Source organism: Dermacentor andersoni, chromosome 3 (assembly GCF_023375885.2).
Source record: "Dermacentor andersoni chromosome 3, qqDerAnde1_hic_scaffold, whole genome shotgun sequence".
NCBI lineage: Eukaryota > Metazoa > Arthropoda > Arachnida > Ixodida > Ixodidae > Dermacentor > Dermacentor andersoni.
In genome coordinates, this window is record NC_092816.1 from 121,750,477 (window position 1) to 121,894,655 (window position 144,179).

Here is a 144,179-nt window from a genome sequence, read left to right on the forward strand (position 1 = left end):
TCGCTGCCGCTAAATATGTTTTCAATGTCAGTTATTTCGATGTGTATAGCTGCACAATTTCGCCTGCAGAACCTAGTAAGGTTTGTCTTCAACATACATGTAATGGTGCTCATTGGCCATTTCAGTTATAAGAAATGCTTAGAGCCAATAGTATTTAGAGAAAAATTGTGAAATCGACCATTTTTCAAGGCAAATTTACTATAAGTTCGTTCGACGTGATTATTTTACTTGAACTTCCTAAAGCTGCTTTTTACAGCAATATGTTTGTTGCGCCGATACACTGTACGAATTTTCTGAATATAAGAACATGAAAACATGTCAGAATTAGGGTTTTTATTCACGTTCCGCCCTAATTTTCGCTATCAAGTGCTCCATGTAAGAAGAAAAAAAAACATTAGACAGGCCTGTTTCTTGGAGTTTCATTTCCGTCCTTATCCCACTCTGATTCCTGTTTTAAGCGACATATTACGAACATTCAGTTGGCCGCCTGAACCACGCTCGGCATAGTTTCTTACCACCACTTCACTACACAGCTCAATGGCTGTCGTGCTTCATACAATGGGCATCAGCAGCGCGGGACTGGAACACGAATTTCCTGAGAATCTCAGGGCTCCACTGTGTTGCCGTTTCAGAAATCACTACAACTATTAGGTCATTATTATAAACATTGGCAAACCGATGACAACATGCTCACAAATCACGCGATAAATATATTTATACAGATCCTCGTTGGGGGGTATCCTTAGCACTTTATAAACAACCCACATAAACAGCAACAACAAATGTGCTAGGTTTAGAATGTGTTGTCTGGGTCTCTAACTACGATGATTGTATTTTAATACCATAACTAATATCATGCTGTTTTTTGTGAAGTTCAATTTTTGACCTTTATGTTTGTAATTAACCCCCCCCCCCCCCCATGATAAGCTCAACTCGGGCGCTGTAGGTATTTGTAATAAATAAATAAATAAATAAATAAATAAATAAATAAATAAATAAATCTTTGTTAACTTGGTTCTCCGTACTTACCCTTTTAAACAAACGAGGAAACAGTGCTAATAGTAATGTCCACGTGTAGGCTTTGCACGAAGTGTGTTTCACCGTATCTTACAAACACTTGTGGACGCACATTTTAGTTTTAATTTTTAGCATTTGTGTGTTGACCCTAAACATATCGGGACCTTACACGTACCTCATTTGGGAAAACGTCCTCTCACATGGGTACGTTTCGCAGTGATGATGGTGATGTTAACTGGCATCCGCTTTGAAAGGGCGGAACAAAAAGTCACCAAGCCTGCTTCATTTAATCAGGTTTTACTACATCTCTCACCATGTAGCCTATTGCCTATCTGATCTCGATTTTAACTTTTCGCATTTAAAACTTCTGTCACTGTACTGTCCAGTTAACCACGGTTGCCATGACTCCGTATCTATGCAGTCTCTTTCCTGTCTTCTTCCCCACCAATACTTTAAACGTCTTAATAAACATCATGCTCTGAACGACTTATCTCGACTGCTGACCAGTTAATTCTTCCATCTTTATTGAATCCGAACTCTTCTGGAAGCTGTGCCTTCCCTACGGGTCTTGCTGGGTGAATATCCCTTTCCGGGTTCTTTTTTGCAGGACCCACGTGCCGCATCCTGTGACTCATATTTGCTCCGGTATAGTTTTGTCCTCAGGTGCTCGGCCGTAGCTATGCTGCCCACATCGGCACTCACCATGAGTACCATCATGCGAGGCGACCGAGCGAAACGCAGCGAGTGTCAAAACATCGCGATGTCCTGCTCCCACGTGATCGCGTCATGGCGTCACAGCACAGTATCCTCCCGCGAAACGAAACCGAAACTTTGTAGAAAAAGCTGCAATAATATGGTGTTTACGGCGCTCTGAAGCTTCTCAATATTTTTTCAATAGTGTAGAAGTCCAGAACGTTCATATAACGAAAAATAAATTACTTTTTGAAAATATCACGTCAGTAGTCCTCGAAGCGTAGTCAGTGCTCCAATCATACAGCAATATCTACTTCTCGTACACAGAGCCAAAATGTCCTGAGGACAAAAGCTGAATTCCTAAAGTAAACATCAGACCTGAAGCAATTTTTTTCCAAGAACGAGGCAGGCACACCGATATTTAAAAACAATATATCTTCTCTGCATACTTATCAGATACCAATTATATTCACTTTCTTTTTCATCACGGTACAATGTCACACGTATGATTATAAATCCCTCTACCAATTTTTAAAATCTACCCCAGCTTGCATTGACGTTTGCACAGCGATTCTTTTTTTTTTATTTTTTTTTCTGTGATCTTGCTTAGTCTTGCGGCGTATCATGGCCACATGGCGCCAAAATTGGGCCTATATCCGTGGACAAGCGATTTCATCAGCTTATGTGTACGCCTATAATTTCATGCCGTGATTTTTCTTTCCGATTAAAAAGTCCAAGCAGTATGCCGACGAGACACTAGCCACCTCCGCGATCTGCTGGCCAGGGGCGTTCTAGCTCCCGGCGGCTCAGGACGAGAATGCTATCCCGCCGCCAATCAGCGAGGCGCCGACGGCCGGCGGGACGACCCCATCGACCACGGCTTGGGCGTCGTGCTCGTCCGAGGGCATCTGTATGTCCAGCCGACCTAGCAGCTCCTTGACCCACTTTTGGCAATTGTTGGCGGTCAGGTGGTAGGGGCCCGAGTCGCACATCTGTTGCACGACTTCCTCTATGCGCGCCTTCGGAACACAGTGCCTTCCCAGGTGCTTCTGCGGAAGACGAACGAGCGGGAATATTAGGCTGTATTAGTAGCATAGCATAGTATATAGTAGAATATTAGTTATTATAGTATTATAGTATACTATAGTAGAATATTATATTATACACAGCAATCAAGACCAAATAGGGGAACCCCGCTGCCAAAAGTCGGCTGGCCTGATTTTCAAAATTTTCTGCATTAGGTTCGGACACGATTTTTGAAGAGACGTTTCCAAACAGCGCGACGATATAGCTATTTTTAGTTTTGGAATGCGCTGAATCATATGGTAACAAATGCTTTTTTGCTCGAGGGAAGTAGTCCCAACAAACGTGTTGATTTCTGTGTCTGAGACCCTCCTTCAAAAAGCTAAATCTAGGAACACGAAGAAAAGATGACCATCGGAACACCGACAAGCCTTTGGTTGTGCCGTACCTGCACAAGAGTTCGCACAATCTCAAGAAGATCGCCAACAGGATAGAGGTGTCCATTGTTTTTTCGGTACCCAACAAGCTGGCACAGTTATGCCCACGCATTTGCAACTCTAAATAAACAGAGGTTATCAGTTAAAACATGACAAGCCATTCGTAAAGTGTTCCACAGGTATGGTCTACGTCATTCTCTTGAAGTGTGGAAAGGTTTAGGTCGGCCAAACCGGCCGCTGCATTAATGAACGCTTGGGGGAACATGCCCGAAATTTAAGTGATTTAAAGGACCAGTACGCACATTTCTTCGCGCACGTAATTAAATGTAGAGGTTGAGAGGCTCGATTGGGAGAGACAAAGATTATCGGTAAGAGTGCCGACACGACGACGCGCGTCAGATTGAAAGAGTTCCACATAAAGAAATAAGGCAGAAAGGGTGTAAGCACCCCCTCTGTATCGCTTTTTTTATTAATTTGTTTTATTTATTGCAGACACTGTCAATCCCAGTGGGATTTTTACAGGTTGGGCATTTATTATATACGCACAAATAGCGATAAAAACAGGTTTACATAATCTCAACAAGGATATTTGCAAAGGACACGAAGCAGATATACACATATGGCAGGAAATAAAACAAGAATGATACAGTGCATTTGGCAAAAGGGATGAAATTGCATAGGCAAATACAGTGCTTATACAGATTTTATATTATACAACGACGTGAGTGGCGTGTTATTTCCGGCTAGCATAACCTAATTATTGCGCAACAGTTCTTCTACATCGGTTACAAATTTCGGCAACGATGTGTTAGTCGTTATGGAGGGATCCAGACTATTCCATTCTCTTATTGCAAGAGGAAACAACGAATATCTAAAACAGTAAGGCGAAATGCGTATTCTTTAAGTGAGAGAATGCTTATGGCAGGAAGGTCTGGTGTCATCTAGGGGTATATACAAAGAAATATTTATTCGTAATGCATAGTGTGTTAATTGGAACAATAATTTTAGTCTTGCTAGTTTGGCGCGTTTTCGCAGAGTAGGAATACAAGCTTGTTTTAGCAGTTGGGTAGGTGAACCACTATTCTTGTATTTCTTAAAGATGAATCTAATTGCCTTTGGCTGCACTCCTTCCAGTTTGTTAATAAGCTCTTGTGTATAAGGAAACCAAATTGTGTTACCATATTCGAGAACTGGGCGAATAAATCCGTTGTATGATAGCAGTTTAATTTCCGGTGGCGCAGCTCGAAGTCTTCTTCTGAGGAAGAACAGCCGTTTTAAAGCAGATAGTGTTATACTGTTAACATGCGATTCCCATCTTAGGTCATGTGAAATGATCAAGCCAAGACATTTATGCTCATGAACTCGGGTGAGTTGTATGCTATCGATAGTCTATTCGAACTCCGACCTATGTATTTTGTGGGTTATAGATAAAAATGCACTTTTTTTTTAAAGTTCAGTTCCATCTGCCACTTTTTACACCACATCACATCATGAAGGGCACTGTTTATATCAAGGAGATCATTCATAGAATTAATTTCATTATGAAGAATGCAGTCGTCGGCAGAAAGTTTAATATTAATTTCGATGTTAGAGGGCAAATCATTAATAAAAATAAGGAATAAAGTGGGAGCAAGAACGCACCCTTGGGTCACCCCCGATGTAACTGTTGCAATGGAAGAAATTTAATTGTTAACAACATACTGAAACCGGTTGGTTAAGTAATCTTCCATCCAATTGACAATAGAACCGTTGCCTAAAGTTTTTGACGGGTTACTCTATCAAAGGCCTTCGGAAAATCTAATGCTATTAAGTCAACTTGTTTTTTATTATCAATGCTTTGGGATAAGTCATGCGTTAATTCAAGTAATTAGGTTATGGTTGAAAGTCTCCGCCGGAAACCATGTTGGATATCCGATAATATTTGTGCTTGCTCTAGATAGTTCGTGATATGCTTTAGTATGTTATGCTGTAATGATTTTCCTACTAAGGACGTTAGCGATATTGGTCTCTAATTACCGACAGCACTTGTGCTTCCTGCTTTATGAACGGCGATTACTTTCGCTATTTTCCATTCTTTTGCAAGGCTACATGTTGATAAGGATTTGTTAAATATTATATGTAGATATGTCGCGTTGAGTTCGGCATATCTTTGAAGAAAAGTCTTGGGAATGTTGTCCGGGCTGTTTCCTTTTTCTGTGTCTATTGATAGTAATAAGTTGAGCACTCCTGAATCAGTTATCGTTGGCATGTCTGGCAGTCTCTGATTGTAGCGATTCACCTCCGGAATGCGACCATCGTAAGCAGTGAACACAGACTGGAAGTTGGTATTTAAGGAATTGGCAAAATTTAAATTTTGTTCCTGAGAATTGAGAGTGTTGCTTTGTTTTTTGGGGCTAAGATACTTCCATAATTTTCCAGGGGAATGTTTTAAAAAGTTAGGAAGCGTAACTGAAAAGTAATGTGCTTTCGCTGTACTAATCTTTGCTTTCATTTCATTGATGGCACACGTGAGTTTACGTTTATGTTGAGGATTTTTTTTTGTTTTGAGCAATTTCCTTAGTCGCTTCACTTTGCGCTTCGCATGAATGACATCACGTGTTATCCATGGGTTATTTCTATTTATTCGTTTGGTTTTTGTTGGTATATGTATATTGATGGAGTGGGATACAATGGCTTTAAATCTTTCCCATAATGCTTCTATATCATTGTCTGAATAATTAGCGAGTTCTTCAAATGACTGATACTCAAAAATTAAGTAATTAACTATGCTTGAGTCATCAGCTTTTGTAAAGTCTAGATAAGTAGTTTTTGAAATAGAATGATTTGTTGTGGCCTGAATGGGAGTAGTGCATAATGTTAATTTGTGATCTGATATTCCATCTAGCACTGCTAAGTTAGTTTTATCGATCAAAAAGTTAGTGCTCAGAAAGATGAGGTAAAGAATATTGGATGCATTTGCCTTGAACATGCGTGGGCTCGTTGACAACTTGTGACAAGTCTAAACTATGCATAATACCAAAACAATTTTTGAACAAAGGAGCGATAACACATGGTTGGCCAGTCGATATCTGGAAGGTTGAAATCCCCAAGAAATATCAGCAGGGCTTTTCGTACATGAAGTTCTGTATACTAATATAATTATGTCATTGCGCGTTCATCTGTCGAAGGGCTACGGTAAACACAACCGACACTGATAGTGGTCGCGCCAAAACTCAATTTGCAAAAAAGTGCTTCGGCATTCTCGACTTCTGGTAAGACAGTGAAAGGAATTTTTTGATTTATTAGTAAAGCCACTCCTCCCCATCGCGTTAATCTGTCTTTGCGCACAATCATATAGTCGGGTGGGGCTATTTATGTGTCCTGTATGTCATCTGTAAGCCACGTTTCCTCAATCGCCATGAAGTCAGGCTCTAGGCTTATAAGACGAGACTCTAGTGCGTCAAGCTTATTCAGGATACTACGCGCATTTACGTATGCAAAGGTTATTTGTTTCGTTTTTGGGGCGGCCGGGGGCGTAGGTTTGGTCCAATTCCTTGCTGATTGTTTTTTTTGCTTTTACTCGCACTTGTCTGTGCCTTTACAGATACCCGGCGGTTCTTTTCTTCATCCCACTGAAACAATTCTCCGTTGATTCTGACTTTATCGTAAACGAGCGCAACCTTTGCACCAGAATCTTTCATTGATTTTACAATAGCCCACAGTTATTTCCACAGCTACCGGAGCGCGCGGAGCTTGTGCACATGTGTTACTGCGACAAGAAGTCCGGCACCTGTTTGACAGAGTTTTCAATTTCCTGGTGGAGATATTTAATCAGCACGGCATTCGGCCGAATGCGAAAGCGATAGGTGAAGTTAAAGAGCGACAGGTTTATTTTGTGTGTTATTTTAATAGAAGCGTTGCTTGCGTTCTCGTCGCGCCAGCATATAGGCGCCGAGTTCTAACTAGACGGCGTTCCGCCTATTTCAGCTTCCTACAAATTCTGCTGATTCCAGCCGCCTGGGATTGGACAGAAATGCCTTCTGAACAGCAACATACACGTGGCGGTTTCATGGATTTCTTGACGCTCATAAGCGAGCTTGCTTATCGCGGCAGCGAACCACGGCAGTGTTCCAGCGCATGCGGTATTGCACAGTTGTATACACAAACTTTTATATATATATATATATATATATATATATATATATATATATATATATATATATATATATATATATATATATATATATTATGCAAAACGTGGAGAAACTCACGCTTGCCTATAAATAAGCCTAACACCTTATGCTGAACGGAGACAACATTGGCATGATGGAGAAGAGAAAATGAGAGCATCGCAAACTGCTGAGTGGTACCGTAAGAATATTGAAATGTACGGATGATATGTATGTTGATTTAATGGACCGGCCTCAAATTCCGCCCACCTGGAACCACTACGCTTAAGCGTAATTCGGGCGAGTTGCATCCATGGCTTAACATACTAGGTAGTGCGGTAAAAGCTTTAGCTTACGCAGATGATAGCGTTCTTCTGCACGGATAAGCCCAGTGCTGCAAAAGTCGTATCTACAATACAGAAATTTCGCAGCGTGTTCACGAGCGTGGATGAACTCATCGAAAGAGTTAGGCTTATGATTCGGCTCATGGTGTTATAACCGAGAACAGTTTACAGTCATTAAGGGAACTGATGTTCCGCCAATTTATCCTGGCGTGCTGCTATACGCATATAAATTAAGCGTGCACTATTGGAAAGAAAGCGTTTCGGTCCCGCAAAGTTACGCTGAGACATTCGTTCCGCAGAATATGTTTTTGGAAGAGCTGAAGCCTGCAATAAGTTTTTTGGCAACATACATTTACTAGGTATTACAACTTATTCATTGTGCCCGGCTTTAGATCCTACGCGTTCACCTAACTTTTGCAACTTTCGTATGGCCGTCAACTTTCGAGCTTTCAACTGAACACTATACAATGAATGGCCAAGGGGAGCACAATGCACTAAAGCGAGTTCATAAAATTTACCATTTTACCGAAAGTACAATTGACGATTCCGGACATCAAAAAGACAGCCGGAGCGCAATCGCAAACATTAAAGCAAGCAAGTTTGGAACACATTTATATCGCGCACAGGGGCCGTATAACGTAAAAATATTCCAATATGGTTTATTCCTATCTCCTGACGTAAAATTTGCGTAACCGCCGACGCAAGCATCGGGCGGTCACCCGCAGGGTTTCCTGAACAAACCAATCAAACGCTCCCCTCCTTCATAAGAGGTCACTTTTGTTTGCTTCAAAAACGAATAACATTGCCTGCGCTTAGCGGCTTGTCTTATCTAATTGGCTCACAAGAGGCGAGGAGCATAATCAAGTGGAGAGGGATTCGATGGGGCCGAGCCACTGTACTGAAAATCGATAACCGGATCAAGAGGGTGATGCCGGCGTCTGCGATTGTTCCGCTTTTCCTTACTTAGCTTGCGGTGGCTCGTCGACAATCGCGCCGGCATGCAACGGAAGCTTGAGAATGACGCTAAAACGGATCCTCAGCAAAGACGAGTTGGCAGAACGAGGTCGTAAACGTGCCGAAAGTTCTGGAAAACGTTACATGCCCACGCAAAAAGTTTTATTACACGCAAATAAACCCCTACTCTCCGGTAGAGGCGAGTAGCCAGTGCCGGAGCGATCGGCGGCAGCCATCTTTTATTCCTTTCGGAATGGGGTAGCCTGCGGCTATTCAGAAGAAAATTCAGTTTTGTTGGGCATATTAATGAATCTTTAACGCATACGCGTCACTTTGACGTGGTAAGTTCTTGCGGTTTCGTGACGTCGCATGATAGGCAGGTGAAGAGGGTGCAGCCCGAAAGCTTTTGACCAATAGCCGAGGGCTAATGGCAAAAAGGCGTCGAATCAGAAATAACTGTCTTTGTTTTGTTCGGTCAAATTATGCATAATCAGTGTGTACACATCATATCAGATGGGGAGATATCGCGGTTTTCGTGACGTCGCGCGACAGACAGGTGAAGTGGGGGTGGTCCAAAAAAGTTTATGACCAATCGCGGTGGGCTGATTGGAGAATTGGAATAGAAAAGTTTGGAATAGTGTTAGGTTGTAGCGGCCCAGATTGCGGCAATATGTTTACGCAGATGGTTCGGTAAAAATCAACAGCTTTGCCGCTACGGTCATCATTCAGGCAAAATCTGAAGGAATCAAGGGAAGAATTTTATGTGTGACCACATCGACGGCTGCAGAGCCTGCTGCACTCCTTGCTGCACTTGATTTCATGAATTATGAACCACCGCAACAATAGTCTGTGTTTTGCGACTCCAAGCCAGCCCTTCAGTGCATACATATCCCAATGCGCCACGCACCCAAGGCACTACTGTCCTCAGAAATTCAACAGGCATATCGTCGCAGTCATGACAAGGGATACAACATAATCCTTCAGTGGCTTCCAGGACATTGCAACATCAGCGGGAATGACCACTCCGATGAAGGCGCCTGACATGCGCATGAAAGTGATCAATGTGTTTTGACTTCGAACAGGCTAGCCTGCTGCGATTGGTGACCCGTGAATGTAAATTACCATAAAATACTGCTGCTACAAAAAAAAAAAAGAGCCTTACGTGCTATTGAGGGCTATTACGGCGCACCACATAAATTACGTACACAACCCTTGTTTGTTGAACATAGTATACTTCAAGTTGACCAAGTGTATTATCTAAGGCTGTTGCAATACATTCATCGAAACCATCTTTACTCTGTTATCTTTACTCTGTTACTATAATTTACAACCTTCGTGAGGTAAAACTACGAGTTTCGCGAACGCGCACGAATTATGGTTAATAAAAGCTGAATTTTCAAGTACCTAGCGCACTCAACAAATTTATCTTTACTGATGATTTCCTTTTATCTGAAAATGTGTTGAAGAAAAACACGAAACGACGTTTGATTGAAGCGGAAATTCAAACGTAAAAAAAAATGTATCTACCGTTAGTTTATACATATGTTTCTCTCTATCTTTATTGCGGACAAGTGTTGTAGTTGCATTTTTTCGTGTCTTAATTCACCGGTCATGTATGCATTCTATGTGTACGTGTATAAGTTTGAGTGCTTGCGTATTACCTTGCACATGTTTGTCTTTTTCCCTAATTAAGTTTCACTGTGCGCATTGTAGCGTTGTTTCGACATTTGTCGTGCCTTTTATATACATTTTCTTTGCCTTTATATTATTACTGCCAACTGTTTGGGTACCGGGGCCTCGTCAGGCCTTACCGCCTTTTGTTCAGGTCCCCTATTTTCCTTGAAAAGAAGAATAAACTTCACTCCTCCTTGAAACACTAGGGAGCCAGTAGTATAGGATACAGGAGCATGGGAAGTTTCTCGACGGTGCTTCTGGCGTTGCTGGTCTTCTGACATAAATATACGGGATAGCTTGCGACACTCTTCTGAGTGTGGAGCAGCTTCGTATAAGGTAGTGGTTTCCGTAGTGTCAGGGCGGTAAGGAAGGATAGTATGCATATTCGAAAAAGGTTCGCGACCGTGCAGGAGAAAGATGGGCGAAAATCCCGTGGTGGTCTGCGGGGCGGTATTGTAAGCGTAGGTAAGAAATGGTAGAACATGGTCCCGTTTGCTTTGGTCGGATGCAACGCACATGGCCAGCATGTCACCAAGAGTGCGATGAAATGGCTCGGTCATGCCATTAGTTTGCGGATGATATGCAGTTGTGGTGCGATGAATGATGCGGCATTCTTTGAGGAGAGCCTCGATGACGTCGGAGAGTAAGACGCGGCCTCTGTCACTGAGTAATTTCCTGGGAGCTCCGTGGCAAAGGTCTAGTGGACGTCACGTGCAGAAGCGCTGGACAAAGGGCAAGTTTCCGCATAGCGCGTAAGATGGTCGATGGCCACGATTACCCAGCGATTGCCGTCCGATGTGGTTGGCACAGGTCCATAAATTTCGATGCATACTCGATCAAAAGCACGTGCTGGGCAAGGGAAAGGCTGCAATGGCGCGGTTGAACGAAAGGGGGATCTTCGCGGTGTTGGCAAACAAGACAGGAGCGGACATAATGACGGATTAATCGATACATCCCCTGCCAGTAGTAACGAAGGCGGAGACGCGCGTATGTCTTCAGTACACCTGAATGCGCGCACTGGCAGTCGTCGTGGAACGCTGCATAAATATCCGAACGCAGATGCCGAGGGATGACAAGCAACCATTTGCGGCCGTCCGGGAGGTAGTTACGACAGTACAAGAGCCCGTCGCGAATAGAGAAGTGATGTGCTTGGCGAGGTAATGCGCGATTGGTAGTGGGTGTCGATGGGCTGGACAAGAAGCTCGATCAGCATGGACACAATCTATGGGTGTTTCTTCTGCTCCAGAAGAATGTCCGTGACAGCAAGGGAAGTCTTGGACAATGAGGTCTTCGGGGATCTAACCTCGTCTGTTAGTGGCGAACGAGACAAGTCATCCGCATCCGAGTGTTTTCGGCCAGAACGGTACAGCACTCGAATGTCGTACTCCTGCAGTCGAAGGGCCCATCGAGCAAGAGGACCAGATGGTTATGTTAAAGACGACAGCCAGAACAGCGAATGGTGATCAGTTATGAGGTCAAATGGGCGGCCATAAAGATACGAACGGAATTTGGTTACGGCTCAAGTTATAGCCAGACGTTCTTTTTCTGTTACAGAGTAGTTCGATTAAGGTATAGTGAATGTACGACTGGCGAAAGCGATGGCCTACTAATCGAAGCCAGCTACTAATCAAAGTCAGCCTTTCTCTGAGCGAGAACGGCACCAAGGCCGACGCCACTGGCATCCATGGGTATTTCAGTTGGAGCGCTTGGGTCGAAATGGCGCATGATTTGTGGTGACGTCAAGAGACGACGCAGCTTTGTGATGCAATCCAATCAATGCAATGCATCGCAGTCCGGCGACCAGCTCGAAAGGGTGTGGTCACCACGAAGAAGCTGAGTCAGAGGTACTATTATGGCGGCGAAATTGCGGGTGAAACAGTGGAAATATGACGCTAACCCAATGAAGTTGCGCAGCTCTTTCAAGGTCGTTGGTCGCGGAAGCTGGGCAACAGCTTGCAGTTTCGCCGGATCAGGGAGTACACCTTTCGACGCGACATGGCCGAGGATGACCAGCTGTGGGGAGCTAAGCGACACTTTTTCAAGTTAAGCTGGAGGCCAGCATCGGCGATGCACTTGAGGACGCGTTCAAGTCGAAGTAAGCGGGAAGGAAAGCCCGGTGAAAAGATAACGATGTCGTCCAGATAACACAGGCATATCTGCCATTTGAGGCCGCGCAAGATGTTGTCAATCGTTCTTTGAAATGTGGGAGGCGCGTTACATAGGCGAAATGGCATCACGGTCAATTCAAATAAACCGACAGTTGTGATGAAGGCCGTTTTTGTACGGTCTGACTCAGTCACTGGCACTTGCCAGTACCCGGATCGTAAGTCTAAAGATGAGAAGAATTCGGCGCCTTGGAGGCAGTTTAGCGCGTCGTCAATACGGGGTGGTGGATAAACGTCCTCGTGGGTGATCTTATTGAGTCGCCTGTAGTCCACGCAAAAGCGAATTGCGCCATCTTTCTTTTTGACCAGCACTACAGGAGAAGCACAGGGCCTGTGCGAGGGTTGTACGATGTCGCGTTGAAGCATGTCTCCAACTTGCTCAGGGATGACGCTACGCTCTTTGGCGGATACAGGATACGGCCTGTGGTGCATGGTTGCCGGTGTCAATGTGATGGACAACAGTGGAAGTACGACCTAAGCGAGATTGTTGTAGGTTGAATGACGTGCGAAAGCGGTCAAGGAGATCGACGATCTGGGTGTGCTGACCTGAAGTGAGGTTGAGCTGAATACACCAAGAAAATGTTGGGTCACACGGCGGCGTGGGAGGAGAAGCTTGAAAGGCCAGAGCGTAAACCGGAGGAGAAGCCTGGTCGTCAGGCACATCGTAAAGGAAGCTTGGTTCGATTTCGTCAGCATAACCAAGACACTCATTGTGGAGCAGGCTAGCAGGACACGGAAACAGGTTCGATACATAAAGTGTGCTGGAACCTTGTCGAATCGCAAGAAGGGCAAAATGAAGCAAGAAGAAAATGGAATGACGGCGAACAACAAACTTAGATGGCGTGAAAAGAACTGTGGAGTCGGAAAACCCAAATTAGGAAACGGGTACAAGTGCGGCAGAGTATGGAGGAATCGCGGTGTCGGCGGTGACAAACACACGACAGGAAGCGTCATCAGTATCTTCAAGAACGTTGGTACCGAATGGCGACAGCGCGAGTTCAGCACGGGCACAATCTATAACGGCATGGTGAGAGGACAGAAAGGCCCATCCTAAAATCATGGCATCGGAGCAGCGAGGCAGAACAACGAACTCAATATGGTATAAAGTGCCGCTTATAACAACACGCACGGTACACTTCCCTAAGGGTTCAATCGGCGCCGCGCTTGCTGCACGTAATCAAATGGCACGATATGGCGTAGCGAGTTTTCTAAGGTAGACGAAGCTGCTCCGCAATCACTGATGTCGCTGCTCCCGTGTCTACGAAGCCATGAACGGCAATGTCTTCTGCATAACGTTCAAGGACGTTCGCAGGAAATAAATGAGGTCTTGAGGAGTTCGCTTAAATCACAATTCTTGCCTCCGGCTTCAGGGCGACGGATAAGCGGTGACAGAGAACGCTGACGGGGAGACGGAGACCGACGGGTATTGAAGGTTCGGGAAGCAGGAGGCGAAGCTTCGATGGGCTGAGCGGCAGTAGTGAAAGGGGACGGAGAGTCGAAACCGTTGCTTTGTACCCTCGGAGAATCCGAAGGATACCATCCGCGCCGGCGGCAAAGCCGTGCTACGTGCCCAGGTAGGCCGCACGAATAACAGATAGGCCGGTTGTAATGGGTGCGCCATGGATTGAGAAGAGCGCGTGGAGACTGATTGAAATATTGGCGAGGTGTGCACACGGGCTGGTGTGGTGGCCAGTAGCTACTCGTAGGTGCATATGTTGCAGCTGCTTGCGGAGGTGAGGGAAAGGCGCTGGTAAGTCTGGATTGAATAGCTGCAGACGGAGGCCTTGGATTCGCGAAAACAGCAGCGTACGTAAGTGGAACCGGCGTAGGAGGCGGTTGATGAGCAAGTGGTACCACGTTAGCTACTTGTTCTTGTATTACCTGACGGAGATCTGGAGACAAGGGCGATTCTGACGCTGGACTGACTGGTATAACAGAAAGTTGGCTTGCCACTGCTTCTCGTGGAAATTGCTTGATTTGGTCGAAGATTGCTGAACTCCCAGGAGGAGCACTGACACCATCACTCAGGGCTGAAAGCGCGACGTCCGGAGCAAGAGCTGGGCGCGTAGAATGCTGTTGTTTGCGTAATCCCTCATAGCTTTGGCAAAGCGTTATGAGGTCGTTGGCCAACTGAGGATTTTTTGCCAAAAGCATTTGGAAGGCGTCATCTTATATGCCTTTCAAGATGTTCTTGACCTTGTCATCTTCGGACATATCTGGGTTGATACGCCGGCAAATGTCAACTACATCTTCAATGTAGCTCGTAAAGGTTTCGGCCGTTTGTTGGGCACGACACCGAAGCTGTTGTTCAGCCCGAAGTTTGCGCACAGCAGGGCGACCGAAGTCTTCTTGAGGTGTCGTTCGGAATGCTGTCCAAGTGGAAAAGTCAGCCTCATGGTTGCGGAGCCAATGATGGGCGACCCCGGAAAGGTAGAATGGTACGTAGCCAAGCTTGTCAGCTTCAGATCATTTGTTGTGGGCACTCACTCGGTTGTACGATGACAGCCAGTCCTCTACGTCATGAGATAGAGAGAGAGAACAACTTTATTGAAAATGCCTGCAGAATCGGTTAGGCTCCCTCCACGCAGGGAGGACAAGCTTTTCCCGCGACGCGGCCACTATATCAGTCTCGTGCGTTGTGCTCCTGGATGTCCCAGAGGGCCGGCGCCCCCTTCCTGGGGGTGCTGCCCCCCTTCTCGGTTTCGCGCAGTCGCTGCCTCTCTAGAGCTGCCAAGACCTGCTGGACGGCCTTGAGTTGTGTTTCTTTATCATTGCTCCTCGCTGCAGCCTCTAGCTGCGGCGGGATCGTTGTCTTCTCGCTGGCTTCTCGAGGATTTGCGCTACAGTCCCAAAGGATGTGAGCCGCGGTGGCTCTCTCCTTCGCGCACAATCTACACACGTCACTCGCGTACTCACTCGGACACACGTGCTTAGCTAGCACCGGGGTGAGCAGGGATCTCGTTTGTAACTGTCTGTATAACACTGCCTCCTTCCGGGTAAGCCCCGGGTGAGGTGGCGGCACAGTCTGTCTGTTCAGTCTGTAACACTTCACTATTTCGTGGAAGGTGGTCATCTTGTCCTTGGCACTGCACCGTGACCAACACTCCGAGTCGGCCGTGCTTGCAGCTGCGTGGTTGGTTAGTCCTCGCGCGGCCGAGTTGGCCGTCTCGTTGTCGTTCACGTTCCCGCGTTCCCACACGTCACTGCCCATGTGGGCCGGAAACCACTTGATCACAACAGCACTCTTGCGTCCGATGTTTTCGGCCTTGCGCAGTATGCGCGCGGCCTCACTACATACTCTACTCTTGGCGTAGTTCTTCACTGCCGTTCTAGAGTCACACAACACTGTAGTGCATCTCGGGGTTGGAGACGGCCAAGACGATGGCCACCTCCTCCGCCCAGTGCGCCTCTCGAGTCCGGACGTTCGCCGCGGTCTTCGTTGCACCCGTCGATGCCCCGACAGCCACCGCCGCGTATGCGTCGCTGCTCCCTCGATACTCCGCCGCGTCCACGTAGACGGCGCCTTCTTCTCTGGCGTGGAGATCCACGAGAGCCCTGGCCCTCGCCAACCTCCGCTCCTTGTTGTGCTCGGGCTTCACGTTCCTCGGGATAGGGCAGACCCTGAGCTTTCTGTTGATGCTATCCGGTATAGGTACGTCTTTCTGCTGCTTGCCTTACCTCGGCTCGAGGCCAAGGTCCGGCAGTATCTGTCTTCCGGTTCTAGTTCCAGAGACACGATCGAGTTGTGCCGTTCTCTGTGCTTCGGCTATTTCGTTCATCGTGTTGTGGACTCCCAGCGCCATGACTTTTTCGGTGCTCGTGCTCCCGAGAAGACCAAGTGCCGCCTTATACGCCTTGCGTATGGTGGCGTCTATCTTTTTACGTTCGCTCGGCCTCCACTTGTGGAAGGCGGCCACGTACGTTACGTGGCTAACTGCGAAGGATTAAACGAGCCTAGTCAGGCTCTCCTCCTTCATCCCCGCTCTTCTGTTGGACACCCTCTTGATGAGCCTCATTGCCGCGGCCGCTTTGCCCGCGAGCTTGTTGACCGTTTCACCGTTGACTCGGTTTCGCTGGATGAGCAGCCCGAGCACTCGAATCTTCTCGACTTCCGGTATTACTTGTCCTCCCGCCGTCTTGACCATGATCTTGGGACGCTCGTACTTGACTTCCACATTCTTTCTTTTCCTGCCCGCTCCTGTCGGTGGAATCACCAGCAGTTCTGACTTGGCCGGACAGCAAACGAGTCCAGACCCGCCCAGCTGCTCCTCGATGGCGTTGACCGCTTCTTGCAGAGTTATCTCGATGTGTCCGTCGCTTTCTCCCGGTACCCATAGCGTAACGTCGTCGGCGTAGATGGTGTGCCGGACTCCCGCTACTCTTTCTAGCCAGTTGGCCACCCCGATCATCACGAAGTTGAAGTGTAGCGGGGAGATCACCGAACCCTGCGGAGTTCCGACGCTGCCCAGCTTTTTCTCTTCGAGCTGCAGGTCTCCCGCGCAGATTTCGGTGGTCCGTTACGTCAGGAAGTCTTTGATGTACTGGTGTCCTCCTGCCCATGTTTAGCCTGGATACTTGGGCCAGGATAGCCGAGTGCCTCACTTTATCGAAGGCGCTCTGCAAGTCCAGCCCGAGTATGGCTCTGTTGTCCTTGGTGCCCGTCCTATCGTCGATGATCTCGTTCTTCAGTAAGATCATGGCGTCTTGCGTTCCGAGCTTCTTCCGAAGCCCGATGATGGAATTTGGGTAAAGCTCCGATTCTTCAAGGTAGTGCTGCCACCTGTTCATGAGAACGTGCTCGAGGACCTTTCCCACGCACGAAGTGAGCGAGATTAGCCTGAGGTTCTCTATGTTGGGTGGCTTGCCAGGCTTGGGGATGAGGATCGTCTTGGCTGCTTTCCATTGCTTGGGCAGCCTTCCTTTTTGACAGCACTTGTAGAATTTCGTGAGCGTTTCGATGGCCGCTTCGTTGAGGTTCTTGAGCGCTCTGTTGGTCACTCGATCGGGATCCGCGGCGGACGTTCCATTGAGATCCTGCAGGGCAACTCTGACTTCCCACGTCTGGATGTCTCGATCGAGCGTCTCGTTCTCGTTGCCTTGGTAATCCGGGTGTCTTTAAGTGGGGGTGGTCGGTAGGTACTTGGCGTCCAAGCGCCGCTTGACCTCGTCCTCCCCGTGTTCGCAAATTGCCTTGTGTAGGATCCTGACCAGGTTGTTGTGTTGGTGGCCCTTGGTCTTGGTTTCGTCGAGGAGGTGCCGCAGCATGTTCCACGTCTTGCCCTTGTGCATCTGCCCGTCGGCTTCGTTGCAGGCCTCGTTTCACTGTTGGGTGCATAGCATCCTGCAGTGGACCTCGATCTGCCTGTTGAGCTCGGTTATCTTCTTCCTTAGACTTCGGTTGGTTCGTCGCTTCTGCCACCTAGCCTTTATGGACTGCTTGGCTTCTATCAGGTGGGCCAGCCGACTGTCCATCTTGTCTATCCGTTCGTCCGTCTCCAGCTCTTTGGTGGCTCCTTCCGTCGTCTCAACGACGTTGGCCACCCATTGCTCGATGTCCGTAATGTACAGTTGCACCGCGTGTAGCGCTTTCCGAAAGGCGTCCCAGTCCGTAATGCGATGCTTCCTTATGCCGGTGCTGCCTTGTCCTTAGAGTGGTACGACGACCTCCACGATGTAGTGATCGCTGCCCAGCTCCTGCCCGTGTTTCTCCATTTCGCTTCTCTCGATCCTCCGTCGGTTTTGACGAAGGTAAGGTCCGGAGTGGTGTCTCTCGTAACCGATGTGCCGATCCTGGTGGGAAAGGCCGGATCCGTGATTAGGTTCAGTCCCACGTCGGTGGCGTTTTGCATGAGCTGTCTCCCCTTGACCGTCGTTCTGTGGTAGCCCCAGTCTTGGCTCGGAGCGTTGAAGTCTCCGCACACTACGAGCGTATTGCTCCCCGCGACTGAACTCGCCTTGTGGAATAGTGCCTTGAATTTCTGTTGTCCGTGGGACGGATTGCTGTAGTCGTTCACCAGGAAACTGCTCTCCTTCCTCTTCTAGCCCGTGATTACTTCCACCGTGCAGTGTTCGATGGCGCTTCTGCCGATAATTTCGTGTTCCATGAAGGTGATCCTTTTCCTAACGAAGGTGCAGACCCCTCTGCCCTTGCCCTTGGACGTGTCCCTTTTGCTCGTCGGGCTGTCGTGCGATCGGTAGCCCAGTAGTCTGGGCGTCTCTACGCTGTGTGTTTCTTGAATCATTATGACGTCTGGTTTCCTCGTTAGGTGCTGCAAGTGTTGCTGCAGCACCGCTCTCTTGCCGGCAAAGCCGTTGCAGTTCCAGTGCCAGACCAAGAGGTCTCTCACTGGCGGTGTGGATGCTGCTGTGCGTGCTGTCCCGTCCATGATTGCTGCAGTTTGGCGACGATCTGTGCTGCCATACCTTGTATCTGTGCCTGTATCTGCGTCTGCAGCTGTGCTTGCATCTGTGCCATCATGTTCTGGATCGTGCTCTGTATGTTCGTTGTCATCTGCTGAACTGTTTGCGCGAGCGCAGTGCGGCGTTCGTTGGTTACCTTGCTGGTCGCCTCAAGATGGTCGAGTGTGTCGTCCAGTTTTTCAATTCTCTCCATTATCTTTCGTTCCTTGGCGCCCTCTATGGCTCTCCTCTTGGGAGTCAGTTCTACCGCTGCCGCTTTCGTGGCTCTCGGGTCCACCTCGACCTCTGGTTCGTCCTCGGTTATCTCTTCTTGTTTCCTCTCTTGTGCGGGCTTCGGCAGAAGCTGCTGCTGTTGCTGCATCGCAATTAATGTCGTTAGCTTCTCGTTGATTTCCGTGATGGTTGCGTCCTGTTCGGTGATTCTCCGCTTTAGCATCTCGTTCTCGTCTCTCAGGGCTTTTACCACCCGTTCTCTTCTTGGATCTTCGCGGCGTTTTGCGACGGTGGTTGTCCCTTCTCTGCCATGTTTGCCTTGACTGCGTCGGCCCAGGCGACTATCTCCCTCGACTGCGACGGCCTGTGACGGCTGGCGCTCCTGCCTCCCTTACTGTTGTCCCTCTTGCGGCTGCTGTCGCGCTGCCTCGATTCCCCGCGGGGTCTCTCGGCAGACAGCGCTCGCAGCGGCGGAAAGCTTTCCGGATCCGGTTGTTGCTGCATAGCTTCCATCTTGCGTTCCCGTTTTTTGACCACGTACGGCACGTTGTACTTGTTTTTGCATTCCCTCTCGCCCGTTGGATGCTGTCCTCAGAGCTTGCACTTGGGCTTGCATTCGCGTTTGTGATCCTCGCTGGGGTTCACGATTCCGCAGCCGAAGCACACTCTGGTGTTGGGATTCGGGCATACGTCTCTTCTATGGCCGACCTTGCCGCATTGCCTGCACACGTCAAAGTGCTTGCGGTAAAGCCCGCACCTGACTAATATGGAGCCATACTTGACGTAGTTCGGTACTTTCTGTCCTGAGAAGAGTACTATTACCGTGGTTGTATTGCCGATTCTGTGCGCCTCCACCGCTAGGGGGTCGCACGGGTTCACGATGTTTTCGGCTATCTCCTCCGGGGTGTCGTCTACGGCTATGCCTCGGATGACTCCCTTGACCGTGCCGTCCGGCGCCGTTCGGTAGGTGCTGACTTCGTATGTCCTGCCTCCTATGCTAAGGGCTTTGACCTTAGAGTACAGCGTGGAACGTCTCTAGTCCGGGGTGTTGACCACGATGATGTTTTGCTGCGCGTTCGTGCAGATGGTGTCTGCTTTTGCTTCTTCCTTCGTTACTCGAGCCGCCGTCATAACGGCCGCCATAATTATTGAAACCTCAGTTCTCGCTACGTTGAGACCTCCACGTGGTCTCATGACTATCTTGGTGTCCTCTTTCGGCATGTCTATCGGCATCCTCGCCGCTTTCGTTACCGAGGCTGCAACTCTCTTAGCAAAGCTGGCCCTAGTCTTGGGTCTAGACTGGCGAGTAATGGCGGCGGACTCACCGTTTTCCTTGCCGGCCATGATCTGCTTGATGCGCTTGCTGGAGGCCGACGAGCCTTCGGCTTCTTCCGGTGTAATGTCCTCTCCGTGAACTTCAATGCACGTGCGTCCGCCGAGACTGCCGATGCTCGGCGCTGACGCCATGTTGTCTCCCACTGACGTGGCCACTTCCATTTCGGACGCCATCTTGGTCGTACTCGTCGCCGGGTTAGGCCTAGCGGCCGGGCCCGTCGCCACAGGTGGCCGTACTCGTGGTAGGCCTACGTTAGGCTTAGCGAAAAGTCCGCACCGCAACAGAAAAAGTCCTTGTAAATCGAGAGAATCACGTACCGCTTGGTCAAAACTGGTACCGGTCGATGCCCCGCACCTTCGCGCACACTTTGGTACCAATTATATCGCGGTAACTGTACATTAACACTGCGTTAATTGGCATAATAGCAGGAGCCGATGAGAAGCCCGGCTTTACCGCAGTCGTCTTCCTATTTCTCCCTCTACGTCATGATCGTCAGTGCCATTGAATATGGGAGGATCCCGTTGGCGTGGCGCACCAGGACAGACGACCGGAGGTGGTGCCTGGGGTGGATCGGTAGGACTAGTCTCCTCAGGCATGGGCGATGTGACAAAGATCGCCCGGTTTCGCTGTTCCAGGTTTGCAAAAGTGCAGCACCTTCCGCCAATTGTCGCGAAGCACTTTGAGCGGTAAGCGTTCGCGACTACAACGATAGAGCAGCGAGAGGTAGTACAGCCGATCGAGCGCCGAAACAAGGTTTTGTCTATCCCGTCGTCATTCTTTCTCTCATAGCCACGGCCTCACTGCTCCTTATTTTACAGTACAGTAGCGACATCCCTTCATGCCCGACCTCTCCTTCTTCGTGTATACTCGCCACTCGCGCTTTCCCTTGCCGCTAGCATGAGCAGTTTGTCTAGACGTTCATTTGACAGAGCGCCCGACGTTTATGCGCAGGCGCGAGTAAGAGCGGGGGCGAAAGAAAAAATCTGGGGGCATTTTCTCCTTGAATATATGATTCTGCCTAAGCACTACGAAGGAAGTTTCCTAGCACGTGTTGTATGCGTTTGAACCCTAGGCATGACGAAATTGCGGAATGGGGTCAAGTTTCTTTACGCTCCGCTGCTGGCTGCCCGCTGTTGCATCTGGGTCGCAAGCCCCAAGAGTAGAGTTGGCCTGGCGGCCTGGGGCACAGCTGGAAGCATCCGAAGGTCCTGGCAAAGGATGAGTCGACTGCTAACAGAACAACTTGTTTATTATAGCATCGCAAGAGAGCGGCCGGTCAGGTATACCGAAGTGGAGAAACGGGAGACCACGTTACTCGACTGAATAAATCGAAGCTTCTCTCTCGACGTCCGGGGGCAGCTGCTTTTATACTCTCGGAGTCGAGGGCAAGAAGAAACGGCTCGGAAGAGGCGCACGTGACAAGTGACGGCGGCACACGGACACGTTGTGACAAGAAGTGACGTATCCGCCGGGCCGGCGCCGGTCAGACCTCCTCGCTTCACAGTTGAGGAGCTCCTCTCCCCGGCTGCCGCGCTTTGACAAGCGTGGGCACCTACATGCCCCTCCCCCCCCCCCACACACACACGAAGACACATGGCATTGAAACATGCCCGGACGCGCTTAGCAGGAGGTGTTGGGGCAGCACTGAACTGACCAAAAGGTCCGCCGCTGTGAACGAAGCCCCGGCGTCCATTGCATCCGCGCCGGCTATACCGCACGTCGGAGGCGAAACGCAACACCGCGCGGTGAGGTGGTGACCATCACGGACGTCCCATTTCGTGATCGCTGCGTTTTGCTACGTGTCAACACCACCAAGAGTGTTAACTGAACGTTTTCTCCGTGTCAAACCACCGCACCTCACAACCAGATGTCAGCGCGGCGTGGACAACGACTAAAAAAGCTCTCCCCAACATTACCTCTAAACCGGCGAAAAGGATGAACGCTAGGCAACCACGTCAACGAATGGACATGTGCAGTTAAACAGACGAGTCAAATCATCACCCATCCCTCGGCACTTACCCAGTCGTCAAGACAGCGTGTAAACCGGCTGTTGCAGGGTTTCACGAAGGGATCTCAGCCCGTCCTTTACCTTTCAGGGTGAGCGAAGAACGGCGTGGACAACGACGAACGAACCAGGTGTCGCCGGAAAATATCCTTCTTCCACAACTTCCAAACCAGTTTCTTCGAGGCGGAGTTACGGCGGGTTATGGATAGCATGGGGGTGGTATCGAAACGGAGTCGGCGATGGTGATTTGCTGCAGGACAGTCTTCAGATTTCCTAGTCGACTCGCCTAGGGAAGGCGATGGGATTAAAAGCAGATACTTTTCGAGAGTAAGGACAGAAGGTCCTAATGTGAACTGAGACCAGTGGCGTAGCAACAGGGGGGGCCGGGGGGGCCGTGGGCCCCGGGTGCAAGGGGCCAGTGGAGGGGGGGGGGCTGTCATACGCCTGAATACACCCCCTCTTTCCGCCGGCTTGTCTTCGCCTTAGCGGAATGTTTCATGTGGGGTGCGTTCGTGCCGTGCGTTCATGCAGGGAGCAGGAGTCGCTAACCATACAGTGAGGCGTTCTAAGGCGTTGAGGCTCTCAGGTCCCTCTTCCGTTCAGAACGCGCAGCGAGGACGAACAAAGACAGCAGAAAGAGGGCGTTCAACCAGCGCGCCCAGCGCTCGCGTTTACGCCGAAGCGTTCATTGAGAGCGACGTTGCATAAGTGCGGCCGTCAAAAGTCGCGAATGGGATTCTCTGGATCGTCTTCAGACTTGGTGCGGCCGAAGAGTTTGGCGGCGTGTGACTCGACAGGCTGTATGCGCCGCGATGTTCAGCTCGCTTCTACTTCCCCTCTCCCGCTCGCTCCGAGAAGCCACTGCGAAACCTGCCGTTATGTTTCACGCTTTCCTTCTTACCCTCGAAAGTTTCAGAAAACTGTTGTTGTTGTATGATTTCATGTCACAAGTACAGTGTCTGTGTCAGCTGCACAGAATTTTACAAAAATAAACGATAATTTTGTAAGGATATTTCCCGATATTCATGAAGTTATGTGTCTTTGTGATTACTAGTAACTCGGTAGCGTGAAAAATACGGCAGATAAGTAATAACCACAACCTTAATAATCCCTTAATTAGTACTTATAGAGGAAGCACTTCAATTTTAAGAATTGAGGACTCAAAGTCATGTTATTAACTCAACAAAAACTTCTTAAACAAAATCGTTTTGGGTGCTACAACTTACAGTACTTTGGCACTGCTTGCGGCGCCCAGTATGGCAGTAGTGAAAGAAATATGAAATAGTGGACCAGTGACTTTGATCCCTCAACCCTCTCCATTGCGAGTGCAGACCAACAGGTTTCGCTGGCACGGGCTTCATCGCGGTCTTCTTTTTTTTTTTATGGTGACGCCAAGAATCGACGCGAAGCGTGCTCTATTCTGTTCCCAATCTTTTGGTGGTACCGCAGCTCGGAGAGAAGAAGAAGAAGCGCCGAGCAGTGCAGACGTGGAAGCATCGGCTCCGTTTTTTTCCATGCTCCGCTCGCCAATTTCGAGAGTACAACGAAAGAAGCATACCACTGGATCCACGAAGCGACGGCGAATCGACTGACAGCAAGATTCGAGGTGGGACTCCTATTTTCACAATTTTACAGAACCTTTTCTGCTCCTAGACGCCGACTTGAGCTTAGCGACGCTAAGCTTAGTGAGGAGTAGGGCCTTTGTTGGGCCTAGTAAGCACACCTGCTCGCAGGCATGGCGCATACAAGCATGGAGGATGAAGATTTTTCTGGAAATGAAAGAAACAATGCTCAGGACGACTTCGGCTGGCAAGTCGTGGCTGGCCGAAGATCACGAGCTAGCACAAAGGCCGTGGATGAGGAGAGCACATTGCCACGCATTCAGCGAGAGCATGGCGTCAAGAAAACCGCCGTCGGTGGAATGGTTAAGCATCGGATTATCAGAGCTTCGAGAATGCCTCAACTGCCTGAGGAGCACAGCAAGATCATTATACGGCCTCGAGGAGGGCTCAATTTGAACAAGGTGAGCACCACAACGATTGGTTCTGCAGTCATCGAGGCGTCTGGCCTAACAGAAGACGAGGCCCGTGAAGATGTCTGCCCAAACTTCACTCAAAATATCATCGTAGTCAGCACACCTAAGCCCGAACATGCTGCGCAGTACGTCAGAATCAAGTCTTTCAAGATCATGGAAGCGGAATACGAGGTAAATGCATACGAAGCGGCACCACATGCCATATGCAAAGGCGTCATCCGAAGAGTGGACATCAGAGACTCCCAAGCTATGATAACAAGAAATATCGTGCATGACTTGAACCCGCTTGCGCTGGCTGCTAAGCGCATCAAGACGTCGGAGTCGGTCATAGTACTTTTCGATGGACTCAAAGTACCCAATTTTGTCAGGTATGGATCCACACTAGTGAGATGCTACCTTTACAGGAAGCAATTCGACGTCTGCTTCACCTGCGGAAGGGTCGGGCACCGCTCTGGTGTGTGTCCAACACCTGACCTTGTTCAGTGCAGGGGTTGTGAAACTCGCAACCCAGGAGATGAACATGTGTGTGTACCTAGGTGCAAATTTTGTGACGGCGATCACCCTACCGGCGACAAGCTTTGTAAGAAAAGATTTCAAGTCCCTTGCGTCGTACGACTCCGTCGAAGAGAGCGCAGCAGCTGGCGCCCAACCATCGTCCCGAGGACAGGGAGCACTCGCGCTCCAGGAGTCGCACCAGATCCAGGCGTCGTTCGCTATCCAGGGAGAGAACGCGCTCCAAGTCAAGGGAAGCGCAGGTGCACTTCGTGCAAAGAGACTCAATCTCTGCCGAGAAGACGACGCCAGCAACCACCTGGGCTGACAAAGTCAAAGGTATGGCGAGGGTTGCTGGGGGCGCCTCGGCGGCTGTGGGTGATAACAATGATGCCAGAATAGAGCAATTACTTAAAGAAGTAGCCTCTTTAAGAAAAGCTAATGAAGAATTGACCAGGCAGGTAGTAGAGCTTCGTAAAAAAGAGCAGTCAAGCCCTGCTAGAGTAGAGATAGACCTGTGAGCAAAAGCAACGATCCAGGGGAATCCAGCTCCCCTGCCCCTAAAGAGAGCGGTGAGTTCCGAGGGTGATTCAGTCTTCTGAGCCCTCAGTGAAATAAAAGAGGCAATTAAAGCGATAAGAGAGACAGTGGAAACGACCAACTTTAAAGTGGACTAATTGTGGAAATGGAGGCTAACGGCGGAGAAAAGACTTAGGAAAATGGAAGCGCGAAGGGATGATGACGATGAGTATCTGCCATCGGAGGCGGGTAGTATAAAGTCCATTCCTGGATTGTCGGGGGCCATCACAAAGAGGAAAATAGCAGGTAATAGAAAGGCAGCCTCACCTAATAACAATGGACAGTAATCATGGATTTAACGTGTGGCAATGGAATTGTCGTGGGTTCCAACACAAAAAAGCAGCACTGCAACAGGTGATCAGGTCACCTGAGGCCAGACCAAAGGTAATTATGCTGCAGGAAACCTTAGCGGACGAAATTATGCTCACTGGGTACAAAGTTATATGTAGAGACAAAAAAATGGGGAGGGGGTTGGCGACGCTCATTGACAAAAAGTTGCCATACTTTGAGCATGAGATTCACCTTAGACATTCCAGGTTTGAATTTATTCTAGTTGAGATTATACTTAAAGGAAACAGAGGTAAGACGCAAAGCATTTTCTGCTTGAATATTTACAGCAGTCCTAACGACATGAGACAAAGGTTTAGAGCACTCTTCAACAAGGTGCTTTCGGTTGCCAAAAACTCCCCTCTCATTATTGGAGGGGACTTTAATGCTCCCTATCACACATGGGGATACGCTTGGAACACAAAGAAGGGAGAGGAGCTATGGAGTCTTGCCATGAATCTGGGGTTGTGCTTGATTACTTATCCTGCGTATCCCACCCGTTGTGGCACTTCCACAAAGAGGGACTCCACGCCAGATCTTACTTTTGTAAACAATTCAAGAGGAGCCAATTGGGAAAATTCAAACTTGGATCTCGGAAGCGATCATTACATCATACACATAACCATACGCATACCGAGACAGGAAACAAGAATCTTCAAATTCACTGATTGGGATCACTTCAGAAAAATTAGGGCAAACAGAGGGAAAGTGGGGCCTCTAGATGCCGAGCAGGAGCCCTTTCAGACATGGGTCATCCAGCTCAGAGAGGACGTCAAGGAGGCCACTAAAGAAATCAGGACAGAGGAAAATATTGAAGCTATGGACAGCAGGCTGGCGCATTTGATTGAGGCCAAACAGGCTATATTACAAAGATGGAAAACGCAGAGACTTAACAGAAGGCTAAGGAAAAAATAGCGCAATTAAACAGAGAAATTGATGATCATTCGAAGACCCTCGTGAAGCAACAGTGGGATGAGATCTGTAATTCGGCTGATGGTAGACTCAAACATGGAGGTAGCTGGAACCTCCTCAAGCACTTGCTCAACGAGAATGAAACAAGGACAAGCAAGAGAACAGCTATAGCTAAGTTGGTTCATCAGAAAAGCCAAGACAAGACAGAGAGGGATATCATGAATAGTCTCGCAGCCAAATATCTCTCACTTAAACAACAAACGAAGGAGACGAGAGCCCCGAGTATACGGGAGGCATATGTGAAGAACTTGACCGGGACTTCACTGAGAGTGAAGTGAGGGCGGCTCTTCACAGTCTTAATGGTAGATCGGCGGCTGGACCTGACGGGATAACTAACAAGATATTAAGGAATCTAGATGATGAATCAATCTATTATCTAACTGAACACTTCAATGAATGTTGGAGAAAAGGGGTATACTCAGAGGAATGGAGGGTGGCCAATACTATCCTCATACCAAAGCCAGGCAAACAACTCACTCTAGACAACCTCCGTCCTATTTCCTTAACGTCATGTCTAGGCAAAGCTATGGAACATGTCATCCTAAATCGACTCACGAAATACGTTGAGCAGAGCGAGATCCTCCCATACAACTTGATCGGCTCTCGTCCAGGGCTGTCAACTCAGGATGCTATGCTGCTGATTAAACATCAACTTATACAGGCCAGCCCAGCGCATACGAAAGCTCTTTTGGGATTGGATGTGGAAAAAGCTTTTGATCGTATAAAGCATAAGGCAATACTTGGCGTCCTCTCGGAGATGGGGTTAGGTAAGATACTTTTTAACATGATTAAGGACTTTCTTAGAAATAGAACTGCACAACTCATGCTGGGTGAGCTTAAATCAGAAGCTAAGAATGTGGGAAATAGGGGCACTCCACAAGGGGCTGTGCTCTCACCCATGCTATTCAATTTAGCGATGTCCAAGGTTGCAAGAAATCTGGAGAAAATTGAGGGTATACATTATGTGATATATGCCGACGACATAGCCATATGGAGTGCCAAGGGCAATGTAGGACAGACAGAGACCAGATTACAGGAAAGTTTATGCGTTGTAGAGAACACACTGAAAGACATGGGGTTGAAATGCTCGGCAGCCAAATCCGAACTCTTAGTCATTAAACATTGCAGAGAAGGTCGCAAACCAAGAGGTTACATTCCGGAAGATGAGCCAAGAGTGTGCTTATACACTCATGAAGGATCCGCAATCAGGCTAGTTGAAAAAATCAAGGTTCTTGGGTATCACATAGACGGAAACAATACTAACTATTGAACAATACAACATATCTAGAATAAAACAGATGAAATGATTAGGTTACTAAGGATAATTACCAATAGACACAGAGGCCTAGGAGAAGACAGCGCTTTGAGGCTAATACATGGCTTTTGCTCTCTGTCACTTCACTTATGTGGCTGGATTATTCAAATGGAAGCAGGCAGAACTTAACAAACTTAATGTGATGCTCAAGAAGCTCGTTAAAGTAGCCCTAGGGATACCCAGTAACGCTGCAACCGACAAACTCATGAGTCTAGGGGTGCACAATACAATGGAAGAAATTGCGGAGGCCCAACAGCTAGCGCAACACGAAAGATTGACAAAGTCACGAGCTGGCAGGAACATATTACAGGCAATAGGTGCAGAACTGAATACATCAAGGAGCCCAATAGAGGCTGAAGTAGAATCAAGGACTGAAGTTAGGAGCAAGATCAGAACCAACCCTCTCCCCAGAAACATGCAACCAGAATATAATGTCGAAAGGAGAAAGGCAAGAGCTAAAGCACTCTTGAAGGAAATAGAGCAGCAGAACCAACTGGCAGCTATAGTTGATGCTGCCTGGGTGAAAGGTAAAGAAGTCTATACGGCCATTGTATCAAATTATCAAGGGAAGGTGCAAGACGCTCTCACTCTTTTTACCAAGGACCCCACGGTGGCGGAACAAGCGGCAATTGCTCTAGCCATCAGGAGTAATAAGTGGGCCTTCATTTACAGTGATTCGAAATCCGCTGTAAAGTGTTTTGATAAAGGCTACGTAGCTGGAGTTGCAGCTAAACTTTTTGAAAACATTGTGATTATGACAACTGAAATCCGATGGTTTCCTGCGCATATGGGGAAAGTGGACGAGACTCGGGTAAACCTCAATGAGGTTGCTCATGACTTGGCACGAGGACTTGCTAACCGTGACAGTCACAACCGAGCCGTTCACCATCAAGCCAGGGAATCTAGAGATCATTTAATAACATAGAATGATGTTACCAAACATTACTATTTAGGACGCAGACAATTCCCATTGCCACATTCAAAACTGAACAGGGCTCAGGCAGTCTCACTGCGCTTATTGCAAACGGGTACATATCCCACATCGTACACCATTAATAAAATATATCCAGAGAGGGAGATTAAGATGGACTGCAATGATTGTAATGGCATCATTGGAATCAGACATATGCTGGCGGGGTGTCCCGCGACTCTCCCCAACCTCGTTGAAGAATGGACACAGTGGGAGAAAAGGATTCAAAGCCCATTGTTTCAGGACCAACTAATAGCAGTCCAGAGGGCCCATGATGTCGCTGAAAGGCTTGGCCTGACAGTGCCAACGTGGGAGCGGCCCGCCTTGGCTTGAGAAGTCGAGCCTCCGGACCTCATTACAATAAATGTTTTCACACACACACACACCGCAGCTCGGATAATCACGTTTGTCCGTGTAGCAGCAAATAAAACAAGGCTTTATTGCTCAAACTGAAGAGAACTAGTAATTGTCATAGCATTGGCGCCCGCGCAGCAGGAAAACAGGTGGCGTTTTCCGTTTTTCTAATATGGTGGGGAGATCAGCGTCACTGAGACACAATTTAATTCTCGTTTCCGTTCAGGGCTGCCCACAGCCAAAATACTGCGGGCCATAGTACCTACGACGATTTTTGTGAAGTTGTTGGGCACGATATGAATGTCGGCCTTCAATTTTGCAAATTCAATGTTGCCGCTAAAATTGGTAATTAAAACATTATAAAAATGTTCTTTTTTACTTGTGACGTGAGCCGTATTTGCCACGATGCCGCATTTGTATTGGTTGCCAAGCCTTACAGTCTGACATAATATGTGCACATGCCCTTATCACAAGTTATCAGTGCAGCACCCTGGGTTATTTGGCGCAGAACAAACAGCGTGTATTGGCCTCGAGCTCCACCACAGGAAAGCTGGCGCCACCGTCGGCGTGACGTGCTATTAGGGATCACGTGGACATAGCGGCCGCGTCGGCTGCTTCGGGAGCGCCGAGGCGATTTGGAAACGAGAGTTTAAGTTCCCTCGTACGCTGCGGTCCTCATTAAGTGGCGAGATTTTCCCGCTTCGAGTGTCTCCTTTACAACGATTGAAAGCACTAGAATAGGTAGGGGCTGCCTTGAAGGCGCGCAACAAGGTAGGCTACTGCTCAGTGCCGCAGTGCCGGACGTACGCAACGGAGCCTGGTGTCAGCCTTATTCATACGTAGCCGCAGGACAAGAAGCTGCGTGAAGCTTGGCTTGCGAAACACAAAACCGGAAAACAGTCATCGGTTACAACTCGGGTATGCAGCAAGCACAGACGCGAGGAAGATTTCTGCTACGGCGCCGGGTCTGCGATGTTCGAAAAACGCGCACTGAGACGCTCGCCCGAATCCGCTACCCGAATAATGTCATGACGGTTTGGTCTATGAACTTGTCGATGCGATAGATACTGGCAAGTTCGCAGGTGTGGAAAGGGAGTGGTAAGAAGCACATTAAAAAAAGAAGCATGGCATATGGTCATGTTTGTGTTATGAGATAATGCACTGGATTACAAAAAAAAAAAAGAAGCAGCGGGAAATCGCACGCTGAGAACACCGATAAACATCTAGTGCGACGCAACTCGAGAAATAATATTGAAACGTCCAAGAATTTAGAAAAAAAAGAGATTTCGCGACGGCACATCACAGTCCCTGTAGGCGTCGAAGTCTCTACAAAGAAATTATTTTTGAACAGCTTTGATAGCACCCACGCAACAATGGTTGCTTGTATACTGTCAAATGCTCATATTCTGCGACCTAAAGCTCATGGCACGGTGCGAAAACGCGCCCGCGACGAAAGCGAAACAGTGCACGGACAAGCATGCAGACGCGCAGTCGGTCGCTGCGAAGCAGTGCGATCGCTGCATTGAGGCTTCAATCTATTACGCTCCATTTAGTTATACAAACACTATAAGAACATACTTCGCATAGTTTGCTCTCAGTGTTTACCTACCTTTCACGCAAGAAGCCGGTTCGGGAGACCATCGCGGCGACCGCGCACAGTGGCGTTCACTGTACGTATTCGGTAAAGAGATAGCGTCTGTAAACGATTCTGTGCTTTTAGTTTGCCCAATATTGTTATTTAGACAGTAAAAACCTTCTATCGTTTCGAAAGTACTTACAGAAATGTCCGGGAGAGCTCGTGCGTGGTGTTTTCACTGAGCGCTGACAGCAAAACCTATGAGGAGCGCGCCGCGTGATCCCTCATACTACGCCAGCGAGGCGCTTCCGATAGATGGCGACTCCGTAACTCCTCGCCGCCAATACCTGCTGCATTCGCGATCTCTGTGAAAGAAAGCGAAGGAGAGGGGGACCCGGAGGACGTGCGCGGTATCCAAGGCGGCTGTACTGGCGCTGAAACCCGGATATTGTCGATATCCTCGCCTTCCTCGACTGCACCCGGGGGGGAGGGGGTGCCAGACGACCCAGCTACGCCACTGACTGAGACCTTAATTTGCTCCCGCATAGAGTGGGCTTCCGCACTCGAGCAGTGCAACTAAGATAAATAAAGCCCTTTTCCTTCATTTTCTACAACTTGACGTCGTAGTCGACGGGCTTCGTCCATTCCATGCCTCGGACGGCACATTAACCGCGACAGTCTGAAGGTACGCCGGACATACTTCCTCACGCTTGCGGCGCTGGTGCTGAGTCAGTCATGCCAGATTAAACCTTTCTTCCACTTTACGGCGCTGTACCTTCAACAAAACCTCGCTGATTCTTCCGGGGGAGCAGAAGGGACAGTAGCAAAGGCTCGGTCTGCTCTGCTGGTGCAGCAACTTCGCTCTTGGCAGGCTTTTCGTATGCTGCTGTCCGCGACTTTCCAGGAGCATTTTTGAGTGGTCCCATTTCAGTGAAATAAACGCACAGCGCCTTAGCAACCACGGTTGAATGCCACTGCCTGACCTCAAGCCGTGAAGATTATTGGCTTTGAGTCTCGCCCATGTTAGGTTAGGTTAACTTAGGTTTAGGTTACATTAGGTTAGCGTAAAAGGCGTTAGGGTGGCGTGGCGTATTCTCACAGCAGTTACACCGCGCGGATTTTTGTCCTTTGGTATCGGCCACGTTAGGTTATGTCAACGTTAGGCTACGTTAGGTTAGGTTAGCGTAAGAAACGTTAAGGTAGCGCAACGTATTCTCATTATGGTTGCATGAGCGTTGAGTGTCAACGGCGGCCTTTCAGTCAATTGTTCTAAACCGCGCTTGCTAAGGCACTCTGACTTCTGTATTTCCAATATTAAGGGCGAGAACTTACGGAGTCGCCATCTGTCGGAAGCGCCTCCCTTGCGCAGTACCAGGGATCACGCGGCGCGCTCTTCGCAGGTTTCGCTTACCGTGCTCAATAAGGACACCACGCGGCAGCCCTCCTGGACATTTGACACTCGCAAAACGAGGAAAGCTTTTTACTGCCGAAATAATAATCTTGGGCGAACTTAAGGCAGAAAATCGTTTACAGAATACGTACCGAACACCGAATACGTACAGTGAACGCCACTGCGCGCGGTCGCCGCGATGGAGTCTTCCGAACAGTCATCTTGCGTGAAAGGTAGGCAAACGCTGTAAGCAAACCATGTGAACTATGTTTTTATAATGGGCTGTCTGTATGACTAAATGGAGTATAACAGAATAAGGCCTCAATGCAGCGATCGACCGACTAGGCGCGCGTGCATCCATGTACGCGCACAATGTTTCCCTTTCGCTGTGAGCGCGTTTTCGCAAGGTGCCGTGAGCTTTAGGCAGCAGCATATGAGCAATTGGCAGCACACAAGCAACCATCGTTGCGTGGAAACTGTCACAGCTGTTCAAAAATAATTTCGTTATATCGACGGACTTCGGCACCTACCAGGGCATGTCCCGTCGCGATGACTGAACCTTTTTTATTTCTAAGGTCTTGGACGTTTAAATACCATTATGTCTCAAGTTGCCTCGCAACATGTTTATCGGTCTTCTCTGTAAGCAATTAGCCGCTGCTTCGTTTATTCAATCCGGTACATTTCACTGTTTGGTGCTACACAAGCGTGAGCATGTCATGCCTCTTTTTATGTGCGTTTTATGGTCCCCTTTCATTACTATGAACTTGCCAGTATCTAGCATAAACAAGCTTAAAGACCGAAACTTTATGACATTAGCCGGGCAGCGCGCAGGCGAGCACCTCAGTGCGCGCTTTGTGCTATTCACCAAACGTCGCAGCCCCGACGCCGCATTAGACATCTTCCTCGCGTCTGTGCTTGCAGCACACTCGACTTAGAACCGGCAGACAGCCGCCAGCTACAAGTTTAGCGAGCCAAGCTTCACGCAGCTTCTTGTCCTGCGGCTACGTGTGAATAGGGCTGGCACCGGGCTCCGTTGCGTTGCCCGGCAATGCGGCACCGAGGAGTAGCATACCATGCTGCACGCCTCCAAAGGCAGCCACTACCTATTGTAGTGCTTCCAAATGTTGTAAAGCAGACACCCTTGGCGGGAAAACGTTACCACTTAATCAGAATCGCGGCGCAGGTGAGAATATAAAGTTTCGTTTCCATTTCGCTTTGGCGCTTCCGAAGCAGCCGACGCGGCCGCTGTGTCCACGTGATCCCTCATGTCACGTCACGCCGACGGTGACGCCAGTTTTTCCAGTGGTAGATCTCACCCCAATATGCGGCCCGGCCTCTGCTACGGTCCCTACTGCCTCTACAGAAACATCTGTGATGTTATTTTCAAGGTACATCGCCGTAAGGCGGAAGAAAGCTATGATCCGGCACGACTGAGTTAGCACAGCGGACGCCAAATGGGGCGTCAGTGCCCGCTGCTTCACCTATTTTACCGCGCCGGCATTCAGCGTCCGAGTGCGAACTTGGCCCCACTGCGCAATGCCGGCATGCCTAGGGACAAACGCATATAACACGCGCTAAGAAACCTCCTCTGTAAGAGCCATACATTTAAGGAGCTAAAACCACCAGATTTCCTCTCTCGCACCCGCTCTTACTCGCGCCTACGCGGAAACGTCGGATGATCCTTCAAATGAACGTCTTGTGGCAGTTTGGTCGTTACGCGTGGTGAGATGCTGAAGAGCTTTAGGTTAGGGGGACGCAAGCGTTGGGGCACCCTTGCACTTGGGGCGATAATACTGCGCGTGCGCGTAGGCGTTAGCGCATGCGCAGTATCGTCCCACCACGTGCTAGGGGCCCCCAACGCTTGCGTCCCCCTAATCTAAGGCTCTTAATGTTGCACATGGACCCATGTCAAATAAATTCCGGTGCGGTCGTCTTGCGTGGGACGTCTCCCAGCGACAAACCATTGCCAACCACCACCACGAGGCCCTCCACGTGACGCAGAGGCATTATTGAATTAACTGAATTCCTCGAAGTAAGAAGCGGGAGAAAAATCGTAAGGTACAACCTAAATACAAGCTGTAGACTTGATAGCGTCAGATTGTAATTCAAATATACTAGAAAACATGACTGTGTTACGCGGGAACTCAAACATAAACCGCTTTTTCAATATTTCGACCATTCATGAAGCGGCGCAATGTGCTCGGTCTTGCAACAACACCATCCAGGTGGCGCTTGCTTCCACGCATCCGGTGGTCCACGCAAGGGGCTGCGTTTCTAGAAGAAAGGTGGCCTGCTCGCCTTCGTGCATAGCGTTCGCCACAAGCGCTTCCCGGTAAACATTACGGTTACATTAGCTGCAGTTACCGGGAAGCGTGAGAAGCAGTCAGGGATCTTTGAATGCTATCATTTTCCACTCTTATAGGCGAAGCTTAAGAGTCTTATGTTTTTACCGTATTTAGGTACTGTTTGTTGTCTGTTGTGCTAGGAACGATGATGGAATGCTATGGAGCACATGATTTTTGTACTTTTTCAGGAGACTTACTGCGCACTTGTTTTGCCGCTTAGGGTTGGCTGCGTGCTTCCAGTTAGAAGCCTTTTGAGGCTTGTTTCGCGGACGAATTCACTTTAGTGTCGAGTAATAGCAGAAATTTCAGAGGTCTTTGTCTTGCCAATAATGTATACATAATGTACACGATGGGCATATACCTGCCAGAGCTTTACTTGAGTGCTATGTCGTCCACGACAAGTGTATCTGCAGGCGAAACACTGTGGCGGCTAGTAAAGATCAAACCGCTTCGCGAGTTATTTCTGTTGCATTGATGAGATTATTTGGCTTTGTAGAAGGACTTGCTGGCCGTGAAATGGCTGCGATGAAGTCAAGGTTTCGGCGGTACACGCAAAAGGCGATGCGTTCGCGTGTGTATAGCACTATGTAGCACGTACTGATTTAACAAGTCGATGTGCTTGCGCTGTTCAAAAGTGCGTACACGTCTATGTGCGTGCGCCCAATCGACTGCCGTGAGTCGAGCTTGTGCAGCTTCATAATTTAATGATCTTAATAGCCCGATAACCGAACATAAGGCGCGAGAGATATTTGCCGAAATAACGCGTGCGTCATGTAGAAATGTGCGCGACAAACGCGAAGCATCTCGGATATTCTCGTCGTTTCGTCGTGACGGTGGCATCTCTGCGTGCAGTGAAAGTGGTCCCACGCCTTTACGATAAACTGGTTCCTCTGGGCCTCAAGCGCAAACATCACAGTGGAACCTACTTGTACCTCAATTGTAAACAAATACTTCAACTGTAAACAAATCATTTGCAAGGACAAAAGATACACATAGAAATGGTTTCCATCAATGAGCACCTTACAAACGTTGGCATATTGCGCTGCAAGGAAGGAAGACGAAGTGAATCTTTGATAGAACGCTTGTGCTTTTGTCTCCACTTTTTCGCTTTGTTTCCCTGCATTTCCAGGAGCTGCCGCTTCCTCCTTGCGGCAATGGATGAAGAGATCTCCGATGACTTTCCTGATGCGCAGTTGTCAGGCCGGATAGCGTCCAGGAAACGTGGAAGCGCGTCAAGCGATACAGACTGCGAGGCCATAGAGTTACGTTCGGACAGCTACGACTGGTCAGACGATGACTTCCAGGTCGTGATGAGTAGATCAGCGAAAAGAAGACTACTGCAGGCATCTTCGTCGCCAAGGGCTTCTACCGTGAAGAGTGCACCGCTGCGCTGGCCGCACACTATGCTCTTCATTCCCGTGGACCCGGCGAGCAATTTGCGGCTCCTAAACAGCAAGTCCTCTCTTCGTTACTCGAGAGAATCGCACCAAATGAGATTAAAGACGTGCGAATAAACTCGTGGAAGAATGTCTTGGCAGTTGATGTCTTACATCACAGCGCCCTACAAGACCTACGTAATATAACTGAGATCGACAACGTAAAGGTGCAATCAATGATCCATAGAGGCGGCGATGGTACTGCGGGCGTCATTTATGACGTCGACGCTGCCATACCGAATGACGACTTGGCAATACTGATCAAGCCAACGACAGAAGGCACTTTCATAACGAGGATTTTCAGACTGGGAAACACACGCTGTGTGAAGATATTGTTTGAAGGAGACAGCCTTCCTTCCCACGTCAAAGCAGGACATGTACGACCATCATCAAGTACGACCACTCGTACCGAAGCCGCTCCAGTGTTTCAAGTTTTGCAAGATGGCCATGTAAAGGGTGTCTCCTTGATAAACGTCGTGTGCCCGCGTTGCTCTGAGTCTCATTCAGAAGGCACCTGCAGCACAAATGTTCTAAAGTGCCCTAACTGCAGTGGTCTTCACAAGGCCTTATCAAAAGATTACCCGCGGGTGCGGAAGGAATTGCGATCCTAGAACGAATAGTGCGGGACAATTCAACGCATCGAGAGGCTGCTGCCGCTGTTCGGCGACGTCGGCATCGACACCGAAAACGCTCATGACATTCCGCAACTGCAGATAGGAACACGCCATCTTCCCTCAGAAGGATTGCCGAATCAACGTACAGTGCCACCAAGACAGATACAAGGAAAGCAAACAAAGCGGAGAGGCTCGCCCGTCCGGAAGAATGGCCTGAGCTACCGAGGGCACAACTCCCTGCTAAGTTGCCTCAAACGCGCCAACTTCGACTGCTTCGGCAACTGTTGAAGCGACGCTGGCTGATGATCTCCAGGTCATCAACATTCTGCGGTCGCTCATGAATGCCATTCGCGTTATACTTACCAACGTGAAATCTTCGTCTGCACAAAGCGCGCTACAGGTGCTGGAAACTCAGTCCGGTACTTGCAGCTCTTGGTTGAAATCATGGCTCTCCAGAAGCCGTCGTTTCGTGAACGAAGTCCGCAACGCATCGATATTTCAGTGGAACGCCAGAAGACTTAAGTCACGCAAGTCGAACTTTCGACAGTTTGTGTTCACGAATAAGTTCCCAATCATCGTCATCTGCGAGCCCCTATCAGATAGCATGAGACTGTCCGGGTATGAGTGTTTCATGTCCGCCACCCACGGAGACTGCAGTAAGATCATCGTATTCGTACGACGTGATCTTACGTATGTCCATCATCCAGTGCCACCTGGCCAAGAAAACCAGTACGTATGTCTCACAGTGAAGAAAGGCAAGTTCACTTTCACGGTAGTTCGAGCCTACATGTCACCCTCAAGTCGGCTGGACTGCGAGCGGTTACGGCGAATCACGAAAGCCACTCCGCAGCCTTTGGTGATGACTGGAGATTTTAATGCCCACCACCATCTCTGGGGAAGCTCTAAGATAAACCCGAGAGGCAGAAGATTAGTGTCATTTGCCTCCGAACAAGAACTGTGCTTGTTAAATAATGGAAGCCCCACCTTTCTGCGTGGAACTGCCTACTGTATCTGCCTGGACCTCACCTCTGTTTCACGCTCCTTCACTGGAAAGGTAAGGTGGTCTTCGGATATTGAAACGCGGGGAAGTGACCACCTACCGACTTATCTTAGGATTCAAGGGCTGACGGGCTCCGAGTTAGCCAGCGTAACACAATGCATCCACTGGCCAATGTTCAAATCAATTGTCGAAGACAGCTGTAGTGACGACTTGTCCTCTAGCCTAGAGGACATCATAAAGGATGCCCTAGAGGCTGCCACACATTCGCTTCCGAGAATCTATACACGCACCGAATACGACATTGAGCTGGAGAAGCTTCGTGCAATTCGTCGCCGTGCAAAGCGAAGATACAGGCGTACGAAGTCTGTACATGACTTGAGGTTGGCCAGAAGACCTCAAAAGAAAATTCAGCATCGCATGGACAAACTTGCATCGCAATGATGGAAGTCATTCTGCGAGTCTTTGGATCCACGAAAACCTTTGTCTCACATATGGAGAACTGTTCGTGGTCTCCGTGGAACCCCTCAGCAGTGCTACCCTTTTGTCTTTGGCCCTTCACGTTCTTTACGTCACGCTCTTGTGAGCCATGTTTTGCAGGGGCGTGGATTCTAGCAAAGAGAAAAGATAAAAAAGTTTGGGAAGTAATTGAAGCTTTCTTTATCGGAAAGGAAGCATGTGCGTCAGCGAGTTATCAATATCTTTATATATGGCTGAAAAGAAATGTTTAACCAGTTCGCTTCAATATCAATCTTGATCTGATTGTGTTCCTTGCGTCTAAGACGGGTATATAAGTGTGTGGTGTGCCTTCGAATAAAGCAGTTGTAAGTGGCGCTCTGTCCCGTCTCCCTCCTTCTGTCTTGTGTGTGTTCGCGCCTAGTACCTAATAGGAATTGTGACCAACTAGCCCATCAAGACGTCCTTTTAAGGAAATCAATGTCTGCATACGTGATATCCGTTGACGGACAATTGATCTTGTACAGCACGAGTCACAGATTTTTGGGGTTGGTGATCAACAGAATTCTCTGCTGGACCACTCATGTGAATTATGTGAGAAAATGCCTGACAGGAATTTGCCATATGTTTAAGTTCCTAGCAGGAAAGACCTGGGGAGCGCCAATACAATCTATGCTGCAACTGTACAGGGTCCTCTTTATTGGATTCCTGCGGTACAGCCTACCGGTCATGTCCAACACCTGCAGAACTAACCTGAATATTATCCAAATCATCCAAGGCCAAGCCCTCAAGATATGCCTTGGCCTACCGCGGAGTGCGTCAACGACTGCAGCTATTGCAGTCGCCCAAGATTCCACTCTTAGAAGGCACATTAGCATTGAAACAATGTGTGTGCACATAAGACACTTCGCTCGGACCCCTACCCACCACCTCGCAAGTCTCCCAGTAGATAAGGCCCACACGACTTTCCGTGCCACTGTATTCGCGCACCGTGCTTCCCGCAGGTCTGGTTACACACCTGCGGCAAGAACTGCCATTCCTCCATGGTGTGTGCGCCGTACTCAAGTAAAGCTTACAATCCCAGGACTTCAGAAAAGTCGGACTTGCCGTCATCAGCACTCAAGCAACTAAATTTACTTCTTTTGTACGAGAAATACAGCGACTGCACACACATCTATATTGATGGATCAACTACATAAACCAGTTCCGGTGACGCTGTAGTTATACCAACAATGAGAATAACCCAGCGGTTCAAGACTTCCCATGTCACGACGTCTGCAGCTGCAGAGCTCGCGGCTCTCCGCGACGCGCTTCATGTGATAAAGGCTGAAAGTGCTAGGAAATGGGCAGTCTTCTGCGATTCAAGGCCGGCCTTGCAATGTGTGCAGTCGTTTCTCCGACATGAAACTCACGATCAGCTCACGTGCGAAATCGTGGAACTTGTTCATCATTTAGGAGAAAAAGGCTATGATATATCTCTTCAGTGGATACCAGGACATTGAGGTATCATAGGAAAAGATGAGGCAGATAAGGCAGCTCGGATGTCAAACCAAGAAGACCGCTGCGTCCCCATTCCCCTCTCATGTACCGACGCCGCGAGAGAACTTCGCAATCTAGCTCGCAAGATCTCCTTAGCAGAGTGGAATACCACACATACAAGGCGCACAAGACTGCACAGACTAGACCCGTCACTTCAACTCAGACCTCCGGCCGGTCTGCACCGACGCGAAGAGCCTCTTCTGTGTCGGTTGAGGCTTGGAGTTGCCTTTACGAATGCCTACTCAGCACTAATTGGAATGGCTGATAGTCCTACATGTGATGTTTGCGGATGCGAGGAGAACGCTGACCACTTATTGTGCCATTGTCCTCAATTGCAAACACAAAGTCAATCTTTGTCCAACGCATTCAGATAATTCGATGATCGTCCTCTGAGTGAACAGACAGTACTAGAGCACTGTGCTCAGCGATCATCGGCTCAGAAGGCAATGAAGGCACTTTTGTTTTCTCCGAACGTCTGGTTTGCGAGAGCGGCTTTAACTCAAGTACTGTCCGTACACGTATCTACACCTTTGTCCATTTTCGCTTCCCCTTCTCCCTTCCCCCAGCGTAGGGCAGCCAACCAGACCCTTGACTAGTTGACATCTCCCCCTTCCTATATTCCTCTCTCTCTCTCTCTTTTGCGCTGCAACGCGAGTGTGAACCACGTTAATTGGTTCTCCCTCTTGCGAAACATATTTGCGGCACCTAACAAAAGCACGGACTGGCAAAGCTACGAACTCTCAGTAGTACAGTAATAACGTGTGTTACGTATTTCACCACGATACATGACTGCACTCAGCCTACGCACTACATAACATCGTACACTTGTTGACGACAGCGCAATCAGGAAAACAAATCCCAACGAGCACCGAGAATAGCACCCATGCATACGCTTACCCATTCCTGAGCCCCGTACCACGTCAACAAAGAAAAAAGTTCTGTAAGTACACATTTGCGCCTTCCATACCCTTAAAACCAATCCCTAAAATACAACGAAACAAAAATAGTTCTTTAATGACGGGGGTAGTCAGAAAACTTAGCCAGAACATGCCAGATCTCTTGCGAATGCCAAATGTCTGGGTGGCGAGTGCACGAAGGCGCGGAAATTAAAGAAAAACGATAGACAAACGGCTGCGAAAAATACCACGTGACTGCGCTCAACCAATTGGGGGACGCAGACCTTCTCTCCTGTCTCCTCACCCGCTCCTCGCAGCAGCTGCGGCGACGGTAAGATAAAAGTGTGTCGCCACCTTTGGATTTATTCCGGGGGCATGTGCCGCACAACATACGTGCGCCACCTGAATCCACACCGCTCAAGCTCGCGCGTCATCAATTTAGGTGCAGTGCACATTTGCGTTCCTATATTCTTCCTCGAAATGGCGCTGGAAATGACGTTACATGAGCTTTAGCGGCGTAGCGCTGGCATGCTTCTGGGCACGCCAATCGCACGGCTCCGTTACTTCAGCTGATGACTGCGCATTCAGAAACGCAAGCGAGCACAAGCTATTATAATATAATGCACGAAAAAAACTTGTATAAATAGCCGAAGTGCTTCACCCGTTATCAGATTTTGACGAGCGACGAACATGCTAACCACTATCGTTGTGCTTTGAGTACTTGTTCTGGGCGCAAGTTCGCCCAATAAAGAGTTAGCTTCTTCAACTGTCTTTTTCGTCACGGTCAGAGTGAACAACTTCACAGTAGCACTCTATGGGGTTAACACGGAATAGTGGAACACCAGAAGCGCAGATGCCAACTGCCGCAGTGATGGCAGCGACACCTTGCGAGTAGTTCACTCGAGAGCAATATCCGGGGCGATCATTTTTAAGTTCGACGGAATTTCTAAAAATTGCCTGTCAGACACTTTTAGTACTTGGAAGAGAAATAGAAACACGTATTGAAATAAAAAAAATCACTACTTCATAAATACGTACTTTACGCAACATGCTGCAATTTACGAATTGTAGTCGGCCAGATTACAAGGTGTAATCACCAGGTTAAGTTGAAATATGAAGCCATTTTAGCGATACGCGCCCTCAAGGACTCCGTAGAAATGCACTGTTGTTCCACTTCCTCTTTAACAAAACGTTCTTATAGGCACTGATGCACAAAAGTAACTGGAACACCCATGTAATTTATCTCACGATCATCCCGGGTTCGTGAACAAGGGAGGGCTCGAGGCACCCTCCGATAGACGGACGCTCCGCAGCGTGGTGGTGCTGAACGATGACTGACCGGCGAGCAGCCGTGCTCGTCGGCGTTTATTGCGGCGCGGTGACCAATGTTGCCTGCCGAGCTTCATTACTTCAGCAAACGTTACTTGAAGCAAACATTTGTAGAGATGGTTGTAAGATTTAAGATATCATCATTTATGAGTGTGCTTGTCTTGGAAGTATAAACAAGTTGGAATTAAGCGTCTGACCCTGTCGTCTTTCTTGCTGTCCTTTGCGTATGTGCCACATTTCTGGTTTAGATGTATGGACAGTGGTATCTGTATTCTAGCTCCCTGGGCAGTGCTGGTTTTTCAACCCTCATTTTGATGGGTGCTTCTTTCCGTTACGTCATACGCTTGCTGAACTTGCGAGCGTCAAAGTAAGCCTATTCCTGCTTGACTTGTAGGCAGTGGAAAAAAATTTTCGTTAATTGTTGAGTGCTTTCGATGTGCCAAAATGGCCTTGCTAGGGTGGTGGTCAGGCTTCGTGTGAGACACCTAATAGCTAGCTCGTTTTCAATTTTCCTGGCGGCGAACGAACATTATGCCTGGGGGGTGTCACATGCTTGCTACACCCCTTACCCTCAGTTTGTTTGTTAAAGAAAAAACAAACGTCCATGTTGTAAATACGAGGCTCTGCCTCCACCCTAGCTGGGTCGACGCTGCCTGCTATCCAGGCGAGTAACGGTCCGCTGACCTCCGCCGTCGAGTACTCCGCCTGGGCACCAGTGTTGACGGGTCGGGTGTGGCAACGCCGGGTGCTGCCTGTGCCAGCCTTGCTCCATCCGGAGGGTTCGTAGTAGTCGGCTCTGCGAGTGGTTCCGGGCTCGACACCGGTCCAACGGGTGCCGCACCATTGGCAACGGTTGCCGCATCCGACGTGGGTGGTGCTCCGCTGGAAGCGACTGGTGCTGCCGCTAGTCCTCCTGCGGGCTGGAACTCAGAAGTGGCAGTCGAAGGTGCTGGCCAGGTCCCGAGGCGAGGCCTGACATGGTCGGCGTGTCTGTGCCACATGTCCCCGTCTGGCATGCGGACGAGCAGCGATGAGGCGCTGGCAGGAGACACCACCTGCCCGGCAGACCAGGGTGGGCCAGTACGGAATTTCCTGGCGCAAACTGGAGCTCCCGATTCTGGCAAAGGCCCGGGACTGTATCCTTGGTCAGCAGCCAGCTTCTGCTTCAGCTGCTTCAAGAGCACTGTGGATCGGAGGTCCGGATGCAAGACGTCCAAGGGTGTCTTGACCATCCGACCCAGCAGGAGCTCAAAGGGGGCACGGCCAGTGACATCGTGGGGCGTGGTCCGGTAGTGAAATATTATCCGGGCAATCTGAGTCCCGAAATCCCCAGTCTGGCTCTTCTTGAGCTTGTCTTTGATGATTTGCATCACCCGCTAGGCTGCACCATTAGAAGCAGGGTGGTACGGCGGGACCATCATCCGGCGGATTCCGTTTTTCGTCAGCAAGGCCAAGTACTCTGCGCTGGCGAAAACAGGACGATTGTCGGACACGATGACATCCGGCAACCCCTGGGCGGCGAAGACCTGTCGTAGCGCTGCAATGGTCGCGCTTGCTGATGGAGTGGTGACAGGTAGAACCTCCACCCACTTCGAGATGGCGTCCACCATCACCAGGAAGTAATGGCCTTGAAGGGTCCCCCAAAACCACATGTAGGCGGGAGCAGGGTCTCTGTGGAAACGGCCAGGGGGTGATTTCCACATGACGCGAGGCTCGCTGATGCTCCTGGCAGATTTGGCAGCTCTGCACCAAGTGAGCGATGTACTGGTCCAGGCCAGGCCACCAAACATGGGACCGGGCCACCATCTTGGTTTTTTTCTACGCCAGGATGACCCGCGTGCAGCAACTGCAGTACTCTGGACCGGAGACTTTGTGGGATCACCACCCTAGAACCTCAGAGTAGGCAGCCCTGCTGCAAGCTCAGCTCAGCGGCCTTGTGGCTATAGGCCTGCTGCACCAATTCCTCTCCACGCGACACCGTCTTTACAACGTGAGACAGGACTGGGTCTCGGCTGGCCGCTTGAGATACTGCAGATCTGGAGAGCACCTCCGGGTACGCGTGTTCCAGCATGAACAGTTCAGCAGGTTCTGGAACAGCATCAGGCACCTCTGGCAGGGGCAGGCGGCTCAGGGCATCAGCAGGTCCCAGGTCCTTTCCCGGACGGTAAACCAGCTGGTAACTGTAAGCTGCCAGCCTCAAGGTCCAGCGTACCACTCGAGGTGATGCCTGCGCAGGAACTGCCTTGTCGGGCCCCAGCAGCCCCAACAGCGGCTTGTGGTCCGTGACCGACTCGAACTTCCGGCCCCACAGATACTGATGGAAGCGTTCGACACCCAACATGAGGGACAAACCTTCCTTGTCCAGCTGGCTGTAACGTTGCTCTTCAGCAGGAAGCCGTCGAGAAGCAAACGACACAGGACGTTCCTGGCCATCTTTGTCCCGGTGTGCCAGGACGGCTCCCACACCGTATGGCGACGCATCTACGGTAAGGACAACAGGCTTAGCAGGATCGAAGTGCACCAGCACTGGAGCCTTGGTGATTAGCTCCTTGCTGCGCTGGAAGGACTGGTCCTGCTTCTTCCAGACCCATTGTTGACCATCTCGAAGCAGAAGATGGAGCGGCTGTAGATGCTGCGACAGGTTTGGCAGGAAACTCCTGTAGAAGTTGATGAGGGCCAGGTAGCTCTGAAGCTCCTTGTTCCGGGGCTTGGGCGCCTTGAGCATAGCATCAACTTTGCGGGGAGCCGGGGCTAGGCCTGCCTGGGAAATGACATGTCCCAAGTACTCAACGCTGGGGGCTAGGAAAACACGCTTTTCCAGCTTGAGCTTGAAGCCGGCGTCCTGCAGTCGTGCCAGGGCGTTGTGCAGGTTCTGCAGGGCGTATTCGTCGTCGCTGCCAGTAACCAGGATGTCGTACAAGTACACCGCCACGTGCCTCATGCCCCTGAAGAGGTTGTCCATCTCCCTCTAGAATATGGCTGGGGCCGAGGCCACGCCAAACGGTAAGCACGTGTACTGAAAGAGTCCCAAAGTTGTCGATATTGTGACATACTTCCGGGAGGCATCCTGGAGCACCAGCTGCTGGTAAGCATCTCTGAGGTCGAGCTTGGTAAACTTCTGTCCACAGGACAATGCTGAGCAGAGATCTTCAATACGGGGCAGCGGGTATTTCTCGACGGTAGCGACGGGGTTGATGGTAACCTTAAAATCCCCGCAGATCCTGACACTGCCGTCTCGCTTAAGGACTGGTACGATGGGAGCGGCCCATTCAGATGTCTTGACAGGTACCAGGATGCTCTCACGCTGTAAGCGTAGCAGCTCCTGGGTGACCCCGTCCTTCAGGGCGAACGGCAGTGGGCGAGGCTTGAAAAAACGTGGCCGGGCTCCCTCAGGTACATAGATGCCAGCCGTCGTGCCGGCAAATGTGCCCACCCCTGGCTGGAAGAGGGACTTGAACTCTGTCAGGAGGCTGGGGACGTCTTGCACCACATGCAGGCTGGCTTCATGGTACTCTGGCAGACGAACGCCCAGTACATGAATCCAGTTTCGTCCCAGCAGCGTCGGCGACGACGAAAGAGGAAAGCACGCGAACTGTGGAGCAAGGAAATAAAGGAAGCCACAGAAAAGTGTAAGCAGGCGCAAGCAGCAATCACTGATAAGTCACGTTGGGATTACACAAAGTAGAGGTGCTCCTCAGAGGGAACAAAAGACGACAATATAAACTCCAAGCTCGAACTACAAATTCGCAAGCGACACGAAGGAAAGCCTAGTTCAGACAATAGATGCAGCAACAACAGAGAAGCTTGAGAGATGAAAATTTAGCATAGAAAGCTTTTTGTGGAAAGTAGAACATAATGCCCTAATAACACCGTCGCAATACCCGATGAAATTCCCGCCCTGCTCAACCAATCAAGAACCTCGTTCCAAAGAGCAAGCCACTGCTTACTAATGCCATCGAACAAGTGATTAAAAGGAGGAAAATTCTACTTGGATGGCGTCAAAGCAAGATGAACCTCATCTACAAAGGGCAAGGTGATAAGGATAGCACGAAGTCGTACACGCCAGTCACATTAACGTCGGTGCTATAAAAGATGACAATGCCAGCCATAAAATTCTACCTGGCGAAATGGGCGGGAACAAATGACTCAGTGCATAGAGATATTAGTAGCTCAAAGTAGACATTTATGGATAGCATTCCTAGATATTAAGGGAGCCTACGACCGCTAAGACAGGCAGTTGTTATGGGATATTCTTAAGCCCGAAGACAGATTCTATTTTGATATAGACAGATTCATAGACACCCACTTTGGTTTCAGACTCAGAAGTTTTTTTGGATAAGTCCTAGATTTAAAAAAAAAACTCAGTGCCCTTCCACTCTGAAGAAGGATGACCAGCGAAATGAGGGCCCCTTAAAGGCGAACTGAATCTGCGCCACGGGTCGGCAAGGCATTCCGCTAACTTCGGTATCGGGCCACGTATGGGCAGTGCTTAACGCCTGCATCACCTCTGCCCGGGTCAGCCCGGCATTGCACTATCTTCGGGATTCGTCCACTTACGGGGAGTGCTTAACGCCTGCTTCACCTCTGCCACGGTTCGGCCCGACATCGCACTAGCTTCGGGATCGGCCACTGCTTCACCCTCGCCTGCTACCCTCACCTGCAAGCCACATCGTCACCAGTTACACGTGCCGGCCCTGCAGCTGTGCATACCGAACTTCTGGAACAGTGAAGCCGCCCTTCCGGTGGCCGCTGCTATAAAGCCAAGCCGGCATCAACGCACCGCCACAAGGGCAGCAGCGACAGCGAAAAGTGCAAGTTTCAATCGTCTCTTATTTTTGTGCAGGTTAGTTCTAACACCATTGCGTTTTCTTTCTCATCTTGTAATACTTTTCCGCTGTCGCTGTTGCTGCTCTGATTGCAACTTTTTTATCGATAATGCCGCCCTGTTCCAAAATAGTTTTTTCTTAGGATCATTCTACTTGCCAAGTATACAATTCTCAGCGTTGATCCTGTTTGTTACACCTGCCACATGCAATATGTCGATTAAAGAGGCCGACCTTCTCAAATTCAAAGATGAAATAAGGCAAGAGCTTAAAGTGTTTCGCGAATCACTAGAGAGGGATTTGCGCAATGACATCAGGGATTTGAAAGCTGAACAAAGTAATCTTGTGCAGAGCCTTGACTTTGCTCACGGCAGTATTAATGAACTAAAGCAAAAACTGGAAACAGCAATCTTGAAAAATAAGAATGTTTTGCAACAGAAAATGAAGCCCACCGCAAAAAATTTCTAGCAGCAGAAAGTAAAATTCAAGATCTTGATGATCGTATCGTGTCTTCAGAGTAGTACTCGCGAAGGGAAAACATCGAAATTCAAGGCGTCATTCAGAAAGAAAGTGAAAGCGTGACAGATTTGCTTGTTAGGATTGGCAGTGCTGTGAAAGAACCGATAACAATAAGTCACATTGAAGCGTGCCATCGAGTGCCCACACGAAAGGGTGATAATACCAAAAGCATTGTCGTGCAGTTCAAGACGCGCACAAAACGGGATGCTGTCTTGAAGAAAACCAAGAAAGCACGGCTGAGAAATGACCTCGGCTTTGACGATACAGCACCTGTTTTTGTAAACGAGCGCCTCTCTCCAACGCTCAAAAAACTACTTGCGATGACTGTGAAAAAGAAACACGAACACTAATGGAAGTCAGTTTGGGCATACAGCAGCAAAATCTACGCAAAGCAATCGGATGGCAGCTCTGCCGTGCTGATAGCACATGAAAATTATTTTGAAAGGATATTTTGTCAGTCGGAATAGGGCTTGTTTCCGATAATAACGCAGATTAACTAGCACATCATGGATTCTTCTATGCAGTACCAAGAATTCATTCTTCCTAAAGATGTTGAACCTCCTGCAAAATCTTGCGAATCTGTTCTTTATATTAATGCACGGTCTGTGAGTGGAAAAGTTCTTACCTGATTTCTTGATGATTTTGGGTTTAAATTTAGTATCGTGATGTCAGAGACGTGGTATCACGACGGATGTAATATGTTAAGGTTACCAGGTTATAAGAATTTCTTTTTAAATCGTACTGGCAGATGAGGCGGTGGTGTTTTAGTTCATCTAAAGGTGCACAAGAACTGTGAAATCGCGCCTGACATGAGCAAAGTAACCTCCTTTTTCGAAGTACTCACCGTACAATGCAAGAATGAAACCATCTATGTTGTATATTGTCCTCCAGTAGGTAACGTAAAATCTTTCATAGAGCTTTTTGAGTCATTGCTGGACTATGCATGCAGCAACAACTTCCGCCTTGTCTGCGGTGGCGATTTTAACATAAATATACTTGACGATACCAACAATACTCGACAATTTAACACTGTGTTGCATTCCTCTGGTTTTCTGAACCTAATCAAAACATCTACACAAGTTACAGTCACTACTCAATCCGCACTCGACTTTGTTTTGACAAATATTAATACCAAAGTTCATACCTGTGGTACTCTAACTTCTGACATAAGTGACCATTGCCCTGTATTTATGACATATCAGACGAACTGCTCTCAAACAAGGGAGCTCAAAGAACCCATTATAATTCAATCCATCACGCAGGACACCTTGGAAATCTTCAAACAAGATTCATCGGCCTGTGATTGGTCAACGGTTCTGAACAAAACAAATCCGAATGATGCATATGGGGAATTTATTAAAATCTTTATGGACAAGTACGCAAAGCACTTCCCATTGATCGCACCTAAGTCATCAAAGAAAACGAGAAAACCATGGATAAACCGGGAACACCTCAAATTGATTAGAACGAAAAACCGCCTTTATCATGATTTTCTTCGTTCACGTTCCGCAGCCGCACTGAAGGAATTTAAGAAAACAAGGAATCAAGTAAACGCGGAGATTAAACGTGCGAAGACTGCATATTACCAGAAACTGTTTGCAGATATAAATAGGCAACGACCTGGTGCTGCATGGAAAGTTATAAACAACGTCCTTGGACGGGATGACTCGCGTTAAATTCCGAGAAAGATAACTATTAATGGCCGTGAACTTGGAATCGCGACATAGCTGAATACTTCAATCATTATTTTGTAAACGCTGCAAGACCGAATAATACTCCCTTGAATACAGTTACCCTAGCTTATAGCTGTGCTGAAAGCATATCTTTTGCTCCTACAGATGAAAATGAAGTATACAGCACATTCACGAGCCTAAAAAACAGTAGATCATTGGATACAAACGATATTCAAATTAAACTTGTTAAGTATGTATTACAATTGTTAACGTCTGCCCTTGCTCATATTTTTAATCTTGTCCTTGAGACAGGTATATTTCCAACTTCCATGAAATGTGCAAGGGTATCTGCATTGTACAAATGCGGTGATCACAACCTTGCGTCCAATTACCGTCCCATTTCCGTCCTGCCAGCTTTTTCGAAGGGATTGGAAAAATTTTTCTTTCTCGCATTACAAACTTTTCTGATAAGCACAGTATTTTGACAAACTCACAGTATGGTTTTAGGAAGGGGCGGCGACTGAAGCCGCTTTCTTAGCCCTGAAGGAAATAATTTTGGAAAATATTAATAATAATTTACTGACAGCCGGAATTTTCCTCGATTTTAGTAAAGCGTTTGACTCCATTGATCACAGTATTCTCATTAGTAAGCTTTCATCATATGGAAATCGTGGTATAGCTTTGGCTGTAGTTAAATCCTACTTAGAAAATAGGTACCAGTGCGTGTATATTAACAACCAAAGATCATCATTCCTACCAATTGCATGTGGCGTGCCACAAGGAAGTATATTGGGGCCCCTTTTATTTAATACTTTTATCAATGATATCGTAAATATCGACACCACAGTAAAATTCGTAATCTATGCTGATGATAGCACCTTACATATTTCTGGGAGTAATATTAGCACACTAGAGGCAAAATGCAATGATATCCTTACTAAACTATCGGCATGGACTAGAGTAAATAATATCGAAGTAAACCCAACTAACTCCAAAGCAGTTATTTTTTGTGCTCAGAATAAAGCAGTTCCTCCGCTGAATTCATTCACTTTTCAAGACCAGCATATAGAAATAGTCACCGAGCACCAGGTTCTCGGGGTGTATTTTTCTGCCCATCTAGAATGGGACGCTCATGCTGTTTATGCTGTTTACATCTCCAAAAAACTGTCCACAGTTACAGGTGTAATCTCACGCTGCCGCACATTTCTTCCCACAAGCCCTAAACTACAAATATATTACTCCCTATTTCTTTCTCACATTAATTATTGTGCACTGGTATGGGCAACAACAACTAAAAGAAATATGAACAAGCTTCTTGTATTGCAGAGGAAAATTATTCGCCTTATCGTTAACATTGAACCAACGTCGAGTGTTAATCCCACAATAGCATCATTCAATTCAAGAGTGGGGTCGAACAAATTCGACCCCACTCCGTAATACCGGTACGCATAGGGACAAACGCATGCAACATGCGGAAGGAAGCTTCTCCACAGTAGTGCCTAGACAAAGTCAGATATTCAAGAACCAAAGGCTCCCAGATATTCTCTCTCGCACCCGCTCTTATACGCGCCTTAGCAGAAACGTCGAGTGCCTCGAGAAACGCCGATGTTCCGCTGCACTTACTAGCAAAGCCGCCGTCTTGCGCGCACGTTCCCGCGCCGCAGTGATTCGACCTACAGATTCAACCGCTGTGTACTCCGTCACGATAGGACCCGTGGCAAGCCCCTCTGCAGTCCCTGAGAACAAACACGTATGCGGGACAAGAATCGTGTCGCTTTATTGAGCATGTTTCGGGCGCCTACTCACTGCGGACACGTGAGGAGCCACACAGCGCCGACGAACGGTGCGGCAGAGAACGTCGTTACGCGTTTAAGTACGCCGACTGCCGTCTGAGGTGATATTGTTCTCGCGTTGAGTGAAGCTTCTTAGAACGTTCTGCGTTACGTAACAGTAAGCGCGCATGCGTGCGGCTAGTGGTTTCACCGACCCTACGTGTGGCCATCAGCCGTTTGATGTGCGCTCAGGCGTACGTTCTTCTGTCGAGCCTTGCTCACTCTCACGCGTCCCTCGAGCACACATATAACTTCAGTAAGGGGGGTGCGTCCCTTTACTCTTCAGGGGCTGAATCTTATAACGGTTCGGTAAACGAACCATTCACTTCGCCGCATACGTCACTCAATGTGCCACTCCCAAGCCGGAGGTGGAAGAAGGGGTGGACGCGACCAATGGAGAGAGGGTGCTACCTCTGAAGTGTACGTCACCATATGACGAGCTAATCGAGGAACCGCAAAATATTTCTGCTTGCTGATTAAATATAAAGTATAAATTGAATACTATACGGCAAGCTCTCAAGTATAACCTTGTGGTGCAGGGCGTTGGCGCAATACAGAAGTGCTTAATAATATCACTGTGTTTCATTCTCAGCTGACAGGCGATATCGCAAGCGTAAATGAGTTGGCCGAGCGCATCGCTATGTCGTCTGCTACCAGGAGCTTGCAGATGCACGCAACAGGAGTGCACTGCCAACACTTCCTAAGTAGCGAGCGCGACAAAACCGTGAATTCCTTCTTAGGGTAACATTTACTCGCCGAATATATCAATTTTCCTTCTTTCGCCCTTCGTCATCGGCTCGGACATGGCTCGCTCGCCGTCGCGCAGTCGCTATTGCTGCGATCTGCCACACGGCGCACCGCGTGATAGAAGCGATGGAACTTGAAATCGAACATTAAGATATACGGGCCCTGCATTGCCTGCGCGAAGTAAAATCGAAGAGTGTGCTGCTGACGGTGCGCGCTGTGCCGTGAAATCGAGAAAGAAAAGTGCGGCACTCCCGAACTAAAGAAAAAAGGGCAGCCAAATAAGAGATCTCCACGGTATTCCTGACTGTGTAGTTTTATCAGCCTAACGAAGGACGCGCTGGACCAGCTTAGGTTGAACCCTTCTGATTGGCGAGCGGCGATCTGCGAGCTATTCACGCTGCCGATAGCACTGCGAATTCTATCTCACCATGCAAATATCTCCTTGGCATTGGCTTTAAAGTGAAGGTCAAGGGAAAGCTGGCCCAGCCCTTCTTCCGGCGAACACAGTAATTGCGAGAGCAACTTCCTGGAAAGTGTCGTCAGCAGAGATATAGGCCATTCCGATGAATGCTTCGCGTCCGACAGACCCAGCAAAGTCACAGCAAAGGAACCCAAAGCGGACTACCCTTTCGCCGGTTCCGCTCTTAGCCAAAGATGGTTCCCCGCTTTGGAAATGATTGACAGATGCGTGACGAAATCATAATTTGCGGTCCCGCTGTCTCTGGCAGTCCCTGGCGCAATCAAAATTTTGGCCAATCAGATGAGGCCAAGTGAACCGGTTCCCTTCCGAAGCGTTGTAAGATTCGGCCCCAGAGCAGCTGCTTCTTTCCCATCCTTCCACAAGGTGGTTTTATGTGCGACAATTGCATCGTTCGCTGTCAAAAGCAGGTACACTGCACAGGAGTCCCTGACGTGCAAGGATTTATCGTACATATTCTGACGCGCAGCGGCTTCACTCTGTGATGACGCGTTCGCATGGATTCACCGGAGTTCGGAATCTTATTCTCAGGTCGTCCGTCGACCGCGGCGCGGTGTACGTCGTTGCATGCGCGCTCGTTTCACACTTTTTTACTTCTTCCAGTCCCACCTTGCGGCAACTTCAGCTGGAAGAGCACGGTCTATACAACACAGCGGAACAAAACACGAAGACTAACGCAATGCTACACACACGACGCCTCTGCCACGGTACGAAACCTACGGAGCAGCATCTGCGGGCGCGCACAGCCATAACAAAGCCGCCATTGCGGCAAGACCAAATGACCGCTTAGGCGAAAAACATTATCGCGTGACTTTCTTCACACATTTTCCCTAGCTTGCGGAGAGGGTACGACCTCAATTTTCTTCCTCCTCCGTGGCCGTAGACTTCGCACCGCAAATCGTTTAAGAAAGAATGGAAGCATCGCGGTGTTAGCCGAAAACTGCGCTTCTGCTGAACGCATTGAAGAACTCTTTGCGGCAAAGTATTTCTGAAATAGTGCAATTTAACCTCATATGCACTTCTAATGAATGAGTGAATGTATGGTGTTTATTGGCGCAAGGGCCAGGTATGGCCAAAGAGCGCCAGGTCCGTGGTGATGAGTTCGCAGTGTAGTTATGAGTTCTATGAAGTTGATGTGACGTGGCTGTAAAAGGGCCTTAAAAATAGTCGCTCTAGAGTGCGTAAAATCTATCTGTATTAACATTATGTCGGTGACAAATGACATGTTCTATGTGCAATAAAATCAATCGTTAAAGAATGATGCAACATAGAAAATATGTGAGATGAAAAAATTACCTGGAGCACTACTGCCTCGCCAGAGCCCTTGAAACACAAGGGCCTGGAGGCACGTGCTATCCAAATAATTATCACTGCGGCATCCTCTGAAGAGAGGAGACGCTACGAATGTGTGGGGCTAATAACATGTAACACAACATCTTTCAGGAAACCCAGGACTGCGATGGTGTCAAAGAGCGGTTTTGGGCCGAGTAACATTACAGGATGAAGGGGGATGTGCTGCCTGTAAGCTAGGGGAAAATGTTTCTTTCTCTCAGGCTCGGCTTCCCGACACTCCAGGAGGACGGTCAGCCTCTCCCCGCACCTACCACAGGTTGGAGGATCATTTCCAGTGAGTAAAAATTTATGCGTGCCAAATGTGTGTCCTCTTCTGAGACGACAAATAGGACATCCGTTCACCGTGATTTTGTTGCGGAGGGCCAAGGACCTAACTGTGGCTTTATCACATGCAGTTTGTTCTTTATTTCTGCGTCCCACATGCATTGCCAGTGGTTTCGTAGTTTCTTTCTTAAGAAGGGCTTCAGGTCTGCGACAGGGACCGAAGCAGTAGGATTAACTGCATGCACTCACATTGAACGGCCATATCGTCCGCTAGAACGTTACCCTCGATGCCTCTATGGCCAGGCACGCAGCATATAATCACATGCTGGCTATATATATATGCTTTACTCAGAACGGTATAGTGTTAATTAATTACTGGATTTTTGTGCTTACAGAATGACATCAAGGCCTCCACAACACTTAGTGAGTCCGTATATATAACCGATTTTTGGAGTTTTGATTTCCTTATATGCTTCACTGCCTACAATTGTGCGCAGGCCTCAGCCGTAAAGATACTTGTTTCTGGATGTATTACATCGGACTCCGAGAAGGATGGACCGACGGCTGCGTAGGACACTCCCGCATGTGACTTGGAAGCGTCTGTGTAGATTTCTATGCACGAGTGCTTGTACTGAAGTTCTAGGAAATGCATTCGGATTTCGACCTCTGTAGCGTGCTTTGTAACTTTTAGAAATGGTACGTCAGATTCTATCACCTGCCACTCCCAAGGAGGTAAAAGCTTGGTTAGGTGCATCAAGCGATGCTCGAGGAGTCGGACATGCATTATTTCATCGCTAAACTCCTCCACACGCAGCGAGAAAGGCTGTCTTAAAAGGGACGATCGCGGAAAAGTGTAGCACACGTCATATCGGTAACGTTATTAAAACATGGATGTTCAAAATTAGATTGCACTTTAAGGAAATATGTAAAGCTGATGTAAGATCTAGGCGTGTGGAGCGACCACTCATTCGATTCAGCATATAAGCTTTCAATCGGGCTTGTTCTGAAAGCTCCAGTGGCCAAACGGATACCTAGATGGGGGACAGGATCCAGCATCCTTAGCGCGCTTGGGGCGGCAGAGTTATACACTACGGTACCATAGTCCAATCGTGACCGAATTAGGCTCTTGTGAAGATTCATTAGGCACTTCCTGTCGCTATCCCATGTAGTCTGAGATAGAAGTTTCATTGAGTTCATTCTATGTAGACATTTTTCTGTAAGATATTTAATGTGTGGAATGAAAGTGAGCCTATATAGTGAAGTATAATACCTAAAAATTTGTGCTCTTTGCTGACAGGTATTCGTTGTCCACACAGTTCTAAGCAAGGATCCGGGACCGGGCGTCTCTTTCTTGTGAAGAGAACACAAGAGCTTTTTTGAGGGTTCATTTTGATGATGTGTGGTGTTTTATGGCGCAAGGGCCAGGTTTGGCCAAAGAGCGCCATGACAAGTGGTAATGTTGACGATGTATTATGGATGGCGTGCACAATGAATTCGTCATGGTAGATGTTACATGGCTGTAAAAGGGCCTAAAATCTGTAGCTGTAAGTGGCGTAGAATATCTGGTTGCTAAAATAATGACAGTGACTAGGCAATGATGTGGGCTATGGCAATGGGCTGTCGTTAAAACATTATGCAATAAAACAACACTGACACCAGAGTTTCAAGAGAGCCCTTGAATACAGGGCTGTTAGTCACGTGCTAAAAATTCCCTGGCCAAATGATTTTCAGAATGTCGGTTTCGGCTAAAAAATCTAAGACTATTTGCAGTTTAAAAATCGGTTCGTCACTAAGAAGAAATGCAGGAAGGAGAGGGTTATCTTCCCGATATGCAGAAGGGAAATACTTTTCCCTCTCCGTTTCTATTGCAGGGCACTGGATAAGAACATGGAGGACTTTCAAGCTATCGCCGCACCTACAACAAGTAGGAGGATCCCCGCCAGTCAAGAGGTAGGAGTGAGTACTGTAAGTGTGTCCTATTCTTAATCGGCAATGAAGTACTTCCTTGTACCGTGCTGTTTTTTCACTTATCCAATTCCGCAATCTTGGTTTTATAATATGTAACTTATTCAATGTTTGTGTATCCCACTCTGCTTGCCAATGTTTCCTCAATTTACGGCGCAGAAAGGGCTTTAGGTCTCTGGCAGGAATGGGGATATTTCCATCTGTGTCGCTAAAACTCACTGACGCAGCGTCTTCGTCAGCAGCTACGTTGCCTTTTATACCTTTATGGCCAGGCACCCAGCATAGAATAATCGCTTGGTTGCAGATATATGCGGAGCACAACAAACTATACAGCTCATTCAAAACGGGATTCTTATGCTTTCGTAAGCTAATCAGGGCTCTCAGTCTGTAAAGACAACATCCTTAGCGACATTTCTGCGTCATCTGTGTTCAATAGCCGAAAGTATACCGTATGCTTCTGCCGTGAAGATACTAGTGTGTGGGTTTAGTGGCCCAGATGTTGAAAATGAGGGTCCGAGAGCTGCGTAAGCAACACCAGCAGGAGACTTCGAAGTATCTGTGTAATATTCGGCACAGGAATACTTCTCTTTAAGTTCAAGAAAATGCGACTGTATGTGAGCCTCAGGTGCTTGTTTCGATATTTCTAAGAAGGAGATGTCACATCTTATAGTCTGCCACTCCCAAGGCGGTGGAAGCCGTGTAGGAGCCATTAGGACATTGTGTAAAAGAGGGACCCCTGTTTTTTCTCAGAGTGCTTCCAACCGGAGGGACAGAGGAGGCCTAGTGGCCGGGCGGTTAAGAAACAGCCTAGCAGTGGACAAGTCGCCTATAGTGGAATGACAAGGATGTTTAACATCTGAGCTAACTTTCAGGGCGTAGGAGAAAGTTAAATATGTCCTTTGGTAGTGCAATGACCATTCGTTTGATTCGACGTAGAGGCTTTACACAGGGCTAGTCCTAAAGGCGCCTGTAGCAAGGCGGATACCTAAGTGGTGAGTAGGATCTAGCATTTTCAAAGCGCTAGGTGCAGCAGAATTATATACTATTGCTCCGTAGTCAAGCCGTGTTAATATTAGACTTTTGTAAAGTTTTTGAAGGCACCGTCTGTCGCTTCCCCAAGATGTACGTGATAAGAGCTTCAGCAGATTCATAGTCCTGAGGCACTTTGATTTCAGATACTTCAGGTGTGGTACAAAATTCAGCTTACTGTCTAAAATGATTCCTAGAAATTTGTGTTCATGGGTCACACGTAGCCGCTCTCCATTTAGATCTATTGCGGGATCTGCAAGTATACCTCTCTTGTTAGAAAACAGGACGCATGTACTTTTTTGTGGGTTTAGCTTGAAACCGTTTTTGTCCGCCCACATACATAATTTATTTATGAAAAGCTGTACTTGCCGCTCGCAGATACTTAGGTTACATGATTTGAAACCTATCTGGATGTCATCCACATATATAGAATAAAACAGTATGTGGTATGGCAGTCTGGATTGAGTTCATTTTGACAACAAAAAGAGTGCAGCTTAGCACACCAACTTGCGGAACACCAGCCTCTTGCGTAAATGGACGAGACAGAACGTTACCAACTCTAACACGGAACGTGCGATCCGAGAGGTAACTCTGAATGACGCATAGCAAGTTGCCTCGAACTCCCATTTCGGACGGATCACGGAGGATTCCGAAGCGCCAGGTTGTGTCGTATGCCTTCTCCGTATCCAAAAATACGGACAGGAAAAACTATTTGTGGACAAAGGCATCACGGATATTTGTCTCGATGCGGACAAGGTGATCTGTTGTGGATCTACCCTCTCAAACCGCACTGTAAGGGATCGAGTATCTTGTTGCTTTCAAGAAAATGGATGAGGCGGCGGTTAATCATTTTCTCAAATAATTTGCATAGACAACTTGTCAGAGCTATAGGCCTATAACTGTTGGGTGAGGAAGGGTCCTTGCCCTCTTTGAGAATGGGGATTACGATTGCTTCTTTCCAGGCAGAAGGAATGTAGCCGGCAGAGAACATGGAATTGAAGAGCGACAGTAGTGTTTTTTGGGTTTCAGGGTGTAAGTGTCTGATGATCTCATACATTATTGTGTCACTTCATGGAGCGGACTTGTTGCAACAGATCAGTGAGGCCTGGAACTCAGCCATACTAAATGGACGATTGCATGCTTCATTTGATGTGCTTTTCCGACCCAAATGCAGCTGTTCTGCTAGTCGCTGGTATTTTAAGAATGTTTCTGTGTAACTAGCTGTACTGAATATATGCTCGAAATGTGCTCCTAGACAATCAGCTAGGTCCTCAAGAGTGTCTGCTTGTGTGTTTACTAATGGTAGAGGATGAGTTTCGCGGCCTTTTAATTTGTTTACCCTGTTCCAGGCTTTTCTTTCGTCTGTATGAGAGTTAATTCCGGAAATGTATTTTTGCCAGCTATCCCTTTTGGCACGGCGGCGCGTTCTTCTGCCTTCTGATTTGATTTTCTCAAAGCTGATAAGGTTTTCGATAGTCGGAGAGTCACGGAGCTGATTACAAGCTTTATTCTGTTTCGTTCGTGCTTCCTTACATTCATCATTCCACCAGGGAACACGTCGTTTATTAGGCGATGCATTTGTTTGCAGAATACATATAGACGCTACGTCGACAATAAATGCGGTTAGATATGATAGTGCATCATCGATACTAAGCGTACGAATATCATCCCAGGTCATACATGTCAGCTCTCCGTATCGCTGCCAGTTCGCTGAGTCAGCTTTCCACTGGGGTACATGTGGATAACATTCGTCCCGTTTCCTTAACTTTAATAAAATCGGAAAATGATCACTCCCGTATGGATTCTTATGTACTTTCCACCCCAAGTACGGCACGACTGTACTTGAAACAATGGATAGATCTATAGATGAAAATGTGTTGTTAGCAACGCTGTAAAATGTTGGCTCCTTCTTATTTAGCAAACATGCCCCTGTATTGAAGAGGAAGTTTTCAATCAGACGTCCTCTGGCATCACACCGAGAGTCACCCCATAAGGTATGATGAGCAGTTAAGTCTCCAATGACAATGTAGGGTTCCGGGAGTTTCGCAATAAAGCTATCAAATTCAGTTTTGGAGAGTTGACAGTTGGGAGGAATGTATAAAGATGCAATTGTCAGCAGCTTACTAAAAAGCTTTGCTCTGACTGCAACTGCCTCTAGGGGCGTTTTAAGGGGTAACTGCCGGCAAGCAACACACTTATCTACTATTATTGCCACACCGCCCGACGAGGCAAGGGCCTCGCTGCGGTCTTTGCGGAAAATGGCATACTGTCGGAGAAAGTTTGTTTGTGAAGCTTTAAGATGTGTTTCTTGGACACACAGCACCTTTGGGGTGTACCTATGTAAAAGTTCCTTAATGTCGTCTAGGTTGTAGTAAACCCCTCACATTCCATTGTATTATCTGTGTATCCATAATGTATGTGTTTTGTGTGGTGTCTAAGAAATATAGATTAGATTATCTCACGGGACCTTTCCCGGCCCCGTGAAACGTGATCTCTCTATCTTCCGGGCGCGCTCAAAGGAGCTGCGCCGTTCCTTGGGCGTCTGAGACGCCAGATTTGTGTTGGTATCCATCACCTCGTCTGAGGCGGTGGATAGTGCCTGCGCAGCGGGCACGTTCGCGGGGGTGGTGGGCCTATCTGCACTCGCAGTGGCCCTGGGTTCAACAGGCCCGAGGGTCTGCTGTTCCTCGTTTGAGGGGGCCCGAACAGCGCTGGCTGTTCCGGCCGGGGGGGCTGGTGGCGTGACCGCCGTCACACTCCGTGTGACTTGGGCGGCCGCCGAATGATGTAGCGCTGCCCACCGGTGCGCCACATCGGTGTAAGACGGACTAGATTGGTTCATCGAGAAGCGCTTGCGCGCCTCTTGGAAGGAAAGGTTCAGTTTGATTTTGATTTCGATGATTTGTTTTTCTTTTTTCCAGGATGGGCAAGAACGGGAGTACTCTGGGTGATCCCCGTCACAGTTAGCACAATGGGTGGTGGAAGTGCAAGTGTTAGATGAGTGCTCGTTTGATGCACATTTTGCACAAGTAGTGCGCCCTCGGCAGCTTTGTGAACTGTGCCCGAACCGCTGACAGTTGAAGCATCAGCGTGGGTTAGGAATGTATGGCCTTACATGGAGTTTGCGGTATCCTGTTTCTATTGAGTCTGGTAAATTGCTGGTTACAAAAGTTAAGATTATGTGTTTTGTTTCCTTGCCTTGCCGCATTTGCCTTGCCGCCTTGCCGCATTTCCTTGCCGTCTCGCCTAATCGTTATTCTCTGGACCTTTACTACATTTTGATCTTGCCATCCCTCAAGTAGCTCACTTTCACTGAGATCGAGCAGGTCATCTTCAGAGACGACATTGCGGACAGTGTTCAAAGATCTGTGTGGACCTACTGAAACTGGAATGTCCCCAAAAGCAATTAGTTTTGACAATTTACTGTACTGTGTCTTGTCACGAAGTTCAAGAAGAAGATCGCCGCTTCCCATTTTAGTTACTTTGTAATCTGGGCCGATGGAGTTTGCCAATGATTTTGCCACAATAAAAGGAGATATTGTTCGGACTGTCTTGCTTTCATGTTGACTGTGAATAACATGGTATTTTGGGAATGTTTCTTTCTGACTCATGAAGTTGAAGGAATCTTCGGTGCGCCCCCTCTTTAAGGAGCGATCAGGGAGTGGAGGGCAAGTTGATTCCATAAGTAATAATAATATATTCGGCAGGGATGGCCGCCACCCACCATGGATCCCAACCAGGGGACGACACAGGACGGGAAGTATCCAGTTCTGCGCACGCCCGCGGTACATCCCCACTATAAACAAATACCTATACCCGAGGCTGGGCATAATGCACAAGGTTAACCCTTGCCGCCAGGAAATACGGAAGTAATAAGAAGTGAAGAGAAGACAGGAAAGATGGAAAAGTGGGAGAGATAGACGAAGAATGGAGAGGAGGACAGGAAAAGGCGACTGCCGATTTCCTCCAGGTGGGTCAGTCTGGAGGTGCCGTCTATGTGAAGCAGAGGCCAAAGAGGTGTGTTGCCTCCGCCGGGGGGCCTTAAAAATCCTAACACCCGGCATCGGCTCAACCCCTAGGATCCCCCTTTCCCCAGACACGGCTAGGCCGCGCACGGCTACACGCGGGAGGGTCCAACCCTCGTGTGCTCGGGTACGTGGTGTCGCAACACACCAAACGCCTGCTGACGCAGACGCCCCTGCGGGGTGAGGGTTCATTTTGAATTAATTTTTCTCTGCCCACTTTGACACTATGTTCAGGCCATGCTGTACCTGTCGCTCGCACACTGCGAGGTTACATGATTTAAAACCTATTTGAATGTCGTCCACGTAACGGAATAAAAAATGGCCGGTCGTAATGAAGCACGAAGTGTTGTCATCTTAACAATAAAGAGTGTGCAGCTGAGCACGCCTCACTGGGGTACACCAGTTTCCTGTATAAAAGGACGTGACAGTGCATTGCCGACTGTTGCCAGGAAGGTACGATTCGACAAATAGGTTTCTATTAGGTTTAGCATATTGCCATGAATGCCCATTTCTGACAAGTCTCTCAAGATGCCGTAGCGCCACGTTGTAGCGTACGCCTTCTCCATGTCGAGGAATATGGATAAGAAAAGCTGTTTGTGTACAAATGCGTCACGAATATATCCTTCAATACGCACATGATGATTGGTTGTGGAGCGCCCTTCTCTTAGGCCACACTGATAGGGATCAAGCATTTTGCTCCGTTCAAGGAAATCGATGAATCATTTTTTCAAATATTTTACAAAGGCAACTTGCGAGGGCTATCGGGTGGTAACTTGCCACTGAGGAAGGGTCTTTGCCTAGCTTCAACACAGGGACCACAATGGCTTCTTTCCACGTAGTTGGAAGGTGTCCTGCAGCCCAAATAATGTGGAAAAGTGCGAGTAATGTAACTTGCGTTTCATTGTGTAGGTTTTTGATCATTTCATACAGGATTCTGTCAGATCCCGGTGCAAAGCTCTTGCATGCGCTCAAGGCAGCTCTCAACTCGGCAACACTAAAAGGACGGTTGTACGGTTCACTCTGTCGGCATTTTCCTATGAATGGCTTGCACGCTTCTGTTTGCTTATATTTGAGAAAGGATCTTGAATAATCAGTTGAACGTGACACGCTCTCAAAGTGCTCCCCAAGTGAGTCTGCCTGACCTTTCAAAGTATGGCGCTGTGTGTTTATCAAAGGAAGTGAATACGTTTGTTGCCCTCTTATTTTATTAACCCCGTTCCAGCCTTTGGACTCATCTGTATGCGAGTTGATACTTGATAAAAACTTTTTCCAGCGCTCTCTTCTGATCTGTCGGCGCGTTCTCCTGCCTTGGGATTTTACTTTCTTAAGGTAATTAAGATTCTCCGCAGTGGGAGAGGCGCATAGGAAGCCCTACGCTTTGATCTGTTTGTTACGAGCGGTCCTATATTCGTCGTTCCACCACGGGACGCGCCGTTTGCATGCCAAGCCACTCACTTCAGATATGGATTTAGATGCGGCATCTATTATGAAGACTAAAATACTTCACAGCACCATCAATTCCTAACAAAAACATGTCAGCACATGAGATACTAATAAAAGTACGGAATTTCGCCCAGTCGGCTGTATCAACCTTCCACCTAGGAGCATGTGGTGGATATTCGTTTTCATTACATGTTCTTAGCAGTATGGCGAAGTGGTCGCTCCCGACAGGGTTGTTGGTAACTACCCATTCAAGTTCAGGCAGTATAGACGAGGAAACTATACTAAGGTATATTGAAGAAAAGGTTCTGTTTGCAAGAGAGTAATATGTGGGTTCCTTCTTATTCAGCAGGCACGCACCAGAAGAAAAAAAGAACTGTTCAACAAGACGACCTCGCGCATTTACGCGAGGGTCGCCCCACAGCATTGTGCATTGAAATCGCCAAGAACAACAGAAAGCTCTGGCAATTCATCTACGAAGGACTGAAATTAATGTGTGTTTAATTTGTAATGTGGGGGTATGTAAAGCGAGCAAATAGTGATAGGTTTGTTTAGGAGAACAGCTCGAAGCGCCGCTGCTTCGAGAGGCGTTTGTAGCTGTAAAAGTTGACACGCAATGCTTTTACGAATAACAATGGCAACATCGCCCGATGATGCGACAGCATCATCGTGATCTTTGCGAAAAGTAACATACTGTGGAAGAAAGTTGATGTGTTTTGATTTTAGGTGTGTTTCCTGTAAACGCAGCACTCTTGGATTATGTTCGTGGATGAGTTCTTGTACATCATCAAGGTTTCTTAGAAGACCTTTGACGTTGCACTGACTAATTTGTGTATCCATAATAAAAGTAAATTGGTGCTGTGTGTACAGAAACAGAAGTCGTGCCTTGGACAACAGAGCCCTTTCGAGGCCCTGTAACGGGTGTTTTGTCCTTTCTGGAGCGTTCGAGGGTACCTCGCTGCTCCTTAGATGCTTGGTGCGCCGTGAGGATAGGTGTAGTGTCCATTGCCTCTTCTGAGGCACCGGACACGCGCTCTTGCGAGCGAGAAGTTTTTCGAGAGTCCCGCCTCGGAAGGCAAGACCCCTGCGCCTACCAGCCCGGAGGTCGATGGGGCTCCCTGTGGGATTTGGCTGCGCCGGCTATGGCCAGCGCTGGAAGGGGCCGGGGAGGTGAAAGCAGCCTTGGCTGCACCTACCTTCGGGGTCGCTATCAGTCCTGCGGTATCGCTGCGTGTAGCGCAGGTTGCTGCAGATAATTCTTGTGGGGCCGGCAACCCAAGGGTAGCCTGGCCTATTTGCTGGTTGGGTGGAGTAGGCTTACCCACTTCCACCCTGGGGGCAGAGGCCAAAGGTACCTGCTCACTGCACGTGGGCTGGGCACTTGGCATTGGCCGCTGCGGCGCCGCCCGCCGACGCGCCGCATGAGCATAAGGTGTGCTGTGGAAAGGTGAGCACCTTTTACGGCATTTCTTAAACGAAATGTTTTCCTTGACTTTGAGGGTGATTGTCTCTTTTTCTTTCTTCCAGTTCGGAGAGAAGCGTGAGTAGGCTGGATGGTCACCACTGCAGTTTACACAGTCAGGTGTGCCACAACAGTTGTCGGAGGGGTGGCCCTGGACTCCACACTTTGCACAGGTTATTTGGCCACGACAGCTCTGCGAGCCATGGCCGAACCTTTGGCATTGGAAACACCATCTAGGGTTTGGAATATATGGTCGGTAAGTTAGTCTACTGTATCCCGTTTCAATGGTTTCCGACAGAACGCTAGATGCAAATGTGAAGACAAGGTGTTTGGTGGGAATTTCTTTGTTGTCCCGTCTAAGGTTAATACGCTTTACATCGGTCACATTTTGATCTTTCCACCCTTCAAGGAGTTCACCTTCTGTCAAATCCTGAAGGTCTCCCTCTGACACGACTCCGCGTGAGCTATTCATTGATCGGTGTGGTGTAACAGAAGCTGCTATGTTACTAAATGTCACCAGACTTCCTAGCTTCTCGTACTGATTTTTCTGCGGGATATCAAGAAGAAGGTCTCCGCTTGCCATTTTCATCACTTTATAACCTGACCCAAAGGCTTCGGTAAAAGATTCTGAAACTATGAATGGTGAAATGAGTCTCGCCTGTTTTGCAGCGTTCTCGCTGTGTACAACGTGGTATTTCGGGTACGTCTCTCTGTGCGGGTGCAACATGTGCTTAAGTCTTCGGTGCGTCATCTCTTCTGAGGGTGACGATCAAGTAGGCGGGGAAATGCGGGTGTTCCCGTAGTATTTCGGTTCGTTTTTGGCAGCAATGGCGGCCACCCAACACGGAACCCAACATGGGGACGCTGCAGAACTTAACGCGTAAGGCTGCTGGCGCTAACCGTAGATTGTCACTATAACCTAATATATTATACCTAAGGGAGCGCACATACACAAGGTTAACCCTAGCCGCCCTAGGAAATTAGAAAGTGACGGAAGAGAAGAGATGGTAGTACAGTAAAAGAAGATAGGAAAGAAAAGAAATGAAGATGGGGACAGGAAAAAGCGACTGCCGATTTCCCCCAGGTGGGTCAGCCTGGAGGTGCCGTCTACGTGAAGCAGAGGCCGAAGAGGCGTGTTGCCTCCGCCGGGGTGCCTTAATGGTCCTAACACCCGGCATCAGCTCAACCTCCAGGATCTCCTTTTACCCGGACACGGCTAAGCCGCGCACGGCTCCACGCGGGAAGGTCCAACCCTCGTGTGCTCGGGTACGTGATGTCGCAACACACCTAACGCCTGCTGACGCAGACGCCGCTGCGGGGTATGCACTTCTAGGCTTCGATAAAGGGTGCTTCAGGGCCCCTGTAAATCGGTCCGCAGATGGCGCTTGTGGCACCGCAAATTGCAGAGCAATGTGCTGTTTCTCTCGTGGGCTCCATATTGGTAAATATATATATGTATAGGCGACGTCGTGTATATTGTTACGCATGAAGAAAACGAAGACCAGGGAACGTGCTTGCGGTCCCGAGTGGAAGAAGGAAGAAGAGGACGACGCTCAGTTGATAAACCAGCTGCTCTGACTGCATCTTTAGATACAAGAATTCAAAGAACCTTTCGTTCGATGGTACCTCCGTACTTACGGAAAGTATGTTTGCTGTGGGTACCGGGACATCATGGGTTACACTTGAATGAAATGGCCGATTCACTCTCACGAGCATCCCTCAACGGCCCTATCATATCTGTTTTGCCGACATCAGCTTATGTCACCGCGGCTAGGTATAGAAATTTCGCTATATCCCAAAACTCTACAACATCCATACTAACACCGTCTTCTGATTTCCACCATCTTGGCTTCCCATGGAATAATAATTGGTGTCCTTCAAGACAATTGGAAGTTTCTTTTACAAAATTGAGATGCCGTATACCTCCTCTAAATTTTTACTTACACAGGTCTGGTCTCGCTATGTCCCCTCTATGTTCTTTTTGCAGTGCACCTGAAACGATCGAACATTATTTTCTCTCCTGCCGCCGCTTTATAAGACAAAGAAAATTATTAGTACACTCATTCACCAAACTTGGGCTATCGCTAACCTCACCAACCATTCTTTCTTTTGGTGCGACCTCACTGGGATCAAGCCACAGGGATGCTTTTCTTGCAATTTACAATTTTATTAGAGATACAAAAAGAGTAACTTGCTGACTTTCTAAAATTATCAATATTTTCTATTATTTCATTTATTTACGTTAACTTACTTTATCAAAATTCACAATATTTTCATCATACGTCTAAATTACAGTTCTAGTCTCATGCTCCACAATTTAAATCTAGTTTGGCTTTACTACTAAGCATACGAAAAACCGCCTGCTTCTTGGCCAATCCCCCATAGTGGGTATGCGCCATTGTCTGGGACACAAGACAAGACAAGACCGCTCTTGCGCTCGCCTTCGCGACTTAAAGTAAACGGTCCCCTTCATCCGTAAGGGTTACAAACGGTCTCCTTCGCGCGCAACAAAGTGGTGGAGGTGCTGGGTACCGCTCACAACAACGGAACCATCACTGCCGCAGCTTCGTCGAAGCCGTCGACTTGCCGGCCTTCAGCCATCAGCCGTGACCATCTTCGACATGCCAGAAGAAGGAGCCACTCCGAGGGCAGCGCCTAGCAGTCCACTGCCATACTACCGAGTTCCACCCACCTTCGGAGGCAAAGCGGGGGAAGATGCCGACGAGTGGCTCGTCCACTACAAACGAGTGAGCAAATCCAACGGGTGGGATGCAACCGCTCAGCTCACCAATGTGGTGTTCTCCCTGACCGATACCGCCCTCGTGTGGTATGAGAACCACGAGGACGCGCTTACGACGTGGGAACATTTTGTTGACGAGTTAAAGGCGTGTTTTGGGGACTCAGTCGCCAAAAAGAAGCGTGCGGAGCAGACACTGTCGCAACGGGCGCAGCTACCAGGTGAGACATGCACAACATACATCGAAGAAGTGTTAAAGCTGTGCAAGGTGGTCAATGCTCGCATGTCGGAAGAAGATAAAGTTGGACATTTGCTGAAAGGAGTGGCTGAGAATGTCTACAATTTTCTAATTGGAAAGGAGAGCCTCAGTTCTGTGTCCGACGTCATTCGGCACGCAGAACTTTTGAAACGCTCAAGATGCGTCGGATTACGCCAAAGTTTGGTCGGTTGGCAAACGATACGACGGTTGCCAGTGTGGACACGAGTCCTTGCCTCGACCTTCCTTCGACCATCCGACAGATTGTCCGCGAGGAACTTTCCCGCCACGAAGGGTTGTTGCATTCAACTGTTGACCATCATGGCGTGTACACGTCACGAGAGGCTATGACGGCGCCAGATTCGGCCCCTTGGCAACCGATGGTTACCGCAGCGGCCGTGGAGTACAGCGCAGCCCCACAGTAGAGGATGACAACACGCCCGCCGACTCCGCGCTATGACCAACGCACTCAGCGCACGCCTTCTCGACGCCCGATGTATCGTCGTGACACACGCCACGAACCAACCCACTACACGCGGGAAAATGATAATATCCGCTTCATCGACGAACGACCAAGGTTTCGACCTCTCCCGGTGTGTTATTCCTGTGGTGTCCCGGGTGATATATCGCGGTTTTGCAACCAGCGTATGACCACGTGGTATGGCCAGCCGTCAGAGTTTTCTCGGCCCTCCGAACGGCCACACGGTGCCCCGTGGCCAGCACACGTATCGTCTGGCGACGAGTATTGGCCGAGCAGCTCCCGGAATCACTCCCCAGCATCTGACAGAAGTTTGACACCCCCACCGCAACGTCGTGCTCCCCGTTCTCCCTCACCGTTGCGTCGCACCGCGTCCCCTTCGTCACCGGAAAACTAGCTAGCGCGGCCGATGGAGGTGAGGTCGCTGGAGACGTGCTACTGACAGAAATACCTCCTGTGTTGATGCTGAAAAACAAAGTGCGCGTGCTTGTAGATAATGTCCCTGTGATGGCTCTGGTGGACACAGGTGCAACAATTTAGGTCATGAGTGTCTCTTTTAAACACGTGTTAGGGCGAAGGGTTTTGTTTAAATGGGACGAAGATTCAAAGTTCTGTGGAGTGAGTGGTGAGCCGTTGCGACCTATTGGTGTGTGTAGTGCTGACGTATTTTTGGGAGGCCATGTTATTACGACAGAGTTTGTAATTATTCCTCGGTCGACCCATGATGTTATTCTCGGCATGGACTTCTTGCGGGAGTGTGGTGCTACTGTCGACTGCCGCACAGGAAAAGTATTCTTAAGTGGTAGGATTCCATCAGGACTCCTGGAGAAACCTGTAGATCGCGAAACTACACTGTGTGTTTGTGGTGATACGGTCATACCTGCATCATCTACCGTTTGCGTTCCCGTTGTCTGTTGCGGCGCCGATTCCGACTGCTTCGAAGCTACCGTAGAACCGATGCACTTTAACTGTATGAAGAAGAATGTGTTGGTGCCACATGGTGTGGTGTCGATCAAAGGCGGACGCACTGGCTTATGGACCGTAAACTGTTCTAAGGAGCCCGTTATACTATCAGATGGCATGAAATTAGCCTTCGCCAGGGAACACGCGTCCTTATCAGTGGCTGAACTTACAGATGTGCCGGAAGAACCTGATGGCCACAGTTCGGAAACGGCCCTTTTGTCGATGGTAAATAAATCGCTCAGCACGAGTGAACACCGAACGTTAGTGGGTGTGCTTTCGAAGCACGTTTCGGTATTCGATTTTGCGCAGAAGGACAATATACCTGCAATCCCTGCGTCTCGAATGCGCCATACCAGCAACACGGGTTCGGCAAATCCGATTAGACAAAAGCCATATCGTGTTTCACCATCAGAGCGCCAGATTATCAACGAACAAGTGCACGAAATGATGAAAAAGGGAGTCGTACAAGAGTCAGCAAGTCCGTGGGCAGCTCCAGTGATTCTTGTTAAAAAAAAAGATGGATCTTGGAGATTTTGCGTCGACTATCGCCGTTTGAATGCTGTAACAAAAAAGGACGTGTACCCACTCCCACGTATTGATGACGCAATAGACTGCCTTCATTCCGCCTCTTACTTTTCCTCAGTAGATTTAAGATCCGGCTATTCGCAAATTCCGATGCATCCTGACGACAAGGAGAAGACTGCCTTTGTAACCCCTGACGGGCTCTTCGAATTTAATGTGATGCCATTTGGATTGTGCAACGCTCCGGCAACTTTCGAGAGATTTATGGACACTGTATTGCGTGGCTTGAAGTGGAACATCTGCATGTGCTACCTCGACGACGTCGTCATCTTTGGCCGCACCTTCAGCGAACACAACTCGCGTCTGGATATTGTCCTGAACTGCATCAGAAACGCTGGTCTAGTTTTAAACTCTAAGAAATGCCACTTCGGAGACCGCCAAACCCTTGTGCTTGGACACCTCGTCGACAAGGATGGCATCCGCCCTGATCCCCAGAAAACAGCAGCCGTTGAAGCGTTCAGTGCACCGCGCTGTGTCAAGGAGCTCCGTAGTTTTCTGGGGCTTTGTTCCTATTTCCGCCGATTTATTCCTAAATTCGCCGACGTTGCGTATCCGCTGACATGCCTGCTAGGAAAGGACACCCCCTTTGAGTGGACTCCGGAGTGCGACTCTTCTTTTCGTCAGTTGAAGTTCCTGCTGACGTCATGACCGGTTCTTCAACACTTCAGTCCTTCAGCTCCGACAGAACTCCATACGGATGCCAGTGGCATAGGTATTGGTGCCGTCCTAGTTCAACGCTACGGTGACCGCGAACACGTGATCGCATATGCAAACCGCTCATTAAGTAGGCCCGAGCAGAATTACACTGTGACGGAACAAGAATGCCTCGCGGTAATATTTGCGGTTCAGCGGTTTCGTTCTTACCTGTATGGACGCCCCTTTACAGTGGTCACCGACCACCACTCATTGTGTTGACTTGTGAATCTTCGTGACCCTTGTGGCCGCCTTGCGCGCTGGGCGTTCCGACTGCAAGAATACAGCTTCACCGTCTCTTATAAGAGTGGTCGACGACACGCTGATGCGGACTGTCTCTCGCGTATGCCACTTAGTACTACGGACTGTGACGCCGACGACTTCGATCACCTCGTGGCTTCTGTGTCGCCGCGTTTTCCAGACGTCGACTGCTTCAAAACCGAACAGCGAAAAGACGATAAATTAACACCGCTCTCCACCGCTACGACCGCCTCGACGACAGCAAACCATTTCTGTGTTTATAAGAAGAACTTTTCCAGCACTGGCGCACGTTTTCTCCTAGTGGTGCCGGAGAGCCTTCGCACAGCGATTCTGAATGCTATGCACGACGACGCTACGTCTGGCCATCTAGGTTCGGCGAGGACGCTCTACCGGATTCAGGAACGCTTTTATTGGCCTGGAATGCGACAATCTGTTGAGACGTATGTGGCCAGCTGCATGCAGTGTCAGCGCCACAAACGGCCATCTACTGCTCCAGCAGGTCTTCTGCAGCCGATCCCGCCTCCAAGCACGCCTTTCCAAGTGGGCATTGACTTCGTAGGCCCATTTCCAAAATCAGCCAAGGGAAACCGTTGGATAGTTGTTTGCGTCGACTACCTCACACGCTACTGCGAGACGGCGGCCGTGCCCTCCGCAACTGCCACTCACGTTTCAACATTCCTGCTGCAATATGTGATCCTGCGACATGGTCCGCCTCGCGTGATCATCAGCGACCGTGGACGACAATTCACAGCAGACGTCGTAGAGGAGCTGCTTCGTTTGTGTGATTCCCACTTGCGTCACTCGACACCATACCATCCACAAACGAATGGGCTTACGGAGCGCACCAACCGAACAATTGTAAACATGCTACCTATGTACGTTTCATCCGACCACAAGAACTGGGATGACGTACTGCCTTTTATCACGTACGCGTTCAACACCGCCAAGCACGAGACCACCGGCTATAGCCCTTTCTTCCTGCTGTACGCACGGCCACCCCGGTACACAATCGACACTGTTTTCCCCTTCTGCAGTCACGAAAATCCCACTGTCGCCGGGACTCTCTGCCTCGCCGAAGAAGCTCGTCGTATTATTGCTCGTTTGCGCACTTTGGCATCGCAGGACAGATCAAAAGCACGCTGCGACATTCGCCACCGTCCGGTAACCTATCGCCCTGGTGATTTAGTCTGGCTGTGGACTCCAGTACGGAAACGCGGGTTATGCCAAAGCTTTTGGCCACCTACGATGGACCGTTTGTGATTATTAACAGACTCACGGAAGTCACGTATAACATAGCTCGCCTCACGGCGAGTGGTAGAAGAGCTGCCAAGACACAAGTGGTCCATGTCGCCCGCTTGAAATTGTTCACGTCAAGACACATGGATTGACTCGCCCGGCGGGCTTCGTCTGCGACGAGAGGAATGTTACGCATGAAGAAAACGAAGACCAGTGAACGTGCTTGCGGTCCCGAGTGGAAGAAGGAAGGAGAGGACGGCGCTCAGTTGATAAACCAGCTGACCGCTCTTGCGCTCACCTTCGCGACTTAAAGTAAACGGTCCCCTTCATCCGTAACGGTTACAAACGGTCTCCTTCGCGCGCAACAATATATATATATATATATATATATATATATATATATATATATATATATATATATATATATATATATATATATATATATATATATATATATATATATATATGCGAAATCATCGCGTATATAGTGATGCCAACAAGGTTCAACCAAATGGGCCGCGAAGCTTCAGGCGAAACCAATTGTGACAGCAAGGGCGCTAATGGGAGCAGCGTGTGAAGCTCGACTATGTGAAGAGAGAAGAAACATTGAGTAAGAATTTTTTTCTAATACAAAGAAACAGCTTGATTTCATTCAACAACATTAAGAAAAAATTCTAATCTCGTATACGTCTGGCGAAAAAAAGAAAGACAACCCTCTTTTTGTTTTATTAGGAACAATAAATACTTCTATTTCAGCCTCGGCTAGTAAGAGGGTGCTCATGTCGCTATCAATTGCATTACTATGCAGCTCTTGAAGTGTGCAAAAAGGTGTGATCGCAAAATTCAGTCGCTTCCATACGCCCCTCTCACACGTTGTGTTGCTTTGCTTGTCAACGTCTTGTTTGCCACCCCTTGGCTATGCCACTGAAAATCGCTCAGCCTTAGGTGGACGGTACGTAATCTCGGGAGATAAAAAAATTCTATTTTGTGCCATTTTACTACAGCGTCCCTGATAGCCTGCTGTGCATTTTCTGGGAGCTAAAGTGCGCAATTTATAATTTCTCTAATAGAGTTGAACGTCGCAAAGCGACACTGAGGCTACTTCAGAAACGCCGTAAGCAGTGTTCGGGATTAATCTCTGGGAAATTTTGCGGAATTAAATCGAAATGATGGTCAAATAAAGACAATCGCTATAAAATTCGAGAAATGGTCAAAGGGCCCTCTCACGCAGCCCCATTACAAATTTTAATTATACACTGGAGGCTCTAAAACGCCTTAGAAAATTCCAAACTTTCTGAAAAACAAAACCATGCAGTACACGATTGGCAATCTTGGCAATAAAAAAAATCATCACAATTTTGTGATGAATATTTAAATGTTATACTAGAGCTAAAGCGCACAAAATCGGCGTAATATGCGTGGGTCTCAAGTAGACCATGGGTCATATCTGAGAAATACTTTTGGAGAATCCTTGCAAAGATTGTAAGAACGTTGCGTCAGATAAATATCCGTACACCAAATGTGTCGGCTTCAAATAATTTAATAGATGCAGTTTACAGAACTGCAATATCTGCTTCTGATGCCGTGTTGTTACGGGTTTGCAAACTTCGTGCTTCTAATTTTATATAAACATACCATTTGCAACAATTTTTGTAAAACGCACAGGATCTTACATCACAATTCTATTGCTTAGTGTTGCTATCGTAATGAGCCACATTATTCCGGCCCCGAAGTATATGCTGACCTTGTACGAGTAGGTCTTATTGAGGACTGTCCGCTTCTTCCAGCACTTGCGACCCACCAGGTCTCCATCGCTGTCCTGGCCTGCGTCGTAGATCAGTACCGCGGCCTCGGCGTAGTCGAAGATCACCAGCCAGTGCTTCTCCCACGAATTGCCGCAAACGCTTCTGAACGCTGAAGCGAAGTACGACAGCATATTCACGCTTGTGGAACCCGTGCTCTGGATCGGCGCGGCGCAGAGGTAGACTTCGCAGAAATCGGAGTGCATCGAACCAGACATCGTTGTCTGTGTGGCCTTCCTTTCCCAGCGTGTCTTAGGCAGCGGCGTGCTTTTGCAAAGCGGTGGATAGTAGTAGCGTGCAGCAGCTGAAAAGCGCTGCCGTCTTCTTGGCTGTCGGCTGTTGCGGTTATTCAAACCAGCACGAAGTGCACGCGAAGAGCGTCAACACACGCCAAAAGCGAATGGTGGAATGTTAATCGCACAGTGTTATACCTAGACGGGCAGGTGCAGAGTGTACTACACAATGCTCGAGTGAGCCGAACGGCAGTCTTCCGCTGAGGCGCCGCGTGTGCAAAATTGTGCGAAGGGGCTGCGACCGAACTGGATACGGGACGTTTAAGCAATAAATAGCCAAAGAAAATATTTACGATAACTCTAAGGGAAGCCCATTGTTGTTTGAGGCCCGGACAGGTGTACTGCGGACTAAAACGTACCGAGCCAGATACCAGGAGATAGATCTGTTGTGCGGGGCGTGTGGAGAGGCGGAAGAAACGGCTGAACACCAGATACTCGCTTGTAAACAACTTCACCCTGCAGTTGAATGTAACGGAGAACTATTCAAAGCTTTGGGTTTTAAAGACAGTGAAAGTAAAATAGACTTTGAACAGGTACAAATGACTAAACGGAGGCTATCTGATTGGTGGATAATATCAACGCAAAAGTAAAGGAGTAAATACATAGGTATGCATGCTTATAGTACCATTCAAGGCTAGGTGGCGCACGCCGCCGCCGCCCGATTCAAAGGGCGGAGACGTCCGCACGCCTTCACCCTAGTGTTCCTGTATATGCTCCCGCAGGGAGCAGAGTTGCGCATAGGTCTGGTTTATGATCCAGCTCTGCAGTGAAGCGACTCCTCGGGCGCGCAGGAGGCAAATGCCGCGCGGTGTTCCATTTGCTTTTTTGTCTGCTGGCCGCGAGCTACATGCGACAACTGTACGCAAGCGCTAAGCAAGGTGACACTTTTTATTGCAGGCAAAGCTCGAAGATTGGCGTAGACGGAGAGGCGCCAACCTTCCGAAATTTTTAGTTTGTGTGTAAATATATACGCGCACATATACAACAACACGCACGAATGTACATATAAACAATAGGACCCCCCTCGATCCCTCGAAATAAAATCCTGACTACGCCCGTGGCTCGAACAGCTCAAAAGTTCGCGTGCAAACGCACATTACCTTGCAACAAAAAGCGGTGCAATGTTTTTCGGTACGTCTATGAAGTTTTCTCGCGGAGCCGGAACAAAAGAAAAGTTTTAAAAGGTGTTTTAAGAAAACTTCACAGCCGTGTGGCAGACATGTGAGCACATTTTGGCTGCCGAAACGAGACGAATAATCAATGCCGCCAGCAGAACTATCGTGCCTGCAATTATGTGAGTGACCGTTGACCGTCATTAATCACTAAACGTCGTTCACAGCAGCTGCACGTTTTCTATATATGCGGTGCAGGCACGTAAATGTAAACGCATTTCAAATGTTCACATGCACACATTTTATGCAAAGCTTATTTTTACGATTCACACCATAAAACTTAACAGCTGCTTCGTAGCAGCAAATCTGCAAGTGGAAAAAGATTCAAGAGGCACGAGCTTCTAGATCAAATTTATTTCGTACAAGGGAATGTATGAGCAGTGGCTGGTGGTAGCAGGGGATGAGTGCTGGTTCTTGGAGCCTTGGGGGGAAGAATTCAAAGCCACTGGAAAGGCAACAAGTTATTAAGATTAACAACAGGTTATTTTTATTGGACTAATCACATAAGATGACAAGCTGGCAAAGTAATTATTCACACATTGCAAACTGTAATATGACAGCACACTGTTCTTTATCTCTTCATACTACTCAGGTTAATTTACTATAACACAGCGCTTATTGAACGTACAAAAATAATTTCACATTCCTGACGTCGACTAAGGCTCACCGAACACGCAACATATTGCGGGCAGTAAATGTTGTTGAAGCTATCGCAGCTGTCTCATAAGCAGGAGCGCATGGTGTCTTCGCTTACTACAAAACAATGAACACCAGCACATAAATCGACTTTACATGAAAAATCAGAACGCCGACATAAAAAAAAAGACGGTGCAGAGAAAAGCCACGGTGCATCGGGCAAAGTGTACCTGCTAGCATTTACTTTGTTCTGAACACACTTTTCTAGAGCCGCATAGTCAGAACAATCGTACAAGCAACAAAGCGAGTTGAGAGTGTTGTTAAGTTAACATTCTTGGCGTATATGTGTAGCGCGACACAGACGTGTCGTCCTTTCTTTGAACCGCGTCTGTGTTGCGCTGCACATATACACCCAAAATTGCACAAGTGAACAACCTCTCATGCCAGGCGCACGCATTTCAGCGTGTACAGGAGTGTTACTCGAAATAAATGCCGCTTTAGTGTAAACAAGCCGAACTCACCTCTGCAAACAAGGTGAACGGACCTCGCATGTCCCGGTCCCTTTCGGAGCCGGCCGGTCTCGTCCGTCCGCGCGGCACCGTGTAAAAAGCTTTGCCACCTTCCGTGCGATTTGGGCAGTTTGGTGCGCTGCAACCCGTCATACTGGAATACCAGTATCAAAATGATCTGCTTCGTAGCACTTCACCGAAGTCATTAACCTAATATCCTCGAATACCGTACCTGCGACCCGGAGCCGATCGTTGCTACGCACGCTCGACGGTCCGCTGATAGAAATTTCGGTGGCACTGACAGAAACGAGTCGGCGCTGTTTCCGTAAAGTTGGCTTCGGAGCGCGCACTTGATCATTTGACGTCATTTTGCACCACGTGATTGCTCTCGGCGAATAGCGGCGCTAGCGGCGCCGGAAAAGGTATGCGCAACTCTGCCTTCTGCGGGAGCATATACAGGAACACTACTGGGATGGATGGTAGGAGCGTCCCCTTTGAAACGGGGCGATGGCAGTTGCCACTATGCTCAGATTTTTATTTTGCCTTTTATTTTTATCTGTGTTGTGTGTTATTGAATTTCTCGATTTTCTTTAAATACGTCTTCCTATCCTTTTGACCTTACGTAACCTCTCTGCTTTTGAGACACCAATCCTCCAATCGCCTTTTGCTAATTTCCACCGCATATTTATTTGCATGACTATCATTATCTCTGAACCCTAGGGCCTCAGGAAGGGTGACTATGGCCGCATCGACATCGGGAATGATACCATCACATTTTAGTATGAGGTGTTCCATTGTTTCTACGTATTTACCACACACAGTACATGTGTCTTCTTCTTCGTTAAATTTCTTTTTATAGCTCCGCGTTCTAAGACATCCTGATCTAGCTTCAAAGAGTAGGGCACTGCCTCTTGAGTTATCATAAAACGCTTCCTTCCTGATCTGCTGTTTCCAGCATCGATATAGTTCCACACTATGCTTCTTTTCCATTGAATTTATCCAATTTTTACCTTCCGCATTTTTAATCTGTCGTTTAATGCTCTGTCTTTCTTCGTCCTCGTGTCTGGCATACTTACTGGTTAGCTTCCTAGTTCTTTTCCGCCATTGTGAGTCAACGCTCTTTCTGTATAGGTATTTAAACACCCTAGCTGCCCACCTGTTATCGTCCAATTTCCTCAGACGTTTTTCGTATAGGATTTTACTCTGAGCGTCCCGTGCTTCGAATGATGCCCAGCCCATATCTCCCTGTACTGCTTCGTTTGTGGTTTTCCCGTGGGCACCTAGTGCTAACCTTCCCACAGCTCTCTGATTTACTTCTAGTCTCGACTGAACCTCTGCCCTTAAACACAGGACCGCATTCCCGAAAGTAAGCCCCGGCACCATTACTCCCTTCCAAATGCCTCTCAGTACCTCATACCTGTTGTACCCCCACAATGCCTTATGTTTCATTATCCCGGCATCTCTTCGCCCTTTTGCTATCAGAGACTGTTTGTGCTTTTCCGTGTACATCTGCCCTTTGTTTATCCATACCCCGAGATATTTGTATTCGGCCACTCGGGGTATTTCATGGCCTTGTATTGTAAGCTCCTGATCAGTTGTATCACTGAAAAACATCCCACCGGACTTAGCTGCACTAAAACTGAAACCTAAACTGTCTCCTTCGTCCCCACAGTAATTTACCAGTTTGCAAATCTTCCTGGCTATCTGCTAACAGTACAATATCGTCCGCATACATTAAACCCGGTAGTCGTTGCTCAACAACCTTTTCGCCTAATCTGTACGACAGATTATACCCTAGACTGCTAGCGAGCGGGCGTTCGTTGCGCCAGCATTGCATGCGCGCACGCTGGCGAACACCCGGTTTTTCTAGCAGAAAGGCTGTGCAGTAAAATTTTTTCGTGGTTTTACTTGCTTTAGTGCGCCAGCGAATCTTGTCGGCTGGTACCAGTTGTAGTCTTAGTCAGGTGAACTGCTATTTGAACATTGTTTTCTAACAGTGACAGGTAATCTCTACCACAGAAGCGGCCTATCTGTAACATGAAGCTACGCGAGAAAGTTTTATTGATACTGTGTCATTTTACGCGCGCATCTTGTTGGTGGAATATTGATCAGGGACAATGATCGAAGAAAACAATAATATAGTGAAATAAACCAGCTTTATTAATCTGCGTGGCGCGAAGAGATGCGGATGACCAATGTACTTCTAGGTAAATCTAAGGGTACATAGACATACATATCCGCGGCATACGTGTAAGAGGAAAATAATCAAATATTTTAGATGCAGTGTTTTCCAGCGGGTGATGTTCGTGAAAACCAAGCTCGGGAGGATCCGGAGCTGAGTGAGGGTGTTCCCATGCAGGAGAAAACAAGCCCGAGGGCTTGCTTGGCGCCGAATTGCAAGTTTGGCTACAGACGTGCAAGCCACGGCGAAACTATTATTCGTTTCGATGGGTTGAGACCCAGAACTTTCCGAGACACGTGACCTTGCCCTTTGCCGTGCTGACGAAGTGCTTCAATCGCGTTAAGTCATGTGCCAGCGCCACTTCAAGGAGCACGTCATCGAGCGTATGGCCGGCAGGAAGATCGTGCAGGTGTATGCGCGGCTAATGATTGACAGTGTTCGTTCGATGCTACCCGACTCTGCGGCTTACGTATTGAAGAAAATTGATTAAAAAAAAACAACAAGCAAGGCTGCTACGGGATGTCGGCTGTTGAAGTAACCCTGATGAGACAGCGAGCGAAACTGACACACGCTTTAAGCAAATAAGATGCTAGTTTGTAGATAAGTGAAGAAATTACCTGCTCAAAGACGGCCGACGAAACGATTGTGTGTGCAAAAAAGTTCAGCTTAGCGGCGGCGGTTTACATCAAAACGACTGGCAGATGTCCTGCCACTGGCATTTTTTTTTCCTTTCGGCAGCTCAAGCGTTCAGCAGTGATCGGTTGTGGCCAGCATAACATCAAAATTACAAACAGCATCATCTAGCCAATATATTATTCGGTCGCCCTTCCTTGTGACGACCAAGAACTTGGCTCCTGAACGTACTACAGATAAGAAAAAGCACCTTACGCAATGCTAGACATATTGTGAGCGCTATGATGCAGGGCAGGATTTCATTTAAAGCCATTGTTGAAGAAAAAGCTTTGTGTCGCTGATTTGCGTGTGTGACAGAAGAATTACCTAAATATTTATCGCATTGAAATATAGCTATTTACGATCATCACAAGTTCACACAATTACTTTACATGCTATAAGCTACTCCTCTCATCATACATCATCGAGCAACGTAAGAACCTGTTTATTGTTTCTACAGAAACAAGTATATTTATTTGTGTTGTCGAAAAGCATTATTAAAATATATTGCAAGTGTGTCTCATTTGTAGTAGCCCCAATACAGCCAAATAAGTTGAACCAAGGGATATTAGTTGTAGGAATATCAATACTTATGCCCCTGTATTAAATTTTACATTCCTTCAAGCCAAGTAATTTCCCTTGTGCATTTTGTTGCATAACAATACACCCTGCATACAGCACCTGCATACTATATTTTTGTGCTGCAACGCAAGCTTTCGCCTTTCTCGCTTTAGAACTGATGAACGGCTATTTCACCCATTCAGAACTTGTGCTTCTCTTCACAGACTCAAGTTTAACGCGCTTACCGAACAAAACAGCGTTATTAGCTTTTATATTTTGCACCTCAAAGGGGGGGAACAAACAGGTGACGGAAAAGGCAAGTACATTACCTTCGCAAGTGAACGAGCTCTGCTGCATTCTTGAATTCGTAACTGCCTAGAATGTCACTCTGAAGGCGGTTTTCAGTTCAATTACGATGGTGAATCTGCCACAGTCCCAATGCAATACGGCCGCAGCAGCGCAGGACGCGTGGCGCTTGCGACAGCCCTCCGACCACAGCGCAACATTTGTCGACATGAAGCGGAGAAGCACTGAACTGAGCTTCACGCCCGGCGGACGGCACGCTTTTAGAGTTTGTATGAAACCATTATGAAACTCTATGGGCGCACCCAGCCATCTAGCCACCGTAGTTCAGACAGGCGCCGCACACTCTGAAGTTCCAGCGATCGCCACAGCGGGCAAAAAATCGACCGCGGCACGTTAATCATGAAGCGCGCAAGTGGAGCTATGTAATTTGGCCGTATACTTTAATTCGTAATTTGTCTGCTAGGGGCGCTCAACGCGGCTGAATATTTGGTTTATGGATATACATATAAAAACCGAGAAACATAATTAACATGTCATTGGTTTAGGAATAAGCAGACCATTGTTTTGCTGGAGTGATGTTAATAACGTTTGTGCTTTATTACTTGAATAAAGGTGTGATAAGCAGCAGCCCACTGGTATCGATTGCAGTCAGTTCCTTTTATCGATTCGAATTGTACGGCGGTAATATTTGCGTACGATGTGGTCGTTTCCTTTCAGCAGCATCACGCAGGTTCGTTTCAATTAGATATCAATAACATCTCCGCCTGTTTATGCGTCCAACATTCTGTAGCCATCACCAAGCGAAAGCGTTTAAGACGATGCATTTTATCACCTGCGGCCTTTCAGGGGCATAACGCCTCCACGGCTTCCATCGTTAGAGCCCAGCCACACGAAGCGTAGGATACGCGTCTCGCTACGTGTACAGCGTACGCGGGTGATGAAGGGAAATGCGGCCAGCCACACGATACGCGCACACGTGCGCGCTTCACTTGTGCACGCACAAGTGCACGCACAGAACAACGATGGCGGAAACGTTCGTCTTTGGGTTTGAGAAAACTTTATCCTTAATTTCATTATGGCTAGCCTTTTCTATTTAATTGATCAATGTTAGAGCTAGTATATTGTTTTTAAGTTGAGAAATGCGCGCCGTTTTTATCTACGCATCCTTAGGGCAAGCAAAGCTACATCAGTGATCAACATCACGCGCGATAGCGTCTGCTTGGCCACGACTGCACTTCACATCTGCTTGCGACCTCGCACGACGGTGCTGTCGAGCTTTTGCTTAGCCGCTTGCTTCGACGGCTACAGCATTCTCTGTCTCCAATGTACCACATGAGGAAGAAGCTTTTGCTGCTGTTGCTGCTGCTGCTCTTGGTAAGGCGGCGGGAGCGTAGAAAGCGCCTGCAGCGACGTTGGTGGGTCCTGCCAGTCTTTCAACGGCGTAAAGAAGGAATTAATGGCTGTAACTTCTTTCCTTTCGATGATCTACAGTAGTAGCACTAGGAGCCAGTGTTTGGACATGGGGACTTATCTTCGTCAGGACAGCAATTATTTATCAGCGTATTTAAGTGCGCGCAGATAGGAGACATAAGTGAAAGGGTTGAAATAGCAATGCGGGGATCGTACTCGCAGCGCGCGAACGCCATAATTCGCCGAATAGCACCGCGTCATCGGTACAAGGTCCGTCCAGTTGACAGTACCGATCGAAACGATAACGTGACGTACGTGAATAGGGGGAACGACAAGAGCAAGGTGTACTTCGTAAAGCGCGAAAGCGTAGGCGAAGATCGGGCTGAGTAGCCGCCGGAGGCACACAGGTCGTATATTGGGTACGCGGTGACGATCCTTCACGCCGTTTCAACAGCCGTCTGTCCAACTCGTGTATGCAGTACAACATACCGTGACTAATTCTTCAGCTTCAGGGGGGAAGAAGCACTTGATTCCATTCAGCAGCCAATCTGTTCATAAAAGAACTATTTTGCAGACCTTCATATTGTATCGAATCGACGCCGCTGTTAGAGATCATGACGCATCAGCTCACCAGGGAGACGAAGATGAAGGGGGATGAGCTGCAGCAGGGGCAAGTGTAGATCCGCAGGTAAGACGACGAGAAGTAACATTCCAACAACTAGCTTTATAAACTTGGCGTTTAAGTCTACGCTGTAAAAATATTTACATAAGAACCATGTCATACACGTCGTCGACGGCCTGCTTGACCGGCCTGATATATATATATATATATATATAGTGATTCGGAGGAAGGTGAAAATGATGCTATTTTCTGCTACCCGTGAGGGAACATCGCTCAGCATCAGGGGGTAGGGGGAGAAAGGGACAAAGAAAAGAAGTAAGGAAGTGAAGTAAGAAGGTTGTGGGAAGGATCTGTTGCCGCAACGTGTCATGGCAGGACACCGCAAGCAGTAGGTGGCCGGGGGATCGGCTACTAGGCGGCAAGTCTGGCCCCAGCAGCAAACTCGAGGAAGGCCTGCAGTGCTGTGACCAGGGATAGGCGGGGGAAGAGAAGGTCTGCTACGGTGTTGGCGGAAAGGCCGAGGCGGCGGTATGCGGTGGTCGTCTCCTGTCGTTGAGAGTCTAGTCCTGGCCAGTGGCAGAGGATGTGCTCCAGGGTTTCAGGGGAGCCGCATCTCCTACAGGCAGGTGATGCGATTCTCCCTACGCTGAATTTCCGGGCGGCAGGCCAAGCGCTGCCTTTCCTGACGTGCAGGAGAAGTACCTGTTCTAGTCTCGTCAGGCCCTTCTCAGGAAGGGGCTGGCGTGACTTGCCGCTAGCCACTGGCGCGTCCAGGTAAGCTGTGGTCAGCAGTTAGAGCAGCCGGTGCCGTGTATAGTCGGATGCGGCTACGGCAGTGGTTACAGCAACGGGAGTATAGTGGGCTGCTTTGGCTGCACCATCCGCGTCTTCCTTTCCGGCTATCCCTACGTGTGAGGGCAGCCAGTGGAGCAAGAGGGGAATGTCACTCCTCTCGATAGCAGAGAGCTTAGCTAGGAGCAGGTTGACGGTGAGTCGAGCTCGATGTGGTTTGTGTAATCCTTGAAGAGCCGGGTGAGAGTCTAAGAAGATGGCTACGGGCACCTGCGGTGGGTGCTCTGCAAGGAAGTCAGGTGCCAGATGGATGGGAGGACAGAACCATCCGTGAAGATGTGGAGATGCCCACCTAGTATGTGCAGCTTGGACAACGCTGCCTGCGCCAACTCGCATGGTGGATACCTCGTCTGCTTCCCCTCCAACTGGAGATGGACTTCCGATGGCTGTTGATGGGGTGGTGGAGGTATCACTGCTGTAGGGGGACTAGCCTACTAGCTCGTCGTACAGTGCGCAGATGCTGCCCATCTGGAGGAGGGACGGCACTGCAGTCTGCGCACCAGGGCATCGCCATCAGGAGTGTAGTGTAGGCGGTCTATGTGGAGCAGCCCCTGCCGCAGCATTAGCAGCGAGAGAGGCCCGGCCTGGGCCTCCGCCAGTGTAGCAGCCACCAGTGAATGAAATGAATGGCGTGGAAGTCCTAGAAATGTTCGTATGGCTGTCCCATGTTCCAGAGCAAGTTGCTTCTTGCGGGTTGGTGTTAGGTTCGCCATAGGCAGTGCATACAGGAACATCGAGGGGGCGGCAGCATGGTAGAGACGTAAGGCCCATTGGGATGTGCATCCTTTTCCTCGCTGGAGTAGGCGGCTGACAGCTCTTCTCACCCTGCAAGCCTTGCTGGTGGTAGCCTTAGCAGCGGGTATCCATGTGAGACGGTGGTCCACCTGAAGCCCCAGATATGTGACCTCCTTTGCCCATGGGATGGGTGTGCCGCCCAGCACCAACCTTCTAACGGTGACACGAACGGCAGCTAACGGATGAATGAGCAGAGCCTTTGTCTTTGTGGGGGAGACCAGCAGTCTGATGTTCCGGAAGTATGCAGCTACTGCATCCAGAGGTCGTTGCAATGAGTACCGGATGGCTTGCAGGTTCCGTCTGGGTCCGTGCGTCCATAGGGCCACGTCATCTGCATACACCGAGCACTGCATCGGTGTATGCAGTGCTCGGAACATTGGGCTTGCAGGGATGGCTGCCGGAAGTCCAGCCAGTGCCGCGTTAAATAGGAATAGGCTCAGGACGGAGCGCTGGGGCACGCCCGTAGCCACGCTGCGGGGGGTATTCAAAGTCCGGCCGACTCTCACCCGAAGTGTTCGCCCCGTTAAATGAGCTGATAAACTGCCGGAGGCAGCCCACGATGCCAAGTTCATCCAATGCGTTCTCGATGACCTCGTGCGGCAGTACATCGAATGCACTCTGGACATCCAGCAGGATGAGGAGGGCCACCTCCCCCTTGCTTCTTGCCTCCTCTTGGGTGGAGATCACGTCTGCAATCGAGTCAGCAGTGCATCGGTGGCGACGGAAGCCTGCTTGTTGCTCCGGCAGGAACCCTACCGCTCCTGAAATCCAGTTTAGCCATCCGAGTGCTATGGTATCCGGCAGCTTGCAGGCTGCAGAAGTCAGTGATACTGGCCTGTAGGAGGTGACAGCCGTGGCTGGTCGCCCAGGCTTTCGGAGTCGTACCACCATTGCGGTCAGCCAAGTCTCCGGTATCGAGCAGGTCTGCCAGATCTCTTTCAAGGCCCCCAGGAGCTGGCATCTGACCCCCTTGTCCAGGTTTCGTAGCATATCGAATGTGATGCCGTCAGCTCCTGGGGTGCTGGGGCGCTTGGAGTTTGCCAGAGCTGATGTCAGCTCGTGCTTCTGGAGTGAATCACGACAGAGGGCATCAATCTGGCTGGATCTCCATGCTGGACAGAAGCCACCAGGTTGCCTTGGCGACGGGGGGTCCAATGCAACAGCTGGTTGAGTGACTGGGTGGGCTGTGAATCGGTCCGCCAGGAGCTCTGCCAGGGATGCCTCGCTGATGCCTAGGCAGATGGCCACTGAGAATACCGGTGTACTTACCCCTGGGCCAGAGAGCAGGGACCGCAGGAGCCTCCATGCTCGATGATCACCATTGGCCTGGTTGACAGAGTTGCAGATTCCCTGCCAGCTCTCGTCAGCGGCGGTTGGCAAGCCGTTGGCAGCCAGCATCGATGCGGTTGTCGTACTCAGCGTGATATTCTGGCAGCCTTGCTCTCATCGCTCGTCTTTTTGCTCGGCGTCTGGCGGCACGGAGGTTGAGATGTCGAAGGTCAGGAGCAGGATGGTCTTCGGGCATGAGCGAGTGGATTGTTGCAGCTTGCGCCGTTGCAGGATTGATGCATCGTTAGCAGGGGCGCACGTAGATGGAAGCCACTGTTGTGTCCACCCCTCGGAGCCAGATGGTCACAGCGCAGCACTCCATGGGCCCTCCCGTCAGGTCAGCAACGTTCACCTCGGCTTGTAGCAGCTCGCGACGTACGTAGATGGCGCAGCGTGGAGAGCCCTGGGGATGGTCGTTCTCCAAGCAAGGGGCAGCTATACAAGAAGGCAGGGTACAGGATGTGGCGCTGCAGTACCTAATGTATCCAGGGAGGTGCAGGTCTCTAGCAGCCGCGTAGACCTCCTGCAGAGCAAGTACATCGTAATAGTTCTGCAGGAGATGCATTGATAGGTCTCCTTGCCGCCGCAGCGAAAAAGCATTCCACTGGAGGGTAGTGGGGTGGTGACGGCTGTTCCTGCTGGTGTTAGCCATGGTGGCTAGTAGCGTTTGGCAGTCCACCTGCCTGGAGGCAGATAGACCGCAGTGGATTGTCCTAGGAGTAACGGTGCAACCGACCGCAACAGAACCTCTATCTGGTCCAACTGTTGTGCCAGCACAGCTGTAATAGGAGCAGAGGATGGCTGGGAGGAGGTGACCGCCGTACTTGGGCCTGCAGCAGTGGTTTCCTGATGCGGGGGCTGGGACGCTGAGGGAGGGTGGCTTCTCGTTACCGCCTCTGCGTAGCTCATTTTGGGAGCTGTCTTGCGGCTGGGTGCAGGAATCGGCCTGGTGGGGGTGGTCTCCTTAGCAGTGGCGAAAGCTTGTTGACGCGACAAGGGTCCTGCGTTATTAGGCCTTATGTTGGCAACCTTTCGCTCCTCCTGCCAACGACGGCATTGGGGATCGTCCACAGCATGGTTGGCACCACAGTTGGCGCAGCGGGCCCTCGAAGCAGTACAGGGACTTTCTTGTTGTTGCCCGCATTGTAGGCAGCGGGTTGGCCACTGGCAGGCAGCGGTGACATGACCCAGTTGAACCAAGTTGAACATTGTTGCGGCAGACACGGACACTCAGAAGCGACAACAGGAGCTGCTGTCCATGGACTCCATCTGTGGAGTGGCTGTTCAAGTGCGCCTCCCAGCGGACTGAAGGCAGTCCAGGGGTTACGTTCATGGCATCGACGGAGAATACACGGACGAGCAGCTGCTCGCCGCCATTACTGCACCTGTCCGGGTGCTCTCAGCAGCAAGGAATGGCAACACACTAAAGGTTGCCTTCGCAGCAAACAAACCTCTGTCCCACCTGTAGATCTTCAAGGTGCCGTTCGTAGTGCGCCCTGGTCTCCCGTGGTGAAATGTGGCGTGTGATGCTGTCTCTTTGCTCTCCCTCCAAAACTACTCAAACCGTTATTTAAATGACTTTCTGCAGCATCTACGGGATCCGCGGACCGGCGGGAGGCGCAGGCTTCTCCAGCAATGGGTTATTTCGACCAATCAGGCCGGCCGACAGCATTCAGTAAGAGCCAGAGTTTGAGAGGCCAAAAATGGTGGCGTAGACACTCCGCATACAAAAACAATTCGCCGATAACTAATCAATTTTTGACGCCGGATGCAGCCGAGCGTGGAAGAGGGCGCGACACGTGCACGTGGTGAGGTCTCAGATGCGGTGGCGTCGGCCGTGCGGGAGCATATATTCCCGAGGCGCCGTCGCTGTTATTTCTGCACATAGGCTACCCCCGCAGCGAGGAAGCCACAACATTCGTGGAAAGAAAGAAAAGAGACCCGCGGAGTACTCTCTTCGCGACAATATACTAGAACAGAGGTGTAACCACGGCTGGAATACTGATTTAGATCTCCCTTCAATATTAACAGTAGACCATTGTATTTATACAGAGCTTGTGTAGCACCCTCTTTTCTTGCAGAAAATTTGTAAGAATTAACTTTTGTAATAAATTTTCTGCAATCTTTTCTTCATTTGATCCGGTATTCGATTCTAAATTTACTATTCCGTATTAGCATACCCCCTACAAAAAACGTGAAGGACTGATAGTTATATATTTGTCATTAGTATAACACATGGTTTCAAGGACACGTTTTTATACGTGTTGGGTGTCATATACGAAGCTTGTGGATGAGACACGAGTTCCTATATTTTCTTTCTCTCGGCAGTGTGACTGCAGACTATGAAGTGTATTGCAATGAAATTGTGAACTGCCGATTAAAACGCTGTGCGACTGCTTTCGGAAGTTTCTTGGCAATGGCTGCACGGTTTATGTGTAATATAACGTTGACTGCCTTTCCTTTTTTGCCGACACAGTGTTTGTATTCGAGCATATAAACAAAGCAGGGGGTAAAGTTAATCATGGCTAGTGGCTGTGCGTGCGTCAGTGAAAAGTTTACTGCGTCTGATACCTGCGCGTGTTTGTGGGTAGGACACGGGCCTTCTGTCAAATAATAATGCACCATTTTTTATAGATGCAACGGATGCGTCAGGATGACCATGGATTTTTCTGCAAGTTCTTTCGGATGACGGCCGCAGCTTTCTGACAAGCTATTGAGCTTTGTCGCTGAGGGCCTCACACGGCACCACCACATTCGAGAAACCCCTGGAGCCTGGAGAACTACTTGATATAGCTTTGAGATTTGTAAAGGGTAGTTGCCGCTACAGTAATAATGTGCGATTGGAAGAATGCAAAAGAACACCGTTTCTTTGTAATATAATGAATTGTTTATTTTGTTTCATTTATTCACATAATAATGCCAGTCGCCTTTTGGCAGCCAGCGCATGGAGGGATCACAAAACATTGAAGCAAAACAAAAGAACGAAGCAACTGACAATGAGCATGCATAAAGAATACTAATACATAATCTAGTTCATTTATAATAAATATGTTTTAATATAATTCATTTATTATTATATTATTTTCATGTCATATGATTTATTAGTATTTATTATTAAATAATAATAAATATTTATTATTAATGTTTATGAAATCTAAATATTTATTAACTTATAAAAAATAAAGAATGCGACACAAAACACGGATACAAAAAAAGAGAAATAGTAATGAAGCTACTGACAATGCGCGTGAAAGAAATACCTGAAAAAATTGATCACATGATCCCAGAGACAACGTTTGCACTAGTGCATCATCAGTGTAGCAGTTACGGCTAACTTAATCGAAAAACTTTGTCATCGAGTGGCAGCGCACAAAACTAACTCATTGCTTTTGCCCTTGCGCAACTTGTAAAATATGCACAGAGGAATGCTTGGACATGTAGCATTAAACAAAGCTGGCAGCTAACCTACACAAATAAATTTTGATCGTATGTCACCCAAGAAGTGACCCCACAGCTATGGAAATCATTGTCACGAAAAATCATGTCATCATAATTAATGTGCAAACAACAATTGAGACACGGGTACTAATTTTTTTCCAACTTGCATTCCGGGCAAGAGATAAAAGACGTTGGCTGTGCATACCGAGTGGGGATTGGGAGGGCTAGACTCTGCAATGGTGTGTGAATGGTATTGTGACGATCGTGTCGGCGATGTATTAAACTGCTGCACAGCACGACAGCAGGAGAAATTTCTTATATTTTTTTAAGCTTCATAATTTTTTAAAGCTCACATGCTGTTCACGGCTCCTCTCAGGTAGCCCTGCTTCCTGCCAGAGAAGCAAGGTCTTATGTACAAATGCCTCATTTACACCTTGCCTTCAATGTCACTGATTACGTACAAAGACTTTGGCCAAACATCCAATGCAGAACATGCACTGGAAGTGAGCCATGCAACAGCCAAAAGAAAAAGAAAAAAAGAAAAAGAAATGTAGCTTGAAGACGTTAGTTGTGGGGAGAGGGACAGGTTGTTTATGTTGACAGTGAACCTCGCCTCCTAACTAGGTGGTGGCAAGACTTTCCACTTTCTGCTATCTCTTCTAATAATAAAACAATTGGTAAAATGCTTGCGGTGCTATAACGCGCCGAGACACCGCTTTACAACTTGCAGCATATAACCGAAATTTCCGATGGGGACTGGCTGAAGGTCCATTACATTTCTTCTGTTTTACAGGCATGTACAGGCACCCGTAGATGCATGCACAAACTCTACATGCCCAGGTGGTGAACTCAAGAAGGTTCATTGCTGCAAAACACGTTCAATGAGTAAGGACAGATGAAAGCGATGAACACCTGTCTTGCAATAACAAACCTTCAGTTGTAAGTCAGTGCTTGTTTCTCTTTCATACGTGTGTTGCTAAAACATGTTCACACATCTCTACAGCAACAATAGCCAACCAACCAGGCCCACAGATATCAACTTTACGCAATTCTTAAAGAATGACGCACAAAAATACAGATACAACACAATGCAAATTAAAGAAAAAAGAACTGAGGGTCTTTGATGCGACACCAAAAGACAAAGAAAGGTAGTAAAGCATAGAGGAAAATAAATGGTTTTATTTGTAATGTCGAGGTCACAACGAGAAGGGAAATGAAAGTGAACAAAATATAACTTGCCACTGGTGGGAGCTAAGGCCAAAACCAATTGAGCTACAGCTGAGGCTATTCCACCATCAATTTCCTAGATTGTTCACGTGTACTAGATTAGCCTCTGCGAGTGTTGTTTCACAAGTAGCACTGGCTAACACTACCAAGGCGAGATCTAGTACATGCACATATATGCTCAAGAAAGTTTGAGGAGGGATATCCATTGCTGCAGCTCCATTGGTAAAGCAATGCAAGCATAATTCAAAGGTTGTGAATTAGTCTGCCATCACTGGGAAGTTATCTTTTCATCCACTTTAATTTTCCTCCTTATTTCTCCATTTCAATATAAAGTACGAAGTATGGACAGCTGGGCTAGTTGGCTGTGATTGGCATTATGAAACATCGTTCCAGCGCACAATTGAACATGGACGAGAAGGACAACCCGAACGCCGGACTTCAACTCAATTTTATTCACGGAAAACAGGGCTTTATGTACACAGGGAGAGGGGCGCTGCTAGTGCAGCGGACAACCAAAAAGTATATCCTTGGTGCAGGCGACAATCATTAGAGCCGTCGAAACCAAAAAAAGAAAGAAATGAGACGAATAAAAATATAAACAATTAAAGTAAAAAGGTGAAAAAACGTTTTTTTTTTCTCACACTACTCAAGTATAATCTTGCTCATCTCCCGCCCTACCTAGCTGATTCGACACACACGTCAGCCCTGAGATAATCAAGTCCTTTTTCCCCGAGCACAACAGAAGGAGCACTGACGCAGTAATTGTTCTCATTGGAGATACAAAAGGCCTAAAAAAATTTGCCGGTTTTTCTGACTGTTAAATTTGGGCAAAACGCGTGTTCGTTCGGAAAACGCCTTGCAAGCTGACTTGTGCAAGCAACGGCGAATGTGGTCGGCTAAATGACCAGCGCCACTTAGTGAAGTAGCATTCCTGCGATGCCCTAGCAGGCGTTGATTCAGACAGCGCCCGGTTTGGCCAATATAGCATTTCTTACAGGCGAGGGGAATACTATATGCAACACCAACGTCACATTAAAAAAAATTAAATTATGGGGTTTTACGTGCCAAAACCACTTTCTGATTATGAGGCACGCCATAGTGGAGGGGTCCGGAAATTTCGACCACCTGGGGTTCGTTAACGTGCACCTAAATCTAAGCACACGGGTGTTTTCGCATTTCGCCCTCATCGAAATGCGGCCGCCATGGCCGGGATTCGATCCCGCGACCTCGTGCTCAGCAGCCCAACACCATAGCCACTGAGCAACCACGGCGACATTCAACAAGGGCTTTGGTGTGCTTTACTTTGCAGGCTGGCTTCTTCTTGGACTGGTTCACTAGGCGACAGATTCGTTCTAGATTTTCCGATGCTTAAAACACAACACGCACCCCGCACCTGTCGCCAACAAATAAAGCGCGCGAAAGCCCTTGTTGAATGTGACGTTGGTGTTGCGTATAGTATTCCCCTCGCCTGTGGGAAGTGATATATTGGCCAAACCGGGCGCTGCCTGAATGTATGTCTAAACAAAGCTGTATACGTATCAGTTAGTGTATTTGATGTTTGTATTTAAGAAGTTATGTATAATCATGTTTGTCATCTTGCCATCTGCCGTGTAAAAGGTTTTTTTGGCCCCGTGAAGTTGATTTTAGCGAGGAAACGCTTCCATATGTTTTGTTAAAATAAGCTTTTTTTGCCTCTTATTTGGACTTTGCCACCGCTGCTCCTGCTGTCTTGCCAAATAGCTCTTACTGAATGCCTCTTACTGATAATAATGTAGTCGTTGAACCATTGCCATCCCAGCTGACTACAGGCAACTCTCTTGCACGAGTGACCACTACCGCACTTAGCGCGAATACTGGACATAATAATGTAACTAGGTCGTGGTTGTCGCACGTAAAATTTCAGTAATCATCTTCTGCAAACTTTGCTAAGAGGGAAATGCACTCTCCAAAAAAATTGTGAAGCTTCGCTTAAACCAGTAACCACAGCGCTTGGTATCCGCAGAATAACCGCAACCAGATAATTACGTAAGGACACTGCTGAGCACCCACAAAAACAAGCATTATCAATTACACAACTGATGATGTCGCCAGTACTATGATGCATTTATTCCTACAACATAAGGGCACTGAGTGAATCCTTGAGCAAGCTAGGTAAAATTTGAGGGTCTGTGATGGAGCACTGATTTGCACACTGCTGGCAGGCAACAAGATGCAAAATTAAAGCTGTTCATTGCAGTGCCCACGACACACGGGAATATAGCAACATTCAGTACTCGGCTAAATACTGTTTATTGACTTGCACGCTGCCTTCTAGCATCAGTGTATAGAATCAAAGGAAACTACTTGCATCTTTTGCGTTTCCTTTTTGTGTGTGCATCATGAAAGTCCTTTTCTTTTTATTCAAACTGCTAGTTTGTATGTGATACTCTCAGTACTTATGCCTTGTGTTTTATGATGTTAGGCTTTTATGTGCTATTTTACTTATTTTCTACCTGTATTTCTGCATTCTCTGCTCCCCATTGTAAAGCCAAACTGGCTTTGTGGGTACCTAAATAAATAAATACACAAAGTTATTCTTGTACTGCTTATATGTTCCCTGACGGGATCACACTTAACGAAATAGGCGATAATTGGAGCAGCAATGCCGCACAAATCCTTTATCGCCAATTAGACAAAGCTGAATATAATGCATAATACGCGTCGATTTGCTCGTGTAAGCAAATTTTGAGTCAATCCCCATAAATGCGGTGCATTGCCAGCCATAATACAAACATACGGCATCGCCGATAGACGTGGTAAAGGTAAAGCACTTGGATCCCATGTTTCATTTTTAACACGCCGGCTAAGATGTAAAATTCAACATCCCTTACGGTCTACACTCCATTGTGTAGCGTAGGAACATCATCTGGTCGAAAAACGGCTAGGTGGCGTCGTCCTGAACGTCGTTTGTCACAGCGCGGCTCTTTTCTTTCTGAAGCATCTCCAAAAGGCGCCGAAATTTATCCCCCAAGGACATCCACCATTATCCAGCACTGTTATAACGTCATCTGCACAGATGAAGCACGTTTTCGGCATCGCCAAGTCGGCTGATAAGAGAAGCAGCTTATACCGGTTCCACACAGGTTTCGATCACGATAGAGCGCGATCCAATTTCTCGATCACGATTGGTTCTACGCAGATTGCGCAGGACAGGCAATCATACTCACAAAAAAATACTCGACCGCGATTGAAACTGCTCCGGTATGAAGCCCGTATAAAATTCCGAGCACTCACCTGCTACGGCAGCGTGAGTCATGACGATCCACGAGCACCTCGTCGTGTGCTCGTTCTTGTGGCGCTTGCGTTTCGCCTGCCACCAAAGCTCAGGACGAGCCTCAGTGCAGGCGATCAGCGCTTCGTTGTTGATCGCCTCCGTAGCCTCTGTGCTCTAGCGACACGAAACCAGCAGCGACTACGGCTGTCTCCGTACGATTCTGAAACTTCCACAACCTTTCCGAACCGCCGGAAGTGTACGTGCGGGCCACGTGACGTCGGTGCACAAGCTGCCGCTTCCGTCGCGTACGCTCATAATGACGCCCAAGATCAAGACCTCCCTGACGCCCGCGCTGCCTGCATGTCTGCCCTCACTACACGCGTAGCCAGGCACGCACGATTAGCCGCTTGTGGTTGGGCTTTAAGCGATCAGCTGCCGCGTCTGGCCGCATAATGACGTGTTGCTTAAAAATAACATATGCTAGCTAGCGTGAAAATTCATCGCTGGAACAGAGCACAGTATTTTTGTCGGCTACCCACGAAAGCTGATTAACCTTGCAGCCTCAGGGCGTGTACACCTGTGAGTAAAAAAGCACCGCTTCATATCCTCAACTTTGAATTCTCTTGCGTGCGACGTCGATAAAATAGATTCCTATAGTAATTCCTTAAGTGAAAAAATAATAATTATAAAGGTATTGCTCATTAAAGGTTTTTCAAACGAGGCTCTTGTTATTTTTCCACTTTGCTAAAATTCCCCACACGGAATAGCAAATAGTTTGGCCTGTTTCTGCACAAAGCATACATTGAGAAGAATTCACCGCACGTTAGTGGCAAATGCACTTCCGGTGATCCAGTTAGATTATTCGTACTTGAGACATAATAAAATTACTGTTTATTACCTAGTACTTGGCACAAGAACTGCCATCTAATAGAGGCTTCACTACACACAGCCAACACATGACACTATTCAAAAAAATTCCCATGCAAAATAGGTTGTGTGTGGTGTGCGTGCGCGTGTGTGCGCCTGTGTGCGTGCGCCTGTGTGCGTGCGCGTGCGTGTGCGTGTGTGCGCGTGCATGCGTGCGCGTGCGTGCGTGCGCGTGCGTGCGTGTGCGTGCGCGTGCGTGATGCGTGCGCGTGTCTGGTGCGTGCGCGCGTTGTGTGCGTGCGCGTGTTGTTTGCGTGCGCGTGTGCGCGCGTGTGTGTGTACTTTTCGGTCATGGAGCGTTTTGTGCACTGTACTTAGTCACATGAATCAAAAACTCACTCACACTTACATCATAGTAATTGAAGCTCTTTCTTCTTTCGACTCCAGCCTCCAAGAAGTTGCTGATATTTGCTGATCCCTTTTGACCCTATTGTCTCTGGACATACTTGACAGCGCTGAATGTGTCACCACTGGAAGTAACATCAAGAAGCCAAAGTCCTCACGAGGTATGTTTCTGAACACTTCAACTAGAACCGTGATTTGTTGATTTATTTGCCTACCTTTGCTACACATGTTTTTGTATGTTTCTCATGGCTTCATCGTTTCGCTTTGTTGAATACGGACAAAAGAGAGATTATTGGTTTGCAAGCTGCCCACGCCAACCCATAAGAAGCTCAATGGTCACCATAATGGCAACAGGTCCTTTTGAACTATGTGCCTCACCATGAAATGTTTGCAAGTTTACCTGATAGAGGGGTGTGAGCCTTATCAGGAAAGCTAAAGTTTTGTGTCACACCGAATGGGAATCCTAAAATTGTACATAAAAGCTTACTTGCATTTAAGGGCCTTTTATGACAACTGGAGAAGTAACACGTTTAGTGCCAACTTGTTTCTTTTCAATTCGTTATAGCCATGACGACCAGAAAAGAAACAATCAGGAGACTTGCTAACGCACAAACTCTGTCAATGGCTCTTTGCAAATATGCTTCACGGGCATTCCCACCAGGTATCACGTGCTCACTCACAACAATTTGTTACATGCAAATGCAAAGAATCTTAAAACGATCAAACGCACCCAATGCATGAGGAAATGCTACATCACGTTGACTTGAACTCTGGCAGTCACTGCTCATATCATTTTTGATTTAAAATACCCTCGAGGCCTAATGGCATTAAAGAGAGTAGGGGTATAATGTAGGGGTAGGGGTATAATGAATAAAGCAAACAAACAAGTGCAGTGAGTTCAGGTAATATAATAATTACTCTGGTTATGCAATGTTAGCTACAGCTATGCAAAAACTTGCTATCGGTGATGGCTACGACTCCTGAGGGAAGGTAGTTACATTCCTGAGATTTACGGGAAACGAAAAATTGAAAGAAAAACTTGGGTAACATGAATCAATTCATACCTTACCGTGACGGTCGACGCGATTTCATATGTATTGCGACCACAGCATGAAGTCAACGAGAAGTGTCATGTGATGGAAAATTTTTGTGAAATATCGAAAGACGGGCAACTTTCCGGCAGTTAGCTACTGGAATTAGCGCTAAGTTAGCTTTCATTTGGGTTATACTCGCAATACTGTTGTAATTTTAATGAAACGAGTATAACTATTTCTTACTATTTGATGGAAAGTAATAAGATTAACGCAACTAGGATTCCATATTGCAGATGCATAGTCAAGTTTCGAGCGTATTATAGTCCTGTAAAGCTGCAGTTTGAAATTTTTCTGAAATTGCCAAAGGCGGGCTACATTACTGTGGTTAGCTAGTGGAATAAGTGCCGGGTCATTCATCACTGATGTTGTACTTGCCATACGGTTATAATTAGAATGAGAAGGATATAGTTATTTTTACTACTTCAAGTAACGTGACTGGGATCCCGTATTGCAGATGCATATTGAAGTTGCGAACGTATTGGTCTTGTAAAGCAGTAATTTTAACCTAGATGGTGCATTGAAAAATTTGCACTGTAAGTACCCAAGCATGTGATAAGCATTGGTAATGTATATTAATGGTCCACTTTAAATTATTTGTAATGTGTACGGCAAGATATTTGAATGACATGAAAAATCTAAGGGAATGCAAGGATGGCAAGTGCATGATTAGAAGTAGGTATGGATATGCGCATATTTGTTAATTAGAAATATTTCATGTAAAGTTTGCATGAAATCAATAACTAGGCTAGCCCTGCACCGTAAGAGATAGCCGGAAAAGCAATGTTAACACAATCGGCCTATTCCACACTTCTCAAACAGACAAGTCACTAAAAGCAATTTTTCTTTCTCTTCAGACAACAGATGACAAACCTGAGCACAGTGTGTCGCCAAAAAGTTTTTTTTTAATATGCTCGGAGTAAGTTCAGCTCAGCTTCCAGCCAAACAGTGGACGGGCAAGGGAAACCTCAGCGTGTGAACATGTCTACGTCTGTTTCTAAATTGAAGTGTTCATCTCCTTGCAACATCCTTGCCTTATTTCAATACACAAACCCAGATGTTTTTTTTTTCAACATGAAACCCTGAATTGCATTTTCCAGGGATCCGTGAGCGTTAATTGGACTTGCTGAAACGTTTATTTAGTGCCCTTCTTTATTCACACAGTATTTGAAGATGTTCTTGTTAGCACTGTTGTCTCCATAACGTTCTGTGCCAGCACTCGACTTGTGTCAAAGCCTTTAGTGCCGCACCTGAACGTCAAATGTGCAGCAGGAGTGTCAAGAGCTGGCAATATGTGCAGTAAAATATAGCTTAACATTTTTTTTCTACTACACTACGTGAGTGTCGCAAATATGTTATGCAAACAATGGTATATTGCAGCTCGAGCTTATTTAGCAGACAGTACATCTTTCCCGTGGACTTTTTGTGTTCCGCTTAATCTAGCTGAAATCGCCGAACGCAGACAACATGCGTATAGTATGAAACACGTCAAGCAGTATTGTACGTAACCACAAGTACGAGTGTAGCCTGGCATATTGTTGTTTGAAGCTTCGCTCTTCATACTCTAACGGCACGCAAAACACGATGAGAAAGCTTGGTTCGCTTTGATCTTTGGATTCCATTAAATAAATTTCTATCTGTGTTTCTGCATATTGTAAACTTAGTGACTGAAAGCATTAGGTCCACCTGACCTGTACGAAAAGTGTGAGCATGGACTACTTCATTCAACAGTGACAATAAACAATGCAAGCTTACTTGTTTCAAGTGTTTTTTTCTTCCAGTTCAGGCCTCTTGGTCATCTGGCGACATAATAAAGATATCTGTGGTCATGTTAGAGTACTGCACACACGATTACCGCCGGGAAAGCGGTAAGAAAACGCCCAAAACAAACGAGTAAGCAGCGCCACGAGCCGCACCTGCCACCACCGCAGCGGCCATATTGCTCAGTACGTAATGATGAAGACATTAGTTTTGATTTCGTCAGCGCCATCTCTCGGTTGTATACTTTACTTCACAACGCCGCCGCTACTCTTATTCCCGTTGCACTGTGGAAGGTACAGTTCCCTTCTCTACGTTAATATAGTTGTTCGGTGGTTCTAGTTCTTTACAGTGCGATTTAACGCGTCAGTGTTCAGGGCCCCCTGTCGCAGAAAATCCGGCGTCGGCGTCCAGCGCCGGAAATCATTTCAGTAAAAGCATTCTCGAACCACCCTTACCCAGGCCCTCCATGTGGCGCTATAAAGTTATGAACTAAAGTTATGAGGCTAAAATACGCAGAAAAATTGTGAACTACGGCACACGCGCAACCTAAAGACATGATAGCGTAAGATTGTGATTTGAATATATACGACAACGTGACTCAAACGAATTTCTTTTCCAGCCTTTCTACCCGTTGTTGGTATCTCCGCGCTGACGCCCGTTGTTGCAAATGGGTCGCAAGCCCCAAGGGTAGTGTTGGCCTGGCGGCCTGGGGCACTGGAAGCATCCGAAGGTCCCGGCAAAGCATGAGTCGACTGGTAACAGAACAACTTGTTTATTCTAGCATCGCAAAAGAGCGGCCGGTCAGGTCGACCGAAGTGGAGAGACGGGAGAGCACGTAACTCAACAGAAGAAATCGGAGCCTCTCTCTTGGCGTCCGGGGGCAGCTGCTTTTATAGTCTCGCAGCTGAGGGCAAGGAGGAACGTCTCGTCAGATGCGCACGTGACTGGGCACGGACACGCTGAGAGACAGGTTGAGACGAGTGTAGTGACGCATCCGCCAAACGGGCGCCGGTCGGACCTCCTCGCTTCACACTTGGGGAGCTCCTCTCCCCGGCTGCCGCGCTTTGACAAGCGTGGGCACACACACACACACGCACACACGAAGACACGTGGCACTGAAACACGCCTGGACGCGCTTGGCGGGGAGGCTTTGCGGCAGCTCCGAACGGGCCAAAATGTCCGCCGCTTTGAACGAAGCCCCGGCGTCCGTTGCATCCGCGCCGGCTATACCGCGCGTTGTAGGCGAAACGTAACAGACCGCCCCGCCGGGGGAAGGAGATCCCGATGGTCAGGGGACTGCATCCGCTGTCCGGAGGGATGTCGCTTGATGATGCTCATAACCGAAGTCGGTCGTCCTTCGGCGTTTCTTGAGCGCAGCGCACAGAGAAGGCCTCGTTCTCTCGTTCAGGTTCACACAGGACACTACAAAGTGACTTCGGGAGAGTTGACATTTTTGTTCTCGTTTCCGGCAAGCGTTAGAACTACGCCGAAAGTCAACCGCTCAGTCAGCAAGCACGGCACAACCCTCACTAAGCCCTGCCAGGCTCTTTCCCCTTTTATACTACTGCCTGGTTCCTTACAGTAGTTTAGCAGCACTCAGAACGCGTCCACAAATCGGAAAATTGCACTAGGAAGCACATCATCACTTTGAAACACTACACAAAAGCAATATGTTAAAAATCCTGCCTCAGGAAGAAAAACATCAGTAACAAACAATTTTGAGGCTGATTCCCACGTTAGGGGCTTCGACTTAAGCCATCGGCGTTACCGTTGAGACTCCCCTTTTTGTAACGCACCTCAAAGGAATATTGTTGCAAAGCGAGGCTCCAGCGCAGGAGGCGGCCATTTTTGGGAGATATGGTCTGCAGCCATTGGAGAGGGCAGTGATCCGTCTCAATGATAAACCTCGAGCCGGCTAGGTAGCATGACAATTTCTGAACGGCCCACACGATACACGCACACTCTTTCTCGGTGGCGCCGTACGCCTGCTCACGACTCGTCAGCTTACGACTAGCATACAGGACGGGGTGTTCTACTTCTCCATTTTCCCGTTGGCACAGTACAACGCCCATGCCTCGCTCACTAGCATCGCACTGAACAACGAACCCTTTTGTGTAGTCGGGCGATCGTAGCACAGGCTGGCTTGTTAGGGCGCTCTTTAGGGCGCTAAAAGCTCTTTCCTTCGTCTCGTCCCAGACGACTGTTTGCGGCTCTGTCTTTCTTAGAGCATCCGTCAGGGGAGCCCCGATATCAGAGTACCTGGGGATGTACCTCTGATAGTAGCCGGCGACACCTAAGAATGACCGAATATCGGTCTTCGTGCGCGGTTGCGGGAAGTCTCGCACAGCGGCCACCTTTATTTCAGAGGGGCGGCGACGACCCCGTCCAATCACGTGACCGAGGTAGACAACCTCGGCCTGTGCTAACTGGCACTTGGGAGCCTTGACTGTCAAGCCCGCATCGCGCAGGCGGGTTAGCACTGCCCGCAAGTGGGCCATATGCTCAGGCCAGGATGCGGAGAATATCGCTACGTCGTCTAGATACGGTAAAGCGAATTCTTGCTGTCCCCGCAACACTTTATCCATGAGGCTTGAAAAGCAGTATGGCGCGTTCTTCAAACCAAAGCTCAACACTTTAGGACGGAATGTTCCCATTGGTGAAATGAACGCCGCATACCTACTAGCCTCTTCTGTAAGTGGAACCTGCCAATAACCCCTGACAAGATCTAGGGTGGAAATAAACTGAGCGCTACTCACTCTCTCAAGGCGCTCCTCGATGTTAGGGATCGGATCAATTTGATCCTTAGTGATGGAATTAAGCCTGCGGTAGTCGACGCAAGGACGACGTTCCTTGCCCGGTACCTCAACTAAAATCAAAGGGGAGGTATAATCACTCTCACCCGCCTCAATAACACCGAGCTGTAGCATTTTCTTTACCTCAGCCTCCATAATATCGCTCTGGCGGGGTGACACCCGGTACGCCTTGGATCGTACTGGCTCTGAAGAGGTAAGTTCTATGTCATGAGTAAGGACAGAAGTCCTACCAGGCCTCTCAGAGAACAGACCTTGAAACTCTTGTAAGAGCTGGTGTAGTTCGGTTTTCTGCTCGGGCGACAGCGATGCTTTACTGATTAAGTCACTAATGACTTGATCGGTGTCTTTCCTGTTCGTCACTGAGCCTAGTCCCGGAAGCTCGACCGGAAGCTCTTCGGGAGCGTTTACCATCATACACACTACTGCTTCCCGTTGCTTATAGGGTTTGAGCAGATTACAGTGGTAAACTTGCTGTGCTTTCCGTTTTCCTGGCAGACTGACCACGTAGTTAACGTCCGACAGTTTTTGAAGAATCCGTGCTGGGCCCTCCCACTGCACGTCGAGTTTGTTCTTTAGCGATGTGCGCAATATCATGACCTCATCGCCCACCTCAAAACGACGGGCCCTGGCTGTCCGATCATAATAAACCTTGGCCCTCTGCTGGGCCTTTGCCATTGCTTCACCTGACAACTCCTGTGCCCTTCTTAAGCGTTCGAGGAGCTTAAGCACGTACTCCACCACGACTGGGTCGTCGCCCCTGCCTTCCCACGATTCTCGAAGCATGCGAAGCGGAGATCGCAGCGAGCGACCGTACACTAGCTCAGCTGGCGAAAACCCCGTAGCCGCATGCGGCGCGGTCCGTAATGCAAACATCACCCCAGGCCGACACAGCTCCCAGTCAGTTTGATGTTCAAAACACAATGCTCTCAACACGCGCTTCATGACGGAGTGGAGCTTCTCAACGGAATTCGACTGGGGGTGGTGCACTGAGCTGTGTAACAGCTTTACCCCGCACCTTTCGAGAAAGGCTGTCGTCAAAGCGCTAGTAAACACTGTGCCCTGATCTGATTGGATTTCCGCAGGAAAACCAACTCGCGCAAATATGGACAGTAGTGCATTGACTATCTCAACTGAGCTGAGTTCTTTAAGCGGCACTGCTTCAGGGAACTTTGTCGCTGCGCAGATCACAGTCAAAATGTGTCTGTACCCCGTGGTTGTTACCGGCAGAGGTCCCACTATATCAATAACGAGCCGTCTAAAAGGCTCCGTAATGATAGGTACCAACTTCAACGGCGCCCTCGATTTGTCCCCTGGTTTGCCCACCCGCTGACAGGTGTCACATGTCCTCACAAAGTGGTCTGCGTCCCGAAAACACCCTGGCCAATAGTACTCTTGCAAGAGACGGTCCTTAGTTTTCTTAACTCCTAGGTGTCCGGACCACGAACCCCCATGCGACAGGCGCAACAGATCCTGACGATAGCATTGAGGCACGATCAGCTGATCGAACTCCACTCCCCTGCGGTCTAGATACTTCCGGTACAGGACCCCACCTCTTTCCACAAAGCGAGCATTTTTCTTGGCGATACCTTCCTTGACAATGCAGCGTATGTTTTCTAGGCTGCCATCCTTCTTTTGCTCGGCTATCAAAGCCGACCGGCTGACTTTTAGCAACCTATTAAGTTCGTCTGACGTAGGCGCGATGAGCAAATCTGCAGATAGCTCTTCTAACTTTCCCGCATCGGGAATTTCCTCTGCAGTATCTGGTGCCTTTAACGCTACAGGCTCAATTTTATTCAGTTCGGGCGTGCTCTGAATATCAGCTTGCTGCGCCTCTGACCCTTTCTCATTGTTCGACAACGTCGGCCCCGCAACTACCGCCTTTGCAGCGAGCTCCCGAACCTTCGATCTGGTTAAGGCCTGAACGCTAGCCTCACCAAACAAAAGCCCCTTCTCGCGCAGGAGGTGATCGGACCTGTTCGAAAATAGGTACGGGTACTGAGGGGGCAGCATAGATGACACTGCGGCCTCCGTCTCAAGCGCTCCGAAAGGTCCTTCAATAAGCACTTTTGCTACGGGCAGACACACGCTATGAGCTTCCACGGCTTGCTTGATCCATGCGCACTCGCCAGTGAACATATCGGGTTCTACGTAAGAGGGGTGAACTACATCCATCGTAGCTGCGGAATCGCGAAGCACTCGGCACTCTTTCCCGTTCACGAGGAGGTCTCGCATGTAAGGCTCAAGAAGCTTCATGTTCTCGTCAGTGCTGCATAATGACAAAAACACGACTTTTGTTTTTGTTTCTGGACACTGCGCCGAAAAGTGCCCCGGCTTCTGGCACGTATAACAAACGCGCGCTTGCCTCGTCTCGAACCTCTTTCTGCGTTCGGCTTCGGTTGCCGCCGTCTCCTTACGTTCGGTCGGACTGCTTTCACTCGCATCCGCACTACATGTGTCCCCCTTTGCTCTCATGGGCGTGAACTTCGGCCTCTCAAACTTGGAGCCAAATTCACCCTTTTGACCGTCCTTAGCTCCGCGAGCCCGACGCGTCACAAACTCCTCGGCTAGCTCGGCGGCTCTAGCCACCGTACTAACGTCTGGCCTATCCAAGACCCAGTACCGCACGTTCTCAGGTAACCGACTATAAAACTGTTCTAGCCCGAAACACTGCAGAACTTTCTCGTGATCACCCAACGCTTTCTCTTCTTTGAGCCACTCCTGCATGTTTGACATTAGCCTGTAGGCAAACTCTGTATATGACTCACTTTTGCCTTTCTCATTTTCCCGAAACTTCCGACGGAACGCCTCCGCTGACAGCCTGTACTTTTTTAGCAGACTCGATTTCACTTTGTCGAAATCCTCTGCCTCCTCTCTATTCAAGCGAGCGACTACGTCGGCCGCCTCGCCGGGTAACAAAGTGAGCAAGCGCTGTGGCCACGTTTCCCGAGAGAACCCCTGCTTCTCGCACGTTCGCTCAAAGTTAACCAGGAACAAACCAATGTCCTCTCCAAGCTTAAACGGCCGCATCAGGTCAGTCATTTTGAACAATACTTGTTCTCCTGCACCGTGTGCCTGACTTCCATTACGAGCGCGTTCCATCTCTACCTCGAGACGCTTCATTTCCATAGCGTGTTCGCGCTCTTCTTTTTTTTCTTGTTGCTCTCGTTCTATCTGTTCTTTACGTTCAGGCTCCTGTCTTTTTGCCCGCTCCTCAATGGTCTCAAGGCATTCCGACAGCTCGTCATCCTCAGCTTCTAACTCAAGAATAGCCCTCAGCAGTTCTGGTTTTCTGAGTTTGTCTGAGACATCCAGACCCAACTCTCTTGCAAGCTCCAGCAATTTCGGTTCGCGCAACGACTTCAAATCCATGGCTGCTCTGAATGCTGCTTTCTCTACTGCCTACTATTGTCTTGCCGCAAACTAACCCGGCAGCAACGACAACGACAATTACCAGCTCTGTTTCTGACACTAACAAAAGCCTGGCAAAACTCAGAAGAAGGAAGTCCCGCACTCACCAAACCTCGCAGCCAAGAATTCAGCGCAGTCGTTCCGCTGCAGGCAACCAGTCATCACACAGGGCTCGTTGCACTGCTCCCGGATGGTCGTTGTGCTGCTCAGCATACAGTCAACCGCATATCTTCGCTGCTGGCCTCCGTTGTCGCGGTCTCACCGCTGGCAGACAGTTGTTGGTATCTCCGCGCTGACGCCCGTTGTTGCAAATGGGTCGCAAGCCCCAAGGGTAGCATTGGCCTGGCGGCCTGGGGCACTGGAAGCATCCGAAGGTCCCGGCAAAGCATGAGTCGACTGGTAACAGAACAACTTGTTTATTCTAGCATCGCAAAAGAGCGGGCGGTCAGGTCGACCGAAGTGGAGAGACGGGAGAGCACGTAACTCAACAGAAGAAATCGGAGCCTCTCTCTTGGCGTCCGGGGGCAGCTGCTTTTATAGTCTCGCAGCTGAGGGCAAGGAGGAACGTCTCGTCAGATGCGCACGTGACTGGGCACGGACACGCTGAGAGACAGGTTGAGACGAGTGTAGTGACGCATCCGCCAAACGGGCGCCGGTCGGACCTCCTCGCTTCACACTTGGGGAGCTCCTCTCCCCGGCTGCCGCGCTTTGACAAGCGTGGGCACACACACATACACGCACACACGAAGACACGTGGCACTGAAACACGCCTGGACGCGCTTGGCGGGGAGGCTTTGCGGCAGCTCCGAACGGGCCAAAATGTCCGCCGCTTTGAACGAAGCCCCGGCGTCCGTTGCATCCGCGCCGGCTATGCCGCGCGTTGTAGGCGAAATGTAACACCGTCATAGATAGACGACGGCGTCCGTCATTTGTGCACGGCGGCGCGCTCATATCTCGGAGTCCACGGGGCGGTGCATCCGTTTCCTTGAAACAGTTCCAGATGGCGCTTGCTTCCGCCACAAGGCCTTACACGCAAGAAGGTGCATTTCTACCAGAAACCCGCCTTCGTCTATAGACCTTTTCATCGGGCGAGGAGGATAGGGCGCGCGGAGAGCCTTTCCTCCTCTCTGGCTTGGGGGAGCCGGCGCGGCGCTACTTGAAAGTATTGCTGTCGCGTGCTGCGGAACGATTTCGAGATGTTTTAAATGGTACTTTGGGAAATTTACGCCATGTCCGTTCATATAAGGTCGTCAGGGAAGCTTTTCGATGCATCGGTAACTACAGTAGGCGGAAATATCTCTTGGGGGCGCAAAAATGTGACGCGCTTTATCAGCCGCGGTGTACGCACGGTGTACGTATGTGTTGTGAACTATTTTGCTTATATCGGTTCTAATTCAACAAATAAAACCGGTGTCTCTGTATTAGCAGCATGAAATGGTAAATGTGCTCACTATCTGATCACTTGGCGTAGGAAGTAAAACATAAAGCATAAGAGCGCATGCTCGTGCTCGGCCAACCTAAGGCAACCACGAAACATCTAAGCGGCAGGCGCTATCAAATATTTGTGATGCACCGGCATCGTTCTCGCGCATTTCAAGTCTAGTAGGCTTCAAATTACCATGTGTCTACGCTAGCCTTCCTGCATGAGGCTGATGGCGCTGCTCAACACAGCGATCTCTGCGGTTGGTGAACCAGCACGATACATATGTAAGCTGTGCGTTTCAGCATCGCCTTTTTGGCCTGTATACAGCCATAATATATGAGAGGGATCGCATAAAAAGAATGCAATGCCTATTTTTGAGGACAAAATTTTCGCAATACGTGTGAGTGCGTCGTAGAGAACGGAACGAACACAACCGAAAAAAAAAATTCGGTTATCATCCTCTTTCTCGAAAAAGCAAGAGAAAACGGACTAACGCCGCAATACGACCTCGCATAGTCACGCCGCACAACGTTTATAAATATATAACCGCTGATAATATATAATCGCTGGACCATGCGGTATATAGAACAAAGATATCTGTAATCCAGCACCTACCACTGCTTACGACGCTTGCGCAGTTCGTAAAGAGTCCCTTTGCTGGACAAGCTTAATTCAGACTGTAAGGTATGCTACTATTGCTTGCCAAAACTATTTTATTCAGGGGCGGAAACCTTATCCATCGAACCAAGTAGTTACGCAATGTAATCTGCAGCGAACAAATTTAACGATTGTCAAAGTATAACATCACAGCTCCTATCGTAGCAGAACGGTACCCACGCGATCGTCGCGTATGTTTCATCGCTCCTAAACCGCAGCTTAGAAATAGAGGATAATACTGCAATAAGGTCACATTATAGTGATCGGAACATTCAGAAATACACAATTGATCTCCGAGGCTGATTGTGGGCTCAAATATGCACGCACACATCGCGCTGCGTGTTCTGTCCACCTCAACGCCAGCAGAAATTCCAGCCATGACGCCTTAAACCACTTCAGCACGTTTCACAGAACCGTTTACCACGTAGAATAGGCACGTCATACTAAACAGACCGCACGACCGCGAAAACAAACGCCAGAACCTACCGCCGAGCGCATACCTGCCATGCAAAAGACCGCTTTCACCCAAGCCAGTATGGCGCTGCTCATAGGCGGTGCCACTGCGTTCACAATATGGCGGCGCCTACGAAAAAACGGTCTATAGCGTACGTCGCGAGTAGTTGGCGGTAGTGTAAGAAGCAGTAAAGGGTTTTTGAATGCTATCGCGTTGCACTCTTCAAGGCGCTGCGTAAGCGCCTTCCAAATTTTTGTCACCATGTTTCCTTATTTTTGTTAATCGTCCCTTCAGCTGAAGCGACCTAATGTCTACCAGCTGAAGCGTGATGTGTCTCACATTCTTGTGAAATGGGCAGATGACGATAAGAATTGTATCCCGTTAATGCCTAAGCTGAGGAGGATGTGGCCTTCCGTTTCATATCGTAGCAGGTATCTATTAGGCAGCTACGCGGGTATGTTCGTGTCAGTTGGAAGGAAGGAGCGCCACCGGCCCCGCCAGCACCTGTTGTATTCAGTGAGTACAGGGTGAATATTTCGCTGCGCGTTTTCGAAAAAAAGGTTTTGCGCTCACCGCTGCACAGTTCTTGCTCGAATTTTGTAGAACGATCGCATTTTGACGTCTACTTTGTTTAGTATAACGCTTGGCACAGTTAATTGCTTGGGTTTTAAGAAAGACTTGCACATTTGCCTGAACTGATGGGGATGCGAGGTGCCGCTGCGATGGCGAAAGCATAAACTTTTGTCGCCGTCTGCCATCAGCTGCAGAAAGCAGCATTTAAGGGAGGGTTGCCGCGTGTTGCCTGCTACCGGAACAGGCAACTGTCCTCCCTGAAACGTTGATAGAAGACAACGTAGTAAAGGGGGTTCATCGCTTTATTACTCACAGCAGCCGCTTCTTTCCCATACTTCCACGTGGCTGTTTTACGTGCCACAAATGCAATGTCCATTGTGAAAAGCAGGAACACTGCACAGGTGTAGCTCACGTGCAAGGTGTTTATCGTGCAGAATCTATCGTGCAGCACATCGTTTTCAGTCTGCAATTACACGTTAGCATGAATCCTTCGAGAACGGGAACATATCCCCACGTCCTCCTTGGTCTGTGGCGTTGTGTAAGGCGTTGCATGGGCGCTCGTTTCGCGCTTTTTTACATCTTCCAGTCACACCTGCCGACAAGAACAGCTGGGAGAGCACAGTCTAGTCGACACAGCAGAACGAAACACGGAGACTAACGCAATCCAGCACACAGGAGGCCTTTGCCACGGTACTATACCCACGGAGCAACACGTGTGACCGAAGACAACTATAAGATAGCCGCCGTTGTGGTCCGAGAATAAGGCCGCTACAGCGAAAGAAAGGGAAAAAATGATGCAAAAGGGGGAGAAAATTCCACGTGACTCCCTCCACACTTTTCTCGTAGTGCACGGAGGGGGGGAGCGGGTAGGGCCTATCCAGTCTTTCAAACGAAGCTTGTATACGCAAGCCTGCACCGGCCATGTGACGCAAACCAGCTGCTCTTAGAGCTGCGATGTATGTGTATGTGCGTGCGTGCGTGCGTGCGTGCGTGTATGTATGTATGTATGTATGTATGTATGTGCGTGCGTGCGTGCGTGCGTGTATGTATGTATGTATGTATGTATGCATGTATGTGCGTGTGTGCGTGTATGTATGTATGCATGTATGTGCGTGCGTGCGTGTATGTATGTATGCATGCATGTGCGTGCGTATGTATGCATGCATGTATGTGCGTGCGTATGTATGCGTGTATGTGCGTGCGTATGTATGCATGTATGTGCGTGCGTATGTATGCATGTATGTGCGTGCGTATGTATGTATGTATGTACGTTCGTATGTATGTGCGTGCGTATGTATGTATGTATGCATGCATGCATGTGCGTGCGTATGTATGCATGTATGTATGTGCGTGCACATGTATGCATGCATGTGCGTGCGTATGTATGTATGTACGTACGTGCGTATGTATGTATGTATCATCATCATCATCAGCCTGGTTATGCCCACTGCAGGGCAAAGGCCTCTCCCATACTTCAACCATCCCGGCCATGTACTAATTGTGGCCATGTTGTCCCTGCAAACTTCTTAATCTCATCCGCCCACCTAACTTTCTGTCGCCCTCTGCTACGCTTTCCTTCCCTTGGAATCGATTCTGTAACTGTTCATGATCATCGGTTATCTTCCCTCCTCATTACGTGTCCTGCCCATGCCCATTTCTTTTTCTTGATTTCAACTAAGATATCATTAACTCGCGTTTGTTCCCTCACCCAATCTGCTCTTTTCTTGTCCCTTAACGTTATACCAATCATTCTTCTTTCCATAGCTCGTTGCGTCGTCCTCAATTTAAGTAGAACCCTTTTCGTAAGCCTCCAGGTTTCTGCCCCGTACGTGAGTACTGGTAAGACACAGCTATTATAAACTTTTCTCTTGAGGGATAATGGCAACCTGCTGTTCATGATCTGAGAATGCCTGCCAAACGCACCCCAGCCCATTCTTATTCTTCTGATTATTTCACTCTCATGATCCGGATCCGCAGTCACTACCTGTCCTAAGTAGATGTATTCCCTTACCACTTCCAGTGCCTCACTACCTATTGTAAACTGCTGTTCCCTTCCGAGACTGTTAAACTTTGCTTTAGTTTTCTGCAGTTTAATTTTTAGACCCATCTTTCGGTTTTGCCTGTCCAGGTCAGTGAGCATGCATTGCAGTTGGTCCCCTGAGTTACTAAGCAAGGCAATATCATCAGCGAATCGCAAGTTACTAAGGTATTCTCCATTAACTCTTATCCCCAATTCTTCCCAATCCAGGTCTCTGAATACCTCCTGTAGAGACGCTGTGAATAGCATCGGAGAGATCGTATCTCCCTGCCTGACGCCTTTCTTTATTGGGATTTTGTTGCTTTCTGTATGGAGGACTACGGTGGCTGTGGAGCCGCTATAGATATCTTTCACTATTTTTACATACGGCTCGTCTACACCCTGATTACGCAATGCCTCCATGACTGCTGAGGTTTCGACTGAATCAAACGCTTTGTCGTAATCAATGAAAGCTATATATAAAGGTTGGTTATATTCCGCACATTTTTCTATCACCTGATTGATAGTGTGAATATGGTCTATTGTTGAGTAGCCTTTACGGAATCCTACCTGGTCCTTTGGTTGACAGAAGTCTAAGCTATTCCTGATTCTATTTGCGATTACCTTAGTAAATACTTTGTAGGCAACGGACAGTAAACTGATCAGTCTATAATTTTTCAAGTCTTTGGCGTCCCCTTTCTTCTGGATTAGGATTATGTTAGCATTTTTCCAAGATTCCGGTACGCTCGAAGTCATGAGGCATTGCGTATACAGGGTGGCCAGTTTCTCTAGAACTTCCTTATGTCAGCTGTCTTACGCTTGTTGATTAACTTCGAAAGTTCTGCCTGTTCTATTCTAGCTGTAGGGTTAGAGGCTTTCATACATTGGCGTTTCTTGATCAGATATTTCGTCTCCTGCGATAGCTTACTGGTATCCTGTCTAACGGAGTTACCACCGACTTCTATTGCACACTCCTTAATGATGCCCACAAGGTTGTCGTTCATTGCTTCAACACTAAGGTCCTCTTTCTGAGTCACAGCCGAATACCTGTTCTGTAGCTTGATCTGGAATTCCTCTATTTTCCCTCTTACCGCTAACTCATTGATCGACTTCTTATGTACCAGTCTCTCCCGTTCCCTCCTCAGGTCTAGGCTAATTCGAATTCTTACCATCCTATGGTCACTGCAGCGCACCTTGCTGAGCACGTCTACATCTTGTATGATGCCAGGGTTAGCGCAGAGTATGAGGTCTATTTCATTTCTAGTCTCGCCGTTCGGGCTCCTCCACGTCCACTTTCGGCTATCACGCTTGCGGAAGAAGGTATTCATTATCCGCATATTATTATGTTCCGCAAACTCTACTAATAACTCTCCCCTGCTATTTCTAGTGCCTATGCCATATTCCCCCACTGCCTTGTCTCCAGCCTGCTTCTTGCCTACCTTGGCATTGAAGTCGCCCATCAGTATACTGTATTTTGTTTTGACTTTATGCAACGCCGATTCCATACGCGTGCCTGAGTATGTATGTATGTATGTATGTATGTATGTATGCATGTGCGTGCGTATGTATGCATGCATGTGCGTGCGTATGTATGTATGTGCGTGCGTGCGTATGTATGTATGTGCGTGCGTGCGTATATATGCATGCATGTGCGCGCGTGCGTATGTATGTATGCATGTATGTGCGTGCGTGCGTATGCATGTATGTATGCTTGCATGTATGTATGCATGTGCGTGCGTGCGTATATATGGATGTATGTATGTATGTGTGTGTATGTATGTATGTATGTATGTGCGTGCGCACCCGTGCGTGCATGTATGTGCGTGCTTATGCATATGCGCGCATGTATGTGCGTGCGTATGCATGTGCGTGCGTCCGCGCCCGTGCGTGCATGTATGCGCGTGCGTGCTTGCGTATGTATGTATGTATGTGCGTGCGTGCGCGCCCGTGCGCGCATGTATGTGCGTGCGTGCGCGCGCGTGTATGTGCGTGCGTGCGCGCCCGTTCGCGCATGTATGTGCGTGCGTATGCATGTGCGTGCGCGCATGTATGTGCGTGCGTGCATGTATGCGCGTGCGTATGCATGTGCGTGCGCGCGCGCCCGTGCGTGCATTTATGTATGCATGTATTATGTGCGTGCGCGCGCGCCCGTGCGTGCATTTATGTATGCATGTATTATGTGTGTGCGTGCGCGCCCGTGCGTGCATGTATGTGGGTGCTTATGCATGTGCGTGCGTGCGCGCCCGTGCGTGCATGTATGTGGGTGCTTATGCATGTGCGTGCGTGCGCGCCCGTGCGTGCATGTATGTGGGTGCTTATGCATGTGCGTGCGTGCGCGCCCGTGCGTGCATGTATGTGGGTGCTTATGCATGTGCGTGCGTGCATATATGTGGGTGCTTATGCATGTGCGTGCGTGCATATATGTGGGTGCTTATGCATGTGCGTGCGTGCATGTATGTGGGTGCTTATGCATGTGCGTGCGTGCGCGCCCGTGCGTGCATGTATGTGGGTGCTTATGCATGTGCGTGCGTGCGCCGCATGTACGTGCGCGCGTATGCATGTGCGTGCGTGCGCCGCATGTACGTGCGCGCGTATGCATGTGCGTGCGTGCGCGCCCGTGCGCGTGCCCGTGCGCGTGCCCGTGCGCGTGCGCGTGCCCGTGCGCGTGCGCGTGCCCGTGCGCGTGCGCGTGCCCGTGCGCGTGCGCGTGCCCGTGCGCGTGCGCGTGCCCGTGCGCGTGCGCGTGCGCGTGCGCGTGCGCGTGCGCGTGCGCGTGCGCGTGCGCGTGCGCGTGCGCGTGCGCGTGCGCGTGCGCGTGCGCGTGCGCGTGCGCGTGCGCGTGCGCGTGCGCGTGCGCGTGCCCGTGCGCGTGCGCGTGCCCGTGCGCGTGCCCGTGCGCGTGCCCGTGCGCGTGCCCGTGCGCGTGCCCGTGCGCGTGCGCGTGCCCGTGCGCGTGCGCGTGCCCGTGCGCGTGCGCGTGCCCGTGCGCGTGTGCGTGTGCGTGTGCGTGCGCGTGCGCGTGCGCGTGCCCGTGCGTGCGCGTGCGCGTGCCCGTGCCCGTGCGCGTGCCCGTGCCCGTGCGCGTGCCCGTGCGTGCCCGTGCGTGCCCGTGCGTGCCCGTGCGTGCCCGTGCGTGCCCGTGCGTGCCCGTGCGTGCCCGTGCGTGCCCGTGCGTGCGCGTGCGTGCGCGTGCGTGCGCGTGCCCGTGCGTGCGCGTGCCCGTGCGTGCGCGTGCCCGCGCGTGCGCGTGCCCGCGCGTGCGCGTGCCCGCGCGTGTGCGTGCCCGCGCGTGTGCGTGCCCGCGCGTGTGCGTGCCCGCGCGTGTGCGTGCCCGCGTGTGTAGATATGTATGTATGTATGTATGTATGTATGTGCGTGCCCGCGTGCGTGCGCGTGCATGTATGAATGTAGGTATGTATGTATACCTACATTCATATATATACCTTGCGTGCGTGCGAGTGCGTGCGCATGCATGTATGTGTGTATGTATGTGCGTGCGTGCCCGTGTGCGCGTGCGCATGTATGTATGTATGTACGTGCGCGTGAGTGCATGTATGTATCTGCGTGCGTGCCCGTGCGCGCATGTATACATGTATGTATGTATGCATGTATGTATGTATGTATGTATGTATGTGCGTGCGTGTGCGTGCATGTATTTGCGTATGTATGTGCGTGCGTGTGCGTGCATGTTTGTGTGTATGTATGTGGGTATGTTTGTATGTATCTATGTATGTGCGTATGTATGTGTGCGTGTGTGTAGGCGTCAGCGCGTGTGTGTATGCGTGAGCGCGCGTGTGTAAAATACAAGCAACAGACCCGCTGAACGGAGAATCCTGCGGCGCCGCCGCGCTACTGACGTCATTCGCTCCGTCGTGTCTCTAGGTAAAGTGCGAGGAACGAGTGTTTCTCGCGTCAGAATACTATGGGAGCTGCGATTGGTCGGCCGCGCGTCGTGCGTTCGGCCGAACAATAGACGGTGTTTGATGCACGTTACCGCGAACTACTCGCTCGAGAAAGGGCTCGTCGTCGACGCGCCGACCTCGCCGTGAGGGAGCACGAAGCCGAGGCGTTACGACAACGAAGAGCTGCAGATCCCGAGCAGAGGTAGCGCCAAGCCAGCGCGAAACGTTATTGGTATTGTGTTGCGATGCTTCTGTACTTACACAAACAAAAGTCACACAGTTAATCACACGGTGCAGTAATAAATAAGCTCACACTAAACTTACACTTGCAGACGCCGGCGAGAAAGTCGGCGTCTGTTGTCTGTAACAGCGAACCGACAGGTAAATTCGCATTGGCTGCTGCTTTACGTCAGGAGCACGCCTCGACGCAGGAGAGTGAAAGGGTAAGCCTGGTGTCGCGATAGCGCGCCAAGTGTTGCGTGAGCGGAGGGGGCAGCGCCGCGACGCCAGGTCAGCCTCGCTGACGAAGCGTCGTTACGTAAACAAGCTCATTACGTAAACAAGCTTCGCACTTAACCAGACTTATTTCGTTAAGACAAGCATGCTCGGTGGTTGTTTCTATAAAGCGAATAATTTAAATAATTTGTTCTAAAATTGACTCGGAAACGTACAGGAAGTGACACACTAGGAGCAAGTGATCACTGTTTTCTAGATTCTTCAAAAGTTTGCCGTTGAAAGAAGTTAATGATATCGACTAAAACAAAAAAAAATGTTTCATCAGATTATTCCGTCATTGTATATATCGCACAACCAAGAAGCTTAACCGATCGCCCGGTTGTCCAGCTTTAGGCTTTAGCTCGTGAATCAAACAACCGAATAACCGGTCTTGCCGAAAGCCTGATTTGACGGTTCCACAATATTTTGTGTCGACTACAATTGGCAATACTGAATTATATGGTGACTTTAAAAAAAGCTGCATATTGATAACTTCGTAGAGAGTCTGAAAATGCACTGCGCGCCGATATTTTTCGTGTGCTTGCACACAAATAATGTCGCTAGCACTCCTAGCTCCAGACCGCTGGCACTGCTAACGCAACTACTGTTTCTGTTTTTAGAAAGTAGAGGTTTCTCCTTTAAGGGACACTAAAGGCAAATACTAAGTTGATGTGGACAGTTTAAATACCATACCAGAAACGTCGCAACGCTTGTATCGTGCCAAGAAAAGACTTATTTTTCGACAAAATTGCATCTGAAGGGTCCGAGTAGCTTTTTCGGAATTCAAGTCTGCCGCCGCCCAACCTAGGAAGGTGTGACGTTGCATACGTCTTCAGCCACCCTTTGCTGCCGTCGGTGAGTAAAACGGCCCCCAAGAGACGGCGGCGCTGCAGCTGCTTTTTGGTCTAGTGACGTAGATTGCTATTTGCAGTATGTGCGAGTTTCGCGAGCCAGCAAAACCAGCGCAGCACTACGCGATAACGAAACTACCGAAATGCGAAAGCTTGGGCGGCGCAGAGTAGAGCGAAAACGAAACTTTTCGACCACCTGCGTCGTTGTCAAGGGTAATTTGAATGAGTTTTTCTTTATACAAATCGAATAGAACTGGACAAGCAGCATTTAGACGTCTTAGTTTAATTCGTCTTATAATACAATACAAGGATGTTTTTTGCAAGAAGTGGTTGAATACAAGTGACATAATTGAACTGACGTCATCGAGCATGTGCTTGAATGTCCGGAGGGAGTCTCAATTTATGTCCTGCATTAACCTCAAATTCTCTATTATGAAGTGTCGGCTCGCAATAACATTGACACCGTACAGATTCTGGAGCACAAATATCTCGCTTTAGTTCGACCTAATACTTCCTTTTAGTGTCCCTTTAATTTCAGACCAACTCATGCAGCACCTGTGCTGTATAAGTAAGGCAGCTTCTAGAAGAAAACAAAGTGTTGAAAGATCGAGCGCAATGCAGAGAAGCACGATTACACTGCCAGTAAAAGCCTTTCAACCTACGCTGTCACAACATTATGCGGTCATTCGATGCCAACTGCCCCAACCTTGGTGCTTGACCCCTTGCCATTGACTTGAAACAGTGGTGTTACGTTTCGCCTACAACGCGCGGTAATGCCGGCGCGGATGCAACGGACGCCGGGGCTTCGTTCAAAGCGGCGGACATTTTGGCCCGTTCGACGCCGCCGCAACGCCTCCCCGCCAAGCGTGTCCAGGCGTGTTTCAGTGCCACGTGTCTTCGTGTGTGCGTGTGTGTGTGTGTGCCCACGCTTGTCAAAGCGCGGCAGCCGGGGAGCGGAGCTCCCCAAGTGAGGAGCCAGGAGGTCTGTCCGTCGGCGGGTTGGCGATGCGTCACTACACTCGTCTCAACATGTCTCTCAGCTCGTCCGTGCTCCGCCGTCGCGTGGGCTCCGTGCTCCGCCGTCGCGTGGGCTCCGTGCTCCGCCGTCGCGTGGGCTCCGTGCTCCGCCGTCGCGTGGGCTCATCCCGTGACCTTCCTTCTGGCCCGCGACGCCGAGAGTATAAGAGCAGCTGCCCCCGGACGCCGAGAGAGAGGCTCCGATTTCTTCTGTTGAGTTACGTGCTCTCCCGTCTCTCCACTTCGGTCGACCTGACCGGCCGCTCTTTTGCTATGTTAGAATAAACAAGTTGTTCTGTTACCAGTCTTCTCATGCTTTGCCGGGACCTTCGGATGCTTCCAGTGCCCCAGGCCGCCAGGCCAACGCTACCCTCGGGCTTGCGACCCATTTGCAATAACGGGCGTCAGCACCGAGTCCCCAACAGCTGGTTGCCAGCGGTGAGATCGCGACAACGGAGGCCAGCAGCGAAGAGATGCGGTTGAATGTATGCTGAGCAGCACAACGACCATCCGGGAGCAGTGCAACGAGCCCTGTGTGATGACTGGTTGCCTGCAGCGGAACGACTGCGCTGAATTCTTGGCTGCGAGGTTTGGTGAGTGCGGGACTTTCTTCTTCTGAGTTTTGCCAGGCTTTTGTTAGTGTCAGAAACAGAGCTGGTAATTGTGGTTGTCGTTGCTGCCGGGTTAGTTTGCGGCAAGACAATAGTAGACAGTAGAGAAAGCAGCATTCAGAGCAGCCATGGATTTGAAGTCGTTGCGCAAACCGATATTGCTGGAGCTTGCAAGAGAGTTGGGTCTGGATGTCTCAGACAAACTCAGAAAACCAGAACTGCTAAGGCCTATTCTTGAGTTAGAAGCTGAGGATGACGAGCTGTCGGAATGCCTTGAGACCATTGAGGAGAGGGAGCGTGAACTTAAAGAACAGAAAGAGAAAGATGAGCGTGAACGAAAAGAACAGAAAGAAAAAGAAGAGCGCGAACACGCTTTGGAAATGAAGCGTCTCGAGGTAGAGATGGAACGCGCTCGTAATGGAAGTCAGGCACACGGTGCAGGAGAACGAGTATTGTTCAAAATGACTGACCTGATGCGGCCGTTTAAGCTTGGAGAGGACATTGGTTTGTTCCTGGTTAACTTTGAGCGAACGTGCGAGAAGCAGGGGTTCTCTCGGGAAACGTGGCCACAGCGCTTGCTCACTTTGCTACCCGGCGAGGCGGCCGACGTAGTCGCTCGCTTGAATAGAGAGGAGGCAGAGGATTTCGACAAAGTGAAATCGAGTCTGCTAAAAAAGTACCGGCTGTCAGCGGAGGCGTTCCGTCGGAAGTTTCGGGAAAATGAGAAAGGCAAGAGTGAGTCATATACAGAGTTTGCCTACAGGCTTATGTCAAACATGCAGGAGTGGCTCAAAGAAGAGAAAGCGTTTGGTGACCACGAGAAAGTTCTGCAGTGTTTCGGGCTAGAACAGTTTTATAGTCGGTTACCTGAGAACGTGCGGTACTGGGTCTTGGATAGGCCAGACGTTAGTACGGTGGCTCGAGCCGCTGAGCTAGCCGAGGAGTTTGTGACGCGTCGGGCTCGTGGAGCTAAGGACGGTCAAAAGGGTGAATTTGGCTCCAAGTTTGAGAGGCCAAAGTTCACACCCATGAGAGCAAAGGGGGACACACGTAGTTCGGATGCGAGTGAAAGCAGTCCGACCGAACGTACGGAGACGGCGGCAACCGAAGCCGAACGCAGAAAGCGGTTCGAGACGAGGCAAGCGCGCGTTTGTTATACGTGCCAGAAGCCGGGTCACTTTTCGGCGCAGTGTCCAGAAACAAAAACAAAAGTCGTGTTTTTGTCTTTATGCAGCACTGACGAGAACATGAAGCTTCTCGAGCCTTACATGCGAGACCTCCTCGTGAACGGGAAAGCGTGCCGAGTGCTTCGCGATTCCGCAGCTACAATGGATGTAGTTCACCCCTCTTACGTAGAACCCGATATGTTCACGGGCGAGTGCGCATGGATCAAGCAAGCAGTGGAAGCTCATAGCGTGTGTCTGCCGGTAGCAAAAGTGCTTATTGAAGGACCTTTCGGAGCACTTGAGACGGAGGCCGCAGTGTCATCTATGCTGCCCCCCCAGTACCCGTACCTATTTTCGAACAGGTCCGATCACCTCCTGCGCGAGAAGGGGCTTTTGTTTGGTGAGGCTAGCGTTCAGGCCTTAACCAGATCGAAGGTTCGGGAGCTCGCTGCAAAGGCGGTAGTTGCGGGGCCGACGTTGTTGAACGATGAAAAAGGTTCAGAGGCGCAGCAAGCTGGTATTCAGAGCACGCCCGAACTGAATAAAATTGAGCCTGTAGCGTTAAAGGCACCAGATACTGGAGAGGAAATTCCCGATGCGGGAAAGTTAGAAGAGCTTCCGGTCGAGCTTCCGGGACTAGACTCAGTGACGAACAGGAAAGACACCGATCAAGTCATTAGTGACTTAATAAGTAAAGCATCGCTGTCGCCTGAGCAGAAAACCGAACTACACCAGCTCTTACAAGAGTTTCAAGGTCTGTTCTCTGAGAGGCCTGGTAGGACTTCTGTCCTTACTCATGACATAGAACTTACCTCCCCCGAGCCAGTACGATCCAAGGCCTACCGGGTGTCACCCCGCCAGAGCGATATTATGGAGGCTGAGGTAAAGAAAATGCTACAGCTCGGTGTTATTGAGGCGGGTGAGAGGGATTATACCTCCCCTTTGATTTTAGTTGAGGTACCGGGCAAGGAACCTCGTCCTTGCGTCGACTACCGCAGGCTTAATTCCATCACTAAGGATCAAATTTATCCGATCCCTAACATCGAGGAGCGCCTTGGGAGAGTGAGTAGCGCTCAGTTTATTTCCACCCTAGATCTTGTCAGGGGTTATTGGCAGGTTCCACTTACAGAAGAGGCTAGTAGGTATGCGGCGTTCATTTCACCAATGGGGACATTCCGTCCTAAAGTTTTGAGTTTTGGTTTGAAGAACGCGCCATACTGCTTTTCAAGCCTCATGGATAAAGTGTTGCGGGGACAGCAAGAATTCGCTTTACCGTATCTAGACGACGTAGCGATATTCTCCGCATCCTGGCCTGAGCATATGGCGCACTTGCGGGCAGTGCTAACCCGCCTGCGCGATGCGGGCTTGACAGTCAAGGCTCCCAAGTGCCAGTTAGCACAGGCCGAGGTTGTCTACCTCGGTCACGTGATTGGTCGGGGTCGTCGCCGCCCCTCTGAAATAAAGGTGGCCGCTGAGCGAGACTTCCCGCAACCGCGCACGAAGACCGATATTCGGTCGTTCTTAGGTGTCGCCGGCTACTATCAGAGGTACATCCCCAGGTACTCTGATATCGCGGCTCCCCTAACGGATGCTCTAAGAAAGACAGAGCCGCAAACAGTCGTCTGGGACGAGACAAAGGAAAGAGCTTTTAGCGCCCTAAAGAGCGCCCTAACAAGCCAGCCTGTGCTACGATCGCCCGACTACACAAAAGGGTTCGTTGTTCAGTGTGATGCTAGTGAGCGAGGCATGGGCGTTGTATTGTGTCAACGGGAAAATGGAGAAGTAGAACACCCCGTCTGGTATGCTAGTCGTAAGCTGACGAGTCGTGAGCAGGCGTACAGCGCCACCGAGAAAGAGTGTGCGTGTATCGTGTGGGCCGTTCAGAAATTGTCATGTTACCTAGCTGGCTCGAGGTTTATCATTGAGACGGATCACTGCCCTCTCCAATGGCTGCAGACCATCTCTCCCAAAAATGGCCGCCTCCTGCGCTGGAGCCTCGCTTTGCAACAATATTCCTTTGAGGTGCGTTACAAAAAGGGGAGTCTCAACGGTAACGCCGATGGCTTAAGTCGAAGCCCCTAACGTGGGAATCAGCCTCAAAATTGCTTGTTACTGATGTTTTTCTTCCTGAGGCAGGATTTTTAACCTATTGCTTTCGTGTAGTGTTTCAAAGTGATGATGTGCTTTCTAGTGCAATTTTCCGATTTGTGGACGCGTTCTGAGTGCTGCTAAACTACTGTAAGGAACTAGGCAGCAGTATAAAAGGGGAAAGAGCCTGGCAGGGCTTAGTGAGGGTTGTGCCGTGCTTGCTGACTGAGCGGTTGACTTTCGGCGTAGTTCTAACGCTTGCCGGAAACGAGAACAAAAATGTCAACTCTCCCGAAGTCACTTTGCAGTGTCCTGTGTGAACCTGAACGTGAGAACGAGGCCTTCTCTGTGCGCTGCGCTCAAGAAATGCCAAAGGACGCCCGACTTCGGTTATGAGCATCATCGAGCGACATCCCTCCGGACAGCGGATGCAGTCCCCTGACCATCGGGATCTCCTTCCCCCGGCGGGGCGGTCTGTTACGTTTCGCCTACAACGCGCGGTAATGCCGGCGCGGATGCAACGGACGCCGGGGCTTCGTTCAAAGCGGCGGACATTTTGGCCCGTTCGACGCCGCCGCAACGCCTCCCCGCCAAGCGTGTCCAGGCGTGTTTCAGTGCCACGTGTCTTCGTGTGTGCGTGTGTGTGTGTGTGCCCACGCTTGTCAAAGCGCGGCAGCCGGGGAGCGGAGCTCCCCAAGTGAGGAGCCAGGAGGTCTGTCCGTCGGCGGGTTGGCGATGCGTCACTACACTCGTCTCAACATGTCTCTCAGCTCGTCCGTGCTCCGCCGTCGCGTGGGCTCCGTGCTCCGCCGTCGCGTGGGCTCCGTGCTCCGCCGTCGCGTGGGCTCCGTGCTCCGCCGTCGCGTGGGCTCCGTGCTCCGCCGTCGCGTGGGCTCCGTGCTCCGCCGTCGCGTGGGCTCAACCCGTGACCTTCCTTCTGGCCCGCGACGCCGAGAGTATAAGAGCAGCTGCCCCCGGACGCCGAGAGAGAGGCTCCGATTTCTTCTGTTGAGTTACGTGCTCTCCCGTCTCTCCACTTCGGTCGACCTGACCGGCCGCTCTTTTGCTATGTTAGAATAAACAAGTTGTTCTGTTACCAGTCTTCTCATGCTTTGCCGGGACCTTCGGATGCTTCCAGTGCCCCAGGCCGCCAGGCCAACGCTACCCTTGGGGCTTGCGACCCATTTGCAATAACGGGCGTCAGCACCGAGTCCCCAACAGTGGCAAACCTTTTAAAATCAGATCAGAAACCTTTAAAATTTCACTAAACGTTATTTACGGAAAACATTTTTACTTCTGTTAGTACCATGTGAACTTCCTATGGCGCCAAACTATATGTTATAAAAGGTGGTGGCACAAAAACCATTCCTTTATTACGAGAGCACTACGATAGCGCAGGAAAATGAAGACAAGCCTTATACTAAAATGCATTCGTTCATTGTGAGCTATTTCTAGAATTGTTGTAGGCCGCTAAAAGGCAATAAAATGATCTTTAGGAAATTTTCTTGTAAGAGCTTAGTTAACATTAGCCAAGTGGTCAGGACCTGTTCTATGCAAAAAAAAAAGAAAATTATTTGGCAACCTCTGTTTGGCGGCCATAGATGTAACGGAAGAATTTCTTACATGCACAGGTCTCAAGCTGTCCCGACCAAATCTGAACTCCTCTACAGACAGTCGAGGCAGGGCGTTAGGAGCCTCGAGCCTCCGGAAACGTTGCCAGTGGAAATTGCGACATGAGAAGGGCACCCCATTCCGAGGGGGAACTCCATCAAAATTTTACAACTTTTTATCAACGCCAAAGGCTGTAGTGCAGAAGCTCTAAACAAGCGTGGCGCGCAGGCGAAAAATATACTAAGACTCATCATTATAATCACAAGCAAAAGGGGGGACTCAATGAGGACAACCTACTTAGGGTCCTTAAGGTTTCATCAGTCATATTACGCCGCACCATACCTCAAATGAAGCAAAATCGGAAAGAACAAACTGCACACGCTCATCAGGTTCGGCGTAAAAAAGTACTCGGTATTCCACAGTCCGCTGGCACGGTGACTGCTTTAACTCCGAATTCACAATACCACCGACGAACTAATTGATGCATATTTTATTGCACAGATCTCCAGGCTATCGTCAACTAAGCCGGCAATTAGGATTCTTGATGAAGGTTGTATATTCCCTATACACGCACCGCTTGACAGACACCCCCAGTCTAAATTAGCCCGGGAAGGTATACAGGTTGAGCCCGTACCGAGGAACATCCACCAAATATATAACGAAAGTAGCGCGGGCTAGAGCCGTCCTTCAACGAATCGATCCTAGATGCATTCTTCGTCGACGCCGCCAAATATGGCGAAGATAGGTTTGCAATATCGGTCGTTGACGCGCGCAGAAGAGTTATCAGCGCCGCGTCAATCTCCACAAAACACGCGAACGAAGCGGAAGAAACCGCGATAGCGTTGGCTCTTCATGATCGTCGGGCCTTTTGCGGCATGAAGAGCCACCGCTATTGCGGTTTCCTGCGCTTCGTTCGCGTTTTGTGTAGATTGACGCGACGCTGATAAGTGTACCGCGCGCGTCAACGACCGATATTGCAAACCTATCTTTGCTGCCATATCTGGCGTCGTCAACGGAGAATGCATCTGCGCCGTGAGGATCGATTTGTTGAAAGATGGTTCTAGCCGGCGCTCTTCTGCTACCTTCGTTACATATTGGGTGTATGTTTCTCGGTAGGGGCGCAACCTTTATACCTTCCCGGGCCAATTTAGACGTGGGGTGTTCGTCGAACGGTGCGTGTATAGAGAGTATACCAGCTTCATCGAGAATCGTAATTCCCGGCTTAGTTGACGAAAGCCTGGAGATCTGTGCAATAAACTATATTTCAAATAATTGGTCTGTGGAATTGTGAATTCCAAGTTCAAACAGTTTTACCGCGCTAGCGGACTGTGGAATACAGGGTATTCTTTTGACGCCGGCTCTGATGAGCGTGTCGAGTTGTTCTTTTCGATTTTACTCCATTTAAGGTACGGTGCCGTGTAAGTAATGTGACTGATGAGCAAAGCTTGGAAGACCCTGAGTAGGTTGTGCTCCTCCAGTGCCCCCTTTTGCTTGTGATTCTAGTGATGAGTCAGTATATTTTTAGCCTGCGCGCCCAGCTTGTTTACACCTTCTGCATTACAGCCTTTCGCGTTGATTAAATGTCCTAAAATTTTGATGGAGTTCACCCTCGGAATGAGGTGCCCTTCTCAAGTCGTAATTTCGACAGGCAGCGTTTCCAGATGCTCGAGGCTCCTAACGCCCTGCCTTGACTGTCTGTAGAGGAGGAGTTCGGATTTGGTCGATGACAGCTTGAGACCTGTGCATGTAAGAAATTCTTCCGTTACATCTATGGTCACCAAACAGAGATTGCCAAACAAATTTATTTTGCATAGTACAGGTCCTGACCACTCGGCTAATGTTGACTAAGCTCTTACAGGAAAATTTCCTACAGATCATTTTATTACCTTTTAGCGGCCTACAACAATTCTAGAAATAGCTCATAATGAACGAATGCATTTCAGTTTAAGGCTTCTCTTCATTTTCCTGCAAGATATCGTAGTGCTCTCGTAATAAAAGAATGGTTTTTGTGCCATCACCTTTTATAACATATAGTTTGGCGCCATATTACAAAGTTCACATGGTACTAACAGAAGTAAAAATGTTTTCCGTAAATAATGTTTAATGAAATTGATTTTTTTTCTTATTTTAAAAGGTTTGCCACTGTTTCAAGTCAATGGCAAGGGGTCAAGTACCAAGGTTGTGACAGTTGGCATCGAATGACCGCATAATGTTGGGACAGCGTAGGTTGAAAGGCTTTTACTGGCATTGTAATCGTGCTTCTCTGCATGGCGCTCGATCTTTCAACACTGTTTTCTTCTAGAAGCTGCCTTACTTGAACAGCACAGGTGCTGCATGAGTTGATCTGGAATTAAAGGGACACTAAAAGTAAATATTAGGTCGAATTAAAGCGAGATATTAGTGCTCCAGAATCTGTACGGTGTCAATCTTATTGCGAGCAGACACTTCATAATAGAGAAATTGAGGTAAATGCAGGACATAATTTGAGACTGCGTCGTGACATTCAAGTACATGCTCGATGACGTCAGTTCAATTATGTCACTAGTATTTAACCACTTGTTGCAAAAAAAAACATCCTTGTATTGTATTATAAGACGAACTAAACTAAGACGTCTAAATGCTGCTTGTCCAGTTCTATTCGATTTTTATAAAGAAAAACTCATTCAAATTACCCTTGACAACGACGCAGGTGGTCGAAAGGTTTCGTTTTCGCTCTACTCTGCGCCGCCCAAGCTTTCGCATTTCGGTAGTTTAGTTATCGCGTAGTGCTGCGCTGGTTTTGCTGGCTCGCGAAACTCGCACATACTGCAAACAGCAATCTACGTCAGTAGACCAAAAAGCAGCTGCAGCGCCGCCGTCTCTTGGGGGCCGTTTTACTCACCGACGGCAGCAAAGGGTGGCTGAAGACGTATGCAACGTCACACCTTCCTCGGTTGGGCGGCGGCAGACTTGAATTCCGAAAAAGCTACTCGGACCCTTCAGATGCAATTTTGTCGAAAAATAAGTCTTTTTTTGGCACGATACAAGCGTTGCGACGTTTCTGGTATGGTATTTAAACTGTCCACATCAACTTAGTATTTGCCTTTAGTGTCCCTTAAAGGAGAAACCTCTACTTTCTACAAACAGAAACAATAGTTGCGTTAGCAGCGCCAGCGGTCTGGAGCTAGGAGTGCTAGCGACATTATTTGTGTGCAAGCACACGAAAATTATCGGCGCGCAGTGCATTTTCAGACTCTCTACGAAGTTATCAACATGTAGCTTATTTTAAAGTCACCACATAATTCAGTATTGCCAATTGTAGTCGACAGAAAATATTGTGGAACCGTCAAATCAGGCTTTCGGCACGACCGGTTATTCGGTTGTTTGATTCACGAGCTAAAGCCTAAAACTGGACAACCATGCGATCGGTTAAGCTTCTTGGTTGTGCGATATATATACAATGACGGAATAATCTGATGAAACATTTTTTTTTTGTTTTACTCGAGATCATTAACTTCTTTCAACGGCAAACTTTTGAAGAATCTAGAAAACAGTGATCACTTGCTCCTACTGTGTCACTTCCTGTACGTTTCAGAGTCAATTTTAGAAACAAATTATTTAAATTATTCGCCTATATAGAAACAACCACCGAGCGTGCTTGTCTTAACGAAATAAGTCTGGTTAAGTGCGAAGCTTGTTTACGTAACGACGCCACGTCAGCCCCCTCCGCTCATGCAGCACCTGGCGTGCTATCGATACACCAGGTTTTCCCTTTCACTCTCCTCCGTCGTGGCTTGCTCGTGACGTGACGCCACAGGCAATGGGAATTTACCTGCCGTTTCGCTGTTACAGACAACTGACGCAGTCTTTCTCGCGCAAAGGGCCATACGCCGGTTTCAAATCACTAATCAATATCTTTGAACACTAACACAACCAAGTGTTTGTTGCTAGAAACACTTGTGCTAACAACAGCCGCGATGATACCGCACCGCGAAGTGCGCCGAAACATGAACCCTGCTACATGTCCGCAAAATATCGTAAATCTGCCTCCACCCTGCGCTGAAGGGTGTGCTCCAGCTTCCAAAAAACAAAATTCCTCGAATGCCGCTTACCATCACTCGTAATCACAGCATCCGAGCCGAGCCAAGCTGGAAGGGATAAGTATGCTCTCGTCTATTCAAGGTCTATCCAAATATATCGCGGTGAAGTTCCGGTGAAAAGTGGTTCAGAAAAAAATTGTCACCGATATCAGCAAGGATGGTTATGGGACATCGAGAAAGAAAAAAATGACTGCCGTTCCGCTACTCTGAAGAGGGGTTCAAGCGAAGCTTGTGTTGAGTCGATTACGGCTTGTGTTTTATTGTGTATAAGTAGCGTAACCTTATTTTTCCAGCAGCAAGTGATTAACTGTGTGACTTTTGTTTGTGTAAGTACAGAAGCCTCGCAACACAAAATTGATAACGTTTCGCGTTCGCTTGGCGCTCCCTCAGCTCGGGATCCGCGGCTCGGCTTCGCGCTTCCTCACGGCGAGGTCGGCACGTCGACGATGAGCCCTTTCTCGAGCGAGTAGTTCCCGGTAACGTTCATCAAACAACGTCTATTCTTCGGCTGAATGCGCGACGCGCGGCAGACCCATCGCAGCTCCGAGAGTGTTCCGACGCGAGAAACGCTCGTTCCTCGCACGTTACCTTGACACACGACGGCTACTGAGGCAGAGAATGACGTCAGTAGCGCAGCGGCGCAGCAGGATTCTGCGTTCAGCGGGTCTGTTGCTTGTGTTACATTATATATATATCTCGCGCAGCTCTGAGAGAAGCTGGTTTAGCGTGGCATCGCCGGTGCACGCTACTGCAAAGGCCCTACCCCCTCCGCGCGCTACGAGAAAAGTGTGGAGCGAGTCACGTGGTATTTTCTCCTCCTATTGCTTCATTTTTTCCGTTTTTCGCTGTAGCGGTCATTTTCTCGGGCCACAATGGCGGCTGTCTTATAGTTGTGTGCGCTCACACGTGTTGCTCCGTGGGTTTAGTACCGTGGCAAAGGCCTCCTGTGTGCTGGATTGCGTTAGTCTCCCTTTTTCGTACCGCTGTGTTATCTAGATTGTGCTCTCCCAGCTGTTGTTGTAGGCAGGTGGCACTGGAAGAAGTCTAAAAGCGCGAAACAAGCGCGCAGGCAACGCCGTACACCGGGCCACGGATGAAGGATGACGTGAGGATATGTTTATCGTTTCCGATTGATTCATGCTAACGTGTCATTATAAACTGAAGCAGCTGTGCTCCTGATTCTGTACAATAAACACCTTGAAACGTGAGCGACACCTGTGCAGTGTTCCTGCTTTTCACAATGGACATTGCATTTGTGGCACGTAAAACAGCCACGTGGAAGTATGGGAAAGAAGCGGCTGCTGTGAGTAATAAAGCGATGAACCCCCTTTACTACGTCGTCTTTTATCAACGTTTCAGGGAGGGCGGTTGCTTGTTCCGGTAGCAGGCAACACGCGGCAGCCCTCCCTGAAATGCTGCTTTCTGCAGCTGACGGCAGGCGGCGACACACGTTCATGCTTTCGCCGTCGCGGCGGCAGCTCGCATCCCCATCAGCGCAGGCAAATTTGCACGTCTTTCTTAAAACCCAGGCAATTAGCTGTGCCAAGTGTCATACTAAACGAAGTAGACGCCAAAATGCGATCGTTCTGCAAGATAGGAGCAAGAACAGTGCAGCGGTCAGCGCAAAACCTTTTTTTTCGAAAATGCGCACCGAAATATTCAACCTGTACTTACTGAATGCAACAGGTGCTGCGGGGGCCGGTGGTGCTCCTTCCTTCCAAGTGACACGAACATTTCCGCGTAGCTGCTTAATCGATCCCTGGTGCGATATGAAATGGAAGGCCACATCCGCCTACACTTAGGCATTAACGGGATACACGTCTTACTTATCGTCATCTGCCCATTTCACAAGAATGTGAGATACATCACGCTTCAGCTGATGGACATTTCGTCGCTTCAGCTGAAGAGATTAATAAAATGCCGACAAATTGGTGACCAAGAAATTTGGAAGGCGCTTAAGCATCGCCTTTAAGAGTGTAACACTCCCCGCCAACTGCAGCCTATGTAACCGTAATGTTTACCGAGAAACGCTCGCGGCGTAAGCTGTACACGAAGGCGGGCTTTCTGGTAGAAACGCAGTCTCTTGCGTGTACCGCCTTGTCGCGGAAGCAAGCGCCATCTTGAACTGGTTCAAGGAAACAGATGCACCGCCCCGTGGACTCCGAGAGATTCGCGCGCCGCCATGCGCAAATGGCGGATGCCGTCGCCGGTCTATGATAGGTAGAAAGGCTGGAAAAGGAATTTGAGTTGTCACGTTCTCGTACATTGAAACTACAATCTTACGCTATCACGTCTGTAGGTTTCGTGTAAGTCGTACTTTACGATTTTTCTGCGTATTTTAGCTTAAAAAATTCATTCAGTTCATAAATTCATAGCGCCACATGGACGGCCTGGGTAAGGGTGGTCCGAGAATGTTTTTGCTGAAATGATTTCCGACGCTGGACGCCGACGCCGGATTTTCTGCGACACGGGGCCCTTAACACTGACGCGTTAATACGCAATGTAAAGAAGCTGAACTTCAGAACACGTATATAAACTTAGAGAAGCGAAGTATACCTTCCACAGTGCAACGGAAATAAGAGTAGCGGCGGCGTTGTGAACTAAAGTATGCAACCGAGAGATGGCGCTGACGAAATCAAAAGTAATATTGTCATCATTACGTAGTGAGCAATATGGCCGCTGCGCTAGCTGCAGGTGGGGCTCGTCGCGCCGCTCGCTCGTTGGTTTTTGGCGTTTTGTTACCGCTTTCCCGGCGGCAATCGTGTGTGCAGTACTCTAACATGACTACAGATATCTTTATTACGTCGCCAGATGACCAAGAGGCCTGAACTGGCAAAGAACAACCCCTGATACAAGTAAGCTTGCATTGTTTATTGTCACTGGTGAATAAAACAGTACACGCTCACAATTTTCGTAGAGGTGAGGTGGACTTCATTCTTTCGGTCACTAAGTTTACAATATACAGAAACACAGATAGACATCTATTTAATCGAATTCAAAGCTGACAGCGAACGAAGTTTTCTCATCGTGTTTGGCGTGCCGCTAAAGTATGGGGATCGAAGCTTCAAACAACAATATGCCAGGGTACTCTCGTACTTGTAGTTACGTGCAGTGCTCCTTGACGTGTTTCATACTATACGTATGTTGTCTGGGTTCGGCGATTTCAACTAGATTAAAAACGAGACAAAAGGTCATCGGCAAAGATGTACTGTCTGCGAAATAAGCTCGAGCTGCAATATCCCATTGTTTTCATAACATATTGGTGAGACGCACGTAGTGTAGTAGAAACAAATGTTACGCTATATTTTACTGCACACATTGCCTGCTCTTGACACTTCTGCTGCACATTTGATGTTCAGGTGTGGCAGTAAAGGCTTTGACACAAGTGTAGTGCTGGCACTGAACGTTATGGAGACGACGCTGCTAACAAGGACATCTGCAAATACTGTGATAAAGAAGGACACTAAATAAACATTTAGGCAAGTTCAGTTAACGCTCACGGATCCTTGGAAATTGCAATTTACGGTTTCATGTTGAAAAAAAAACAAAAACATCTGGGCTTGTGTATTGAAATAAGGCAAGAATGTTGCAAGGAGATGAACACTTCAATTTAGAAACAGACGTAGACATGTTCTCACGCTGAGGTTTCCCTTGCCCGTCCACTGTTTGGCTGGAAGCTGAGCTGAACTTACTCCGAGCATATTTCAAAAAAACTTTTTGACGACACACTGTGCTCAGGTTTGTCATCTGTTGTTCGAAGAGAAAGAAAAATTGGTTTTAGGGACTTGTCTTTTTGAGAAGTGTGGAACAGGCCGATTGTGTGAACATTGCTTTTCTAGCTATCTCTTACGGTGCAGGGCTAGCCTAGTTATTGATTTCATGCAAACTTTACATGAAATATTTCTAATTAACAAATATAGCATGCGCATATCCATACCTAATTCTAATCATGCACTTGCCATCCTAACATTCCCTTAGATTTGGTCATGTCATTTAAATATCTTGCTGCACACCTAAAGTGGACCATTAATATACAGTACGTTATTAACAAAGTAATCATATGCACGGGTACTTACGGTGCAACTTTTTGAATACACCATCTAGGTGAAAACTACAGCTTTACAAGACGAATACGTTTGAAACTTGAATATTCATATGCAATACGGGATCCCAGTCGCGTTACTTGAAGTAGTAAAAATAACTACCGTATTTTCGCGATTCTAAGCACCCCCCGATTCTAAGCACCCCCCTTTATTTTCGCGAAAAAGTTAGGAAAAAAGTTTGCATGCGAATCTAAGCACCCCCCTATTTGTTAGGAAGTGCGCGTAGCCAAGGCCGCCAAACGCGCTTGCTCACTCTGGAATCATTGCTCGACGGACCTGTAGGCACGCGGTCGATGCTTCTGTTGGACGCGTTTCGCGGCCATCTAACTCCGGAGGTAAAGACAAAGCTTCGGAACATCAATAACGATGTAGTTGTGATTCCGGGTGACATGACGCCAGTGCTGCAACCCCTCGACGTTTCAGTCAACAAGCCCTTCAAAGCCAATCTTCGACAGGAGTACGAAGAGTGGGTGCGAAACCCTGACCGGAAGAAGACGCTGACGGGAAAGCTGCAGAAAGCGTCCCCTTCAACCATCGCAAAGTGGATTCCGGACGCGTGGAAGAGGGTCAAGTGGACGTTGTGGTCAAATCATTTAAGAAGGGTTCGATCACAAACAACTTCGATGGAACGGAAGACTACCTGCTGTGGGATAACGAGAGCAGCGGTTCAAGTGGTGCGACGAACTAGAGTGGCAGTGATAGTGAATGAGCATCCTACACAAGCGGTGGGTTCATTGTCTGCACCAATTTTTCTTTTGAATGTTTGCAAAATAAAATGTTATTTCTCGCACCCATCTCGCCGTGATGTCGCAGCGAAAAGAGGGAGGGGGGGGGTCATTCTAGATTTTTCGAATCTAAGCACCCCCCCTCACTTTGGGCATCGCGATCGTGAAAAAAAGGGGGTGCTTAGAATCGAGTAAATACGGTATATTCTTTTCATTCTAATTATAACCGTATTGCGAGTACAACCTAAATGAAAAATGACCTAGCACTTATTCCACTAGCTAACCGTCGTAAAGTGGCCCGTCTCGCTATTTCACAAAAATTTTAAGCTACAGCTTTACAAGACTATAGCACGCTGGAATCATGGATATGCATCTGCAATATGGGATCCCAGCCGCGTTAATCTTATTACTTTACTTGAAATAGTAAAAAATAGTTCTACTCGTTACATTCTAATTACAGCAGTATTGCGATTATAACTCAAACGAAACTAACCTAGGGCTTATACCAGAAGGTAAACACCGTAATGTTGCCCGTCTTTCGCTATTTCGCAAAAATTTCCCATCAAACGACACTTCTCGTTGACTTACTGCTGCGGTCTCAGATTTGAAATCGCGTCGACCATCACGGTAAGGTATGAATTGTTTCATGTTACCCAAGCCTTTCTTTCAATTTTTTATTTCCCGTAAATCCCAGGAATGAAACTACCTTCCCTCAAGTGTCCTAGCCATCACCGATAAGAAGTTTTTGCAAAGCTGTAGCTAACATTGCATAATCAGGGTAATTATTATATAACCAGAACTCGCTGCACTTGTTTGTTTGCTTTAGTCTACTACATTATACCACTCCTCTAATGCCATTAGGCCATGAGGGTATGTTAAATAAAAAAATTATAAGAGCAGTGACTGCCAGAGTTTAAGTCAACGTTAAGTAGCGTTTGATCGTTTTAAAATTCTTTTCATTTTCATGTAACAAATTGTTGTGAGTGAGCACGTGATACCTGGTGGGAATGCCCGAGAAGCAGATTTGCAAAGATCAATTGACAGGGTATGTGCATTAGCAAGTTTGCTAATTGTTTCTTCTCTGGTCGTCATGGCTATAACGAATTGAAAAGAAACAAGTTGGCACGAAACCTGTTACTTCTCGAGTTGTCATAAAAGGCCGTTAAATGCAAGTAAGCTTTTATGTAAAATTTTAGCATTTCCATTCGGTACGACGCAAACTTGTAGGCTGCTGCTTTCACGATAAGGCTCACACCCCTCTATCTGGTAATGTACAAACATTTCATGGTGAGGCACATAGTTCAAGAGGACCTGTTGTGATTATGGTCACCATTGAGCTTCTTATGGGTTGGCGTAGGCAGCTTGCAGACCAATAAACTTTCTTTTGTTCGTATTCAAGAAAGAGAAATGATGAAGCCATGACAAACATACAAACAAAAAAATGTGAAGCAGAAGTTAGGCAAATAAATGAACAAATCACGGTTCTAGTTGAAGTGTTCAAAAACATACCTCGTGAGGACTTCGGCTCCTTGAAGTTACTTTCAGTGGTGACACATTCACTGCTGTCAAGTATGACCAAAGACAATAGGGTCCAAAGGGATCAGCAAATATCAACAACGTCTTGGAGGCTGGACTCGAGAGAGAAAAGAGGTTCAGTTACCATGGTGTAAGGGTGACCGTGTTTGTGATCCATGTGACTACGAACAGTGCACAAAACGCTCCATGACCGAAAAGCGCGCGCGCACGCACGCGCACACACCTCTACAACATGAGCAGCTTCCCTCGCTTGACCCACATGCATTTTATATCCTTTCACACTCCTACTGCTAAGGCATCAAAAAGCCTTTGTGTGACCAACACCAAACTCCTCAACACACACTTCCAGCTTATATTATTTTAATATGCCTCAGGTGCAATTAATCGAACTGGATCACCGGAAGTACATTAGGCACTTATGTGCAGCGAATTTATCTCAGTGCATCCTTTGCGCAGAAATAGGCAAAACTATTTATTATTTACACTGTACTCCGTGTGAGGAATTTTAGCAAAGTGGCAAAATAAGAAGAGCCTCGTTTGAAAGGCCTTTAATGAGCAATACCTTTATAATTATTATTTTTTCACTTTTAAGAAATGACTATAGGAATCTGTTTTATCGACGTCGCACGCAAGAGAATTCAAAGTTGAGGATATGAAGCGGTGCTTTTTTACTCAAAGGTGTACACGCCCTGAGGCTGCAAGGTTAATCAGCTTTCGTGGGTAGCCTACAAACAGACTGTGCTCAGTTTCAGCGATGAATTTTCCCGCTAGCTAGTACATTTTTTTTTTTTCAAACAACACGTCATTATGCGGCCAGACGCTGCAGCTGATCGCTTAAAGCCCAACCACACGCGGCTAATCGTGGGCGCCTGGCTACGCGTCTAGAGAGGGCACACGTGCAGGCAGCGCGGGCGTCAGGGAGGTCTTGATCTCGGGCGTCATTTTGAGCGTACGCGACGGAAGCGGGAGCTTGTGCACCGACGTCACGTAGCCCGCACGTACACTTCCGGCGGTTCGGAAAGGTTGTTGAAGTTTCAGAACGTACGGAGAGGCCCGGAGTCGCTGCTGGTTTCGTGTCGCTAGAGCACAGAGGCTATGGAGGCGATCAACAACGAAGCACTGATCGCCTGCGTTGAGGCTCGACCTGAGCTTTGGTGGCAGGCGAAACGCAAGCGCTACAAGAACGAGCACACGACGAGGTGCTCGTGGATCGTCATGACTCACGCTGCCGTAACAGGTGAGTGCTCGGAATTTTATACGGACGTCATACCGGAGCAGTTTCAATCGCGATCGAGTATCTTTTTTTTGAGTACGATTGCCTGTCCTGCGCAATCTGCGTAGAACCAACCGTGATCGAGAAATTGGATCGCGCTCTATCGTGATCGAAACCTGTGTGGAACCGGTATAAGCTGCTTTTCTTATCAGCCGACTTGGCGATGCCGAAAACGTGCTTCATCTGTGCAGATGACGTTATAACAGTGCTGGATAATGGTGGATCTCCTTGGGGGATAAATTTCGGCGCCTTTCGAAGAGGCTTCAGAAAGAAAAGAGCCGCGCTGTGGCAGACGACGTTCAGGACGACGCCACCTGGCTGTTTTTCGACCAGATGATGTTCCTACGCTACACAATGGAGTGTAGACCGTAAGGGATGTTGAATTTTACATCTTAGCCGGCGTGTTAAAAATGAAACACCGGATCCAAGTGCTTTCCCTTTACCATGTCGACCGGCGATGCCGCATGTTTATATCGACTCAAAATTTGCTTACACGAGTAAATCGACACGCATTATGCATTATATTCAGCTTTGTCTAATTGGCGATAAATGATTTGTGCGGCATTGCTGCTCCAATTATCGCCTAGTTCGTTAAATGTGATCCCGTCAGGGAACATATAAGCAGTACAAGAATAACTTTGTGTATTTATTTATTTAGGTACCCACAAAGCCAGTTTGGCTTTACAATGGGGAGCAGAGAATGCAGAAATACAGGTAGAAAATAAGTAAAATAGCACATAAAAGCCTAACATAATAAAACACAAAGCTTAATTACTGAGAATATCACATACCAACTAGCAGCTTGAATAAAAAGAAAAGGACTTGCTTGATGCACACACAAAAAGGAAACACAAAAGATGCGAGTAGTTTCCTCTGATTCTATACACTGATGCTAGAAGGCAGCGTGCAAGTCAATGGGCAGTATTTAGCCGAGTACTGAATGTTAAAAAAAATTATGGGTTTTTACGTGCCAAAACCACTTTCTGATTATGAAGCACGCCGTAGTGGAGCACTCCGGAAATTTCGACCACCTGGGGTTCTTTAACGTGCACCTAAATCTAAGTACACGGGTGTTTTCGCATTTCGCCCCCATCGAAATGCGGCCGCCATGGCCGGGATTCGATCCCGCGACCTCGTGCTCAGCAGCCTAACACCATAGCCACTGAGCAACCACGGCGGGTGAGTACTGAATGTTGCTATATTCCCGTGTGTCGTGGGCACTGCAATGAACAACTTTAATTTTGCATTTTGTTGCTTGCCAGCAGTGTGTAAATCTGTGCTCCATCACAGACCCTCAAATTTTACCTAGCTTGCTCAAGGATTCACTCAGTGCCCTTATGTTGTAGGAACAAATGGATCATAGTACTGGCGACATCATCAGTTGTGTAATTGATAATGCTTGTTTTTGTGTGTGCTCAGCAGTGTCCTTACGTAATTATCTGGTTGCGGTTATTCTGCGGATACCAAGCGCTGTGGTTACTGGTTTAAGCGAAGCTTCACGATGTTTGTGTTTAGCAAAATGTGTTTAGCAAACGATGTGTTTGCTTAGCAAATTTTGCATTAAAATGATTACTGGAATTTTACTTGCCAAAATCACGATCTAGTTACATATTATGTCCGGTGTTTGCGCTAAGTCCGGTAATTGTCACTCGTGCAAGACAGTTGCCAGTAGTCAGCTGGGATGGCAATGGTTCAACGACTATATTATTATCAGCATGAGGCATTCAGTAAGAGCTATTTGGCAAGACAGCAGCAGCAGCGGCAGGAAAGTCCAAATAAGCGGCCAAAAAGCTTACTTTTGACAAACATTCGGGAAGCGTTTGCTCGCTAAAATCAACTTCACGGGGCCAAAAAACTTTTACAAGGCAGATGGCAAGATGACAAACATGATTATACATAACTTCCGAAATAGAAACATCAAATACGCTAACTGATACGTAGAAAGCTTCGTTTAGACATGCATTCAATTAAGAAAAACATCTTAGAATGAGATGAAGTTTTAAAACAAATGAAAGGAAAACAAAGTTACAAGCCAAGAACGTTTCAAGTACGAAAACTGTAAGAGGAAAGCCTTATGTTAAAGCGAGAGATAATACTACTACACTATGTTTAGAAAGCACAAGCGTAGGTCTTTCAACATAAAATTTATTAAGTGTTTGTACTGATAAAAATCTAGCGGAATTCTTGCTGCTAATTATTTCGAAGCTGAAACATTCCATATATCATGCACTGCTTTGAGTGCGAGGTATCGTTAGGCTTTAGGCTTGGAGGTCTCATAAGAACTGCTTAAACGCATCACAAGCAAAAAGAACTATATGCCATAAAAGGTGCTGGCACAAAAACCCCTCCTTTTTTACGAGAGCACTACGATATCTTGCAGGAAAATGAAGAGAAGCCTTGCACTAAAATGCATTCGTTTATTATGAGCTATTTCTAGAATTTTTGTAAGCAGCTAAAAGGCAATGAAATGCTCTATAGGAAACTTTCCAGTAAGAGCTTAGCTAACATTAACCAAGGGGTCAGGGCCTGTTCAATTCAAAAAATGTAATTGTTTGGTAATCTCTGTTTGGCGGCCATAGATGTAACGGAAGAATTTCTTACATGCACTGGTCTCAAGCTGTCACCGACCAAATCCGAACTCCTCTGCAGACAGTCGAGGAAGGGCGTTAGGAACCTTGACCCTCTGTTAACGCTGCCACTCGAAATTACGACATGAAAAGGGCACCTCATTCCGAGGGTGGACTCCATCAAAATTTTAAAGCTTTTAATCAGCGCCAATGGCTGTAATGCAGAAGCTCTAAACAAGATAGGCGCGCAGGCGAAAAATATACTAAGACTCATCACTAGAATCACAAGCCAAAGTGGGGACTCAAGGAGGACAACCTACTCAGGGTCTTCCAAGCTTTCTTCGTCAGTCATATTACTTACACGGCACCTTACCTCAAATGGAGCAAAATCGAAAAGAACAAACTCGCCCCGCTCATCAGGTCCAGCGTCAAAAGAATACTCGGTATTCCACAGTCCACTAGCACGGCAAAACTGCTTGAACTCGGAATTCACAATACCACAAGACGAATTAATTGAAGCACAGTTTATTGCACAGATCTCCAGGCTTTCGTCAACTGAGCCGGGAATTAGGATTCTTGATGAAGCTGGTGTACTCCCTATACAGGCACCGCTCGATAGACACCCCCTGTCAAAATTAGCCCGGGAAGGTGTAAAGGTTGAGCCCGCACCGGGGAACATCTACCAAATATATAACGAGGGTCGCAGAAGAGCCCGTGTTAGAACCACCTTTTAACGAATCGATCCTTACGGTGCAGATGCATTCTTCGTTGACGGCGCCAGATATGGCAGCGAAGATAGGTTTACAATATCAGTCGTTGACGCGCGGAACACTTATCAGCGCCTCGTCAATCTACACTAAAAACGCGAACGAAGCGGGGGAACTGCGGTAGCCTTGGCTCTTCAAGCCCCAAAAGTCGAACTTAGTCGAACATACGTATAAAATTTTTTTTCACGTGCGCCATCCCAATGCCCGCGTTCCAGCAGAAAATGTCTCCAAACAAAACGACCGTGCTGATCCACAAAATACAACCCCCCTCCCCCCCGTCTGGCAAAAAAGTCCTGCAGACGCAGTAAACACCAAACTTGGTGGAAGTCCTCATAGCCAGCTGCATCTCACAAATGAGCACTCGGACACAGTTGCCGGCATGTCCTCACAAATATGTGCATGTACTGCCCAGAATCTAATTGTTGCGATATTTCGGGTACGTATCTGAAATTAAACCGAGAGAGACACGCAATGCTTGAATAATAAGTGTTTTATGCTTTAGGTGAAGTTTCAGTACCTTAATAAGTCGCAGAAGCCTGCAGCCTGCAATACCTTGTGACATTCGCGAATTCGAAATGCCTCCTTCGTAGTGGTGGCCGCCCGGCGCTAGGACGCGATAGCTGCTGTCTGCCAGTACTCGGGCGCTTCTCCCTCGAATTTCAATGGTTTCAATGCTCCACGGCATCTTACAGGACCAACGCTTGCTTCAGTATCCGCGTAGCTGCAGGCTCGCCGCATGCAGTTGTAAGGCTGTTGGTACAGGTCAGTTGTAAAAGTTTCATGTCCTGGTCATGGCTGCAGAATCCTTGCATGCCCGTTTTTTTCTGCCACCCTTGGCCACGCTTAGGATGTCTTAAGAGAATGTTAATCTATGGCTTGTCATTGAGAGTGAATTTTGTATGCACTTTGATAATTATTTCCTCAATGCTTTCTTTGTTTTCTTGCTTGTGTTTTACTTTCTTTATGTCGCCACATCAAGTAGACGTTCTCGTTGTGTTGCTGGTGAGGGTGCTAATCAGTTGACGAAATATTTTGCGTAGTCTTTGGGGGCCCTGCTTTTGCACATTACAGAAATTGCAGGGGTGCTGGCACCTCGCGGACTAACAGGCCCTTTTTCCCTTCGATGGTTTTGGGTACTCCAGCTGAACTTTGCGTTGCAGTCAGTGTATGTCGTGGAACTCAATAAACCTGGCAGTCGCGTGCCCGACGCTTTGCTCGGTTGACTGCAACGCTGCCACTACCACGTCACAAGTGCACCTTCATTCTTCATGGCGTTTCAGGACGAGCAAAAGGTGCCAGAGTGTAACAGCCATGCTTCAGAAGGCCCAAACAGCTCTTAGGCCAGACATTTGCCTGAAGGTCTTGTGGTTTACTCGCCATTTTTAACGCAACGTTCGGTTTAGGAGCCTCACAATGGCCTGGTTGCTCAGGTAACACAAACCCCTGTACTATTGCTCTTCAGTCCGATTTTTCTTTCACTCAGAAAACGTTCCATATCAAGCCTTCAAAAGCGCTTCTGAGTTGTTAAAACCGGTCCCTAATTTCTACGAAACTATTTTTCCTGAACGCAGTTTGATAAGGTCTTCTTCAATTTGCATAAAATACCCACAATTGAAGTTGTAAATTTCAGAAATACTTCTACTCACTAATAATGTTTTTTTTTTCATTGTAAGTGTCTTGAAACAAAGCCAAAGGGAATACTACCTACATATTAAAACGACACACTTTCTGTTTCACTTGAACGAAGTAACAGCAATAGTAAATTGAATAGTCGGGGTCACATTTGCCCTATAGTCGACTATTTATGAGCTCTTATGACTTAGAAAAAGGAACTCCTCCGTTGCATACCTCCAGGTAGAAACCGTTGCGAGGACATAGGTGACAGCGAAAAAATTTGCACCTCCGAATGGCTTGTATTAAAGAGAGTATATTTGTACAGCCCTTCCAGAAGCTGGAAGTCGGCCGGGCCTGAAGATGGATAATTTTGTAAACTTTTCGTTGAACAAAACCTACAGCATGTAGAAGCAGGAGACTTCTCAAAATTTGCAAGTTTTGAAGCAACGATCTCGCAGAGGAATTAATTTTACTCGCGCGGTCGCAGCCTCACCTGTTCGACATGATGCGCGTTGATTACAAACACATGGTAACGCTGTCACTGACGTGAAACGCGATCGGAAGGAAACATTGCTTCGCGGGTAAGTATCAAAAACTGACCACTTATTAAGTGCAATATTATAATGAAGGCTTCTGCATGCTTTTCACCGAGACAGTTAATTAATGCGATTTAACTATCATACGCACGCTATCGTGAGACCCTTGCGCGCAGCGAGTCCATGTGCACGTGAGGTGCGTACGCGCACATCACAAGAAGGCCTCTCGTCTAGGCAAAGCCGTACTAAAATTGAACATGGGATTGTCATACAATCAATATACAAATGTTTCCATGAATGCTTGTTTATGTACTTGCACTTTGCATGCGCTTGCTTCAAAAGTGGTACGTCACGCAGAGTATCTTTTATGTGGGCAACGTATTTCGGCGCTGGCACGGGTCGCGCGGTGGTCGTAAGAAGTTTCTTCGCCAGCACGCAAATGTGACGAAGAGGCAGCTTTTGAAAGCCACGGGCATGTCTGCGCCCTGCAGAAATCTTTGAAGTTCACACTCTTTTCCTACGACGGTCACTCGCTCGTGTCCCGTGTATCAGAGCACGCGGGTTTTTACGCGACATGGCCCGTGTCGTGCTGGCCTCACCGCAAATCGAAGGCTACACAAGCATGTGCCGTGTATGCGGATCTTGAAACCAGACGTAAAGACTAAGCCTTTTCCAACGACATGCCATTTAAAACTGTACGGAACGATAAGGGTGACGTGTAAAGCAATATCATACCTCGATTTTTAAAATTTTTCTGTTGCGCAATGTGTTCAAGAAAGCAATCGTTTATGCCTTGCAGCTTTTTCTATTTCGCGAAGAACAGCTCTTGCGCAAGTGTGAAGTCTATTTCCTTGGTGAATTTCGAAGATTGTGTCCTCATTATATATAATTTATTTGTTTATTAAGCTAGTTAGTCGTAGTGTGCGCGCGCTCTCCGAGGTGCGCTACATGACATACGTTTGGCATGGTCTGCTTATGCAGCTTTCCTGCACAGTGCCTACATTACTCAGCAGCTCTTGGAAAAAATAGATGAGGAATTTGACGTTTGTACTATTTTCTTCACTTTAAAGGAGACGAGGGGTTTGCTCTTCACCATGCGCAGGCGTGGCCCAGTTGCAATGCGGCAAAGGCGCAGACCCAGGACTTCAAATTGCGACTTCTCTGCAAAGGTCGTACAATTGTCGGCACTTCGAACGATGCACAATTTTAAACGATGTACACGATACCATGGGAATTCGAAACGATGTATAATATGTTCATCGTTTGAAAAGTCAGTGATAGGTTTTTTTGGCGTTGACAAAGAAGAAAATCTATTTCTGCCATCTCCAAAACAGGTGATTATTTCTACATGTGTACAACTGTGACTTACCAGACATAATAAAATAGTGAACTGGTGTATTTAATGAAGAATTGCGCAGAACCACATGTTTCAACAATCATTGTTTCCACTGAGAGAAGGCATTCACAGTGCTCTGACATTGCTTGCACTGGCTGCCGACAGCTTGTATTCGTGTCATTGTACATTAGCAGTGCCGTCTAATATTGAGAAAGGAGCGATGATAGATCTTGTTTCAAGTTTGCTTGCAAAACAAAACTACTGTGGTAATTTCCATATTTATGATGCTTCACATTATGAAATTCAAATTTGCTGAAAATTTGGCAATATCAATGGTGACCAGATGGCACGATCGACTTGAAGGTCAGAGAGGAAAGCAAATTTAACATTAGGCCATGTCTAAGGCCTTCGAAGACCTTACCTTGGTTTACATCTCTCCCTCCAAAGTACTTGTGACTGTAATGCTATTTTGTGCTTTTATTGCAGAATTTTATTAATGCAAAGCGGAAGAGGGTGTTAACTAGAACTGCTTGGCTGTTTTGCACACAGCACACCAGAAATCGCCAATAAGGAGGCAAGGATCCCCTATTACTGTAATAGATCAGGTGAAGCGAGGGAAAGGGAAGGTAATAGTGAACGTCGGGAGAAAAGTCAGGTGAGGTGCAGGTCTGCTAAAGTATGTCTTTCATTTAGTACTCTCACAGACGAGAACCTTGTTATCAGCAATGTCACTGAAGCCTGCATGGATACCAGAGATCGGGAATTTCGTAAAAGAAAAAAGAAATTCGAAAGTCATGACAGGGCAAGTGCCGTACCCTTAAAGTTTACTTGAAACGAAACCTGCAGTATTACTCTAAGCGTGATGATGTTGGTTATGTTGACAGCGGCACTGAAAGGTATGGTCGTGTAGCGAACACATCAGTTGTTTGTGGTGTCGGGCATAGCGAAGCGGTGGCTTCAGCTATTAGCTTTCATGACAGGTGATGGCGCACCTGATTCTGGACCCAGTCTGAGTTTATTGAGAGCACCAGTAACCTGGACGACTGTTGTCTTTATGTAAAGTCACTGATCTGTGATCAAGCTAGCAACAATTGTGCACTTGGGGCAGCATTCGGAATAACCCCACAAGATCCCTTCTTTAAATGGGACGAAAATATACTTCATTTATATCCGCCGCACTTATTAAAATATACTACAAACAACTTGCGGAGTATTGACCTCCACATGGGCAAGGATGTTTCATGGAAACACTGAAACTATAGTAGTCCACCCATCAACTAAAACTGAAATATGTACCAAAAATACCTGCCCAGCATACTGTGGGAACATGCTTTAATGGTACAGTTCTTCGAAAAAATGGAGTAAAATTTGACAATTGTACGATTTTTTTTTCTCTAAGCGAGGGGAAGGATTTGCTCTTCGTTCTTAGGTTGCTCTGCACCATGTGCGAGCGTCGCCTAGTTGCAGTGCAGAGAAGGCGCGGAGACAGGACCAAACTTTAAATTGCTACTTTTGACTAAAGCTCAGTGCCGGAAGCATCTTGCACATTGTTGGAAATTCATTTGGTTGAGCTTTTTGCGTTGAGAGAGACGCAAATCTATTTCTGCCTTTTCCAAAACAAGTGATTTGTAAAAGCATACAAGAACTGAGACTTTGCTCAGAGCTAATAAATTAGTGCACTGGTGTATCTCATGTAACATTTCTGAATTTATGACGCATTGCAATATGAAATTCAATTTTAATAAAAACTTGAACAATATCAATATCAACCAGATGGCACGGTCGGGTTGAAGGTCAGGGAGCTAAGCGATTCCCAAGTTAGGCCATGTCTAAGGCCTTCGAAGACATTATCGTGGTTCAAAAGTCTCCCCCAGAGTACTTGTGACTGCCTAATGCTATTTTGTGCTTTTATTACAGAATTTCGTGAGTGCAAAGCAGTAGCGCGGGAAAAAACTGCTTGCGCCGTTTTGGCCAGGGGAAGGACAAGGATCCTCTATTACTGCAATAGATGAGGCGAGGAAAAAGAAAGGTAATAATAACCGTCGGGAGAAATGTTAGGGGAGCTGCAGGTCTGTTAAGGTGTGTCATTTATTATACTGCCACAAACGAGAACCTGATTATCGACAACGTCACTCACACCTGGATTGATTTCAGAAATTCTGGATTTGGCACAAGAAGAACTAAAAATTCGGATGTCAAAAACGGGGCAAGCCTGCAGTATAACTCTAAGGAGGATGCTGTTGGTTATATTGACAGGTGTACTGAAAGGTCATGTCGTGTAGGAAGCACAGCACTCTTGTGTCTAGCGTAGGACATAGCGAAGCAGTTGTTCCAGCCTGTAGCTTTCATAACAGGTGACGGCGCAGTTGATTCTTGACCCATTCCGAGTTTGAGAAAACTAGTAATTTAAAGTATTGTGGACGTTATGCAAATCATTGATCGGTGATCAAGCTATCAGTAATTGTGCACTTGGAGTAGCACTTGGAGTAACTCCACAAGATCCTTTTTTTTAAGTAGATAGGACCATAGTATACTTTGTTTCATCCGCCGCACTTATTGAAATGTAGTAGCAACAGCTTGTGCAAATACGACCTCCAGATTGGCAAGGATATTTCATGCGAAGGCTCAAATAAATACAAGTCCACCCATCACCTAAAACTGCAATATCTACCAAAAATCACTGACAGGCATTTGTACAAAACTTTCGGCAGCGTCAAAACAAATTTTGCAACCATGGAGTTAGGCAACAGTGCGTATTTGGCAATTGAGGCCGTCATTGCTTTTATTGCTCAGCGTCCTATTGCCACACACGCAGGCAGCTTTGCAGAACATATGGATATGCTGTTCGATGCTTTGAACAGCTCCGTAGTGCGCAACACAGTGCCCAAAATGAGACACGCCATTACCGCATTCAAGCATAACATTTACTCTTTAAAGGCTTGCGTGCTTTGGATGAAGTCCTGGAAGTGCAATTGCCCTTGCCGACCTTGGACTATATTTGGATGGAGGGTCATGGTCAAAGGAATGTTGCTGTGGCAAGACCTCCAGCATAATTTTCATTTTCAATTCTTGCTGACGCGGCGACTGAATCAGGATCCCCTTCAATATATGTATGGGTTCAAGCGGTAGCAGCAAGGTTGGTATCAAACTCCAAACATCTGCCAGTTTAGTGGCAGACTCGCCACATTATTGTGCCAAAGTTTTTCAAACTCTCGGAGAACCTAAACTATTCCAAAATTCAACCTCAACTTATGACGCCTCCACCGACTAACCTGAGAAGTGCAACTGAAAGGGCGCCCAGCTCTACGAGTGGCAAGGCATCGTTCGTAGCGTATTTCGCCCTCTGCAGACATTGCACTACGCGCCCGAAAGCTCTATTTGAGTTGAAACAACTACTGTACAGGCTGTGGTTGCTCTCTCATGGCAGGTGAAGAGCCGAAGAGAAAATGGCAACATTTGCCCGACCAATTCATCAAGGTTGTAAGCAATGAAAAAACGAAAGCGCCGCAGCAATAACATAAACAAAGCTGCGTTAATTTTTTCAAGTTCTCACGTTATCCAACTCTCGATATCCAACTCTCGATATCCAACTCTCGATATCCAACTCTCGATATCCAACTCAGAGGACCGCCCAGAGGAGCCTCATTTTTCAAATAAAAGCTGGTGATATGACAGTGATGCACGTCCACGAGAATGCAGTCATAGTTCTGGCGAGTTTTCGGATGACCTTCGTCATGACCTTGATTCGCAGATGGATCGTTTCCGTGATCATCTAGAGGTTTCACCGTCTACCTCCTCTGAAATGGCAAGTTTGCGTTTATAAAATATGTTATAATGTATTAGATATGGTTACGCCGCATATGAATCTTACTCGATATTTTTCTAGAACCATTTCTTTCTACAGCCTGCGTCGCAACGCAGACGTTTGAACAGAAAACGACTTCACAACGAGGAACAGCGTGCAGACGGCGCTGGTCCACAGAAGAACCCCCCTCCCCCGGCTCCACCATCTCGCAAAAAAGGCGGCACACGCAGTCACCACCGAACCCGGCTGAAGTCCCTATGCATCTCACAGCGCCTCACAAATGATTACCCAGAGCCAGTTACCGGCATGTCTTCAGAAGCATGTACACAGCATGAGTTGTGAGTGTGCCGCTGTGCGCTTTCTTTCAGTCTGTTTTCAGTCGCCATTTTTTGCGCCGAAAACCCTTTCTACGAGCCCTGTTGTTGGATTCTCTCACCCGCAGGCCGAGCAGAAGTATATTGCAGGTGCTGCCGCTGACCGGATTCTGCTATCAGCTGCAAGTGTTTGCGATATGGCTGCCCGTTCCGCAAGCTGTCGCAGCTGACTCGTTCCAGGTCGACTGCGACCGTTTTTTCAACCATTTGTTCTCACCACTGCCGAATTAGGAGACGTCCGATTTTCTAACCTGGCAACGCGCAACAGTACCAGCTGACCAGGAAACCTACATAAAACGCGCGGATTCCACCGCACCCTTGGGCCACGGCACTGCGCACGAAATGCCACGTCACTCACTGTTGACAGTGTTACAGGCTAGCTATTAGGAATAATCCTGTTACCGATATGACGATGTCTGTCTTTTAGAGGTGTCGTGGCCCCCCAGGTCCTAAAGCGTTTTCGCGCAGCGGTTGTATACCTTTGGCGTATTTTGATTTTAGGTGGGGACATTGACGCAAACCCCGGTCTTATGACCGAGGCACAGGAGGAGAAACTAGTACTTGTATGCAATGCTATGAAAGGCTCGAGGCGAACCACACGAACATGCTAGAAAGTGTTAATAAGATCCTCACAAGTCATATAAGCTTGCAAAATGAATTAGTCTGTGGCAAAGCGTGTGGAGAGAAGTCAACTAAAAAAACAGACAAATACAGTCTTGAAAAATTAAATACAGGCCGTAGTTAAACGTGTGAATGGACTCGAACTTAACAACCTGTCGACGCGCACATCAGAGGCATCCACGAGTCATTTTCACGTTGTATCAAACATAAAAGAAAAAATGATGTGGAGAACCATTCCCGCAGGTACGACGTTCTCTTTTTTGGCTTTCCTGACTGATAAGGCCGAAACTTGGGAGGTGTCCGAGCGTCTTGTTAGCGAGTTTTGTTCTAACAAACTTGGCCTTACTGTGTATTCTCCAGCCCGGGCCCACCGCACAGGCCGTTCTTCTGAAAACAAAACCGGGCCTATTATGGCCAAGCTTTTCAACCAAAAAGAAGTCGAATCGGTGATGAGCAGGGGCTTTTAGCTAAAAAATACGAACTTCAGTATTTCACGTGATTACTCAGATTGTTCGCTAGAAACGACGTCAACTGCTCAAGATTGCCAAATCTGGAAAAAAAGAAAGCGACAAAGTGCATTTGGTTTTTGATAAACTGTATCAATCGTGTGCCTTATTCTTGAGATAATGCTGCCAGTATCGAAGTACGGGTGTCTGACCAGTGACCCGTTCCTTCCAGTCTTCCGAAATTGGCCGTCAAATCACCCTCGTGGTCACACACTCAGCGCTGCGACGTTTTGGTTACTTGTTTCCTTTACACTAATATAAGAAGTGTTCTTCCCAAAAATTGGGCTCTTTCTTCCCTAATCTATTCATGCTGTTCGTCTATCATCGCATTTACAGAGACTTGGTTAAGTGACACGACCTCAGACAATGTCGTTTTGGTATGCGACTCCGTTTTTAACTTATTTCGTTGTGACTGCGGGGACCACAGGGGTGGCGGTGTACTTTTGGCCATCAATAAAGAGGAATGCTGTGCTTATCGAGGTCACGTCATGCATAGAGTCAGTGATGAATGAATGTGTGTTGCTTAGTGGCGCAAGGGCCAGGTATGGCCAAAGAGCGCCAAGACAGTGTTAGTGATTTCGTGGTGGAATGATGAGTTCTGTGAAGATGTGAGTTGGCTGTAAAGGGGCCCAAAAATAGTCGCTGTGAAGTGCGTAAAATCTACGTGTTATAAGGTTATGGCGATGTCTAATGACGAGTACTATGAGCCTTACACTGCATTGCGGGAGAATTACATGATATACAGAATATGTAAGATGCATAAATTAGCTACAGCACAACTGCCTCACCAGAGCCCTTGAAACACAAGGGCCTGGAGGCATGTGCTACATAGTATGACTATCACAGCGGCATCCTCTCAAGAGAAGAAGCGCTACGAATGTATGGGACTAATAACGTGCAAGACAACATCTCTGACAAAACCTATCACTGTGTTTGTATTAAAAAGCTGTTCTGGACCGAGAAACATTACAAGATGAAGAGGAATGTGATGGGGGTATGCTACGGAAAAATGTCTCTCAGTTTCGGCTTCCCGACACTCCAGGAGGACGTGAAGCACGCTCAGCCTCTCCCCGCATCTACCACAGGTTGGAGGGTCATTTCGGTAAGTAAAAAGTAGGTGCCAAATGTGTGTCCTGTTCTGAGACGACAGAATAGGACATATGTTCGGCGTGATTTTGCGGCAGAAGGCCAGAATCCTAAC

At 48.2% G+C, this 144,179-nt stretch overlaps 1 protein-coding gene and 1 pseudogene across 2 annotated transcripts; both read right to left on the reverse strand.

Moving 5' to 3' along the window:
• Nucleotides 1–316: 316 nt before the first annotated feature.
• Nucleotides 317–73,195, reverse strand: LOC129386532 (uncharacterized). 2 transcript variants are annotated; one of them, XM_072287287.1, is made up of 2 exons: nt 72,612–73,195; nt 317–2,759 (listed from the first exon to the last, which is right to left on the reverse strand). In XM_072287287.1, exons 1-2 carry the CDS (start codon nt 72,885–72,887, stop codon nt 2,517–2,519), a joined length of 519 nt encoding a protein of 172 aa, XP_072143388.1. In that variant the 5' UTR covers nt 72,888–73,195; the 3' UTR covers nt 317–2,516. The 2 variants fall into 2 exon arrangements, with proteins under 2 accessions (XP_072143388.1, XP_072143387.1); XM_072287286.1 differs by lacking the exon at nt 72,612–73,195 and adding an exon at nt 42,736–43,614.
• On the reverse strand, nt 18,799–20,657 carry LOC126538097 (uncharacterized; annotated as a pseudogene).
• Nucleotides 73,196–144,179: the final 70,984 nt, after the last annotated feature.

Excerpts from the sequence above, each read along its gene's own strand:
- LOC129386532 (XM_072287286.1), bottom strand. The coding sequence starts at position 43,421 with ATGCAAATCATCAAAGACAAGCTCAAGAAGAGCCAGACTGGGGATTTC. Across the intron at positions 2,760-42,735 it reads CGGAGTACTCGACGGCGGAG|AAGCACCTGGGAAGGCACTG; the intron begins GTCAGCGGACCG and ends CGTCTTCCGCAG.